Below are 134,598 nucleotides of genomic sequence, written 5' to 3' on the forward strand. Positions count from 1 at the left end.
TGCCCTGAGATTTGTCAGAAAGAAAATGGTAAAATTTTAAACGTATTTTAAGTACCATAAGCTTCAAGTAGGATTAGGCCATTGAGGAATTCACTGTGACACTATTCCACCTAGAATTCAGTGAAGCAAACATAGGACTTAGGGCACAGAGAAGCAATCAGACATATTACTGCCTAAGAAGTTGAGTCAAGTGAGTCCCTGTTGGTGAGAGCAATGACGGTGGCAAGCCCACAGGGCTGTGGGAGGAAAGGGGTTAGGACTGCTTCCTAGAAAAGTGTATGCAAAGCTGAATCTTAAAGGATGAGTAAGCCTTCGATCAGTTGAAAAAGTCAAGTCGTTGTAGGCAGAAAGAACAATTATGGACAAAAGTGTGGAGCTGTTTAAACAGCATATTATGTGCAAGTGAACTCTAAGAAATTACTGAAATTTGCTGGAGCATAAAGTCAGACAAGGCAAGTGAGAAGGTCAACTAGAGGCCAATAGGGCCAAGACATGGAGCTTAAGAAGTTTGTGCTTTGTGCTGGATTCCGGTGCAGGCAGGGCTCAGAGCACTTGGAGAAATACTATTATGTGGTCCATCTGTGGTTATGTGGTCCATCTGTGGTAGAATGTGCCTCCAAAGGCAGCTGCAATAATATCCCCCATTCTGCATGCTCCTCTGCAATGTGACCTTGCCACTTCTATGTCAACAGGTAGAATCTATGTCCCTTCCCTTTGAATGTGGACAGGCCCCATAACCTCTTTTGGCCGACACAATATGGCAGCAGGGTAGGGCGCTATGTAGTAACTTCCAAGGCTTGGACCTAAGGGATCTGCAACTTCTGCCTTGGATGCTGGGAATACTCTTTCTTGGAACTCAGCGGCCACGCTGTGAGGAAACCCGACCAGCCGTACAGAAAGGTCCACATGGAAGAGAACCAAGGCTCCCAGCCAGCAGCCAGCACAAGCTGGCGGCCATGTGACTGAGGCCATTTCAGGCCTTCTAGCCATCCTGATGGTTCGGCCAACACCAGGTGAAGTTGGAGACTCATTCCATTGAACCACAGAGTTCTGAGAAATAACTTGGTATTTTAAGCCACTAGGTGTTGAGATGTGTGTGTGTGTGTGTGTGTGTGTGTGTGTGTGTGTGTGTGTGTACAACAATAGAGCGCCCAAACACCGCTCTTGATGTGGGGCCCAGAAAAGTAGCCACCTCCCACCCCCGGCAGCCTCCTTCCACACTCAGCTGAGGATCCATGCCCAAACCGTTGCTGCCCTCTGAGGAAGGTGCCACACACTCTGAGGTCCACAGTTGTGGAGGGTCTGAGGTTTACTGCTAGTAGCAAACTCAAAATGTAGCCTGCTACTCCACTGACAATCTGACAGAAAACGTGAGGTCTCTGGGTCAAAACTAAAGGCAGTTTATCATTTGCGGCAAAAGCAGCAGCCAGGGCAACATCCTGGATGGATTCGCCCAGCCCTGATCTCCACATCGAGAGGTGGGGTCTACTCCCCTCCTCTTGAGGGTGGCCAGCCCCGTAGTCTCTTTTGACCAACAGGGGGCCAGATGGTACCTGCACATGTAATGGGGTGCACCATTCTCTCTTCTGAAACAGCAATTCCTCATTATCCTGGAATGCAATAAATCTCGGGGGGGGGGGGGGCAGTCTTTTCCCTGTACCACTCTGAACTGGCTCTGGGGACGGCGATGTCTCTATGCTTTACTGTCTTGGAATATCTCCTTATATCACCGTTCTTGAATTTGGGATTCCTTTCCTGTGGAGCACTCACCCAGAGGACCTGGGTCACGCAGAAACCTGACATGGCCATGGAGAATTGCCTCCCAGCATACACGTGACCCTCCCTCCTCTGCCCCACAAGGCCCCCATCGGGGCCTACTCAGTTATTGGGTTGACCACCCTGCCTTCCCAGGGATCACTGTCGGGGAACAGGTGCCCACCTGTGCGGTGGGAGGCAAGGGGAGGAGTGAAATGTCAGGCCCACGCTGGTGCTCACCTGGGGGAAATCAAAGTGCCTTTGTCCTGCCAGTTGCACAGTTTTCAAAAATTGCATGCATAAAAATAACCTGGGACATCTACTAATATACAGACGCATGAGCCCCCCTGCAGAGAATCTGCAAATCCAGGAGCTTGGCAGGGAAGGGGATGCTGAGAGTCCACATTTGATAAAGCACCTCGAGTGAGTCTGATACCGATGCCCTGTCTATCTCACACTTGGAGATACCCTGTTAGAGGCGACAAGAAGCCACAGCAGGATCCTGCAGAAGGGTGAACTGACCATAGTTACACTTTGGAAGCATGGCCAAGGTTGCACGACGGAGGATGCACTGGAGGGGCAGGAGGGGCTGTGGGAAGATCCTTTCAGAAGCTGATGCATGAGGGCCTGACATCAGACAGGACACAGTGACTGATGGGATGCTGGACGTGAAGAAGAGAGAGAGGAAGAGGTTAAGAGAGGGGTCAAGGCTGGCACCAAGTTTTCGAACAGATAGACCACGATAGCGGTCACTGACACAAGGAACGTGGGGTGACAAGGAGTTGGGAGAGATGGGTGAGGAGGACTAGTTCATTTTGGACATGTCAAGTGTGCCATACCCTGACCCCCAGCCCTTAAAGAGCTCTGGTGTGCATCAGAACAAGAGACCACCTCCTCCAACACTGGGCTGCTGTTTGCCATAAAATGGACACAATATGCCGATGTCATCGAAGCTCAACCTCTGAGGGCCATGTGCCAAGAAAGGGCCATAACAGACCTAGAGATCTATGAGACTTCCACTGTGAATGGTCCCCCTTAGAGGTGACCCCCTTGTGCACACGTGCACAATGATGCATGCGGCCTTGCAAGGTACCTACGGGTTATCCAAGTGGAGATGTCCAGTTGGTCACAGGCGTCCAGAGCTCAGGACAGAGAGGTAATAAAGAAGATGGTACCTTTTCATAAACTTTGAAAACAGAGAAACTCTTTGAAATGTAATCTTCAGCTCCATGATTTGGTAACTGTGAATGAGGCCACCACTCTCATTTCTGGAAAAGGAATCAAGCCAACGAAAGTGGACCTGAGGATTCTTTATCAAACGAGTTTCTCAAAAGCATCATCTTGCTAGGAAGAAGCAAATGTCATCTTTTTTGGAGCTACACATGAGTGCCACCGCAGAGAAATGGTCCCATTGTTTGGAGGGAGCCTCATGTCAACGCTAAAGAGTAAGGTTTTGGTCCAGTCTTTGCAGGCAACAGTAGAGGCAAAGTATGGTGCTGTGTGTGGCTTTAGCCCCAGGAGTGTGTTCAGTTCGTGGTGTTCGTCTTGGGGTCTATTATTGTGCTGTTTAGCCCCAAGCAATTCCTCGTGAATGCGGTGACAGACGGACTTAAGTTCTGTGTGTCCTAGCAAAACATTGCTGCATTGGGTCCAGGTTTGTAACAAGTCCAGAATTAACCCCACTCATTCCAGAATCACCATGTAGCTGTGTTTAAAAATGTTGCCTTGTCTATATGTATGTTTCCAGGCTTTCCTCAACACAGTAATTATTCAGGGTTGTTGCACAGTATGAAGCACTGGGTTCATTTTCTATTGCTGCCACAATAAATTACCATAAACTTAGCAGCTTAAACCACACACATCTATTTTCTCAAAGCTTCTGTAGGTCAGAAGTCCCAGTGGGCTCAGATGGGTCCTCTGCTTACAGTATCACAAGGTTGAAATCAACGTATTAGCAGGACTGGGGGCCTTTCTGGAGGCTCTGCAGGTTGCTAGCCAAATTCAGTTGCATATGCTTGTGTGACTGGGGTTCTCATTCCTTGCTGGCTTTCCATGTGCCCGCCAACCAGCAGTGGTGGGTCAAGCTTTGATCTCTCTGACCTCCCCTCCTGAAGCATCTCTTCTGCCGCTAGCCAGAGAAAGTGCTCTGCTTTTAAGGACTCATGTGATTAAATAGGACCCACCTGACTGATCCAGGGCACTCTCCCTATCTTAAAGTCTGTAACCTTAATTATATCTGCAAATTCCCCCCTTTACCATGTAACATAACATATTCAGAGGTTCAAGGATCAAGGCGTGGACATATTAGGGGGACCAGAATACCTACAAGGGATACTAGGTTAGGGTTCTCCAGAGAAACAGAATAGAACGTGTCTGTGTGTACAGATAGAAAGAGAGAAAGACAGAGGGAAATTTAGTTTAAAGAATGGACTCGCGCAGTCGTGAGCAAGTCTGGAGTTTGCAAGGCAAGGCCAGCAGGCTGGAAATTCCTGCAAACATTGATGTAGCAGGACTGAGTCTGAAGTCAGAGTCTGGGGCAGAGTTCCTTCCTTTTTGAGGGGCCTCAGTCTTTGCTCTTAAGACCTTCAACTGATTGGATGAGGCCCACCCACATTATGGAGGGCAATCTGCTTTACTGAGAGCCTGCTGCTTTAAATGTTAATCACATGTACAAAATACTTTCACAGAAATATCTAGGTTAGTGTTTGACTAGATACCTCTGTACTATGGCTTCCCCAAGTTGACACATAAAATGAGCCATCGCAGTGTCCGAAGGTCCTTTTATGATGTTGAAATTTTCAGTGATGCTTCAAATAAGTACAGTTAAATGAGTGCAGGTACTAATTCCTGTGCCTCCACTTGTTGGGATGAGCAGTGAGTGTTGTATTTAAGTGATGAATCATGGAAATCTATCTCCAAAACCAAGAGCACACTGTATATACACTGTATGTTAGCTGAGTTGATAATAAATTATATATATATACATATATATGTGTGTGTATATATGTATATATATATGTGTGTGTGCATATGTGTGTGTCACACACACACACACACACACACACACACACACACACACAATTCCTGTGCCTCCATTAGCTGCATTAGAAAATGCCACAGATTGGGGCGCCTGGGTGGCGCAGTCTGCTAAGCGTCCGACTTCAGCCAGGTCACGATCTCGCGGTCCGGGAGTTCGAGCCCCGTGTCGGGCTCTGGGCTGATGGCTCAGAGCCTGGAGCCTGTTTCCGATTCTGTGTCTCCCTCTCTCTCTGCCCCTCCCATGTTCATGCTCTGTCTCTCTCTATCCCAAAAATAAATAAACGTTGAAAAAAAAATTAAAAAAAAAAAAAAGAAAATGCCACAGATTATTTTGCCTTCAGGTTTATCCAGAAGGTCTCAGCGTTAGGTTTAAAATTATGGGAAGGGCTGAAGGGTGGCTTAGGAGGTTTTGGCCCTGTGCCCCATCATCTCCACCACCCATCATCGGTCTTTGATGTTGACATGAAATGTCTTATGTCAGGTGCTCGTCTCCATATAAACTGTCATCCAGAGACTCCACACTCTGAAAACTCTGGAGACTCCACTGGCTTCAACCAGCTAAGCATGTCTCAGAGACATCCTTTCTGGCTCACTCAGTAAACACTTTCATCAAACCCCGCCTAAGGCAGCCACATTTAAGCAGTCAGGAAAAGGGCAAGGTCAAGCAGATGAGATTATCACGGAACCCAGAGGGAGAGAGAAAGTCATCTTCAGAGACAAGGAAAAGAACCAGGGTAGAGGGGTCCAGGGGGCGAAAAGAGTATAGTTTTAAGTAGGAAGGCATGATCCAGAGTGTCAAGTGGTGCTGAGACACTGGTAAGATGGGGCAGAGGAGTGTCCCCTGGACTCAGCAATGTGGACTTGGTATGGAATTGATGAGCACACTCTCATGGGACAATTGGAGCTGGAGGTGAGGGGTAAGAACTGGCTACAGGGTGTATTAGGTTTCTGCAGAGAAACAGAGTCTGTCTCCGTCTCTGTCTCTGTCTCTGTATAATGAGATTTATTATGAGGAATTGGGTCACACGATTCTGGAGGCTGAGAAGTCCCAGATCTGCCATCTGCAAACTGGAGACCCTGGAAAAGCCGGTGCTGTCCTACAAAGGCCTGAGAACCAGAAGATGTATGTCTCGGCTCAAAGGTCAGGCAAGGAGGAGTTCAGTCTTGCTCAGCCTTTTTGTTCTATTCAGGCCGGCAATGGATTGGCCGTGCCCATCCACAGTGGGGGGAGCCATCTTCCTTACTGAGTCTGGCCATTCAAATGCTAATCTCTTCCAGAAACACCCTCACAGACGCATTCAAAAATAACATTTAAGTAGATATCTGGACACCCTGTGGCCCAAATTGATACATATAATGAACCATCACTGGGGGGAAGAAAGGGAGACACTGAGTTCAAACCAGTTAGTCCCAGACTTTTGAATTGCATGCACCAGTAGAATAAAACAAAAAACAAAAAACCACCTAAACCAAAACCAAAGCACACAAGGGCCCTGCCCCCCCCCCCCTCCCACCACTGCCAGGGAAGCAACATATGGTTGCCAAGTAGGGACTTTGTGCATCACCTTCCAGCTTCTAGAGCAAATGTTAGGCCTTCCGTTGACCTAGTCATTGTGCAGAGTTTGGAGGACTTGTTTCCATTGAACACTACCCCATAAGGCTCAACCAAGTGGGAAGAAAAGCATGCGATCTCTTTGCCACCTATGGCAGCCAGGCGTGGGCACAGTTAGGCTGCGGGCAGCGGGGCTTCCCAGTCCCGCGGCAGAGTGCGGAGCAGGGGGGCCGGGGAGCGAAGCCGGATGGCCTTCGCAAGGCCTTCAGTGGGTTTTAACACTCCGTGTGAGTGTTACGAATCTTTTGAATGGTAAGTTACGATATTCAAATACAAGCTAAAATATCAGATATCGTACAGGGATGAACCATTTCCCTTCCCAACCGTGAAATGGTAATTGGCCTGGTGCAATCAGGGGCTGAAAATTTCTAGACGGTAAACATTGATGAATAGAGATATGTTTGTTTAGGGACGAGAAAGACATTCTACCATGTTCTGCTTTCACAGGACTCTGAATCCTTTGGCGAGGCGGCATAGTGTCCCAGAACACAGACTCCCGGCCGCACTGCTTTGGTTCAAACCTGGCTCCACCACGCGGCCTCTGGCTAACGTTGGGGAAGTGACTTCTAGGTGCTCAGTTTCCTCTGCTGCAAAAGCTGCTGCTACTGCTGCTGCCACTCCTACTACCACTGTTAACACAGCTACCCTAGCCTTATGGTGGCAGTTACATGAATTTTAATATATGTAAAGCACTTAGCACTTCGTTGGTACCTAATTGTGAGCGTGATGCAGACATAAGCTATTACTATTTAATGACAACTATAAAACCTTGTCTCTCACTTGTCAGAGTAGATGAAGTAGTCGTTTGGTGGTTTGTTTTTTCTTAGATGAAGCACTCTTAATGTTCACGTGGACAATGTTGAGCCCTGAGCAGATTTACCTTGTTGGCTTTGCCCACACGTCCCGAGCGGTCGGGGCTCCCGAGCACCCCCTTCTCTGGCGGATTGCCCTCGGGACAGGGAGCCACCCTGCCTACAAGGTGACACACGCCCGCATGTCCCTACCGCCACGTGTCCTCAGTCAGCTCTGTCCCCATCTCCCTCTCCTCAGAGCTCTTCTTCACGTACCCTCAAAGCCTTGCCCGACCTAGGACAGGTGTTCACACGGTAGTGGGGGGAACAAGTGCGTTCAAATCCCAAGGTCCCTCTGAATGTCTTGCCATTGCCGTGGCGTTATCACTTTACAAGAACTTTGTCGTGGCAGCATTTGTGTCTTTAGTAGAAATAGCTAGACATTTGTACATTCATTCTCTTAAACATTATCGAGTGCTTAATATGTGCCTGCCATTGCCCCAGGCTTTGTGGCCGTACGTAAGATTACTGGTTTTCAACTGGGACAAAATGGAACTTGAGGAAATCCAGTGGATTGGATTAAAGAGTCACAAGACCCCTGGTTTCAGTAACACGAACAGTTGTTCTTGGAACAGCTGATTTAATTTTCAATTGAGGGACACTGTGAGTTATAAAACGAATCATGTCATCTGTGCTTTGCTGAAAACATGGATTTATTTATTTATTTATTTATGTGAAAACTTTAGAAACAAATATGTGTCATGCCTCTGGTAAGTGTATAAAATCTTGAAGCTTAAATTCTTCCTTTTGTTTTCTCATTTCCCTGATGAACTCGCTTTTTTTTTTCATCTTTGTCATATACTTATAAATTTCCTGAAATTCTCTTTTTAAACGATTGTGGATATTGGGCAGTAAACAGTAAAACATAAACCTGCAGATTCCTTGTGAAGTTATTTTTTTTCTCGTGGTGGTAATAATCTTCTAAACCGTTCAAACTCAGTTCTAGGACACAGGATGCTGGCTCATTAGGAAGATAGGATGTATAAACAGCCTTCCTTCAGTTAATCGTCTGTGGCAGAGATGCAAATCATCCTTCTGACGACGCACAAGTAGTTTTGGAATGTTTCTAATTCAGGAGATGGGCGCCCAGGAAGTTCCACACTTTTGTTCAGCTCCTTTGGGCTTTGTATGGCATTCTGGAGACAGGTGCTTGGTCTCCATTGCAAAGCAATGGTTAAAAATGATTATGGGAGCTAGTAGACTGTACCAGTCACGGTCCAATCTGGAGACTGAAACCACACTGCCACTTGAACAGGGAAAGTTTAACGGGGAGAGGTGCTAAGGGGACTGGAGTTTGACAGTTTGACTAGGAAGTAAAGACATGATGGCTCCTGAACGACAGTTTTTTATATTCAGAGATCCCAAGCGGAGAGGACATGTCTCACCACTGGAGGCCACACGGTACCAGGGTCAGTCACAAGGCGGGGGGCTCGGGGGGCGCCGGGGGACGGTGGGCAAGAGCCTTTATTGTGGTTTGTAAGGGAACGGATGGGTAAGGCAGGGCAAACAGGCTTAGGATTGACTAGTTTGAGTAATTTCGGCCAGCTCTGGGGCATCGGGGCTCTCCGTAGCTGCCTGGTACCTGGCCCTGGGGTGATTGCGGCAGGGGCACAGTAGCCTGGAATGTGAAAGTCTTTGGACAAAGGAGGTGGTTGGGGATACGGGCTCTGGATTGGTTGCTTTACGTTTGTAAAGCGTGTTTCCAGAACAGTTATTTACTGCCTCTAGGAATTGGCTAACCCTGAACGGGGCGGTCCGTCCAGGGTGGACAAGGCACCAGACAGCAAAGCATCAGAATATAGACAATAAAGGACATGCTTAATACACGCAGGAGCCAGTTCAGAAGATACTACACGCGCAGGAGCCAAGCCGTGGACGAAGCCTTGCTTCGCAGGAGGCTAGCAAGTGAGGCTACCAGAAGGGGAAGGGCAACCCCCTTGTCTCCCAGCAACTCTCCAACACCCTCTACCGACAAGAATTAGCATCGCATCAGTTGGTAAAGGAGAAGTATTTACACAGCCCACCTCCATTAGCACAGAGGTGGATTCGAAGCTGAGAGAAATCGCTTGCAAAGTGGTGCAGAGGCTCACGACCCACACTGCACTTGACTGAATCCCCCCTACAAGACCCTGTATCAGGGACCGCTCCTACAGGTGTCGAGGTCAGTATTTTAAGCATCCTCTTGTCCAAAGTCTCCATCAGTACAACAGCAAGGTGTTGCACAGGAAGGTGACTGCATGATGAGTGATGTGTTATTTCAGTGCTTAGTTGCTGCCTCCTGTCTTCCTTGGTGTTTTGTTCACATCTTTGCCCACTTTTTAATTGGGCGCTTTGTTTTATTGTTGACTTTTAAGAGTTCTTTGCATATTTTGGATAACCGTCCTTCATCAGGTGGGTCTTGCAAATATTTTCTTCCACTGCATGCCTCGTCTTCTCATTCTTTTAACGGTGTGTTTCACAGAGCGGAGGTTTTTTTTAACTCTAACGTGGTCCATCATGTCAAGTTTTTTCTTTCATGGGTTGGGCTTTTGGTGTTGTCTCTAAACCCTCATTGCCAAACCCATGGTCACTTAGATTTTATTTCTTTAAAGATAACATCCCTGGTAATTTTATAACCTGCATCCAGCGGTGTGCTGGTGAAGTTGGTTTTCACTGAGGGCTTTCTATCTCTGCCATTTTTAATGTGAACTGCTCATTTTCTTTGGAAAATGACTTGTGAGAATTCTTAGAGGCGTTCTTCTAGGGAGTGTTGCATTTCCTTTTGTCAAGCACTTGGGGGCGCCACAAGACTGGTGCCTGAGATTTTTGAACTCGGGCGGTGAAATACATTCGGGCTACGTAGCAGAGCCCCCACTTCTCAGCAACGTTTTCATCTTCTTCCCCCTGCTCTGCTCTGGGCCGTTTTGAGTTTGCTTCCAGTCCTCTGATATTAAGAAAATGGAATTAATTAGGCACGGTACCCCCACCCCGTTCAGATTCTCTGTCTTCCTTGTATTAGTTTCCTCCTGGTGCTGTGACAAACGAACACAGATTTATTTATAGGCTTAGCCAGCATGCATTTATTCTCGTACAGTTCCAGGGGTCAGGAGTCTGACACAGGTCTCACTGGACTAAAATCAACGCGTCAGTATGGCTGTGTCCCTTCCGGAGGCTCTGGGGGGAGAATCTGTTCCCTTGCCTTTTCCAGCTTCTGGAGGCCACGACATTCCTTGGCTCATGGCCCCTTCCTCCATGTTCAAAGCCAGCAATGGCCAGGTGTGCCCTCTTCCACTTTTAAGGACGCTTGTGATCACACCGGGCCCACCTCGATAATCCAGGATGATAGCTCCATCTCCAGGCCATCTAAGTGGCACCCTTAATTCTAGGTGCCACCGTAATTCCCCTTTGCTGCGGCACCTCGCAGATGCCCAGGTCTGGAGATTAGGACGTAGACATCTTTGGGGAGCCACTACCCTGCTACCACACGAGCCACAGCACCTCAGCCAGGCGCCAGAGTCAGAGTTTCTCAAACTGGAAACCGGGACAGAGTTTCTCAAACTGGATGCCAGGAGCTGAGCCAGCGACTGTTAACTCACTGTCATAGGGGAACGGGGCTGCCTGCTGTCCAAACTGACCGGACGTGCCTTAATCCGAACTCACCGGCCCTGTCACACTAAGCACCTGCTCTTTGAAATTCTCTTTTCTCCTACCCTCCATTTTGTGCTGGGTCCCCTCTTCCTCAGCCTGCCCCTTCAAAGCTGGAGCTGGGGCTCGTCATTTTCTTCACTCGCTTGCACAGGCGATGGGCATCCATTCCATGATTTTGTCCCCAAATCTGTGTTTCTGTCCGACTCCTTTTGTGAGCCCCGGGCCCTCATACTCCTCCACGTCCTGGGCACCCGCCCCAGACAGGCCTCAGCACTGCCCCCCATTTGCTCCTCCGCTCGGACAGTCCCTGTTTCTGGAAATGCTACCACTTGCCACCCCATTCCCCTAACCAAAACCTCACCTCTTCTTCCCAACCAGCCCACGTCTGGTCAAGCACGAGAGCCTCAAACTGGCATGTCCCCAGTCTCGTCACCGTACAACCCACTCTCCACTGGCTGTGAGAGCGGCTCACATTTTATCACACCTCTCCCCTGCCCCGGTGGACTCCTTCAGTGGCTCCTACAGCCTAGAGAAGGGAGGTTCTTGACCAGCCCCTGTCTACCTCTCTGTCATCTTCTCCTGGTCCCATGCACTTTACAATCCGGGAACACCAATTTTCTTTGGGTTCTGTACATACTGCACCACATTTAAGTACCAGATGCTGCTATTCATACTGTTCCCTTCTACGTTGACAATTTCTTTGCTTCTCTTTGTTTCACCATGCAGACGTGCCCAAACAAGACGTTGGTCTGGCTTTGAACTTACGTGACTGGAAGAGTATCTGGCTTCTTGCAATCAGCATGCTTATGAGAGTCATCTGCTCTGCTGTAGATGGGTATTTGAGGTGTTCCAAGTTTGGGGGCGGGGGGCATTAGAGATAATGCTGCTGTGAATATTCTTGTACGTGTCTTTTAGCGCCTAGAAGTTCTCATTTCTCAGAGGCATCTACATACCTGAGAGTAGAAACACTGCATGAGAATTCCTATCGGCCCACAACCTTTTCAACGCTGGGGACTGTCAGACTTTTAAAAGTTTTGCCAATACATGGGTGCAGGATAGTATCTCACTGTAGTTTGAATGTACATTTCCCTGAAGACATATGTGACCAAGCTCGTACTTACCTTTCAAGATTCAGTTCTGACAGCATTCCCAAGAAGTTCTGCTTGACCCCCCTATCCTGGCCCTAAAGCCCGGGCATCTGCCTTTGTGAGCGCAGGCGGCACCCTGCATGGGAATCAGCACGCAACTGAACTGTTTTCCCTCTAGGCCAGGCACTCCTTGAAGGAGGCCACTGTTTGATGCATTTTTCTTTCCAAGTAAAAACCAGCTGCACAGGTCTGGGTCACAGTACACAGTGTTTGTTGCAGTGACCTTACTTTATAAAAGCACTTCTGGGGGCGCCTGGGTGGCTCAGTCGGTTGAGCGTCCGACTTCGCTCAGGTCACGATCTCACGGTCCGTGAGTTTGAGCCCCGCATCGGGCTCTGTGCCGACAGCTCAGAGCCTGGAGCCTGCTTCGGATTCTGTGTCTCCCTCTCTCTCTGGCCCTCCCCCCATTCATGCTCTGTCTCACTCTGTCTCAAAAATAAATAAATGTTAAAAAAAAAAAAAAAAAGAAATAAAAGCACTTCTGGCTCTGAGCGTTAGTCTTATCCATAAAATGACCAAAAAAAATACATCCTATCAATCTTATGAGGTCATGGGGATGCTGGATAGCTAGCGTTCGGCACATACGCCCCCTGATAAGAGGTGGTCCGGGCGCACCCGGTATAATTGTCAGGGTTCTTTAAACGTCAATGAGGGACGCAGAAGAGTCAGCGTCCAGACATTTGAAGACAGGGGAACAGGTCACGAATCAGGAGAAGCTAGAAAAGGCAAAGGACTCTCCACTAGGAACGTAGCCCTGCCGATACCTTCATCTTAGGCCAGTGAGACCTATTTCAGACTTGTAATCACCACTAAGTTTGTGGTGATTTCTTGTAGCAGAAGCAGGACACCAATACACGAGGCAAATGTTCTTTTGGGCCACAAAGCTTGTATGTGCACAAGTGGTTACAATGCATTTTCTGGGAAGGGCCATTTGAATTGTAAGGAACCTTCGAGAATGTGAAGTCCATACCTTAGCTGAACAGATGGACCACTGAGGCTTCCTTCAGGCCACCAGACTCATAACATCTGGGAGGTGGGAGGACCTCACACCTTCCATCCAACAAGCAGTTCCAGAGCTCAGACGGGAGTCCGGGTCTCCACGCGCCCCGACTACGGCAAGTCTGTGAGATAAAACTCCTGAAACGAGCGAGGTGAACAGCTTTCTCTAATTTCTGTGGCATGCGCATGAAATGCAGTCGATTTCAGCAGCACGTGAGTATTACCCACTGTAAACAAGTAAGTCATGTTCTCCAAAGCTACTAGAAAACAAACTATTAGGACTTAACGGTCATGTCCAAATGTGTAGCCGGTAGCAACCCTACGTGGTTGTGGTTCCGTTACTACCTTTGCAAATAAGGACTAATCTGCATCTGAATCTAAGCCTCATAAGGAAACGAGGAGGCTTGGTTTTGCTGATTGTTAATACAGAGGATTTTGCTAATTCCTTAAACTAGAAGTCCACCCGTAGATGTTGGTGGGCTAGACTCACTTCAAGCATTGGTACTCCAGCATTGTGCTTTCAGTGAGTGATTCTGTGAACCTAAAACAATTCGACCACAATCTGTTTCAGACAGGGCATTTTTCTGTAAATGTGCTAATCCTGTTTGTGGGATGCACGTTGCATACGTCTATTTGCTTTGGGTGTGCCCTGCGCTTTTGCTTTGATGGCCACGTCCTCCAGTCACAGGTGTACATACTCTGTGAAAAATTCTTGCATCGAACTACGTTCCCTCGACACAGGCCTGCTTTTTGCCTGATGCCCCAAATGCCACAAGGGCTGCCCGAATGACTGATGCCACAAACCTGTGTTCTATAGAGGGGGCCGCAGGCGATGAGCCACCAGTCTGCTGGTTTGGAGAGTGTCGTTACTCCTGCCAAAAAAGCGTAAGGATAAGCTTTGCTGCATTGTCGAAAGTAGATCAGAAAGTGCTGGGACTACACTTAGGAAAAACTATTGTAGGATCCCAAATCCACAGGATTCCACATTATTTGAAGGGCTGTCCCAGGAAGAGGGATTATTCTAGTTCCTTCCAGAAGGCAGAGCTAAGGCTCTTCACTGGGAACACCAGAGAGATTGAATTCAGTTTAATACCTGTACACGTTTATTTGGATGCCGTGGGACTCTGGGCAGGTCACTGCATCCGTGGAGCAACGACATTCTCGTCAGGTGGAAAACAGGCCCATGGAGTTGTAGTGAGGACTAAACACAGCCATGTCTGAGGCAGAACCTTTGCGAAGTATCTCAAATACAGTTCTAAAAGAGACATGATCTTTTAAGAGTCCTATTCAGATTTTTAAAAAGTGGCTAATTTTAGTTTACTGCTAGAACTATTAAAAGCATCCTTAGAATGCAAATGTAATTTCCAACTGGCTGTATCTGAGAAAACATTGAATTCTTACCAAAAGGGACACCGCGTATGGCTTGCTCCCACCAATGTCTTAGCCTCCCTCAATGGCAGCCGCTATGTTCTGCATCCAGTCTGAAGTCTTGGGTCTATGCACCCTGGCTCTTTTGCAGAAGCTCTCCTTTAATAAAGACAGTTGTGGCTTAAAATCGGCACTGTTAGGGGCGCCTGGGTGGCTCAGTAGGTTGAGCCTCTGACTTCATCTCAGGTTATGATCTCCCAGTTTGTGGATTTGAGCCCCATGTTGGGCTCTGTGTGGACAGCTCAGAGCCTGGAGCCTGCTTCGGATTCTGTGTCTCCCTCTCTCTCTGCCGCTCCCCTGCTCACGCTCTCTCTCTCTCTCTCTCTCAAAAATAAACACTAAAAAAAAAAAAAAACAAAAAAAAAAACCCAGCACTTTTAATACACTCAAATGTCCCATATTGTCACAATTTTGGGAGAGCCCTGTAAGGTCTCTAGTAAGATAAAGCACATATGTAGCAGAGCCAGGAAAAGAAGACACACACACACACAGTCACACCCCCGAAAACAGAGTGCTATGTTTCGTTAATATATTTATTACAGCAGGACTTTAGTCATTATTGTCATGAAAACTTTTTCATGAAATTTCACAAAACCCTTTAAGCTATTAGTATTAGCTTTCTTCTTTTTATGGAGTGACACTTTGTTAATTTATGAAATATTTACAGCGTTTACAAAAAGCAAGAGAACGTCTAATAAAATTTCTTATACATACAAAATTTATACATTATACTACTATATTTGAGATGTCTTATTTGGTAGACCAATTAAGCTAGGACATAAAATAATTTACAAAGATATACTTAATCTCTCTTAATTCATTGAAAACAAAACCATATTAGCTATAAATAGTCCTTTACAAATCACTGTAAAACATTAATTGTTTTAACTCTAGCCTTAACTTTTACAAATATACTTAACTAAATGAATTAGTTCAGATATCAAATAGAACTGCATTTGCAATTTCATTTACTACTATTACTACAAAAAGCAACAACAACAAAGAAACAAAAAACCCAAAACCTGAAAAAGCAAACTGCCGGGTACACTTCAAGTAAAAATTTGTAGAACCAGTTTAATGCACGCTTGGGGGGAAGGGCATCCAACACCATGTAAATGGAAATACAATACTTTGAAGAATACGCTCAACAAATGTACATCTGCAGCTTTTATTTCAAAGAATGATGCTCTAGCAACAGCTCATATGTCCGAGATGGTCGACCCTACGCTTTGGCAGATAAGCTGGTCTGACTAGAGCGATGTTTGCGAAAACAGTCACCTCAGCAGCATAACGCCCCCGCCATCCTCAAACAGTGCTATATGAGGGGTTTTCCATAACTGGAAAGTGGGTCAGAATTTTAGGCAAGCTCATGGAAGAACTCAGAAAATAGAATGGGCAAAACGTTAAAAAAAAAAAAATCAAATCCTATTTGACTGGGCCCCATCTGTGTAATATAAAAATACGCTCCTCTTGAAAATTAGGGGAAAACACTTCATATTCTAAAATTTCAAACTAATGAAAAACTCATCTACACAGCTATTTCTCTTTAAGTCACCACTTGACGATGGTATAAAATTTGGCAATTATTTAAACACCTTGCTTTTGGATGATGCCTCAGAAGAAGAGCTCAATTTGGTTTTGGCAATAACATCTTTCACATTTGGATTCATTTTAGGTAATCCAAAGCAACTGTCGCGAGCAACCTAACGCAAATTCGTTTCACAAACACAGGTTTTCACTTTAGTTTAAAATCACGTCGTTCCAATTAAGCCCACAAAATAGATATTGTATACATAGTATTTCAAAAGAGGTAAATTAAATTTAATCTCTCAAAACCTGCTCTTGAAAGGTGTTAGCATTTTCCAAAACCTCATCTTGGCTCCTTTCTTCTGATTGCCGTGTAGATGCTAGAGTTTTCTTGTAATATGTATTCTAGAAGGCACATATTCAAGAGTTTAAGATTGTGTTAGTTCCAGTTCTACATGGAGGCAAGTATTTCAATCTACTTTGTACAGAGGCCCCTGATGAAAGGCCACGACGTCCTCTGCCCAGAGCTGCGCCGTGGTGCCCAGGTCCTGTCTCAGAAGTGGGTGTGCACATGGGGCATCATCGGCGAAGGGCCGGCCGGCGAGGTGGAGGGCTCGGCGAGCTTGGCGGAGCCGGCGAGCTGCAACTCCTCGAGCCGCTGGATGTACTCGTCACGCAAGGCCAGGAGCTCCACGTAGCGCTGTTCCACCGGGTTGGGCTGCTGCAAAGAGCACAGACGGGCGTTAGGGCTCTCCCTGCCCATGCACAAGGGGCCCCGATCCACACAAGGGTCCCTGCCACGTGCACAAGGGTCCCCCATGTTTATAGCAGCACTGTCAACAATAGCCAAAGTCTGGAAAGAGCCCAAATGGCTGGCCATCGATGGATGAATGGATAAAGAAGATGTGGTGTATATAGACAATGGAGTCTTACTCAGCAATCAGAAAGAATGAAACCTTGCCATTTGCAACTATGTGGATGGAACTGGAGGGTATTATGCTATGTGAAATTAGTCAGACAAAGACAAAAAGCATATGACTTCACTCATATGAGGACTTTAAGAGACAAAACAGATGAACATAAGAGAAGGGAACCAAAAATAATATAAAAACAGGGAGGGGTACAAAACAGAAGACACTCATAAATATGGAGAACAAACTCATAAACATGGAGGGATTGTGGGAGGGGAGATGGGCTAAATGGGTAAGGGGCACTAAGGAATCTACTCCGAAATCATTGTTGCACTAGATGCTAACTAATTTGGAAGGAAATTTTAAAAAATAAAAAATAAAATTAAACAAACAAAAAAAACCCCAGCACAGACCTCACAGGGTTGCCGCACGAGTGAAGTCAGCTAATACAGTCAGCTTGGACGATTTCTTTCATTGATGGACAGGGGCCTTGCGGCAGTACAAAGGTTAGAAGTCAGGCGGGAACAGAGTGTGCATCTCCCCAGCATGCTAACTTTCAAAACCTTGGTACTGATATATAAATTAACAGGCAGGAATGTGCACGAATCTTAAAATGCTCAGCTCAGTGAGCCTTTACATATACGTACACTCATGTAATCAGCACCCAGACCAAGATACACGGTAGGGTGGCCCACCGAAGACTCCCTCATCACCAGCGTGTTTTGAGGAGATCAAAGGCAAGCTCCTAGAAAGCTTGAGCAGTATATGAAGACATTAAGAAAAAAGCCAAAAGTCTATACAAGTGCGTTCCTACTGTGTTGAGCTGAGCAGCAACAAGGCAGCTGTGAAGACACGCCTGATATGCAGGCCGCAGCCTGCACCGCACGCGGAGGACAGCGGGCTGTGGTAGGGGCACAAGCCCTCTGGGACCTGTACCTCAAGGAGGGAGCAGGAGCCCGGGGCTTTAAGATGGTGTCTGAGCTTCCTCTGGCTGCCATGACACATTAACATAAAATGGGGCGGGGTGCTTAACACAGCAGAAATGTACTTTCTCACAGCCCTGCAGGGCACCAGCCTGAAATCAGGCCAGTGGCAGCGCTGTGCTCCCTCTGGAGGCTCCAGGGAAGGGTGACCTCTTCCAGCTTCGGGTGGCTCCAGGCTTCCTTGGCTTGTGACTGTGTCCCTCCCTCCCTCCCTCCCTCCCTCCTCTCCTGTTTTCGCATGGCCTTCTCCCCGTGAGTGTCTGTGGCTCAAATCTCCTTCTGTTTTCTCTTACAAGGACACCTGTCACACAATATAGAGTGCACTGCAAATCCAGGAAGATGGCATCTTCAGATCCTTAACCTAGTAACATCTCTAAAGACCCTTTTACCAAATAAGATCACACTTACAGGTTCGGAGGGGCCACGTCTTTTGGGGGAGACCACTCAACCCAATTCAGGCTGCCAAGGAGTGGTTGACAGAGGCCAGATGAAATGCCACAGATGTGTGATGGTGCGTGCATTTCTAGTGGCACTGGTGCTTCCATTAGAGCTCTGGTTACAAAGGCCCACAGGCCAGAAGAGGTCTCCTCCTCCCTCCTAATCCTATTCTTCCTGTAAACCGTGGTTTTTTTGTTTTGTTTTGTTTTGTTTTGTTTTGTTTTTACCGTAACTGCAGAACGCGAGGTTTTCCAGAAAGATGCATATGGCATTGGAACAGGAATGCTTGGTAGAGCGCCTGATACCCAGTAAGTGCTGTGCGTGGCCTGGTAATGTCTTTTGTCCATCTTTCTCTGTGTATTCAGCTGAGGGCAGACACTGTTCCAGGCGCTTGGGACCCATCAGTGAACAAAGGAGCCCCAAATCCCAGTTTTTAATGCCATTTCTCTTCCAGCAGAGGGAGACAGACAGAGAATACTACAGGTCTGAGTTACAGAAGGTGTTCAAAGGTGAGGAACACTATGGAAGAGAAGTAGAGCGGTGTAAGAGGGACAGGGCTGGAAGGATGCCACGTCAGGCCTCAGAGGCCATTGCAGGGACCTGGGCTTTGGTGCCGGGTGAGGCGACTGGTTCCCTGGACACTTCCGAGTGGAGGGGTGGTGGGATCTGGGATCCGCTTTGCAAGGCCTGCTCTGGTTACCATGTTGAGAATGTGCCAGAAGGAAGCAAGGGTGGGAACGGGGAGCCCAGCTACAAGGCTAGGCAGCATCACACAGCCCGCATGGGGCCAGCAGCAGGGGGACTGGTGCAGAGTATCCAGAGTCCTATAGGTTCGGAGGGCCCAGTCCAGCAGGCTCTGCCGACAGACTGGATAAGGGGTGCGAGGGAGGAGGGAGTCAAGGAGGACTGCCCGGTCTCTGGCCAGAGTGACTAGGATGGGGTTGCTGAGAACAGAGATGGGAAGATGGCAGGAGGCACAGGTTCTGGGGGACGAAGAGTTCCATTTTAGACACGTCCACTTTGATCTGCTGTGCCAGGCCTGTTCACCATCAACCGTCCATCCTCTCTGCTTGGTGTCACCTACTGGGCCCCACACCTGTACAGTCTGTTTCTGGGCTCTACCCTTTCGAATCTCAGGGCAAGTTCTTTCTCGAGATTCTCTCCTTCAAAACTGTCTTGGCTATTTTTAAAACTGTCTTTTCTTCATATGACTATGAGGATCAGTTTGTTATTGTACCAGCAAGCACAATTAGACAAGAAAAAGAAATCAGAGGTAAAACTCATTTTTGCAGAGGACAAGGCTGTATAATTAGAAAACTCGAGAGAGTAGACCAAAAAAATGACTAGAAATAAAACGAATTCAGTCCAGTGATGGGTACAAAATGTCCAGAAGGCATTAGCCTACAGAAAAATACAAACCATTTAGAGGATACAAGGAAAGAGCCCAACAGACAAAACCATGAGAAATGAGGTTTAAATACAGTCAAGTGGCTATAAATGCCACGCCACGGCCTCTCACTAGGGACTGAGTGTGAAATAGAGTGTCGACACAGCACAGAAGACAGGCCCTCCTACTGGAGACGACTTCAGCACCACACAGGGCAGCCTGTCCATATCTGACTGTCCTCGTTCTCAACCTCTGGCGATCGCTATGCAGAGACGTGAGCTTGCCAGTGCCAGCCTGGTTAACAGCTGTAGGGAGCACAGCGGCCCCCGAAGTAGAATATGAAGCTCCCTAGCAGCCCAAGGCCCCACTCACGTTTATAACAGGACTCATTGAATACTTGTGCTTCCGGCATGAGCAAGTCCCACGTATTAATACAGGTACCGAATTTGCTTATGGAGAGCTCCTCTAATGTAAGTACTGGTCTTTCCATCAACTCTGCCGAATTTTTATGTCATAGCAAAGGTTGGTGGCTTTTGCTTTTCAAAAGCACACACACCTGGGATGCCTGGGTGGCTCAGTTGGTTAAGCGTCCGACTCTTGATTTCAGTTCAGCTCATGATCTCACAGTTCTTGAGTTTAAGCCCCACGTCGGGCTTTGCGCTAATGGTGCTTGGGATTCCGTCTCTCTCTCTCTCTCTCTCTCTCTCTCTGCCCCTCCCCTGCTCGCTCACAATCTCTCTCTCAAAATAAACATTTAAAAGAGAAGAAAAGAAAAAAGAAAAGCAAAGCACACTAACCCTGCCTTATTCTACGCTAGAGCTCATCACAGGGAGGGGCTGGATGTAGTATATGCTTTTGTATCTTTCAGTACTGATGGGATACTTGCAGTGCTCTGAATGCTGTAGGTACCCAGTAAAGGTGTGTGTACCCACTGGGCCAGACAACTGAACAACTTAACTTTTAAGTGGTTAAGTGTATTTCTTTAGGTTTACATTCTGTAATTTAAGAAGCCCTATGTGATCAGATTTAAATCTATTTCTGTATGAAATAATGTTCTACGTGAGATCTTTAAGGAAATCTAAGGCATTTAACTCACACTTCTATTATGACATTTCTCCCTGAGCACTATCATCATGGACTTATGTTCCTGGGAACCCCCATCAACCTGGGAGCTCCTGGGGGCTGACACTACCTCCTCTTAATCTCTGTGTCTCCCTCCCTGAAAAAACAAAGATACATGTAGAAATCTACAGAGAAAGCGTAAGTTACTTTCTTTTTTGAGTACTTTCACAGATCATAATATAGACCAATTACTGTCTCAACATAGAAACCTCTATCAAAAAATCTGTGTTCCTATCTGGACCAGGCCCATTTTGCTAAGCTCTATGAAAATAAGGGGAGAAAGATGCAAGTTATTCTAATGATGTTTCTTCCAACTTGACTTGTCACCCAATTGTCACCTTTATATATTCAGAAATGAATTGCTCTAAATTCCTCCAATCTTAAGAGTTTCTCCAAGTACAAATGGGTGAGAGGAGATTAAAGGATCTGTACAGAAATTGTTGATACTTTCTAATTACTAATGGTTTAAAAAAAAGGCTACAATAAATACATAAAAGGATCAATGTGCAAGACACAGTGCACATCTATAGAATATTTTCTAATTAGAAAGGGAACATGTCCTCTGTAACAGTTAGAACCCTGGCAAAATTCCCATTTCCTCTTTACTTGATATTTCAAATGCAAGAACTACTGTTGAGTAAATTCCCTCAACATGCTTCTCAAATCCCAAACTAAGCAAGCGAGTGCTCTCCAGCCCTGGAATCTGTCACTTTCTGAGAGATTACACATTGCTACCATTACCGAATTGCAGAAGCCTTTCATGTGAGCAGCAGAGACCTTGAAATGAGAGTGCCAGCTAGGAGCGGGCATTCCCCAGTGGGAAGAGAGGGCACAGGCTGGCCTGTGGCCAGCTGCCCGAGTGGGATAAACAATCGAAGAGACAGACCGCAGAGCCAGGGCCCTGCTGTCGCCCTGTGACTTCTAGAGGGATTAAAGCTGGCATTGACGCCACACCGGCCTGTGAGAACAGGTAGTCAGTCGACCATCCACACTGCAGGAAAACGTGCAAACCTTTACAAAGAGCAATTGCAAATACTGAAGATTTACCACGCTTAAAACAAATCATGAACTGGCAGTGCTTCCGTGCCTTTACAGCGCAGGCTGTACTTTTCTTAGATTTTGGAGCGGAGCGGAAGGGGGAGAATGGAGAAGCCCGAGTGTGTCTCCAACAAAATGTGGAATCTTTTGCTTCAAAAACCAGTTTCCCGTTTTGATTGATAAATGGCCAATCTATCCACTGACAGATCACTTATCTGTATTTTAGAAGACATGCCCCTCAGTGAAATGTGGTCTGATATTAGCTGACCTGGTACATACACCTGGGGTAGATACTGGAAAATATTTTCTTTCTTTGAACAATCATCTAAGTCTACTTCCTGGAAAGAATTTTCTTATGATGTGCAAGAATGTCCACTAATTGAAGGAAAACCTTGGCTATCAAAACTCGAAAATTTTCCAGAGCTTCTAATCAGTTTACATTTTAGGAAAAAAATTGTATTATTATTTTTGTAATGTTTATTTACTTGAGAGAGACAGAGACAGAGGCACAAGCACGGGAGGAGCAGAATAAGGGAGACACAGAATCTGAAGTAGGCTCCAGACTCTGAGCTGTCAGCACAGAGCCCGAGGTGGGGCTCGAACTCACAGACTGCAAGATCTTGACCTGAGCTGAAGTTGGACGCTTAACTGACTGAGCCATCCAGGTGCCCCCAAAACTGTATTATTTATTTATCTATCTAAGAAAAAAATTTTTTTTACATTTATTTATTTATTTATGAGAGACAGAGAGAGACAGAGCACAAGCAGAGGATGGGCAGGGAGAGGAGACACAGAATCCGAAGCAGACTCCAGGTTCTGAGCTGTCGGCACAGAGCCTGATGCGGGGCTCGAACTCACGAGCTGTGAGATCATGCCCTGAGTGGAAGTAGAATGCTCAACCGACTGAGCCACCCAGGCGCCCCCAAAATTGTATTATTTATAGGAATATAAGTTAAAGCCAATCAAAATAAGTGGCTTAGCAATTAAAGCTGCATTTGAAAGCAAGTGTATTTTTTTGTCTATTTTCCCCCTCATAATATTTTTGAAAAAAACTACCAAATGACATTATCTAAGTCTAGAAGCAATAATTAATACACATCACTGCCTTTTAACAATGTCATTTCACTTACTTGTTGCTTGATTCTGGGGTTCCATCTAATGTAGTAATTCACCCAAAGTTCCAAGTGACGCATACTGGCAACTGGATATAAAACTCGATTGATTTCTTTAGTATAGAAGGGGTTTTTGAATTTGTCTTTATTACTGTTTATCAGTGACCACAAAGATACTGTTCTTTCTGTAACTTTCTATAGAGAAAGAGAAAGTGGAAAGCCTAAGTAAAAACACACAAGTACGCGAACCATTTTTCAGCCTGTGGCAATACATTTGAGCTTCAACTTGAATCACACGTTTACATTATCCCCATAATGGCTCAAAAAGCCTCACGGGCCAGTGAGTGCCCAGCAACCACTTCCTGATATTTGCATAGATAATGGCCTAGCTTGAGAGCCACTATTTCTGCCAGAAGACAGAGGTGCAGAACGCTGTACCATTAAATGCAATTCACTGACCTAAAATGACTGTTCCTGGCGAGGTAAAACATTTATGAACACATATCTGGGCAGTATGTTCTTTTTAATTCAGCAGAAAGAAAAATTATCGCAAGATCCCGCTGGCTCTTTTCATTTTTAGATTTGTTAGGACTGTAAGGTCTTCACCTGTGCCTACTTGACAGTTGGTATCTAGACATAAAGTGATTTTAAGCAACCATCCAGATGTGTAATCTTTATCATATGCTGCCATCCAGGTATTTGAAAACACGCAGATAACGGACTTCAATCTTTACTTTTTCATTCAGTGTCCATCATCCCACACAGAGATTCACATTTGCAGTTTATTATAGATTGCTACCAATTTTGAGCATAAACTAGGAAGAATCCAATGCTTGGGAAATAAAAGGTACAACTACTAAAATTACCAACGGCACAATGTGAAATTCTTCCTAGTAATGACTTCAATAAGAAAGGACCAATAAGCTAAAACTGGATGCTAAAAAAGAACAGCCTGAAGCCAGGAACTGAAGACATGTCTTGAGCATGCATATTTCATTAATGTGTGAACAATAACAATGGCAGCAAAAGTCTGCCTTCCTTGGAATCCACCTAAAACTTCATTTGTACCTTTCGGATGCCACAATCTATATTGCGTTGGGTTTATTTGCATGCTTGTTTTTATTTTTATACATGCACATAGTTTAAAAGATCAAGTAGCCTGACGAGGTTTGTTATAAAAAGATTAACTCTCTCACCTCTCTCCACACAAGCAACTGTGCTTGATTTTTTTAAGTTGATTTGATTACCTGGTACTTAAGCTCCACATCTCTAGATAACATGCCCTCCTTGCTACCTGGGGGCTAAACGGCTCCGGGCACTCAGTCTCTTTCCTGCCTCACCCCCCACCCCCCCACAGCTTTCAAGAGACTGACGTTTAGTGTTTTGATCACTATCGCGAAGCAAATGCTTTTCCCAGGCAGGCTACATAGTCACTTTTTCTCCCCAATTTTTGTCGTCTTCCCTTGGTTTAACAACTGCCTATTCCGTTTGCTAACTTTCCTTGGCATTTACCAGTAATCCAATCCCCAACTCTTCCTCCAACGTCTCGAACTTCTGTCAAGACACTGTACGTTCAGAGCTCACAGTCTGATCCTCGGAGGAAAGCAAGCTGCGCCGGGTGCTTCTGTGTCTTGTGTCCAGCTCGCGTCTATGATCTCTTTCCTGTTTCGCCCTGAGCACCCCCTCTTGCCTCTCTCTGAGCTGGATTCCAGTCTCCTTCCTTGTTTACGTGGAGCAGACGCTCTAGCAGCTTCGAGAGAAGCTGGTGTCGGAGGGAAGTCTTGATGCCATGCGTGTCTGAGAATATCTTTGGCCTACCTAGTCATTTGTTTGACGGTTTGGTGGCTGGAGAATACTAGGTTGAAACCATTTTCCTTTAAAATTCTGAAGGTAGGGGTGCCTGGGTGGCTTGGTTGAGCGTCCGACTCTTGATTTTGGCTCAGGTCATGATTCCAGGGTTGTGGGATAGAGCCCCTCATCAGGCTCCGCACTGAACGTGGAGCCTGCTTAAGATTCTCTCTCTCTCTCTCTCTCTCTCTCTCTCTCTCTCTCTCTCTCTCCCCCTCTCCCCTGCTCCTGCGTGCACTCTCACTCTCTCTCTAAAAAAATAAACAAAATTCTGAAGGCAATGATCTACTGAGTTCTAGTTTCCAATACTGATACTGAACAATTTTGTGTTCTCAATCTGCTTATTTGCAAATAACCTGTTCCTTTTCTCTTTGGAAGCTTGGAAGATCTTTTCTTTGTCCCCGGTTGTTTTGAAACTTCATGGAGATGTGTGTTAGTAGGCGTCTATTTTTTTCCACTGCACTGGGGCCCTTGGCAGGCTTTTCAATGTGGAAACTCATGTACTTCAATTCTGGGAAATATTCTCAAATTATTTCTGTGATTTCCTGCTCTATGGCCTCCCCATTTTCTCTTTCTAGAACCTCTACTATGTGGATTTTGGATCTCCAGGAGTGATCTGGTCTCCATATTCCACCTCTATCTCTAATGGTCTTTCTGGGAGATTTCACCTCCTCTTCCAGCTCTTCTTCTGAGATTTTCATTTCTGTGGACATCATGTGTTTCATTTCAAGTTGGTTTCTGATCTCGAAACGGTCTTTCCAAACAACATCCTGTTATTACCTCTCACCACCAACATTTTCTGATCTTTCTTGGGATATTAAATGATGACTGCTTGTGTGCGTTTCTGCCCTCCCTACCTGGTAACTCTTTTCTCCACGCTGCTTTTTCTCACTCCTGGCTGTCTGCTACAATTTAAGAGCGGAGGGCTGAAGAGCCGACTGGAAGCTCTTGGATCATGAGGCTTGTCAAGCTGAGCTTCACTGTGGGGAACCGTAGGTGTTGGTATCTTTAGGTCCTTCTTCTCGGGCCAGTTTCCCCAGAGATGATTGTTTTTAACTGAAGTGGAATTCACATACCATAAAACTCACCATTTTAAAGTCTACAATCCAGTACACTCACAAAAGCTGTGCCACCATCACCTCTCTCACATTCCGAGATATTTTCATCACTCCACATGGAACACGTTCTGAGATATTTTCATCACTCCAAATGGAAACCTCATACCCATTAAGCAGGCACCCCCCCATTCTCCCCTCCCGCCCCTGGAAAACACTCATCTGCTTTCTTGCCTTGATGTACTTGTTATTCTGGACATTTCAAATAAATGGAATCATGCGATCCGTGGCCTCTGTGTCTGGCTCCCCTCATTTAGCATGTTTTCAAGGTTTGTCCATGCTGTTGCCTGGACCCTGACTTCATTCCTTTTTATGACTGAATAGTATTCCAGAGTATACATAGACCACATTCTGTTTCTCCCGTCCTCGCTGATGGACCTGGGGTCGTTGCCACCTTTTAGCTATTGTGAGTAGTGCTGCTGTGAACATCTGTGTGCGAATTTTTGTTTCAACTTCTGCCTTCATTTCCCTTGGGTATGTACGTAGGATGGAATTGCTGGGTCCTAGGAAAACTCCATGTTTAGCCTTCTGAGGGAGCCACCACACGGTCTTCCACTGTGGCCGCACCATTTTGCATCCCCACCAACAATGGCCGAGGGCTCCATTTTGTCCTCCGACCCTCACCGACAGAGGTTCTTCCATGCTCCTTCCCGGAACGTGAGGACTTGCTTCCAGAATGCTGGGAGTCAGTAGGGGAAAGAAGCTGTGGCCCTCAGAGTCAGTTCCTCTCCATTCGCCTCACCCCCAGGTGACACTCGGGTCCCCTGCCCAGAGACTCACTCTGCCAGAGTCCTCAGCTCCAGAAGAGTGGAGGGGATCTGAGGAGGCTAACTGCTGATTCCCAACAGACCCTCGGGTGGTCTTATCCTTCCGCTCTGCCCGAAAACCCGAGTCATCTGGGACTCTAGGCAGTGCAAAGAGGGCTGCTTCCTGGCTCCCCCGCTGCTGATCTGAGACTCAGTTTCTCAAGCTACGTCGTCTACAAACTTATCAGCTTCTAAAATTTGGTTGCCACATCTCCTTTTTCATCTTCCCTGTTCTTGTAGGTTTATGCCTTTAAAACAATTTCCTCTACTGACATTTTTATGGTGTTTTGGGAGGGAGCCCTTGCATACCTTTAAAGTCATTCCTACTCTCTGAGGGCAAAGTTAGTGTCTTACCCCTGCACTGAATAGCAGACACTCAACAAGCCCTGGCTGAAGTGAAAGCACCCAGGCTCCGTGGTGAAAAATGAGAAACATTTGCATTTCACACAAACCAAGCTATCGTTTTGTTTTGCTTCTTCCTTCAGGAAAGACCAGACGCATTTAACTAAAATGATTAGCATTTCCACTCACCTGTCTTTCTCGAGCAGATTCACAGTTGTATAAGAAAGTACCAAACCGGCAACTATACAGATGATCCAAAATTGTAATCAAAAACCGTTCATTGAATTCAAAAGCTGTAGGGAACTAGACAAAAGCAAACAAGCCAACAAAGCATGAAAACTTGAGGCTGATCTCTTACAAAACTGAAAAGAGGTGCATAATCCGCACACATCCTACAGCTCTTTTCTTGGTGCTGTGCACAGGACTGAGGGGTTTAAAGGAGAGTCGAGTAGGGGTGCCCGGGTGGCTCAGTCGGTTAAGCTTCCGACTCTTGGTTTTGGCTCAGGTCATGATCTCACAGTTCGTGGGATCGAGCCCAGCACTGGGCCCTGTGCTGACAGTGCAGAGCGTGCTTGGGATTCTCTCTCTCCCTCTCTCTCTGCCCCTCCCCTGCTTACTCTGTCTTTGTCTCTCAAAATAAAATAACTGAATAACTAAATAGGAAAGCAAGCCAATTATCTCAGTTCTCCTCGGTGCACAGGGCATATAGGGTAGTTTTATTATTTATGGTGTCATATGTTAGCAGGCATAGCTATATACACATGCCTCTATACATGTACTGTCAATTCTGTTAATAGAGATGCTGCAGTTAGATATTGAATTTTTAAGACATTATGGAAAATCCCAGACATAAATAGTAGTGAGAATAAAACCGCAAACCCCATACACCCATCATCCGGCTGCAACGATTATTAACATACAAATGTAAATAGAGATGAGGCAAATCCCAGATATTAGAACAAAATATTTAAACACTGAGTCAAACGTATCTTTATCCTATATATCCCTTACCTGTTTTGACATTTGCCATACACAATCAATAAACTGGAGAAAAATAGGAGATCGGTCAGCATCGGCATGGTTTTTGTCACCATGACCTATTCTCTAAAAGGAATTGATGAAGACGATTTGTTATAATTTAAGGGCACGAGACTGAGAAAGCATACAACCCACAAAATGTGACAATACAAGTCCATGATCTGCTTTCCAATGCCAAATTTTGAACTAATGGAAATCAAGTACATAAACATCTATAAAATAGCAATACCAACACATGTGCTCCAACTATTTCATCTGACTGGAATTCTGTACCAGTCCAGGGCAGCTGCAGGAAGACAGGGCCAGATGACTCTGCGGTTATGTCAGTGGCACGAAGGGACCAACCCTCAAGTTTGAAGCCTTGAAGCTGGGTCCAAAAGGGTGTTATCATTATCATTAAAAGTAAGTTCTTTCTCTCTTAAAAACAAGACAAAAGCCTCACCATTTATTCTTTTATTAACCATGATTCTTTCTACTTGAAAATGTTATTCACACTACTTAGGAAATGTGGATGACCATCACCTGAGTGATCTTGTTCAGAAGGGTTATGAAAGGATATCTGGAACCGAGAACTGGAAATGTGTGTATCAGAATAATAAGAATCTAGTATCTACACAATTCTGTAAAATGTATTTGGCTCTAATAGCTCTAATAGTAGTTGAGAAAGAATTGTCACCCTATCCTCCTCCTTTCACACAAAGTCAATGTGAACATTTTCATGCAGGCTTCTGGTATTACTTTCAAATCAAACTGTAAATAGTGCAGATGGATAAAGAAGTCTCCTAAAACAACTTCTACCTGACCCCAGGCATCACACGTTTTCACACCTGTAGAGTCCTTATCATTCAATCCCTCGGATTTTTATCATTCAATTCCTCGGATTTTCCTTTTCAAAAGCAAACATGTGGTTTAATGACTAGTTTTTACATCTCAAATGGCAGTGATCTGACATTTAAAAAATGAGCTTTATGGTTTACTTACAGATGCAAATTTATGTCCAAAACTTATCCATTCTTTCTGTACCAGTATTTCAAACCCTTCGATGCTCCGGTAGAAGCTGTCCAACATCAGCATGGCCAGGGACGTCAGCTGGGCAGTTCTGTCCCATCCATCACTGCAGTGCACAAGCACTGAGCTCTTCCCTGAAGAAACTTTGTCTGCTACTTGAATGGCTCCCGTCAAAACAAGCTGGCAAAGAACACGCGAGTCAGTAGGTGGCTGTAAGAGACTGCTGAAATGTGAAATTACAGTTTTTTACTAGCTTACTGGATTAAGGGCCCACCTTACTCCAGTAGGACCTCATCTTAACTAACTGCACCTGCACTGACCCTATTTCTAAAAAGGTCATACTCTGAAGTACGGAGGGTGGGGGGACGGGGAGGGTGTACCTCAGGACTTCAAGATATGAATTTGGGGGGGGGGAGGAGACACAATTCAGCTCGTAACAGTGATCATTTTATTTTATTTATTTATTTTTTTTTAAATTTTTTTTTCAACGTTTATTTATTTTTGGGACAGAGAGAGACAGAGCATGAACGGGGGAGGGACAGACAGAGAGGGAGACACAGAATCGGAAACAGGCTCCAGGCTCCGAGCCATCAGCCCAGAGCCTGACGCGGGGCTCGAACTCCCGGACCGCGAGATCGTGACCTGGCTGAAGTCGGACGCTTAACCGACTGCGCCACCCAGGCGCCCCAACAGTGATCATTTTAGAAAAATCACTGGTCCAATAGGTCTAGACCCTAAAGGCCTGATACAGTGGAAATCACCTCTGAGCCTTTGACAAAATATGAACTACTCTGTGGCTCACTAGTAGAATACTTATGTAAGGATACAGGGATGGCCTTCTAGTAAAAGTTTGAGACTTAGAAGTACTACTAAATTTATGTACACAAACACTTATTGCCACAATGTCATTTTTGGATGATTTAGGTGTTTATGGAGTAATCCTTTACGAACCATACAATTTACCCATGAGTGTGCGGTTTGGTAAGGTTTTGTAAATTTATACAGTTGTGCAACCATCATCACAACCCATCACCCATAAAAAGTCTCGTGTGCCATCTGAGGTCAAACCCTGCTCCCTTCCTCGGCTCCTGGCAACCAATGATCTGCTTTCTTTCTCTACAGTTCTGTGTTTACTAAAAATTTTATATAAATGGAATAATAAAATAGGTGGTCTTTTTTTTATGTTTATTTATTTTTGAGAGAAAGAGAGAATATGAGCAGGGAGGGGCAGAAAGAGAGACACACACACACAGAATCTGAAGCAGACTCCAGGTCCGAGCTGTCAGCACAGAGCTCGACACGGGGCTTGAACCCATGAACTGGGAGATCATGACCTGAGCCAAAGTCAGACACTTAACTGACTGAGCTGCCCAGGCACCCTGACTGGCTTAATGCACTCAGCAGCGTGTTTTTAAGGTACATCCATGTTGTCGCCTGTATCAGTCCTTCCTTCCGTTTTAAGGCCAAAAAAAATTCCATTCTATTGACAGATCACATTTTATCTATCCATTCATCAGCTGATAGACATGTAGTTGTTTCTCGTATTTGATTACTATGAATGATGCACATACACACATTTCTAGGGACTTAAGTGTTCATTTATCCTGTGTAAATGCCTAAGAGTGAAATGGTTGGTTCACACGCTAATGTGTACTTATTTAACTTTTTAAGAAACTGCTAAACTGTTTTCAAAAGCCGTTGTACCACTTCACGTTGCCACTGTCAGTGTACGAGGGCCCTGTCTTTTCATGCGTTCATCAGCCATTCACCTACATGACGCCATTTGGGGGCTCCCCAAATTGTAACAGCTGTGCAACAGTCAAGTATTATGGTCGCTTTCACTAATTCAAGGAAAAGAATAAGTGAAAGATCTGGTTTTTCATTTTACTTATTTATTTTTTCAGTAAGCTCTATGCCTAATGTGGGGCTTGAACACTCGACCCCAAAATCAAGAGTAGCTTGCTCTGCAGACTAAGCCAGCCAGGCACCCCTAAAAATAGGTATTTTTATCATGTTGACATAAACAGTAACCAAAGATAAGTGGACAAAGTAGTCCCAAGAAGGACAGGTTAGGGGACCTGATGGCACATCAATTATTTGTGCAAAAATCACTGTTTTTAAAATGACTAGCGCAGCTTTATTTCTTCTAGCGTTCTAAGTATCTCCTCAAACTCCCGTTTACAGTTTTTATTTAAGGTGCTTGTGAAGAAAGGGCTGTTGAGAAGCAGTGGTAATGCAGCAGGTCACTTGAGTTCAACTGAAGGAACATTTTTACAGAGGGCAACTTCACTCCAGACACGTCCCTTATCACGAAAAAGAACGCAATCTCAGCCAATTATCTTTAGAAATTATTAGATGTTTGCCAATAGGGTATGAATTCCCGCCATTGCTTCTTGACAGGAACGCCTGGTAGTTATGTAATGACGTGACACATTGAGCCAATCACAGAATTGTGGTTCCTTTCTAAAGTAATGGTACCCGCCCCCACCACCAGCTTCTGTTGGACTAAAAGAGACAATGCCCACAACATGATGACATGGATTATGTCGCCTTCTAGGAAACACAAAATAATATGTCACTTTCCAACGGGAAGGTCTATAGGGGAAGAGTGTTGAAAAGGACAGAGGGGGGTGCGGGGTGCCTGGGCGGCTCAGTCAGTTAAGTGTCCGACTTTGGCTCAGGTCATGATCTCACAGTTCGTGACTTCCGTGTTGGGCTCTGTGCTGACAGCTCAGAGTCTGGAGCCTGCTTCAGATTCTATGTGTGTGTGTCTCTCTCTGCTCCTCCCTTGCTCTGTCTCTGTCTCTCTCAAAAATAAACATAAAAAAAGAGAAAAGGGCAGAGAAAAAATGTAAGCTCCAGGAAACAGAGAGACACTCTACCCTGTCAGGGCTCCATCGGTGAACTAGAATGACAATATAGGACACGTGCCAAGGTGGTGGTCTCTTCGCTCGCAAAGCCTGCCCTGTGATGCACAGAGTGGTCGGACCGTTTTGCCTGAACGCAGGCTAGTGGTGGCCATGCCACGTGTCTATCAGTAGTCCTGGGGCCGCAAAATAGCATGGGAGGCTGAATAATGCTCACCAAAGATGGCTGGGTCCTAGCCCCTGCAAATCTGTGAATACCGCCTTATATGGTTAACAGAGACTTTACAGATGTGATCAAGATAATGACTTTGAGATGGAGAGGTTATCCTGGATTATGCAGGTGGGCCCTAAATTCCATCCCATATATCCTGATAAGAGGGAGCAGAGGGAGATTTCACAGAGAGAAGGCAACATGATCGTGAAAGCAGAGACTGAAATGATCTGGCCACAGCAAGGAACGCCAGCAGCCACCTGAAGCTAGAAGAGGCGAGGAACAGATTCTCCTATAGAGCTTCCAGAAGCAGCACAGCCCAAATGTGCTCCCCCATTCCCACCTGATCTTCAAGGTCGAGCTCAACGCTACCCATAACTCTACTCCTCTGTCTTCTAGCACAATTTGACCTATGCCTAAGTAGCCGTGAGTCAGATGTCATTACAGGTGTTTCTCTGGGCTCCCCAGTTACAGATGGTCTCCAGACAGAACAATGACAGTTTCTTTCATTTCTTTTGTATCTCCCTCTCTTTGGGCAAAACGATAAAAATTTACAGGGGTCTTTTATGGCATTTTCCATATTCCTTAAGTCTTAACTTCCATACTTCATCTTATGCGATGGCCTTGACTCCTAATTTCTTCAGACATGTGAGCCATTGAAGAAGACCTACTTCTGACCAGTCTCTCTTCTATCTAGTTCAGAGTAGGAGCTGACTCACCTTGTCTAATAATTCCTGTGCCTGTGCCTGTGCCCTGTCTTTCAGAAAAAAAGCTCTCTCCCTTATTTACAAAAGTAATATATAGTCACTGGATAAAAATGGAGAAGGTGAACAAAAGCGCAAAAAAGAAACTAAAAATGACCATAATCCCATGAACTCAGCAAGAATCATTGCTAATGTGTCCCTCTCAGGGTCATTAAAGGGCTCAGCTTGAGTTGGTTGCCCAACAGCTGATTCTCACGTTTCCATCTCAGTCCCAAGCCCCTGTTCTGAGTTCCGCTTTGCAGGAAGAAAATTGCCTGTTACCTATCACCAGGTGGATGGCCCGCCGCTGCCTCAAACAGATGATGTTTTTCTTAACCAAGACCCTGCTCAGGACAACCTTGCATCTGCAAATGGTGGTGTCATCGTCCCAGTTACCCAGCTTCACCCTCTTGGTATCAGCCTACATTTCTTGAGACCCTGCGTCTAGGTAATCATCAAGCCCACAGGCCCTTTCTCGGAAAGCTCTCCTGTCTGTCCCTTTCATAGTGCCCCCCTCCCCACCTGGACATGTTCTAATTCTGATCATTACCACCCTGACTCAGGATACCTGAAGTGGTTGTTTTCCGACTTTACCTTCTTCCCTTTCCTATAAGAACTGCCAGAACATTTTCCTACTACTTCACTATTCCAAAACCTCTGGGGCTTCCAACAACCTAGCTTCATGGCCAAGGCCTCTGACCACCTGGCTTCTCCCAGGTCTCTGAGATGAACCTGCAACTCCAGCATTCCTCACTCTTCCCAACGGGGCCTCCCCCAGGCCTGTTCCTGGACTTTGGTTCAGAGTGCCTCCTTCTCTAGAATGGGTTCCCTCGTCCCTTCCACTTAACACACTGCAGCAAGGAGCAGAAGCTTTCCTGTCACACGTACATACCACGTCTTCAACCGCACAAACCTCCTTAAAGGCAGAAGTATGTCTCATACCTTCTTCCATTCATGAGGTCTAGTGTGATGCTTTGCATATAAGAGTACACTACTTTTTTGTTTACCTTTTACTAATTTTATTTAACTCTGGTTTTAACAAACTGATACATATATATTCTGAAAATGGTAGTAATTTTGTTTCTAATACTACTTTTTAAAAAAATAAATGTTTATTTTAGAATAGTTTCAGATTTACAGAAAAGTTATAAAGGTACTACAGAAAGTTCGCATATACTCGACCCAGTTTGCCCTATTCCTGACCTCCTATAATGGTGTGGTACATTTGTCACAACCAGTGAAGCGATATTGACATACTATGAAATTATCAATGAGCATATTAACTTATTTTTAATAAAGCGCATACTTTATTCAGGTCTCCTTAGTTTCTACTTAATGTCCTTTTTCTAAAGCAAGCTGCCATCCAGGACCCCACGTTACCTTCATCTGTCACAATTAATTTGTTTTGCTAACTCCTTTTTGAGAATAATGAATTAAGAAAAAAATGAAAGTTATAGACAGGCAAAAGAGAAATATGATTCCTATCAAATTTGAAAGTACAATTTGACTAGAAAATAATCTATATCAAAAATGCACCTATTTAAAGTGGGCTTTTTGTTTGTTTACAGAACTAAATGGTGGTTTCTAAAAGTGTTAGTTTCCTCAGATAGCTTCAAGTACTTTTATTCTTAAAGACTGCAGGCTTTTGATGCCTTTATCAAGATGAAGGATTGAATATTGAATATAATCAAGGCATAAAGTTCATTCTTTAAAATAAGTCAATTTGAGATTATTTTCAATAAAAACAATCTATCTCTAGGTCCTTGAGGGTCATACCCAGTAACGGTTAGATAATCAATTGGCTGTTCCTAAATAAATCTGCATGAAACCCCAACTACTTGCTATCACAAGTGACATTTCTACCAACACTCAAACTGTTCTGGAGTGATGCTGTGAAATCTGTAATTTAGGTAAGCAAATTATAAAGAGACACAAAACCGAAAACCGTCAAATGTAGAACCCTACACTACAAATAACTGCTCAATTTTAAAACTGAAGGAATTAAAAGAGATTCCTGTTCCACTAAACAATGACTTCCTTTTTTATACATGTAAATCTTTTTTTAAAAAAAAATATACTTGCCTTGGGGCACCTGGGTGGCTGAGTCAACTAAGCATCAACTCTGGCTCAGGTCATGATCTCATGGTTGATGAGTTCGAGCCCCACATTGGGCTCTATGCTGACAGCTCAGAGCCTGGAGCCTGCTTCGGATTCTGTGTCTCCCTCTCTGTCTCTGCCCCTCCCCTGCTCTCTCTCAAAAATAAATAAACATAAAAAAAAAAATATATATATATATATATATATATGTTTACTTGCCTTGATGTGTTCTAACCAGTGAGTAGACTCCAAACTGGACAACCAGTGAGATTCTTCCACATTAGGATAAACAATGTCTTTGACTTTTTTTAAAGATTCCCTCATAACATGAATGTTATGAATGTCTAAGAAGAAAAGTTCAGCGTTGTGATATGCATCATCACTTTCATATCCTCCTCCTGTTGCCTGAGAAACAGCAAGATATACAAACAATCAGTTGGATTTTCTACTTCGTCAGTAATTTAGCCAAATATTTCAAGTTACCGGTCCTCCAAATCTCAACTTAAAACCTTCCGACTTAGATGCGATGACTGATGTGACCTGACTTCCTACCCAACACAGCCTCAACAACATTAGTCACACTCTGAGCTAGAAGAAAATAGCGGGCTGGCAATTTCCTGGGGATCTGTATTCACAAGAAAAAAATCATTTCAAAATGTTCCATAATTACTAGCTCTTCTTCTGGATCTGGAAAGGCATGAGCAGGTTCTCAAGGGTCCTTGTCCTCTATCAGCTCTGTAGAAGTACTCTTCTTCAGCAGCGGTGGAGGGGGGTAGAAGGGGGTGGAGGCGCTTTGGCCCCTCTTTGCTATGTGATTTGAGGCAAGGCTCTCAACCTCCCTGAGACTCAACGTTCTCTCCCACAGAATAGGCAATAACACTTCAGTAGGTTAAACAGGATTAAAAGGAGGCACACTCTATCACAGCTAACACCAGCCACCATTTAATGAGCCCCAGTGAGGTTCCAGATACTGATTCTTGCTTTCCATAATCTTATCTAATTCTTACAGCAATGCTGCAAGCAAGGGAGGTATTACTATCCCCATTTTGCAAAAGAGAAGAGATACTATTTAACGATCCCCAAAGCCCCATGGTAATCAACAGAATTCACGCTGAGTTCAAAGCCCAAACCTTTTCTAGTGCACCATGACTGTCTGCTGTGCAAACACCAAGGACAGAGAGCCGCACGTAGTAGGCCCTCAAAGAGCAAAAGGTTTCGAGCGGAGACAAGATGGCCACCACCTACACCACAGCACCTGAAAGTATTATCTTGCCAGGGCAGGCATCCGTCCACCTTCACAATGGGGTGAAGATACCCATTTTCCATGTAGAGAAAAAGAAATGTAATGGTTTTGTTGAAGAACCTGGCTGCATTTTGTTTAATGTTTTAACATGCCATGGAACATGTGGCCTCTGGCCCCTTAAGAAAAAGTTAAATAATTCATAGACTTGCCAAGAAAGCAATGTTCTATAAGCTGAAATGGAAGGGGAAGGCATTGGACAAATGTGCTATTGCTATATTTTGCCTCTTTTTATTTATAATAGGAAGAATATATAACATATATTTTAGAGCTTGTTACAGCATCATCAGTAGTAAGTAGACAATACACATTCACATTACCGTTTTTAAAAAGTTATTAGCTAACGAATAGACAGATGAGCCGTATTTCCCTGTTGTTGGTTATCCATGCCTCAGGGCATAGCACTTTGCAGCTCAGATCAGAGGCCAAGACAGAGGTGCTCCTATCCACCTGGCAGTCACTTCCTAAGCTGCAGGCTCCCGGCCTGGGAGGAGATAGCAGGCCTAAGTTTTGCTGGAGCTGCAAGCCTGTAAAGCAATGACACACGTCACCCTCCCAGAGCTGACCTGCTTCTCTACACATGTGGTTTTTAAAAAGCTACAGTGATTTGCAAAGAGATTCTCAATGCTGGAGTTTCTTTCATACATAACTGAAGATACTATGCAAAAATAAAAAAAAATAAAAGGAAAACTATACTTGCTGCTCATTGCCAGAGCAAAGACAGGCATTAATGCAGTTCCACTCTAATCACAGCAGACCGCCACCAAATTGAAGCAGCCTGGTGCTGAGACTTATCTACGCCTGGGGTTGGTTTGTTTACTTTAAAATGGTGTAATGTCGCTTATTACATCGGAGGTTGTAAATTTCTAAATCTCCACAAGGGAGGAACAATTAGGTCCAAAGAGAACAGAAGTCACAAGGGTAAAAATCAATTAGTCAAGCATAGATTGAGTTCCCAAAAGTTCCAATTCTCCATCTCTGGTTACTTTGGAAGTCTTTTCAGTTTCCTTCTCTTCAACAGAAAGGAACAACCCAGATTATCTAATATGACAACGCGAAGGTTCAAGGGCCTGTTGCTATGGATATAGATGACGAGGGGAGAGACACAGCCAAGGGAGGAGGGAACCAGAGCTTGGTTTTTAAAGAATGCTGCAGAGATCTTTAAAGCCTAGGTTTTTTCCTTAATTTTTTTCTTCCCTTCATCCCTAACAGGACTAGCAACACAGGCATATTTCCTGAGTGTTAAAAAGGCATTCAAGAATTCTACTGCTATAGCAGTAAGCTTGAGAGTTAATATGATGAAGGTATTTGTTTTATACATTTACATATTTTAAAATATTCTTTCTAAATACTTCATTTTGATGTAACACCATATCTATTTCAGGCTAAATGTGTACATGCAGATATTGCATTTTATGCATGTTTTGAACTCTCAACTATATATGAGGGAAGGAACAGAAATATCTAAAGTTATGAAGAATGCAAGAAGATATTCATAGTTAGACTTAATTTCCTACATGTTTTACTTATAATTCCTAATTTACTCATGAATACCACTCCTGATTGCTTTACATAGAATTTCCAAATGATTTCCATTAGTGAGACAAAAACTGTTACTGCAGTAATAGAGAGCTTGTCCAAGAGCACACAGGGAGCAGAGGGGACCCCCACCCCCGATGCAAATGTGGAAGACACACGATCCGTGTGCAAACAACCACAGTCTGCATCTCTCTCTGAGCCACTGGAGGATGTGTTTTGCTTTTGGGTTCTTGTGCTATGAATAATTGAAGATGCCAGAAAAGTGACCTCGGGATAAGCAAAGTATTCAAGATGATGAAATTTAAGCCTACAGCTGACGAGAAACAATAAATCTGAAAGGCGGAATGGTGGCGAACAACGCGGGGCAGGCCCACTGTGAGCACTTGCGAGTGACAGCTGGCAATAACAGGAGACGGAAAACACAAAACGAAAAGAAGAAATCGAATGTTAAAAGCATATCAATCTGGGGCTGTTTAGAGTCCGGGCAAACAGCCTTATATCTTGCGGCAACTTCTGGGGAGCTTCTGAAAGCAACACTACATAGTCACTGATGTTCACAGCGACGTCCCCGACCAATTTTAGGGGCACTTGGCACACTCTGCTTAAGAAGGCCAAGAAGACAATGGAGACAGATTGCCACTGAAAACAGTAACATTGTGTGTGCCTGATTGTAAAATCCATATACAGAAATCTCCTTTTACTGAATTATCTTATATAAATGAGCAGGCACATTAACAAGTGCAGTGAAGAGACCGTTTGGATGAAGCTACAGATTTAGGGTTTAACCATTGCAGCTTCCCACAACTCCTCGTAGATGCCTAAGGCACTCCAAAGAGGGCTGAACTTGCGCCAGGATTGAAGTTCATTATAGTTCGATACTCATCTAATTTACCTAAAGGTTATTCTCATTTAACGGATTCACATTTTAAAATACGTTTTGCGATTAAAACTACTTCCTATGTCAGCAAAGTAGTCTTCCTATTTCAACTAAGTTTAACTATTAACGTAAGCCCACAAAGTGACATGCCGCGGCAAACACAATCATGTAAAACATGGCACACTGTATCTAAGAGAAGCATCTGTCATGTCACTAAATGCACTCACCTTGTTCGCCACTGCATTTACATTGGGTCTTGCATCATAGATTGTGAGTTTAGAAATTTGTCTATTAGTCTCCCTGATAACATCGAGATACTTCTCATCATCCTTATTCCGTTTACCACTCATACCGACAAGAGGCTGACTGCAACGCACGATGACGGTCTTGTTTTCTGGATGAATCCATGACAGCACCTAAGGTTAGTTCAGAAATTTTAAGCTATCAGGAAAAAAACAAATCTCAAAACAGAAATACCCAAAACAGAAAGCACTAACAATCATGAGGAAGTGAATCTGATTTTGCCAAAACAGAATACCGGTTCACCTGCGATTTTACGCAATGTGCTCAGCAACACACATTTAACAGTGACAATTATCCAGAGGCAGCTAGAATACCAATTGCTTTACTAGTGTTTTCTTGTAGAAGTTAAATGCTTACCGAAAAAAAAAAAAAGTTCTCTCGCTTAAAGGAAATAAAAGGCTTCTGATATTACTTCTGCTCTGTAGCTTGTACTGGATTTCTCAGTGATACGTAAAGGAAATCACGTCTGGTACAACGTGTCTCCATAATACCAACTCACATCTACAGCTCATGTAGATGTGAAGCACATGTCTGCTGTGGCTGTAGCCTGGGTACTGAGCTCACAGTCTGTGTCACTTCTGTCTCCTCCGCCATCGAATGAGGAGGAGCATGACTCCATGGCCCTGCTGGGAGGATGAATGAAAAACACAGGTGAAGTACCTTCCAGGGGCGAGCTGAGCAGCCCACGGAGTCAGATATGAAAAACTATGAAAAGCAGACAGAAGAACTAAAGAAGCAGAAGTGTCTGAGCTCACTTAATAGAAGGCCAAATGCGCCGTCATCCCTGAAGTCGCCCCCTCCATGACGGCAAATGATAAGCACTGATGTCCATGAAAATCGATGTACATGATGCCGACATTGGGTTAGCAGAAAAGAGGATGTGACGGCATTAATGAATACTCATTCATGGACTCTTCACGCCATGAAGAGACCTGTACAAAACACCACTGTGACTCCTAAGAGTCCAAAGGCTGAGAAGTGGGAAGCCCCGGAACAAGAACTGGCCCTCCCTGACCTCCACTTTGTAACCAACAAGGTGGAGATGGGACCTGCCCAGCCTGCCTCCTGTGGCCCTCGCTTTAAGACCAGTAAGAGACACGAGATCACTTTGACATGTGCACGGAGTTGTCATTTTTCAGGTTTACTGCGATGTAAGTGACATGCGGCACTGTGGAAGTTTAAGCTGTACATGTTGATCTGATACAAGATCACTTTCAAAAGAGAAAACTGCTACACATAAGAGACCTATTATTTGACAGAGACCCTCCCAAGTTTTAAACTGAAATCAGGTCCTGGGCAAGACACCGCCCTGTGCCACCACCCATGCCTTCCCTTCCTCCACCCCTCTTCTCTCTGCTCGGGAAGTTTAAGGCTGGAGTCACCAGATCACATTAAGAAACGCTTCTCTTATAAGTTGTTTCACTTCCTCTTTTCTTTTTCTTGAGGGATCTTGACTACCTTTTTATTTTTTTTAATATTTATTTATTTACTTAATGTTTATTAATTTTTGAGAGAGAGTGTAAGTGGGGGCAGGGCAGAGAGAGAGGGACACTCAGAATCCGAAGCAGGCTCCAGGCTCCAACCTGTCAGCACAGAGCCCGATGCAGAGCTCGAACCCACGAACTGTGAGATCATGACCTGAGCCAAAGTCAGACGCTTAACCCACTGAGCCACAAGGAGCCCCTATTTTTGAGAGAGAAAGCAGAGAAGGGGCAGAGAGAGAGGGAGAGAAAAAATCCCAAGCAGTCTCTGCGCTGTCAGCATAGACCCCCAACACGGGGCTCAAACTCATAAACCATGAGATCATGGCTCAAGCCGAAAATAAGAGTCAGATGCTTAACTGACTGAGCCGCCCAGGCACCCCTTGACTACCTTTTTAAAAGGATGCTTGCTGTTTGGCTCACAGGTATAAATAATAGTAGCTTCACAACATCAACTACCATGACTGCTTTCAAAGTATATGGTACTATATTAGGTTATTCCTACTAAAGTTAATATCTAGAAGCCATAGATAATTAAGGATGTACACAAATATTTAGCCACCAAAAAAGATGTTGATCACAGCGTTGTTTATAATAGCAAAAAAATAAAAAAATAACCAAGATGCCTCATAATAGAAAACTGATTAAATACATATGGTACATGTACACACTGGCACACAGATGTTTAACAGCAGGAAACGCTCTTTCCAAGATAATGTTACACAGAGAAAGCAGAGACACAAATGACAGCATAATTTCTTTTTCTTTCCAAATAAAAATATGTATGCATAGAAGGAAGTCTGGAAGGACATAGACCAAAATGTTAACTGTGGTTCTCACTAGGTGGCAGAATCCTTTTTCTTTATCGGCATTTTGTAAAATATGTGAAGTAACTATGTGTTACTTATATGTTAAGCACTTCTGTAACATTAAGACAAACCTATGGGAGAAAAAGGAATGCATAAGAGAACATATGTATGCATTGATGGGAACATCAATGCATGTGGATCATTTTGTTTTTAAATGGTATCTTATAATAGTTCATATGCTATTTATGTACAAATAACAAAACTGCTTTCTCATCAATTCTTCTTGTATTTTTACATGGGCTTTCTTAAAAAAAAGAACTGAATATCAAATAGTAAGGATTTCACATTAAAAGCAAATGCATTTTCTGGGTTATAGTCAAGAGTCAGATGGTTATGAGGTATATCAGAAAAAGTACATTATCTACTATTAAATATGATTAAGCATGGTAATCTATAAAGATATAGATGTGAAGGAGAGCTTAGCTTTAGTTTTATTAGGAAAAATAAATGCAAATTTGTGGCCACTATGAAGTAAGAAGGATCAATAAAATGGGTAAATAAGTAAAAAGTTATGCATCTTATGTGTTCTACAGTGGGCTCTCATTCACTCAGAAGAGTGGAAACTAGGGGGTCAAGATGGCAGCCTGAGCACACTTGTTTCCTCTCCTCTCCTGACCCAAATCCCATGAAATACATACACACACACACACACACACACACACACACACACACACACACACCCTTCCTCTCTTGCCCCAAATCCTGTGAAATACACACACACACACACACACACACACACACCTCTCCTCTCCTGCCCCAAATCCTGTGAAATACACACACACACACACACCACCTCTCCTGACCCAAATCCCATGAAATACACACACACACATACACACACACACACAAACACGTTTCTCATGGTAGACGTTCAACTGAATGAAGGCATGAACAAAGTCCATCCACACTACCCTAACCTCTTCCTCCTGTGGGCAAGACAAGTATTAGCAAAGACAGCTGGCCAAGGCAGGGGTGGAGTCTATGGCTACAACACAGAAAAGTATGTCGCAGAAGAGCACGAGAGGAATAAACTTGTAATTCTAGCTTCGTTGGCACTGTATTCTAGCAAAATGAGCTGAAAAACATGTTCAAATACAATATACATCATTACGATCTGAACAGACACTGAGAATTAGAGAAGGGAGCGAATTTTAAAGTTATGATTCCTGTTATGTTGACACTAGACCAAAGTTTCACACGAATGTCCTTTTAAGGACAAAAAATGTCTAGACTTGGAGTTAAAGGCAAGGTGACATTAAATCTTAATTTCCTCTATCCTTGTTTTTCCAAAATCTGTTATTTAGAAAAACAAAAACAAAGCGATGTACTCATTATGACATGCTCTGATAATTAAGAGAGGAAAAATTCTCTAAATTTTTAGTCAAGAAAATTTATGTACACAAAGTAGATGGCGTGACTCACATAAATATTCAAGAGCCAAAGAGAACTTGGTGAATTAGGTCCAAGGATACTGTAAGCATACCATCTGGAATCATGTGCATTTGGCACTCGGGCAGCCGGCAAACATGATGAGGATGAGCTAACCCTAATAAAGGTGGCCGCACACAAAAGCCTGTACCCATGTGCTCTGTGCTCTGTGACATTAGACAGATAGCGCGTTGTTTCCAGTATGATTTGGCCGACACTTGTCAAGGGCCCGTCGCACGTAAGGTATGGGGCTGCAAAGGTGAAAACCGGAAAGTCCCTATACTTCTTTCTTTCCTTCCAGCAAGCACCTGGTTTAGGTATGGTAGCGTCACTTTTACCCTCTCCTGTATGAGAATTACTTGCGCTCATTCTCTGTCCTTGATTGTGAACTCCCGGAAGGCAGGTGCAGTCTCACTTCTTTTCCCGTGCAGCGCGGTCCTTTGTGTGCTCAGCGGGCACTCAAAAACGACACGGTGGACTGAGATTCCAAGAGTGTGTCACTCTGACTGGATTCCTGTTCTTATGGGACAAAAGGCAGTCTTTGAAGAAAACATTAACTGTAGTACTCACTGGAATTCGGTTTCTGGATCTAAAAGTTGCGACTCTCCTGAGATCATCATCTGAGGCACGATATGGAACCACCAAGAGAGCAGGGTAGGTGTCACACAGTTCATAGCACTTATTGATAAAAGTGATTCTCCAGTGGTGGTTAGGCAAGCCCTGCAGGAGAGAAGGATGTCCAAGTCAGTATTGCACAGCTCCGTCTCTGGAGTGGCCTTGGGTCTCCTTTCCTTTTGCTAGCAGAATCTGCACGTGCCTCTTTGAACACAGGGTAGGGACGGTCTACTGATTTATAATAAAGGGAGCCAAATCAGTCATCTGGACAACATAAGAACACAAGACAAAACACTGGTGGCTTCCATAATTCTAAAATGTCATTGGTAAATACAAATTCTCTTGAATTTGAGCTCCTCGTTAATTTCACGTCAAACTATTCCTTACTATGTGTGTAACAGTAAGCCCAAGTGCATCTCCCACCTACGTACCCTCCCCACCCCAGAGAAAAGTGCATCACATAATTTTAACCTGTGTCCACTTGAGGGTAGAAGAGACATTGGGCAACTGCCTCTCCCTACTCAAAAGAGAGTGAATGCTTCAGTCTGCTCCAAAGTAGAAAGAGGCTAAGATTATGCAGAAAGTCACAGAGGGGAAGTAAAGGAAAACCCCTCTGGGGAGGCTCATTTCGCCACCTCCTAAAAGTGTTTTCAACCAAGTTGTTTGGGATTGGCGGTCACTCCGTAGGCTGTGTGAGAAATACAGCCACCTGCATTCTAAGCAGATGGCTAACGTGACAGGGAGACACGGAATACACTTGCCATCCTGCCAGCTACCCACAAAACCGCGTATGGACAAGATCCAGAGGTGGTGGAATATTCTCTCCCCATACTCACAAATACACAAATACACACACAAAGGTGAGCTATGTGGGTGTTTGCTGTGGGGACAGACATTGTACCTTTTCCTTAGGTCTGGTCCTATAGACCACGGACCAAACAGGTGAGTCTGATGCTGAGTCCAATTAGAGAGTTATAAGTCCCATGAGAAAGTTATAAGAAGAAAAGATGAAATATAATGGCAGTCTAGAACAAGATACCTTCAACAGTTCATATATGCATGCAATCTGAAAAACAGGAACTGTTTTGTTTCAAGCTAGAAACATTGGCCTACAAAATAAGTCTTAATATTGTCCATAACACTCCAAAACTAAGGTACAAATATTTAAATACATAATGCTACAGAGGCCTCCAAAACATGCAAAATGTTTCAATGGTCTTTCTTCTGCCTCAAGATCTGACCCAGAACAGAGATCATTAAAATGAAACACATATACAGCCTTTGAAAACCCACCAGTCTAAAGCGGACTTCTGGAAGCACAGGACGCCCTACTTCCTATGTGCGATCTAAACTCCCACACCCACATTCCTGAGCGTTGAATCTGCTTATGAATATGTATGCTGCCTATCAAGACTAGAAAGAATAATCAACCCAGGTGCTTGGTAGTGGAGGTGGTGGCTAGAAGGTTCTCCTCGAGTCTAGGGTCCTAGAATTTTACTTTACATTCACTGCCTTTTCATATAAAGCAACTGGGCTCCATCGGAGTCTTACAGCTCACTCAGCAAATGCTCCCAATTATTTTAAGAGCTTTGTAGGATGAGGACTATGAAAACCTCCATCACAAAACTCCTACCTGGCCTAAAAACTTGATTAAACCACAGGTCAAATTGTGGCTCCTGTTACATAATACACATTGGCTCTTCTTCACAAAACATGCCACAAGAGACCTTTGTCCCTGAACAGCAACATTGTACCAAGCCTCTTGCCTTTATTACAGCAAATGAACATGCATGCAGGTGAAGTTTACAGAAGAGAGCAGTAAAAGCTATTCTAATATATGTTCATCAAAGCTTTGTTGGAAAAGTCAGCATTATAGGAAAACAGTCCTAATTCATTTCAATCTGCAAAGTGGAATAAATATAAATTTAGCTGTCAGTGATAGTTATGCTCCCAAATGTGTAAATACATAGTGACACGAATGCCTCAATAGTAAGGTATAGAAGTCTGACTTTTCTAGACCCCACGTATTTGATTCATTTCATGAACAACATACAACCGACATTGTTCATGTACCAGAAGGAAACAGAACTTGGCTACCCAGCCTTCAATGCAACTTGAATATTGCTAGGGAATGAGCTCATAAATCACACAGTAATCGAAAAAATGAGCTATAACTGCCACGAAAAATATACTAGGCAAGGATTTCACTGATTCTCAGAGTATGACTGACAACATAGTGTCACCATGCGCGTTTGAGATTTACCACCTGCTGTAGCACCTGTTGACTTACCTGCCTTCTGTATTCTTCTACTGGGTTATAAACTGTCCATCCATCCACGTTAAACTTTTCTTCATTTAGAAATGCAAATATTGGCTAGAAAAGGCAAAAGGAAAAAGAGAATTTAAAGTGCAGCGTGACAGAACTGATAGCCTACTAATACTACACCGTCCAAGTTTTCACCAGATTTGCCTACCATGAAATCACAACCCAAAGTGAGACTTTCAAAAAGAAATGATGGTGAAAGGTGCACACTAGACTTCTGCTGCCTTTTTTAAAAAAATTTTTTAACGTTATTTATTTTTGAGACAGAGAGACAGAGCATGAGCAGGGGAGGGGCAGAGAGAGAGGGAGACACAGAATCTGAAGCGGGGTCCAGGCTCTGAGCTGTCAGCACAGAGCCCGGTGTGGGGCTTGAACCCACCAACTGCGAGATTATGACCTGAGCCGAAGTTGGCCCCTTAACCAACTGAGCCACCCAGGTGCTCCCCTACTGCCTTCTATCTTGAGTAATAATTACTTCTGAGACCTCAAGTTTCCATGGCTGCAAACATCTTTTTTTTTCATGTTTATTTATCATGAGAGAGAGAGAGAGCATGTGCACACGTGTACAAACTTGAGTGGGGGAGGGGCAGAGAGAGAGACAGAGACAGAGAGAACCCTGAGCATGCTCTGCACTGTCAGCACAGAGCCCAATGTGGGGCTCAAACCCACGAACTGTGAGATCATGACCTGAGCCAAAGTCAGACACTCAACTGATTGAGCCACACAGGTGCCCCTACAAACATTTCTTTCTTTTTTTAATGTTTTCTTATTTTTGAGAGAGAAAGAGACAGAGACAAGGAGTGTGTGTACTAGTGGGGGAGGGGCAGAGAAAGAGGGAGACACAGAATCCGAAGCAGGCTCCAGGGTCTGAGGTGTCAGCACAGAGCCCAATGTGGGGCTCGAACCCACAAACCATGGGATCATGACCTGAGCAGAAGTCGGAGGCTTAACTGACTGAGCCACCCAGGTGCACTGCAAACATCTCTTTTAATGTTGCCCTTGTTTGAAATTATCTTCCAGATAAGTCAGATTTCTAGACCAAAACTACACCTATCAATTTTAAACATCAGCAATTGATCAAGTAAAACACACTTAAAAAAAAAAGGAAATTTAGGAATAATTATTATATAGTACCGCTGTCTCAAAACATGAGGGACAGGACATTAGGAAAATTTTTAACTGTTTGTTCTCTATGAATTCGGAATCAATGCCATGATCTTTGTGAGATGAAGGACCCAGACCTCTCCTCGCTTTTCCTTCTGTGGTTACTCTGGAGGCGATTCTGATGAATTTCACAGCTTCAAATACCATCCAGACCCTAGTGACTCCTACCTAGTAGCTATTGCTCTCCAGCCCCAACTTGGATCTGCAGGCCAGGCAGTCCAAAGGACCACCCCAAAACTCCAGCCTAAGAGGCATCTGGAAGATTCTAAAGTTAACACATCCAAAGAGAAACCCCTGACCACCCCCGTATCCTGCTCCTCCCACAGCCTCCTCATTGAAGTAGATGGCAGCCCCATCCTTCTAGATGAGCCCAAAACCTTGGTGTCATCCTCATCAGCTCACTGCTACCACATGGTTAAAGTCTTGACCGTCCCCCATTTGCATCATTATAATAACTTCCTAACTGGTCCCCTACTTTCTATTTATTTACCTCTATAGTCAGAGTAACAGTGTCACAACCTAGGTCAGCTCAAGTTATTCTTCTGGCCCAAATCCTCCTGTGGCTTTCCATCTCACTTGGAGCCAAAGTGGAAGTCTATCCAATGGTCTATGCGGCTGTCCACCATCTGGCCACATCCCCTACCACGTCTCTGCTCTCCCACTGCTCACTCCTCTCCAGCCAAATTCACCTCCAGTGCTGTTCCCTCAAAGCGCCAAGTGTATACCAACATCAGGGCCTTTCCACCCACTGCTCCAGCTGTCTGGAATCCTTCCCCCCGCCCATGGCTTTCCCCCTTACTCTTTCACATCTCTGCTCAAATGTAACCTTAAACAGCGAGACTTACTCTGATGCCCTATAGAAAAACTACATGCTACCCCCCAGAACAGCACCCCCTATTGTCCTTTCCATTTTATTTCCCCATATTACTTATGACCATTTGACAGATTGTAGATTTACTTGTTTGTTTACTGTTGGGCTCCCACTGTCCCCTCCATAGAACATGGACTCCATAAAGACAGATGACTGCTTTGGCCACATCCTCTTTTCCTAGTAACCGGAACAGTGTCCCGTCCATAGTAGGCAGAATATGTATTTTTTGTTGCCAATGAAACTGTGAAGCCTATCCAGCCTCTGTACAATGACTTTCTCTGGAGACCCCATGTTTGGGCACTTTTTCCTCTGGGGGTCTTCCTTCCCACCCATTTTCCTCTGTTATCATACTACAACTTTGAATGGCAGCATTCTCTCTCCTATGTTACAGAGAGTTTCAGGAAAAGGCTTACTTGGCAGCAACAGTTTAGTGTGTCTAAAAGGCAGGAGTTTTGGGGGTACCTGGGTGGCTCAGTTGGTTAAGCGTCCAACTTGGTTCAGGTCATGATGTCACGGTTTGTGGGTCTGAGCCCTGCATCGGGCTCTGTGCTGACACTAGGAGCCTGGATGGAACCTTCTTCAGATTCTGTGTCTCCCTCTGTCTCTGCCCCTCCCCTGCTCATGCTCTTTCTCAAAAATAAACAAACATTAAAATAAATTTAAAAGGCAGGAGGTTTAAGGTGAAAACTGATCAAGAACATGCTGTCCAGACTCTCCTCTTCAACTTTCTAAAGCATAGGACACCCTCAGCAGGTCTCAGTTCTGGCGGTGGTAGGTCCAAGTGCTATGTATTCTGCATGGGTAGCATGCCGACCACACGATACTGATCTAGCTAAGCAATTCACTGATTGCTTAAATAGTTAATTCTTCAGTACCACTGGGGAAAACAAATGATTTCTATTAACTGAAGTTTAAACGACAGAGGGACTTTTGATGAAAACAACACTAAAATGTATGGTGTACTTCTTCATCCCGAAACAGAATCAGTAGAACACAGCAAAGCAGTCTCTGGGTGACATCTGAGCCCTGGATATTATACTGGTCAGTAGCCAGCACAGGTACTGCTCAACACTCCTGGCTGCTGTGCTGTTGACATACTTGTACATGGCAGGAGGCTTAAGGCACAGGAGTGTCATTCACTTTAGAAGAAGACCTATAATCTGCTTTCTTGAAATAAGTTCCTGATCTCAACATGGTTTTTGTTCAGTTTGCTTCTAGTTATTTGCATCTTTCCCATGAAGCTCAAGTGAATATGGCAGCCTTTTAAAAACAAAGAATAACACTGCTAACCCAAAGGCCAGATAAAACTTTCTCTCCAGAAAACTCATGATGTATGTTAATGCTATCAGTGTCCTTTGACTTGCCAGCAGCATTTTCAACGTACCTTACTATTTCTCAGTCACCAATAATAAAGCAATTCCTCTCTTGCTTCAAATACTCTCTTATATCTTATATTAAAATTACTGATAAGCATAATATAAGTTTACAAGTTTCTTATCAGAAGATGAAAGTTATACAGCCCAAACCAAAATGATATCCACAATTTCTTTATTTCTTTTTTATTTTTTTAATGTTTATTCATTTTTGACAGACAGGGAGAGAGAGATAGAGCATGAGCAGGGGAAGGGCAGAGAGAGACACACACACACACAGAATCTGAAGCATGCTCCAGGCTCTGAGTTGTCAGCACAGAGCCCCACGCGGGGCTTGAACTCGCAAACCGTGAGATCATGACCTGAGCCGAAGTTGGACATTTAACCGACTGAGCCACCCAGGCACCTCTCCATGATTTCTTTAACATGCTTGATTTAAGGGAACTCTGAACACAAGTAATATAAAAAACTGTCATTAACAAGAGAAAGATACAATGTGCTTGCAGTAGCAACATCTAAGGTGGCCTTTCTCATGAAATCATTCTGGAATGACACTTCACATTATGATGATGCCCAGATATACAGGATGATGCCATGAACTGGCATCCCTTATCCCTGAAACATGGCTATAAGAACTCTATGATGGAAACTGTCCCAGGTTAAGAGCTGAGAGCCAGACTTGGACCTCAGATATTTCAGGAAGGTTTACGAATCACCTAACAGCCAGATATTTCTGGTCATGAAATAGACAGCAACACATCTAATACCAAACTGGAGCTTAAGGTAAAAAAGACCAGGTGCTTAAACTAATATTTTAACCATCTAAATAAATTAGCTTACAATTACAAGGAATTAAATCTGTTTTATAAAGGACAACTTGTTACTTTTTAAAGAAGAACACGATGCAAACAGTAAGTTGTCCATACTTGGCTCTCATACTGAGGCAAGCATTCTAAAAGAATCCATGAGGATATTTTCGAAAGTTGAATGTACCCGGACTTAAGTCCCAAATATTTTAATTTTTTTACCCTTTTTTTTTTCTCCTTCAAGATCCAGCCAGATAAGAGAACAAAGCGAGAATGTTAAAATACAAGCTCTCAACAGAGGAACATAAAAGCGGATTATACAAAAAAACTTACTAAGCATTAAAGGACAGAAACAAAACCCTTCATCTGCATTATTACAAAGCACAGAATTCCCTACAAGTGGGGACTTGTGACAAGCCTAATTAAGGCTTCTGTCTGAAAACTGTTAAAACCTAAAGTTAATGGGCTACACACCTTGAGGTTTTTAGCTGACATTTATTTTCTCTTACAGACAACACATTTTTCAAGACTTCGAGTCTTTTAATGCTTTATTAGTGGGGTTGCCATTTCCCAGTCATTCCTAATGATAACCTTGGCCGGATCAGGACCCTCTCTTGGGGAGACCCAAGCACCATGGAGAGAGCCCTCCTTCACGAGGATCGCTCAGGGGGAGGGGTGTGTGAGGCGGGAAATAGTCGAGTCGGCCGCTTGAACTGGTCCCGGCACCTATCTCCTTGATCTCCTTTCACTCCTTTCACGGCCCGCCCGAGGACAAGGCAACCAGGAGTCAGTGCGGGCTCAGCAAAGCCTCAGAGCCAAGGGGTTCGCCAAATCGCCAAATCCAATCGGTGCTTTGGTGCTTCGGGAAGCGCCCCCACCCTAACCCCCGTGGCTTTCTTCTGGGGCCTGGTCCCTCAGCCTGGCTCTGCCTCAGGGTAGGGGCGGGGGTGCCTGGGCCCCGCCTTGGCCCCACAGAACCGAACCGGCAACTCGGCTGCTGCCAGAGGGTGGGGGGGGCGGTGCCCGTGCAATATACACAGATGACACTTAGGAACACAGCCTCGGGCCTCTGTGCAGATGACCCATCTGGCCGGCTGCTCTCCTTTTTTAAAAAAGTTATTTTGAAATAATTACAGATTTACAAGAAGTGACAAAGATGTACAGTCAAGTCCCGTGCAGCCTTCACTCAGCTTCCCCGATGTGAACATGCTGCATAGACAGCTAGAGTACAGTATCAGAATCAGGAAACTGACACCAGAAAACAGCCACCGTCAAGTGCCTATCCTGGTTTCAAATGAGCAGGTCTTCCTTTATTTGGCTCTTTATTGGTATTTTGGCATTTCACCAATTCAGATTCCTACTAGTCAAGAGATCCCATGCATGGAGACTTAAAAAAAAAAAAAAAGCAATCATGTGTATTTTTTTCCAGGTTTAAAAATAGCACAATGTAACATTTGAAAAATGTTAAAAGGACAAAGTTGAGATGAAAATCTCCGATTTCACACTAGGGATAAAAACAGCTCTGACAAAGAGAATGTAACTTGTCATTTAAATTTTCCTACATTTACCACTGTTGTGTCTCGTGGGAGAAAAAATCTGAAACGACAACAGGTTTTGGCTTTCACTTAATTAGCCATTGGTTTTAAATGGCAACTACATGAAGACGCATCAACTCACTTAAAACACCTAGACTGGACTTATTTATTTGTTTAGTAGACTCTATCAATGTTGAGTGATTTAGAAGTTTCCTTCTTTGAGGTGGGAGAGCTGTCTGCGAATTAGGGTTCTAGATCTCATGGAGCCCCTCACGGAGAGCCTCTTCCCTCAAGGACTCTTCACAGTATGTCTCGGAACTGGATGTCACAGAATCAGATTTGTAAAAACTAAATATCATTCAAAAGGGAGACAGTTACAGAAGAAAACTATTTTCATAGTACACAGGGGAATGAATTGATAAACTATGGAGATTTAACAGTGCTTTCAAATGATGCTACCACCATGCAATGGCATGGTCATTGATGGACACAAGTTTTAGAACGAGCAGACCCTTTTCAGGAAGTAAACAAAATATAACTCTGAATATCTAGCATTAAAAGTTCAGGGGCTCCTGGGTGGCTCAGTCGGTTAAGCGTCTGACCTCAGCTCAGGTCATGATCTCACGGTTTGCGGGTCTGAGCCCCACGTTGGGCTCTGTGCTGATAGGTCAGAGCTTGGAGCCTGCTTCAGATTCTGTCTCTCTCTCTCTCTCTGCCCATCCCCTGCTCATGCTCTGTCTCTCTCAAAAACAAATAAATGTTAAAAAAAATTAAAAGTCAGGGGACTGTTAACTCTTTCCAGATAGAATTTTGCAGTGTTGGAACAGGAATTTAAGGGAGCATTTTTTTTTTTTTGTTCTAACTTGATTTCTGAAATTGAAGATACCCGCCTTTCTAAAAGCTTCCATCTACCACATAAGGGTAAGCAATGTAAATGCATGTCATTTTCATCTTTTAGATTACACTTAAAAAACAGACCTCTGCATATAAGAAAAAATGCTTCCATTAAAGGGGGGGGGGAGCTAAAATTTTTAAGGAAGAACCACAGGAGGTACTGACACTTGGCAACGTTTGTAATTCTAAGTAACATCTTCAGGTAAGTGCATCAAAGGTAATTGAGTCGAAAAATCTGACACAAGTCTCATAGGTCAAAAGCAGCTAGCACATCAACTGCCATTTATACTTCCTGCATAAATAATTCTCCTCGTCCTCTTTCTACCACCTTCCCTGGGGAAAGTGGCTTAATATTTCTGGGTTGCCATCACCTTCATATATAAATATACACAGTCATTTATTCAGGAGAAGACGACTCAGTAAGTACATTTGAAATGTCATTTGAAACCATTTGGAAAAAGAGCATTCTTTCCTACTTGTCTACAATCATAATCACTTATGGTGACATTTCTCAGGGTTCATCTGTCGCACCTCTTCTCACTGTAACTGTCTCTCCTGGCAATTTTGGCCACATCTATGAAAATGCCAATGATCACATCTGGGCCTGCCAAATAAACCTTGCCCCGGGCCACAGCTCCAGGTACACGGCCACCTGCCTCCCAGATATGTCTGTCTGGCTGTCCTACAGACACCTGCAATTCCACATATCTGAAATGGGGCTCACCGCCTCTTCCCTCCCCACTCCAATACTGCCCATCTCAACCAATGTCAACCTGTTTATCCAGGCTGGATTCTTCCCTATCATGTCATCCCCCATCATAATTATAGTCACACAATCAACAAATTCTACTGTTCTTCTAGATCGTCCTCAAATCCTCACTCTCCTGCCCCTCTCCTTTGCCCCATTTGAAGGGCTCACAATCATGTACCCAGGTGACTAATGAACATCCCCAGAATTAAACTCCTGCCCCTCTCCATGCAGTCTGTATGCTGCAGCCCAAGCAATCTTCTGAAATCGAAATTTAATGTCACTTTACTGCTTCAACCCCTTGAATGGCTCCCCTCCCCTTCAGATAGAAAGTGGAACCTCTTGGTGGGGCAGGTTAGGCTCTGCGAGCCTTGGGGCCCAGCCTTCCCCTCCCAACACCATCTGTCACCACTATTCCCACATAGACACCAGCCCACGTGTGGGTCCAGTCTGTATCCAGTCTCTTCACATTTGCACAGACTGTTCCTGCCCTTGGCTGTTTCTGCCTGGCTAATACTCCTACTCGTCTTCCAGGATTCACCTCCTCTAGGAAGCCTTCCTCAACAACAAGCCCCTTACTTGCCGCTCCCCTGATGTCCTGTGCACATGCATCTATATCGTATGTGTCTGTTTGCTCTCCCAGGGGCCAGGGGTTCGGCATGAGCCCCAGCTCCCCGCACCTAGCCACAACACAGGCGTTCCGGAAATGCCTGGACAGCACAACCAGGGAGGAAAGGGATGAAAAAAAGAGGAGAAACAAGGAGAAGCCTGCTCTACCAGACCTTTCATCTTATGAAGCCTCAAGAGTTAAAAAGAATGTTACTGGTACATGAAGAGTGATTGATGCAAGAAAGGAAACATTCAGAAATCAAACACCAAGCGGAACGAAGTGTGTGGTAAAGGTGGTGTTTCAAAGGAGCAGATCAGATAACCAATGGTGTGGTGACAACAGTGGAAGAAAGATTGGGATCCAGATCTTACGCAGACACGGTCACCCCGAAAAAATTCCAAATTGATGGAATATTTAAGTTTTAAAAAGAAACGAAAGTATTAAAATAATATTCTAGGGAGAATTCTTCTAGAACTCTGAGTAGAGAAAACCTCCCTAACAGGGATACAAAACCCAGAATTATAAAAGAAAACCATGCAGACAAGAATTATCCTAGCGACCTGGCTGCTCTCATTACCCAGGTCCACTCGCAAGACTGGCCCTCAGCCGGACTCTGGGAACCTGGCTCTTGGGAGGGTTCCCATTGCTCCCTAACCGCTAAGAGTGGTTGGCGGTGCCCAAACTGTATACACGTGATTTATACTGAGCGCCTGCTTTCCTTCTGAGAGGCTGGGGTTTTGGTACATGTTAGGCAGAGGGGCTACATGACCGGCCTCTGATCAAAACTCTAGGTGCCGAGCTTCCGCAGTTGATAGCATTTCCCATGCGTGGTCTCAACTTGGTGCTGTAGGAGTTAAGTGCTTCCTGTGTGACTCCATGGGGAGAAAACTCTGGAAGCTCGTGCCGAGTTTCTACCATGACTTCTACCCCATACACCTTTCCCTTTTGCTGCTTTTCCTCTGTACCCTTTTGCTGGAATAAATCACACTTGTGAGTACGACTATGTGTTAATAAAGTCTTGTGAACTCTCCTGATGAATCATCAAACTTAGGGCTGTCTTAGGGATCCCCATCCCCAAAAAGAAAAAAAAATGATGAACACTCACAAATAAAGATTAAAAAAAAATCCCCATAGCAAAAGCCACCCTAAGTCAAAAGACATACATATGGCGAAGATAACTGCAACTTGTATTACGAGCAGAGCTAGTACATAAAGAACTCCTTCAACAAGAAAAAGACCAAAATTCCAAAAGAAATATAGGCAGAAGTCACAGAGAACAAATAGAAAGGCAAATAGCTCAAACCAAAAGATATTCAATTTTAGTCAAATAGGATAGGATAAATACAAAATAAAACTATGAATCCACATTTTCACCTATTAGATTAGCAGAGACTGAAAAAGACAGAAAGCATACTGGGATTGGTACAGTTGGCAGAATGACCCCACGAAGATGTCCATGTCCTAATCCCTGTGACCCGTGTCATGTTACCATACATGGCAAAGAGGAATTAGGTTGCTGATGGAATTCAGATTTCTAATCGCCTTTTAAGATAGGAAGGGTACCCTGGATTTCCCCGGAGTGCCAATGTCATCATAAGGGTCCTGCGATGTGGAAGGAGTTAGAAGAGTTGGAAGCAGAGAAGGAGAGTGATGATGGAATAAAGTCCGAATAATTCAAAGGACTTGACCACTGCTATTAGCTCTGTAAAGGGAGCAAGGGGCCATGAGCCAAGGGATGCAGGCACCTCTAGAAGCCAGAAAATGCAAGGAATGGACTCTCCCCGAGAGCCTCCAGGAGGAACACAAGCCCCACACACCACAATTTTAACCCAGGGAGACTCATTTTCGACCTGTGACCTCTAGGACTGTAAGACTTGTGTTTTCATAGGCCACAAGTTTGCGGCCGTGTGTTGCAGGAGCTTTAGGAAACTAACAGAGTTGGAGGGGATGTCTGGAAACAGGCAGACACAGTGCACACGGGAGGGAATGCCAGTACATCTTCCTCGAAGGGAATTTGGTAATAGCAGTAATTCTACTCTAAGAATGTATCCTAAAACATACATGAACACATACAAAATGATGTATGTGCAAGGTTACCGACCACAGTTTGTGTAACAGCAAATGATTGGCAATGATCTCAACGCCCGTCAATAGAGGACTGAATAAAGTATGGTACGGTCAACAGAGTACTATATGGCCATAAATAGGATGAAGAAGTCCATTATTAGGTGATATGTACTGGTAAATTTAAAATCAAGGTATGGAAGGGCACATATAGCATACTATTGCTAGGGTCAAAGGGGGAAAGAATACAACTAACAAGTTGCATGAACAGGCCTAAACCATCACTGGGTGGACATTAACAGAGTGACAACCCTGGGTGTCTGTGAGGAGGGGAAAGAGATTGGCGAACAGTGCTGGGAGGGACAGATTTTTACTACATGCCTGTCTTAGTTAGCTCTGGCTAGCATAACAAGTTACCACAGACTGGGGGCCTAAAACAGTGAACATTTATTTCTCACAGTTCTGGAGGCTGTGAAGCGTAAAGTCAAGGAGCCAGCATGGTCGGGTTCTGGTGAGACCCACTTCCTGGTCTACAGAGGGCAGCCAACCAGCTCTGGTCCATCGCTTTTCCTCCAAGGTCACTAATCCCATCATGGGGCTCCACCTCCAGGACCTCATCTAAATCTACACCTCTCAAAAGCCCAACCTCCAAATATCATCCATCACACTGGGGGGTTAGGGCTTCAAAGTATGATTTGGGAAGGACACACATATTTGGTCCACAACAATACCTTTTATACTTCCTGAATTTTCAACTACGGTCATATATGGCCTATTTTCAAAATTTTAAAGTAGTACTTGTTGAATAAATGCCCTTTCTCAACAGAATATTCTTATTGATGACTTGGTTGCTGCTGGTTCTTAATTTATTCACTCTACTGACCTTAGTATATTAATTCAACAAACATTTACCAAGGGCCTACTATGAACAAGGTATTAAGTATACAAAAAGACGAGTAAGACCCAGGTACTGTCTGTAAGGGGTTAGGAATCCTCCAAAGGAGAGTGACAAGGAGGCACAACTATCAATCATGTGACGAGGAGAGCAGTTAAGTGCCATGAGAGGTACAGATAAAACACCTGGGGCTCCAGAGAATGCCTAGGTTACTTCTGGAGAGAGGGGCCTGGAAGGGTAAGATGACTTTGGACATGGTAATAACAATGATGTGACAAAAAGGCCCAAATGGGACCCAAACTCCGAGAATATGAGGCCATCAGCAAACACCAGAGCATAGGAGGGGGTAGAAAAAAGTGGGGACAGTTGAGAGGTGAGGCCACACACAAAATGAGGGAGATAGAAGTTTGCACTGACACTGACTGAGAGGGAGGGACTGGCGAAGTTTTAGGGGCAGGGGAATGTGAGTCGTGTCCAGGGGAGAGGGAAGCGACAGACAGCACGTGCAGGGCTGGACCAGATCGGAGACAAAAAGGAAGCACGGCAACTAGTTTAAGTACCATCTCAGCAATTGAGAAAAGAGGAGATGAAAACCTGAACCAAGTCAGGCTGGCTTCAGTAAATGTTCAGGAAAAGGGAAATCTTCGAGTGGCCTGGATTTTGGAGGAGGGGAAGACAGCACAAGAAACTGGGAGCACAAATGAGTAGGTTTAAGGGAAAGAGGAGAGATTAATTTTAGACAAATGTTTAGGTGTCAGTTGAAGTTATGGAGCCACGAAAGGGAAACATGAAGCTTTGGATGTGCAAGTCATGCCCAGACAGGCAGTGCTGGAAGACATGAGGGGAAGAGAGACTGATGAGGGGATGGCATAGAGCAAGGAGGAGGGGAAGGATGGATTTTTCTAGAAAACCCACACTTAGCGCAAGGAAGCCAAGGAAGCTGAAAAGAAGCTGAAGAGGCAGAGGACCAGGCCCTTCAGATCTCAGAAGCCACACGGAGAGGTATCTGGAAGTGTGATGGTACAGATGCCCTAAGTGAGCCTTCTGCTGAGAACATCTAACGATGCTGGATAAAACAGAAACCTTTCTAAAAATGCTCCGATGAGCTAGCTGGGGAGGAATAAATACGCAGAGGCTAAAAACTAGCCACAAACAGGAACTCAGAGACCAAGAGGAAAGCACGGGCTTTTACCTCAGGGTACTCACAGAATTGGTTTCCATGGCCTCTTGGGGTCCAAGAGATAGGACATAAGGACATAAAGCCCCAGGCCCACCCAGATGCTAGGATGGGCATCAAACTGGAAATGAGCTCCTGTATAGGCTGGCCTCCCAAGTGCTACAACCTCAGGGTTAAGCACAAATAGGAACTGGCCCCCTGAGACTCCAAGGAACTTACCTGTCTAGATTATTGGTGTTAATTAAGGGAGAAAAAAATCTCTACTGCTGTCCCCCACCAGGAATTTGTAGCCACACGGCAGCAAATTTAACCAATTCGTAGCCCAAACTCATAAAAGTCGGATGGCCCAGAAGACATCAGGCAGAGAATCTAATCTGTAACCATCCCCCATTTGTGGTGCCCTAAGATGCCTGGCGGAAGGAAATGCCAAACTGCCTTCAATCCTGGCCTCAGAGGATTCCCATAAAGGTCCAAGGAATAGGAGCTCACCGGCAAAAATCACAGAACAGCCTGGGAAACTAGGCACCTCGAGCCAGCAAACCAGAAGCCAGCAGACCAGGCCGGGCTGCAGAGAGCCGTGGTGAATGAAGTCAAAGACATGATATCCTGGGAGACAGATGGATGTTCCAAATCGCATACTTCTTTATACTTTACATATGTTTTACAAACATTTTCTTATAGCTACTCAGTAGTTAAAAAACAAACAAACAAACAAACAAACAAACCCCTGAAAGGAGCAGTGGCTTCAGAACTTACAGGGTCTTGAGTCACGTTCAAAAGCACAGGTTCCCTGCAGTAGGAGGGCGAGAAGTCAGGTGAGCTGTGAAGTGAGCGGCTGCCAAGGACGTGCAGGCAGGCAGTGAACACTAGACTTCTGAATGGGGGTGGCACTGCGGGGACAGCCCAGCTGGGAGCACGGTTCCAGGAGATGGAGAGCAGGGAGAAGAGAGAGACTGACAGAGACCAAGGCCAAGTCTTGGAGGCGGCAGGAGGCACGAGGAGACCCTCAATTGGCACACATTTACTGCTTATTCAAGAAAGAAAAAAAGAGTCCTGGGCACAAAGAAACTTGAGAACTAAGACATTCTTCAGTCCTAAAGCCTCATCTAGGCTGAAAGACAGGTAGAGGTAGGTGTGTAGGGGTGTGCGTGCGTGCGTGTGTGTGTGTCTACACACAGTACTGCTTCTCATTTCAATTGCCTTCTGAAAATGAGCTGTGTGCTTTTATCCTGTGGTCAGCCTGGGAAGTAAGAGTCCACTAAATTTCAGTCTGAAATTTTTAAAATCTCAAAGCAATTTATAAAAATTTCCCCAATTCTGGACTGGAAAACAAAGGCCCAGGGAAAAGCACCCTTGTTTTTAATAGCCTATCCACAGGACCATTTACACCTCTCATTCAAGTCATCAGAACAGATGTGCACCCCCACAATGTGTACATCGTCATTTTTATAAGTACAACTGGACTTGAGCCAGAGAGGACACAAGGTAGAACCGGCACAGTGCTTCAGCCAGACACCAGATTCGATGTGGCTCACCAAAGCTGGCCAAAAGGAAGAGAGTGCCAAAGACTCAGAAGCAAAGGCAGGAGTCCCAGACACCTGCAAATGCAGACAGGCCCTGTCCTAAAGGTGCAGCCATTTTTAACACTCTGTCCTCCTATGCTGCTCACCGTAGCAGGTGCCACGCCATCGGTCCCCGGAAGGCTGCTAGTATCCATGGAAAAGGCTTTGAGACCCAGCTGTTTCTCTCAAAAGCACAGCCAGAGTCTCCTCTCCTGTGCCTATTCCTACTGCCCACAGGAAGGTCAAGTGTACGAAAACAAACGAGACACTGCCAACCTTTGAAACTACCTGGGTGCTGATGAGCTCACAGAGCAACAAGAGGCAAGAAACCGTGCAGTGTTTGAGAGCTTCATCTAGAACGGCACAGAAAAGTACAAAGCACAGGGACACACACCCGGGTGAGCTGTGCCACCCGGAAAGCAGGAGGCCTACGTGGGGTCAAAAGATGGAAAGAAAGCAACACCGGAAAACCATTTCTGAAGAGTATCACTGCCGCCCCTCATTCACATTTCAAGATGCTTTTTGGATTTGACACACCGAAATTTAACACTTTCAATTAATCCTTTATCAAAGTATAACCGGTGGTTTGTTAAGAACAGTAACCTTATCTATATGGCATCTTTGTTTTAAGGGACTTACAGTGTCTCACATATTATCACAATTACTTTATTAATGTTCTGGGGAACAAAAGTGTGTTGGGGTAATCATCCTTCTTTGCACCTGCTGGGAAAATGGCGCACGACTGCACAGCTGACACCAAAAGGGCACTTATTGCGTGCCAGGCACTGTTGTAAACAGTTTACATTTAATCCTCATAAAAACCCTATGGGGTAGAGACTGCTATTATCCTCATTACAGATGAGAACACTGAAGCACATAAATATTACGTGGCTTCCAACCAAAGTTGCCAAGCAGGTATGTGACTGAGCCAGATTCAGACACGGGCCGCTGGACGGGCATGGCATGTACTCGTGACCCCACACCACAAGGGCTCTGTAAACAAGTCCTCTGTCTGCCTCTCCCTCATCAGCGGCTGCCATGAACCTGGCGACCGGGTCCCAGGCTCTACTCCTTCCAGCTCTCCACTTTCCTATGTGAGTCTACACCCCAGGATTTTTGTCAAAACTCAAGCCGTTCACTGCAACAAAATTCAAGACAGTACAGCCTACAGTGGTAAAAACAGATGGAAGTGACTTTATTAATGCCTAAATTAAGTTAAAGAGCATTTTATTCTACATATTCTGCCATTACCTCAAAGACTGTTTTTTCAAGCTTTCTAGATGATGATAAACAGAAAACCATACACGTTACACTCCCCCGACCCTGTACACACACACACACCTCTGAAACAAACATTTGACCAAACCATACGTACCTGTATTAGGTACTGTGCTGTTAACATTTTCTCTTCTACTCAATTTAAAAATGCTAGTTGGAAACTAATAAATTGAGTTCATGACTCAATGGTACATTGGGATTAACAGTTAAACACTCATCTAAAATTTATATCCTGTCTGGTTATCCCAACGGAGTAACAAATGAGCAAACAATAAAGGAAATCAATGAAAGAAGAATTTCGGCATGGAGTAAATCACCCCAATGATTACGTACTCTATTCTGTAGTGCTATCAGGCTCTGTTCATATGTATAATTTTTGTTCCTGCCTTCAAAAAGTTAAGTCAGAAGTGTGGTCACGTTTCTTATAAAAATATATCATTTACCTAGAAGTAGCATTTACAATGCAGCTTGTAAAAATACAATTTCTAGCGTTTGTCAGGCAAAACAAAAATAAAGCAAGAAAATAAACACTTTGGCTGAAGTGGAAAATGCTACAAGAACAATGTTCAAGTCTTAATGGATTGACATAATATAGAAACAATCGAATTAATGGGTTGGGGTCGACTGTGGGTGGCTAAAGTGCTCAAGTTCACTTCATAGTTTAGGTCGCAACAACAGGTATTGGTGAGGATGTGGAGAAAGGGGAACCCAGTTACACTGTTGGTGGGAATGCAAACTGGTGTAGCCACCCTGGAAAACAGTATGGCGGTTCCCTTAAAAACTTAAAAACAGAACTACCCTACAACCCAGAAACTGCACTGCTAGGAAGGATAGAAAGGATATAAAAATACAGATTCGAAGGGACACATGCACCCGATGTCTATAACAGCGCTATCAACAATAGCCAAAGTATGGAAAGAGCCCAAATGTCCATCGACTGATGAATGGATAAAGAAGATGTGGTGTATGTATGTATGTGTACAGACACAGACACACACACACAATGGAATACTACTCAGCCACCAAAAAGAATAAAATCTTGCCATTTGCAATGATGTGGATGGAGCTAGAGTGTATTCTGCTAAGTGAAATAAGTCAGAGAAAGACAAACACCATATGATTTCACTCATGTGTGGAATTTAAGAAACAAAACAGACGAACATAGGGGAAGGAGCAAAAAAGAGAGAGGGAAACAAACCACAAGAGACTCTTGACGATAGAGTTGATAGAGGGAGGGGGGCAGGGGATGGGCATTAAGGAGGGCACTTGTTATCAGCAGCACTGGGTGTTGTATGTAAGTGATGAATGACTAAATTCTACACCTGAAACCAATATTACACTATATGTTAACTAACTAGAATTTAAATAAAAATTTGAAACAAATAAAAAAACAAAGTTTAAGTCCTAACGTGAACACACTACATGGTGAAAATACTACTGAGGAAGGAGGCAAGACAGAGCCAAAGGGGTGGTCGGAAAGCAAAAAGCCCCCTGGTACACTGTTCACCCCATGGCTGGATTTCGAACCTAGGTCTCCTGGCCTCCATACACCATTTCATGGATACAACAGCAAGATTACTTGTGGCCTCAAATGCTTACAATAAAAAAAAATTCACTGAGATAATCTGCAGCTGATTTACCAGTTTCAACAATGTTAACAAAGTGATATTTTTCAAGCAGGGCCCTTTGTATTGTTTAATGCAATCAGGCTTAGATTAGGGCTTCCAGGAAATCCCTTTCTGGCACACTCTCACATTCCCCACTGGGGCAGTGTGCAAACTTTTCTTTCCCTCCTGTCTCAGAGGAATTTGTCCCTTCTCCTTTCCCAAACTGCCCCACCAACTGGGCTTCACCCCGTCCCCCTCAGCCTTCCCCAGGGATCCTGCTCCAGAAAGATCCCTTCTCTCTCTTGCCTTGAAAAGAGGCAAGGCTCCTCTCCCCTGCACCCAAATATATTCATTCACCTTTCTCAGGTTCTAAGTGAAACACTTCCTCCCTCAACCCAGCTGATACCCCTTTGTTTTTTAAACACCACCAACTCTTTCTTTAGATCCCTACCAACTGGCTTCTGTCTCCTTGCTAGGGCCACTTTTCCAGATTCAAAAAAGTTGGGATATGGAACAGTTCCGTATCGGGGCCACACATGTGTGTCCTATCTTTTGTGTCACATCTGTGAATAGTACGAGGTAGCAACCACTCCTCATTTGCGCCCTCTGCTCCCTGACGCCACCCAACACAGTGCCCTGAAATGAAGTCATGAGGCGGCTGTACATGTCAACTTGCAGAGCAGGAACGGATATTCCAAAAGCCATGCTAATAACTGATCAGTTTTTAGCTGTATCTTGTCTTGTATTGATTTGATGACTAGTTTAACTTTTTTTTTTTAAAGCTGACTTTTAGTGGTTAAAACTTAGAGAATGTAATTTCCTAAAACTCTGTATAAGCAATCAGGCTCACATTTTTTCTCAAGTTTGTCACTTTACTGACTTCCCAAGGAAGACGTAGTGATTTCTAGCACAGGTACAAGAGCTACGGTGAAGTACCACAGACCTGAGGAATCAACCCCTCTGGGGATTGCTCCAGTGGCAGCAACTTGCAATCCTAGGCGCCTGAGCTCCATCGACAACGTCCAGAAATGCATCCCGTTCATTTCCATAAAATGGATTTTTCCTTCACTTTCTACTAGCCCTGAATTCAATAAAAAAGCCATCATTATACAACTCCCATGCAGAAGTCATTATGCTGAGGTGAGAAAAATAAAGGCTGGTCCCCGCCTTGATAAGCCCATAGTAGAGCAGGAGGTAGGCAATTACTACATAATTATTACGTAAGGCAGACTGAGGTAAGTGCTTTAATGGAGGGACCTGCAAAGTCTAACAAGTGAGAGGCCAGACCAACCCTACAGGGGGCAGTGAGGGATGCACACAGTATGTAAAAGGACTTAGGGCTGAGCGAGGTGGTGGAGGATGGGCTTTAAAGAGACAGGAAGCCTGCTGGCAAAGGGGATAGAAAAACCAAAGACTCCACGCTGTGAAAGCTCCATGTATACCAGAGGAGCACACGGTGGAGCGCAGGGTATAAGCCACGGGAAGTCACTGAGCATTTTGTGTGTGCGTGTGTGTGGAGAGTGGGACGCACTGACATGATTGTAGTTCCACTAAAAACAACTGGCAGCACCATGAAGAGTAAATTGGAAGGAGAGAAAGTGAAAGAACAGAAGCCAGTTAGGAAGCATGGCTTAAAAGAGGAAGCACAAGCAGAAATGGGAAGAAATATGTGAGAGTTACTAGTAAGTAGAACCTCTAAGATTTGGAATGGATGTAGCTATGGGTGGCAAGGCAGCAAGGGAATAAGACAGCTGACTACAAACTCTCGAACCTGAGCAAGCGAGGATCCTCCCGATTGAGGGACATGTAGGCTGAAGAACAGGTCTGGTGAGCTGCAAAAAGGTCGGGAGAGACAACAAGCTTGTGATTCTCATGGACTTCCACAGGAAGATGTTTGAGAATTAGGCTTGTTAGATTCACTGGAGGCCAGCGTCAGGGCTAGATTTTGAAATCACCAATACAGCAGTGGCGGCCTACACTATGGGACGAAACAAAACCATCAAGGCAAAGTGTGTAACAGGAGAAGGTGTCTGAGAGCAGACCAGCACCGCGATGGTCCACCAAGGAAAAGACAGAGGCAGTGGAGACTGGGAAGGGCAGTCAAGTTGGCAGAATAACACAGAAACCAGGACTTGCTAGAACGGGTGCTCAAAACTGGTGAATTCTGAGGGAAGATCAAACAGAATAAAGACTGAAGTGAGCCACTAGATTTGGCCAGTAAGAGCTTGAGTTCCAAAAAGGTACCTTCAATAAAGGTAGATACTGGGGGCGCCTGGGTGGCTCAGTCGGCTGAGCGTCCCACTTCGGCTCAGGTCATGATCTCACGGTCTGTGAGTTCGAGCCCCGCGTCGGGCTCTGTGCTGACAGCTCAGAGCCTGGAGCCTGCTTCGGATTCTATGTCTCCCTCTCTCTCTCTGCCCCTCCCCCACTCATGCGCGCGCGCGCGCGCGCTCTCTCTCTCTGTCTCTCTGTGTCAAAAATAAATAAACATTAAAAAAAAATTTTTTTAAAGGTAGATACTGAAATGGGCTGGAGGAATGAATAAACTGGAGAGGAGAACAGACTATTCTTTCCAGAACTTTGGATGGAGGAGAGAGATGGGACAGTAGTTTAGGAGAAAGTTGGTGTAAGAACTGACTTTTTAGGGGAGTAAACCCTAAAAGAGACAAAAGATGCCAGAGAGATGGACTTATAGGAGCAAATTTCTGATTATTTTGGGCCAGATATGCAAAGCCTAAGACAGAACACACCCCCTAACTGCATTTTCGTGGATTAGACTTACATTCACAGTTCATATTCCAAAGATGTGTTCCCATAAAACTCTATTAGCCCTAATAGTTAAGGAAATTGTTTAGTTCTTAAATAGGTTTTCAAACCCACATTTAATCAAAAACTGAGAAAAGGCTGAAAACGTGTTCAACTCTGTATCATTACATTTGTTTAAAGCATTACATGTGAATCTGTAATCAACACATGACTCATGAGTTCTTCATATCTTTCTAGACCTCCAGTCTTTGTATAATTGTCCCTTCCATCAACCATGAATTTCCTTCGGCCAAAACAACTGTCAATGAAATCTGGGAAGAGAGGAACCTTGTCTCACTAGAAAAACAAACAAACAAACCTCAGGCCTCTATTGCCAAAAAGCCCTAAAAGACGGCCTCAGGGAGAAGGGCTACATTACAAATGATCTCCTTCAGGGGCACCTGGGTGGCTCAGTCAGTTGAGCGTCCAACTCCAGCTCAGGTCATGATCTCACGATTCGTGGGTTCGGGCCCCACGTTGGGCTCTGTGCTGATGGCTCGGAGCTTGGATGGAGCCTGCTTCAGATTCTGTCTCTCTCTCTCTCTCTCTCTCTCTCTCTCTCTGCCCCTTCCCTGCTCATGCTGTTTCTCTCTCTGTGTCTCTCAAAAATAAACAATTATTAAAAAGAAAACAAAAATCAAATGATCTCCTTGATCCCCTTGTCTACACAGTGGCATACTCATCCTAGACTCAAAGCAAAGGCGCTTATTTATATTTATATTTATATTTATATTTATATTTATATTTATAAGAATTACTTCCTTCCGTCCCCGTAGCAGGTGTTTGCCCCCAAGTTTGCTTAGACTAGAGCAGGGCAGGAGAGGGGAGAAGAGGTGCAAGCCAGGCACAATGGAGAAAGGAAGGTGCCGACGGTCTGCCTCACTACCTCATGCCTTTTAAAGAGGGTGAGCCAAGGCAGGGGGCGCCCTGGGTGGGGGGAGAGCACAGGCTGCCCAGGGTGATGCTCCAGTCACCTGGGGTGAGCCATCCCACATGGACTAGCGGAGGAGAGGCCTGCCCCCTCCCCACCCCCGGAACAATTCAATCATCTTTAATAAACGTCCTGGCATATGTATCATGCCGGGAAGTACAGCACAGAGCGTAAGATGAAAGAGTAGACTTCCAACAGCCCCCCAGTGCTGGGGAGAACCCTGGAATTTACCAGACTGTGTGCCAGGGGAAAGGCGTATCTCGTGAGAATGTCAAACATATCCCTTCTGCTGTGGCCTTCCTGTTTCAGCGCAAACCTCAGGTTCCTCATGTCCTAGGGGGCAGACAGATTCGACAGTTCAGTCTTCAAATAAAGTGACATTCCTTAGCAAAAAATCTATTCAACTAAAGGAGTGGAAGATTCACTTACCTGAAAGGACAATTAATCGAGATTACTAAGAAAATCACTTTGCTTTGTGTGGTATTTTGAAATATCCAGTTTAAGAACACCTCAAAACACTCCCCATCGTAGTCACGAATGTAAAAACAAAGCAACTAGTGCTAAAAAGAAGACAGAGCTACAATCATTTTGTAACGAGAAAAATCACACCCTGCCTTGCACACCCTCTACGGTGTCTATCCGCTCCAACTGGCTGCTGCGGTATTTTCATCACAAAAGAGTGTTTTATTCATAGAACTTTTCAAATGTGTACCTGCTACCACATGTAATCTCAAAATTGTCAAACATGTCAGGAAAACACGGAAGCTCTCTCCCTCTGCTTCCTGCTACTTTCAAGTCTAACAGTTCAGGAAATGCTTGGCACAGTAAGTGCTCATGCAAAGCAATGGGACGTATTCTTCCTATCGAGTTGACTTGCACAGAGTTCCAGATAAACCACAGTGAAGGACCCCTATGCTTCCAGGAACTAAAAATCAATGCTCAAACCTGGATTGTAAAAACAGCTTCTAATATGTAGCTCTTTGATAAGAAAACCTTCTTTTAAACCAAACCCAAACCAAAAGTGCTCCCTTATATATTAAGTTGTTTTTATAGAACATTCTGTCTTCTCTTTGAAGTGAGGGGTTTTAGGCTGTCTCTTAAGTTGATCATGGTGCTGTGACCAAGTGATGGCTGAACACTAAAACCGGCACATTCTGCACTGTGCTTTCAGCTACAAAAAAACGAGCCCTGTGCTGGACCCTGGGGTACTTCGTCTTGGACATCACCATCTTTATATTTGTTTCAAAGTGCTTTTTCATTTATTATCTCAGGAGCACATTTAAAGCTTCGTAAGTCTTTGGCATGAAGGACTAGCAAGCTCCTTGCCATATAAAAGACATCCCAGAATGCCACTGGCAGCAGAGGCGGTATAAAGAACTGGACCCTAAGACCTCTGATGAGTGACCCAAGATTGCTCACTCTGTACACAGATGGCATCTGCCGGGCCTTGCCAGCTACAGGATTCTGTGCTTTTGTTTTTAAAAGCACATAACTGAATAAAATCCAAAAACCAATTCACAACATATTCCAAGAAAACTGGGTTATTAGTTGCTGGCTCGTGATGCGAAGAAGTAGTCAAATAAAAGGGAATAATCATCTCACTGGGATGACATGGTTTGAAAGGGTCTGCAACCGAGCCATGAGCACAGCCCTGGATCGCCAAGGATCCACGAGGCTGAAAGACCCGCACAGAACTTCCCTCCTAACAGCCTGGGGTCAGATGATAACGCCAGAATCTCACTGCTCTTCACCACTTGGCCAGAAATTAGACCATTTCTGGATAACCATTTATTTTGATCTATCAGTGATTCAAACAACTACTTGCACTGTGCCAAAGCACAAGTGATTCAAGCAACTTCTTGTTGCCATCTGATTCAGATGTAATTAAAGGACAGAAAGAATTACTACCTCATCTTGCCAACAAGAAAATTGAAACGGAAAAAGCAAATGACTCACAGGCAGCAGCTCACCAAATCTGCAAGAGAAATATGAGCCGATCCTAAGTGGTAAGTTCCACCTGGTCTCCTGAGAGCCTGACTTGTCAGGGAAGAGGCACCTGACAAAGAGCCTTGTGGCAGAAGAACTGGACGGTCAGACCCTCGGCCTGTTTGACAAGTGGGTCCTGTGATGATCCACCAAGCCTCGCTGTAGTAAGTGAGTCCAAGTGAACATCCCCCCATTGCACCAACACCGAGGGGCTGATTTACGGACACATCATTTCTATAACGCATTTCTATAGAAACAACACCCATCACCGCTGACCTCGAAATACCAGGCTGTCTTTAAAGCGAGTAAACGGGGGTGCAGCATGAAAGAAGAGAGGAGGTTCTGTGATGGTAAGATTTGGCTTGCTCTTTTTTTTTTTTTTCCTTAAGGCTCCAAGGTGTCAACAGGGGCTCCTGTGGCACCTGGCTAAAAATTCGCATATTCAGAGCTACTTTCTCCTCTGCTGCTAGATGACACCCACTGGGACTTGCATCCCCAGGGTGAAAGACGCTACTGGCAAGCCAAAATCCCCACGTGCAGAGCCGATAGGACCAAATTTGGGGGGCTCAGAACTACCTGTGTCAGTAGAGTAACAGCTGCACGATGCTTCTTGATGCCAGCTGGAGCTGACCTCCGAGAGACAGAAGCATCCGCCTTGGACCCAGCAGGGTCCCTTTCTATCACCTTCAGGTCTGTTCTATGAACATGGGATTGGACTCTTGAGATATCACCATTCCCAGGGAGAGAACGGAATTAAGAGGCTGAGCCACAAGTGTTCTAGGCCATCATCTTTGGGCTGAATGCTAATACTGAGAAACACGTGTGTAACATTTGCAAGTGATGCCTGGTGGAGTTGTTCCTAAGCTCTTTGTTTTTATAATAAGCAGTCAGAGGGGGAAATGTGCTCTGTCTTATTAATTTTGGGGGGACTAATGTTTAAATACAAAATTCTTCCTACTGATAAGGCAACAAATAGGACTTTTAAAAAAATTCTATCAGAATGAAAGTCACTTTCAAAACTGTCGATAGAGCAACCCCATTTTCTCTTGAGTACTGTAATAGGAAACTCTATACTCCCATGGATCCTTTTATGCAAAATGCAAAAACCTTCCTTAAAAGTAAATCCTTGTATTTCTAGGCCCCAAAGTGAAGACAGTAGCTGGGATCATAAATAAGGAATTTAAGGTAGCTTGGATTAAAACAAAAACCAAAAACCACTTGCAACTACTTGGATGGAACTGGAGGGTATTATGCTAAGCAAAATTAGTCAGAGAAAGACAAATATCATATGACATCACTCATATGAGGACTTTAAGAGACAAAACAGATGAACATAAGGGAAGGGAAGCAAAAATAATATAAAAACAGGGAGGGGGACAACACAGAAGAGACTCTTAAATATGGAGAACAGAGGGTTACTGGAGGGGTTGTGGGAGGGGGGATGGGCTAAATGGGTAAGGGGAATTAAGGAATCTACTCCTGAAATCATTGTTGCACTATATGCTAATTTGGATGTAAATTTAAAAACATTAAATTAAATTTAAAGAAAAACACCAAAAAAACCCCCCAAAAAACAAAAACAAAAAAAAAGCCAAGGTGGGGAGTGACGGAGAATTTCAGTTCAGGTCTAATGGTGACACAATCCTTTGCTTCGTGATGGAGTGTACTAGTCTTCATCTTTTATAAACTGGAGGTAATAAAACAAATGTACCACATTCATAATCAAAACAAAATCATAGGAGATTAGTTTTAAGAAATCAAAGTGCCTGAGCAAAGGCCACACCTTCCAGATCTAGCTGTGAGAACCACTGGGACAGATGACCTCCAAACCCCTTCTAGCTCTTTCTGGGATTGGCCATTATTCTCTTCTATTCTGTTATTATCGTATTTTATTACTCGATTCAGATTGTAGTCTTCTGATCCTTAATCCCTGGAAAGGAAGTTTTCTTTCCAGAAGGTTTATCCTGTTGTTTGCAAAATGACCATCTCGTTGTATTTGGATCCCAACCTTGCCATTTGTTGGGTGATCTTAGCTCAGTTACTTAACTCTTCTTATGCTCAGGCTTCCCAACTATAAAGTGGAGACACCATTGTCCATCTCCGAGCATTGCCCTGAGGACTGAACGGAAAGCACCTAGCACATGTGTGCTAACACAGAGGCTCACTGAAGCGTTACTATTACTGCTGAGTGAATTTTGTTACCATTAAATCCCTGCCACCCACCACGCCAAAGCAACATGGTAGACCACTGTTAGAGAGGTTGTTAGAGGCGCAGCCTGTTCACAGTGGGTAGAATCTCTTGCATTTCTCTTTCCTTTCAGGGTGTGAAGATGTCCAGCTGGCAACACATCACATAAAGGGACACCAGGAGCAGACTCGGGCAAAGACTAGAGAGAGTGAAAATTCTATCTATGAAGTTTTCTTCCTATTCAGTCAAGCTGACAGAAGGACAGGTGTTAGTCCTCACACATGCTGACAACAGCAGGACTCTTTCATAGGAACTATTTCCCCAGGCGGTTTTGGAAGCTTGATCCCGAGGAAGAACCATTCTTTCTAGGGCCTTAGAGGAACAAGGGTCTTTGATTATTTTTTTCTAAGCCCCCATTGACCTTTACTTATCATTCAACAGTAATGTGTCTTTTTTTCACACAAGAAAGTACTGAATCTCTTACTTTACAAGTAATATCTAGACCATAGGAATTTTCTCCTCTACTTGTCGCGCCTCCCATTTTTTCAATTCTGGAGATCACACCCAGAGGAACATCAAGTATTAGAGCAGAATCCTGTAATGGACAAAAACGCAAAAGTCAGTATCTCTGTCAGTATCATTAAAACATCAAAAACGTCTGTTAAAAAAACACCATATGCTTTAGGGCATTTTACCTTGGCCCTTTTACCACTTTTTATAAACAAAAATAGGATACAGATCACACATGAAAGAGCGAGCATTACAATAGCCAGTTATGCAATCGAAATGCATCCCCAAACATGTGCCATTCTGCATCGCCTATAGAATAAAGACTAAACTCCCAGGCACACAATTTCAAGGGCCCCATGGTGTCACATCCACCTGGTCTCTGCAGGCCTTTCTCCCACACCGTTCTGCACTGTGGCGAAGTGAATACCTTCAGCAGTCCTCAAACACGGCACGGTGTTCTCTTTGCCCCGGATCTTCTATCCTTCCCAACTACCAGATGTCTTCTCCCTGTGGCTCAAGCCCTGGCTCAGCAAACATCACCTCTAACAAAGCATTGCTTCCTAATTAGAGTTGACCACTCCTTCCTCTGAAGTTCTAGAACACTTGATTCAGATTGCTGCTATGTCACTTGCTTTACTCTGTCTGCCGAAATTCATAGGTCTATATTCCCCACGCTAGAAACCAGACATCTGGAAGGAGCGCCTAGCTTAGGCAGGGGCGCACTTCACGAAGTAGAAGGGCCTGAGTGCATAGCCGTGCCTCTCCATCATTCCTTCCCCACCGCTGGGTGCGAGGGGTCCATACAACTGCTGGCAAGACAGAACCACATTAGTGAAGTCACACCACAAGCATCACAAGACGACGGCAGCCGCCATGCACGGAGAAACCCGCCTGTGCCAGGTGTACAGGGGCATCGTGCACGCCATCTTTCTGATTTTGTCCTCACAACCATTCCAGATGCTGGCGTACTACTCCCGGTTCCTGACATGGCAATCAAAGCTTTCAAAAGCTTCTGTGGCTTGCTTAGGAAATACGGGGAAGGGCTGACATTTGAGCCAAGCTCTGGGAACACGCATCAAAAGAGCCAAATGCTCCTGCCTTCTGACTCTTAAGCATTCTTAAGAGCTTGGCTCCAGCTATCGCATGACAGGAAGAACACTGTATACGTGAAGATGCTCAATGGAGCCGGAGGTGGACATCGGGGTGGAGAAAATTACCACTCGTCAATGTGATGGACTAAGCATGCAGCTACTAAAATAATTACAGTACGTGGAAAAATAAGCTTACGTGGGAAGCAGCAGCATACAAACTACATGGGCTACAGTAACGTAAAAGCCACATGGACAAAGGGAGACCTACACAGGTTTTTTAAATCCAATACTTCCTTTATTGCGGTGATTACTTTGATAATAAAGAAAATGTTTTAAAGGTGCTCACTGAATTTTCGTTCTTTAGAAGATATCCTTTTGGGGGATACAAGGAAAGCTGAAGTTTTACTTCCAATCCTTCTCCTTTATATAATAGAAAAACTAAGCATTTCTTTATAAAATATGAATACAGCTTATAGGTGTTCTAAAAATTCAAAAAGTCTAAGAATGTGGTACATCCATGCCATGGAATACAACCCAGCTACAAAAAAGGATGAACTATGGACACACACACCAACCTGGAAGGCTCTTCGGAGCATCATGCTTGAGTGGATGAGGCCAATGTCCAAAGGTCACACACTATAGGAGTCGACTTAGGACATTCTTGAAGTGACAAAATTGTAGAGATGGAGAACGGAGGAGTGGTTGTCAGGGGTCGAGGGGAAGTAGGGTGTGGCTATACAGGGGCAGCATGAGGAAGTTCTTTCACACTGGCAAAATGGCTGCTTTTCTTGATTGCTAGTGCGTGGTTACATGATACATGGGATCAAATGTCATAGGATTGTATGCAGAAACATGAAAACATGAGTGCATGAAACACGGGTGAAATTCAAGTAGTCAGGGTCTCAGTCGACTGTATTGTGCCATAAATTTCCTGGTTGTGATCAAGCAGCATAGTTATTGGAGGGGCTATAGGTATTGTACTAGTTTTCCAAGTTCTTGAGCATTCATAATTATTTCAAAATAAAAAGGTAAAGGAAACGTAAGAGCACAGTTATCACAGTGTAGAGAAAAGAGCACAAGCTCTTATGTTGCACAAAATTGGTTCAAAGTAGAGCTTTGGCATTTATTAGCTGAATGGCTTTGGCAAGTGATGGTACCTCTTGGCCACATTTTCCTGTCAAGTAGGGATGATTAAAGATCACGGACTTAAGCACCTGGCATGGTGCCTGTCATTTGGTAGCTACAAAACAAAGGAAGTTATTATTACGATCATGAAGACTATTTTAGCATTTGGAAGATATAACTGTATTCTACAAATGTGGATCAGTACGCCCTTGCAAACAGCTAGAGGTCTCTTTGTACCCATAAGGACGCAGGTTATAGTTGTTGCCGTGGGGAAAGACACCTCTCTACATGACTCAAACCCAAGTGCCTAGAGAAAAGGAGACAGTACTCAGTAACTGTACATTTGTAGCTGCATATTATAACGTATTTACCTCTCAATACAATCTAGTTATTGAAAACTATCAGGGGTGCCGAAGTGCCTCTGTTGGTTAAGCGTCCGACTTCGGCTCAGGTCATGATCTCGTGGTTTGTGAGTTCGAGGCCCATCGGGCTCTGTGCTGACAGCTCAGAGCCTGCAGCCTGCTTCGGATTCTCTGTCTTCCCTTTCTCTCTCTGCCCCTCCCCGGCTCACACTCTGTCTCCCTCTGTCTGTCTGTCTCTCTCTCTCAAAAATAAATAAGAAATATTTAAAAAATTAAGAATAACATAAAATAGAAGCACACGATCAGGCAGTCTGTTTAGACTGAGATTTAGGAGTGTCCAACTATATGCTTAAATACCAAACTTACAGTTAGATCTAAAAATACACAGATAAGATACTAAATAAAAGTCTCATACTCTAACATCAACAAGGAAGCAAGAATGCAACCAAAAAAGTAAAAAAAAATTTAAAGTGAGAGGAGACCTCACTGTCCTTTGTCCTTGTATGGAGGAAACTCTATAGCTCTGACTATTCTGACCCAACAGAAAAAAGGACCCTGAGGAGAACCAGCCAATTCCTGACCAAAGACACCCATAGTTTAATGAGGCTACTTGCCATGTTCTCCCCGAGAGACAGGTTCAAGATCAGATAACCCAGCAGGCCAAACTGGAAGATCCAGGAATAGGAAAATTAGCTTAACTCTGTAGAAACCTGAGTTGTTACTATCTAAATATCATTAAATATTTAAGAATTCTCAAAGGCCCGTTCTAACTCAAAATTCTATACATTTAAGGATCTAAAATAGTGGGGAAGTAAACAGAACACAAACTCTGCAGAGACGCAAGCATTTACTCTCTCTCTCGAGTGTGTACAGAGTAACAGAAGCCACACTGGATGCCGGGAGCCACGGAGGCAATATGCAAGCACCACCCTCACGGAGGCCAGGGCACAGACTGGGAGAGAACACACAGGTACCCAAATAGCCATGCCGCCAGGCCGCAAGTACAAGAGCCACAAAAACCAAAGCAAACCACCCACATCCAGACAAATGGGCTGAGAGATCAGAGGAGAGCAAAACAATTTCCTATCGGTTGGGTCTCCTGAAGGTTCTGGGGCAATGGCAATGTGAAAAATGATCCTTACAGGATGGAATGATAGCAGCTGGGAGATCTGCCTTCCAAACACAGGTAACAGTGACATCAGCTACACATGTGGGAAAGTATGGGGATTTTGCAGGGGGAAAAAAAAAAGCAAGTGGGTCAGGTTTACAAAAGGATGGCAGGAGAATTCCCTGGGAAGCACCCCAGGGTTTGGATTGGGGTGAATGGGATCCATGGAATGTGTTTTGAGAAGAGGAGACAATGAGCCACTGGGGAAGCATCAACAATGACTCAGATTTAGGCCCAGACGAGAGATGTGGTCCCACAAAGAGACATAAAGAACACAAAAAGGGGTTCTAGAGAAAGATTAACATGGTCACTTTGAGATACACTGGGCTGGAGGTTATGGTAAATTAATCAAGTATAGATAACCAGGAGGCAGCTGGAAATACAGAACTGGGAGAGATTCCAAAGTCCCCTTGAACTCAGAACGTCCAGAACTAATCATGTGATGTTTCTCTCTCCCAATTACGTCTTCCCATCTCAGTGGCTGGTGCTCCATCCACGCAGTTACAAAAGCTGGAAACCTAGGAGTCATCCTTGACATCCCCTTCTCTGTTATCCCTCATCCGGTCTCCCACGTTTATCTCTTAAATCAATCTTGAGTCCGTCAACCCCTCTCCACTTCTAGCAGCAACTTCTCTGGGCCACTGGAATAGGCACAGCAGCCTCTTTGCATGGACCGTTGCTCCCCTTAGAGTCTGCCCTCCATACAGCTGATCGCTTACAAAAGTCAGTCTGAGGCTGTATCATTCCTTTGCTTAAAGCGCTTCCAAAACTTCTCACTGCTCAACTCCAAACACCTCCATCCTTAACGGGATCTACCAGGTCTCGGCCATCTGGCCCCCAACCCCTCTCCCTCCCGCTCACTCTTTGCCGTTCTTCCCACCACCAACCCAGCCACCCGCTCGCTCATCGGTCCGTGTTCCCTTTGCTCTCAGGGCCTCTCACGGGCTGTTCTCTCTGCCCATTGTCTCCCACCCAGTCTCTGCCGAACATCTAGGGAATTCCTATTCATTGTTTTCTTTCTTTTCTTTTCACATTCATTCTTCAGATCAGGGGTGAAACATCACTTTCTCAGGACAATTTCCCAGGCTTCTCAAACAACTGCACGCCTGTGCTACTCACAAGCAACACAACAACTTGTTGTCATATACCTGGTATGAGTATCTGATTAATGCCTGGCAGTTCCATCAAAACTAAAGCTTCATGAGGGAGAGACTGTGTCTGCTGTGCACACCACTGGATCCTAGCATCTGGCACAGTGCTCGACACACAGCGGCCTCTCGAATGGTCAACAAATAAGGAATGAAAGATTAGGACCGGAGCTATAGAACTGGAGAGCAACTGACAGCTGAGAAAGAAGCAAACTCTGGGGACAATATATATCTAGGAAGTAAGAAGGAAAAAATGGGTGGCAATAAAGGCAAAATGGCAGAAGTGGGGGAAGACCCAAGAAATATGGAGAAAATTACAGAGGAAAGAAAGAGTAGTCAACAATATCTGTCACTGCACAGAAGTTAAAGAGTTGAGAGCTTAGGGTGCCTGGGTGGGTGGCTCAGTCCGTTAAATGTCTGACTCTTGATTTTGGCTCGGGTCATGATCTCACAGTTTGTGAGATTGAGCCCCACATAGGGCTCTGTGCTGACAGTGCAGAGCCTGCTTGGGATTCTCTGTCTCCCTCTCTCTCTCTGCCTCTCCCCTATGCTCTCTCTTGCTGTCTGCCTCTCTCTCTCTCTCTCTCTCTCTCTCTCTCTCCCCCCCCCCAAAATAAATACACTTTTAAAAGGAGCTGAGAACTCCACCAAGCCCACTTGGAATTGAGCACTGAAAGAGGACTTTCAATAGGGAACAGAAGTCAGACCACAAAACACGAATGAGTTAACAGTCTGGAGGTAGAAGCAGTGAGTGTGGACTAATTTTTAAAGAAGTCCCCTAAAGAAGGGGAAGAAAGAGGATGGTAGTGTTGGGGCAGGGGGGTAGCAGGGATCCAAGACATAGAGACGTGAACAGGTCTGTGGGGCCGGGTGGGGCAAAGGAGCCAACAGACACCACAACTGGAAGACAGAGAATGACTGAGGGGGCACTAAACTCCAGAGGAAGTAAAAGAGCAAAGGAAAAAAGGCTCAAGTAGAGGAATTTTGTTTTCAAAAACGCAACTAGTCCCTTCCTCTCAGATGAGAGGAGGAAAGGATGGGTGAAAACAGATATCAGTGGGTAGTGGCGGCGGGGGGGGGGGGGGCAGGTAAGCAGCTCAAGGAGGAGGGCTTTTACCTGTTCAGCAGAACAAGAGAGGCAGTCCGCTAAAGAACATGGAGGGTTTGTCAGTGACACAGTGGGGGACAGAAAAAGTCAACCTGAAATCCAAAGAACTGCCCAGGCGGAAGGAGACCCTGAGGTCTGAAAGCCTGTACTTGTAAAGGGACTAATGAATTAAATCTACTATTGGACTTGCACAGCAGGGTTCAGTAGCCCACAGACTCTCAAGTTTGGGAACTGGAAAAGTGGGAATGATATGGCAACAAGGGGCAAGGGAACCGAAGGTGGCAGCAGGCATTGTTTTAACCAAAGACAGCATTCATTTTACAGCAGCAGTGTAAGAGGATTCAAGACTGAAGTTTAGCAGAATACCTACAGCGCAGGTCCCACATTCCCGCTGAATTTCCTACTTATAGACACAAGAGAATATTTTATTATTACAGTCTTTTTTGCATTATTTCAGCTCCCTTAAAACAAAAACAGGTGCTAAATCTATTAGCCTGAGGAACCCAAGAAAGAACAATCTTGAAAAGCCTCCAATGGACTTTCTTAAAAAGAAAAGTATTATAGGAATCCTTGTCAGTCATCCTTGTAATGAATGAGATGGGCCTTCCCTCTGGGAAAGAATACATATGTGGCTCTGACTGTCCATACCACAAGGCAAGGGTGGTGTCCGAGGCTTACACCTCCAGTTGCAGCCAGTGACGAAGACCACAGAACCGAAGTGCTCCCACTCTTGTTAAACACCCGGCTTCCAGCTAGCACGATACCCAGCACCTGCCCAAAGCTCATGTCAGAACTGCGTATTTGAGAGACAGATTCTGACGGACGCACCGCCATCCATTCAACTCACTTCTCCAAGTCCTGTCTGTACACTGACTGGTAAACCATCGAAAAGCTAAGGAAATGGACCTCATTTTTCTAGTCCCTCAAAGAAATACATTTACCAAGTAAAGATGAACGTGTGTCCCATATCCTTATAGAGGGTCTTAAATGGGGCTGAAGAATCTTTGGGTAATACTCTGCCTGGAGAATGGAATCACTGTGTTCCTTTCAGAGAGATTTGTCCTTGCATTTAATCCAGGAAGAACACACTATTTCTGACTTAACCATCAGAAAATGGAAGGTGTGTGCACAACATGTTTCTCATCTCATCAGCACTGCTCAGTTGGAAGGCCCAAAACCCTGTATTCGTCTAGCTGCCACGCATCTGCTGTAGTCCATTCTAGTTTAGAAAGGGGTGTGTGGGTGACCAGGAGCAAGAAATACCAACTTTCAAGTGGGATTACCTCCGCAGCAAAGGGAAGATGGGGTCTCTTCAGCTGGGTGGAGGATCCGTAGATGTTTAGGGTATTCTTTATAAACTTTCTATCTTCAATATTCCAAAATAATTTTCTAGTAGAGATGAATGCGTGCTCTAGGTGAAAAAAACTGGCCTGAACGCATGTCCAGAACAGAAAGCACAGGGCTTAGTCAGGGGACAGTGAGTAGGGCACTTGAGCCAGAGCACAAAGTGGGCACACCGGACAGAGGTGGAAAGGTGCCCCTAATTCCCTGGCTAAGGCACTGGAAATGAGGGAGGAAAGGAGCCAAGCCTCTGAGGAAGGGGAGGGCATGACTATCAGGATGTCTTTGGGAGCCAGAAAGAAGGGAGTGGGGAGAGGCTGCGGGTAGGGAAGCTGATGTATAGCCCCACCAGCAGACTGGGACAAGACCTTGGACTAAGGTGGGGCACAGCACACGTGAAGAGGACTATGGAGAAGGGAGTGGAGGAGCAGGGATCCCAGGATGACTGGAAGACAAGCAGTGCCACCCAGAGAAGCTAGAGCACCAGGAAGGAAGGAACTGGGGAGGGAGGCAGAGCTGAAGGCCCCCACCTCGGTCCAGGCATCTGGGATGGTGGGTGAAAAGGCAAGGGGTCTCGAGCGGGCAGCAAGGAATGAGAAAGGGGCCAGAAAGACAGGTGGCACTTGAAACCAAAGGAAGCCCACGGATGACCAGGGAATCGCTCTGCCTGTCAGCTGCGGCCAGATGGGGACAGCATGTGGGAAGGAGCATCGCCAGCAGGCAGCGGAGTTCTTTGCAGCCAGGGAGCAGGGGAAGCCCTGGGGAGGGAGACTGGAGACAAGCCCGCTGTGCCGAGGCCTGGAAGGTGGAAGGAGCGAGATGCCGATCAGACTGGCATCTCCACAGAATCGGTTCCCACCAGGGCTCCCAGTGACCTAATGACCACCCTCTGTGGCCTTTGCTCATTCCTTCTCCCACTGAGCCTTGCAGCATTCCGTCCGTGGTCTGCTCCCTTCCTGAGTCTTTTCTCTTCTATACCGACTTCCACCAAAGCCTTCACTCACATTTTCTACTGCTGAGACTGCCGCTTCTCTTCTATGCTGGCACTCCCCCTGTTTCCCGCCCCCTCCCCCCCACCAAGAATGCTCGTGCTCCCCAGGGTTCTCGCCACAGCCCGCATGTCCTTGTCACATCTTCTTCTCAGGTAATCGCATGGATGTATGCGGTGTTCACCAACACTGATGTTGCTAACAACTTCGTAAGTTTCAGAGTCACGCTTCCAACTGCTTCAGAGACATCTCCACCCAGTGGTTGTACGGTGATCAAGCCCACGTGTTCTGAGAGCCCCAGGGGCTTCTCTCACGCATGTTCCTTCTCCTGTGAGGTTCATTTCAAAGGCAAAGGATCACAGGCATCATTTGCCACCTGAGGTCCTTCCTCCAACTCCCGCCTCCAAAGGGCCACCCTATTCTCCTGAACCTTCCACGTTGTTGCCTCCTCCTGGCGCAACGGTGACCTTGTGAGGCCCGGGATGCTCCCCTGGACAGCTGACTTTTCCATTGCTCTCCCTCCCTCCAGTCTCCTTCCGTAATCCATCAGACACACTGCAACCTGACATCCCTTCCAGAAACCCACATCCACCAGGTGGTTGTCCACAGAAGGTGGGCGCTGACACGTGACTTGTGAGACTGTTGGGGTGCACCCTTTTTCCAGTATCATCTCCTGCCACCTGCTCCCCTCCATCTCCAACAGACAACTCAGCTGTTTTACAGTATGTGGTCTTCTCCATATTGTCATACAAGTGATAGGGAAACTCTCTACCTGATGTGCTCCTCCCTCTCTTCCCTCCTGTCCAGGAAATTGTTACCATTCGTCAAGACTCGGTTCAAATATCACCTCCTCTACAAAGCATGCTATGAGTCATCACACAGTTAATCACCCTCTCCCTCGTAACCTCGTGGCATTATGCAACCAGTGTGGGCTTTGTCATATTACACCCCGATTACTCGTTTTTGAGTTGTTCACCAAGTTCAGTGTTAGCTCACCACGCTGCTTGCTGAAGGTTCCGGAATAAAGGTATGAGCACGTGAACAAAGGGTTACTTTGCTTTTCTAACCCACTATAGCACTTGAACCCAGTGTTCCTGGAAGGGAAGCTGAAGCAGTCTTCCCCATGGTAGTGTACTGATTATAGACTATTATGTGCCTAAAGTGTCCCTGCTGTGGTCACAAGATCGACCCCAAGCCAAATTCCTGAACACCCTCAAGGTGAAAAGGGGACTATGAAATTTCCAAACTCCAGAAGCAATGTTGGTATTCAAGATGCCACGATTTAGTGGGGCCTACATTGAGGTCAAACCACAGTGACAGGGGCGCCTGAGTGGCCCAGTTGGTTGAGTGTCTGACTCTTGGTTTTTAAATTTTTTTTTATTAGTTTTCTTTATTTTTGAGAGGCAGAGAGAGACAGAGCACATGTGGGGGAGGGGCAGAGAGAGAAGGAGACACAGAATCCGAAGTAGGCTCCAGGCTCTGAGCTATCAGCACAGAGCCTGACACGGGGCCCAAACTCACAAACCGTGAGATCATGACCTGAGCCGAAGTCGGACGCTCAACCAACTGAGCCACCCAGGCGCCCCTGACTCTTGGTTTTGAGAGGTCAAAACCTCTCACGGTTCATGAGTTCCAACCCCTTGTCGGGGTCCATGCTGAGAGTGTGGAGCCTGCTTGGGATTCTCCCCCCGACCCAGGTCTCTGCCCCTCCCCTGCTCATGCTCTCTCTCTTAAAATAAACAAACTTAAAAAAAAAGACACCACAGCAATGAAGCCTGTTCCCTCCCGAGTTCACTCACGGAATACATTTTTACTGAGTGCCTACTATCTAGTGGGCACCGTGCTAGCTAGGCACACAGGACCAAGCAGACGCACCATTAGTAAAGGCCACAGACATAGCAGCAAGTAAAGAACACCAGAGTTCCTTCATTCAGCACAGCCCGACTGGGCACCTTCAATGTGCCAGGCCCTAAGCGCAGAGGGGACACGGGGCGATAGACAAGCATTCCTGTCCTCACACAGCCAAGGAACAAGACAAAGCAGTGACATATATAAAATAGGAGGTGGCGGCAAGTGCTCAGGAGAAACAAACACGAAAAGGAAAAAGGAAGTGTTGGCCAGTGAAGGGCTCACAGCAATAAATGCTAACAGAGAGGCATGGGGAAAGGCTACCGAGACACAAAGAGGGAGGGGGTCCCTCACCGTGAGCTGGAGGAGGCTCCAAAGATGGTGTGATTTTTGAGGTGGGTTCTGAAGGACAAACAGCAGCTTCTGAAAAGAGCATCTGGGGACAGTGAGAACAGCACGTGCAATGCATCCACACAGATGCATGGAAGGGCCTTGCGTGTTGGGAGAAGGGAAGGTGGTTTAAGAACAGTATGGGCAGGAGTGGTGTGGATCGAAGCAAGAGAAGCTGCAAGGATTTTTATGCCATATAAAGGACAGCAGATTTTATTCTATGGGCAATGGGGAGCCAACGAGAGTTATAGAATGGAGAAGTAAGCTGGCTGGCCTCGTTCCATGGAGGATCACTGTGCAGGCAGCATGCAGGGGACAGTGGGGGAGGGGGAGGTCATGAAGGAGGGCCACGATGACAATCTAAGGATACAGCCACTGTGCTTATACCGTCCTTGGGAAGGGGACGGTGCAGGGGTGGGTGGGGCAGACAGGAAACTTGCCGTTGACACCTCAACCAAATGGGACAGCCGAGTCCCACTGCAGTATTTACATACCTGAAACACACAGGTATCCACTTCCAAATGCCCGTGAGAGGACAGCTCTTTGCCAAACACACAGTCTGCAGCAGAATCCATAACTGATGCTCTTATTTAGACTTTGAGAAACACTATGAGGACTATGCTTTGAGGCTTCTGCAGAACCACTTACATGGCTTTCTTTATATGGTGTTTTATGCCATTAGCTTCCCACTTTTATACTTGGACTAAATGTTATAGCCAATTGGTCAAAAGGTTTATGTGAAACAGTGGAAGGAGGAAAAAGTTAGTAGCTGGTGTCAAATGGGCATTTTGTACACCCATTCGGTGCTAATCCCCACCTCTTAAGATGCTGTATAAGAACAAAATAAAGCTTGCTAAGTGTTCTCCCAATTATAAAAGTGATACATGCTCACTCCAAGTGGAAGGGACAAAACAAAGCATGTATAATTCCACTCCCCAGATACCCCAAGTACTAAGACGTTTGCTATATTTCCTTCTGGCCTCTTGTCTACGGATAGTTATGCAGTTGAGATCATACAATCCTGTCACGGCACCCCAGTTTAAAAAATCTCCCCACTTGGAGCGCCTGGATGGCTTAGTTGATTGAGCATCCAACTCTTGGTTTCTGCTTGGGTCATGATCTCACGGTTTGTGAGTTCAAGCCCCTCATCGGGCTCTGCTACATGACAGTACCAAGCCTGCTTGGGATTCTCTCTCTCCCCACTCCCGTTTTGGCCCTCCCATGCTCTCTCTCAAAATTAAAGACAAAATTTAAAAAAAAATTTTCCCCAGTTCATCATCAGTGATAGCATGAAATGGAACTGGGCACGCGTGGCAGCCCAACGAGCCAAGACTCTTAGAGGGGAAAGGCACCGTAACACTTGCTTTAATTCTCATTTTTGACAACTCTTGCATGTATCAGCATAAAATCTCTCAATCTGTCCCAATTTGCCCCTTGGGAGCTGTACAGAATGAGTCTGATCCCTGCTCCACAGAAGGCACTCCAAACACTCTGTCATGTAGCTCTGTCATGTCTCCCTTCGGTCTTCAGAGGAAACATCGACGCTTATTTTAATCATCGCTCATACTACAGCCTCTTCACAAGCCTTGTTCCCTTTGTCTGAACCCTTGCTGGTTTGCCAATGTCCCTCTCAAAACATAGCACCTGGATCTGAACACGACACTTCAGATGGGACTACAGTCTCATTTTGCTATTATATTATAGTTTTGTTAGTTTAGCCTACAGGTATATTAACTTTTTAATCAATCATGCCCAATTACTAGATCAAATAAGCTTGAGCCACTATTAAGACAGACCTCCTCCACCCTTTATTGGTACAACCGGTTTGTATGAAGTAAATGTTACCTATGTTAAACTTTATATTATTAGTTTCACTCCCAAATCCTGGTTGATTAAGACCATTTCAAATTGCACCTGTGTAGTCTAGCACATTGGCTGGTTTGCTGTTTTTCACATGTTGGACACACGTGCTTTCTGGGTGTTCAACTGTACTGCATTAGAAACGCTGCAGAGGAAGGGCCCTGCACAGCAAGACATTAGAGACCACCCTTCTTGGATGGCTATGAGCCTTTAACACCAGTGTATAACCTCACCTAAGTGTACCACCACCATTCAGCCCATGTTTCTTAGTCAGCATCAGTCATATGCCTTGATTCAATCAAGATATTGCATCAATAACAGTCCTGAAGAAATTATAGGGTAAAAACAATGAAACACAAGCTAGATTCCTCCAAACAGTCTCACCATCTCCTGTGTATAAACCACTGTTAGGCTATTCTTCCATGTACCCTGGACCAACCGATCTATCTATCTATCTATCTATCTATCTATCTATTCCCCCCTTGGTCCACCCCCAAAATACAGCTGCCACTTCAGGCTGGCCTAGACAACAACCTATCTACTGTAAGTCCTTCCGTGTCAGCCACAACAGCTATACTCTTCCCTTCCCTTCTAGAGCACCTCGTCTCTATTTCATTGTTCCATCAGTGGAACATTCCTTGAAACGCTATGGCAAACGTTTCATCTTAGAATGAAAAGGTAGAACAGCACTAAGCCATACCATAGGCATCCTAGTTCTAAACTGCTACCTGGTACTTTGTAATTGAACACTAGGAAAGTTCTAGAGTAGAGACTCACATCAGCATCCTCCTCTGTAAAGTTTTAAAAATAACAGCCACACCTGAACTACAGATATGGACATTCTGATGCAGGACATCCAGGACATCTGTGGTGTCTGTTAAGCAGCACAAGTGGTTCTCATCTGTGCTTCTGGTGAAGAACCACGGTTCTATATTAACCAACTTCTCCAGGCTAGCAAATGGGTCCAGTTACCAACCCCTCCCCAGTATTTCCCAGGATAAAAACTTCTTTTTAAATTCACTCTATTCCTACATATACAGGTGTTAGTGTTAAATGAGCTTTGCGTAAGCCAAAAATTAAGAGCTGAGAAGCAAATGCATTCCCATGTTAATCTGGTCCACAGTCAGTCTTGCAAGGTAGAAGAGAGACAGTTTAGCATTATCTTTAACAGTTAGGGTCATCTTTATGGTCTTAGATTCTACTTACCGTTTCCAAACTTCTTAAATAAAGACGATAATTTGTGATGTAAACTCTTCCCTTAATGGGGCCATTGAAAGGACATATGTAAATAACTTCTTTGTCTATTAAGATAAAAAAAGTACCCTAAAATAATGGAAATATATACCAAAATACACAACAAATGGCACTAATTTAATATAAACTATTTGGCTAAGAATAACTACAATAAAAAAAAAAAAAAGATCACCAGAAAAGTCAAAAGCAAGCACCAGCAATGTTTCCACATTACCGTGCTAGGTCAAGAGGGGCCACACGTCACGTCCAGGCACCAGCTTTGCTCCCCTGAGCTTGACCAAAATGCTGTCACCAGCTTGGGCAAGGTGGTAAAAGCTGGAGAGCAGAAGTGAAGGAGGGTACAGCCACTGCTCCCCCCAGGTGGCTATAAAGGTAACTACGGAGCTACTTCAACCAGAAGATGGCAACTCATGGAGGAGGACAGTCTCATGGCCTAACCACCAGACAGGATTTGCGGTTTGCCAGCCTCTAATCACACCGACATCATGACGTTTTTAATAAATGAATGTCAGTGGTTGAAATATTTCTATAGTCTATTCTTTCTAAAAGTCCAGAGAAGAGTGTTAAGCTTGATTCACTTCAATTATTTAAGTGTTAAAAAAACAGATGGCCAAAAGAATAGTACATCTTTAGTGGACTCAAACATAAGGGGAGACTAAATCAGGAGAGTAAATTTATTATAATAAAAATATCCTTCTGTTATCTTTCAAGGGTGTCCTTGAATGTGGTACTGGGTTTTATTTATTTTTTTTTTTTTAACTACTTTGAAATCCCTTTCTCCACGGGTACTAAATGAAAAATACCCAGTAAGGCTACTTCATGCTAATTCAATAAATTACTACCTCGGTTAAGCGTCTGACTGATACAGAGCACAAAAAGCTCATAGAGGAAGACCGCCCAAAGTAAGCTATCCTCTCTGCTCTTATCCAGAAATTGGGATGGACACATGCCACTGGTTGTCTTTTCAAGACTAGGATCATGTGTGCAAGTCTGTGGACATGGAATAGTTTCTCATGGTGCACGGCTAACTAATTCACAAAGGGACCATATCTTATGACATTAATCTAATCAATACCATATTTTAGCCATTTAACCTAAACAACCCAGATCTTAGTTAACAAACCAAAGGGTTCCCTGAAACAATGGTAACTGTGTCACCACCAAATATGTGGTGATCTGAGGTGAGGGAGGGTATTGACCCCAATACAAAATGTGAATGCCCACAACATCAGCATTTGGCTTAGAAGCTGTCACATGCTTCTGTATTCTTAAGCCAGAATGATCTGGTCCTTCCAAAGTAAATCCCTTCCCCTTAATATGAATTTATCATGAAAAAAATAAGTAAACAATCAAAATATTGTATCAACATTACTACAAATGTACTACTACATTACTACAAATGTTTTCAGACAAATGAAAGATATTTTAAACCAATATGGTCTCCTATATTTCAAAGGAAGACTACTTAGATGTTAAGTCTTTAGGTTGATCATTTTAAAAAGCACACATCATAGGCTGGAAAAATTTAGTATTACTTTGTTCTTACAACCTCAAACCATGAGAGCTTAGGGCTCCAACAAGGACGTTCAAGAGATAATCCACTTTTCTAAAATAATTCTCAGTCTTGGGTACAGAGGGGAAAATATCACTATCCTGGACCACACGAAACTCTTGAAGGAACTCTTTGATCAAGAAACTAATGCAGAGGGTTGTCTTTATGTTAACACTTTCAAACAAAGCTAGCCTATTTATCTCAATGTGACTTCTAAAAGAGAAGGAGGGACTGAAGCCACCTGACCCTGCTGGGACGCTCATCATACTATGTGAATCCTAAATTCATAGGACCCTTACCAGTGATGCGAGTTTCTCCTGGAAGTCGAGGAACAGTCTCACTGAGGTCTCGATTAACTCCATCCCTAGAAGTCTGGAAATGAAACAGGGGCATCAGAAGAAATGACATTACATTTGCACAGGTTTTTAAGCAACCTGGAACACAACCAACCAAAAACATACTTTTTAAAAAGAAAAAAATTACAGTGATATTTACCATTATTTAGATGATTAAATATTTAAAATTTTTTAAAAAGCTGCCAAAGTGTGTCTATAGAGTATGCTTGATATTGGGGCACCTGGGTGGCTCAGTCAGTCGAGTGTCTGACTTTGGCTCAGGTCATGACCTCATCGTCCATGGGTTCGAGCTCCGCGTCGGGCTCTGCACAGACAGCTCAGAGCCTGGAGCCTGTTTCAGATTCTGTGTCTCCCTCTCTCTCCATCCCTCCCCATTTGTGCTTTGTCTCTCTCGCTCTCTCTCTCTCAAAAATAAATAAACATTAAAAAATTAAAAAAAAAGAATATGCTTGATATTGACTTTTTATCACTTTCCTGAATGCTGTTAACTGTAAAGCACTTGGACCCAGTATTTAAAAATTAATACTGAAAAGTGTGCTAATGTTATTTACAGACTAAAAGTTAACACAGCTAATGAATATTGATGGCAAGTTGCGTGTGTGTATATAACTGGGTTCCCCTTTCTCCGCATCCTCGCCAACATCTGTTGTTGAGACTTAAACTATGAATTGAACTTGAGCAGTTTAGCCACCCACAGTCGACCCCAACCTTACTGAGATGTCCATGCCAATCAATGCCAAGGATGCGCTGCCTATGTCCACATCCTTAACATCTATTCAGGCACAAGACTTTTTCAGCATGACTTTCCATGTGTAAAGTTAGTAATACTTCTCTCAAAGGGTTTTTGAGATGAGGTGACACAAAATGCACAAGGCACCATTTGGTGACTTATCGAGGGCTGTGCAGATGTGAAGTATTATGAAATAAGGGGAGTGTCAGTTGTGTATTTAGGTCAGATACAAGCTGTCAAAGTTAGGTGCTTTGCTGGATTTTTGATGGTTTTATCATTTTTATTCAGGCACAATGTGAAAATTCCTAGCCAATTTTCCACGTGTTAGTGCTTGTGAGCTAAGCATTTTAACTAGGAGGGCAAGACAGATTGCTCCCAGCCAGGAATGCCTTCCCCAATGGGGAGCAAACCTGCACAACTTACACTAATGATAAGACCAGAAAGAGATCATCAACACCCTTTAGTGCTGCCTCTCACTACTAAACACAGGCGTAACAAGCATTGATATTCATTATACCCTTTAAAGACCAGAGTTCTGGGCTAGGTGAAGAAAGTAGAAGTCAACCACAAAATTAGGGAAACACATGTTTGATTAACACAGGATAACATGGGATTAACATGGGATACGCTATTAGAGTCACATTCCACATGGACTTACAATTAGCTTCATGAAGTAACTCTTGTGCTTAGAACGGCTTCTTGTACCATAACGATACCAAAACACAATAAAAACTTATATAATCTTGAGGATGAAAAAGGTCCTTGTAAACATGACACCCAAAGCAGAAAATATGAAATACAAAAGACTGAGGGATGTGATTACACACAAAAAAAATGTAAACCTCTGTATTTCAAAATCAAAATGCCACAAATATAATCACAAGCCAACAATAAGCTAGGAAAAAGACTTGTAATGTATATTATAAAGAACTGATTATCACAATATGTAAAGAACACTTATGAATCAATAGAAAAGTATCCCTCAAACACCCCAAAAAGCAAACAGGCAAAGGACACGAGCAGCCACTTCAAAAAAGAAAAGCAAATGGACAATAAACACTATTTTTTTTTTAAAAAAAAGGTCACCCTCATTAGTATTCAGGGAGCTACAAATTCAAAGACACTAGTTGGCTTCCTTCTGATCGCTTCAGCACTCAGTACACTGCCGGCGGGGGTGTAAATCAACCTTTCAGCTGGAGAATTGGTAAATGTATCAAAAGCTTCAAAGAGCCATGAGTAAAGCTTATTTTAAATTCAACCCTTCCTTTCAATATAGGTTTCAAAATCTCTCTCTAATGACATAATTTTCTCCTTGATACTTTGAACATTTTTTTCTTAATGCTGTATTTGTTTCGGTCATACAACCATTTTATCATAATTAGAAAATAAGGCCAATATTTAGGAAGGTGTAACAGCCTGCTCAAGTTCCACGAAAGGATTTACAAATGCAAAACTTAACACGTAAACGGCATTCTGTCTTTTCTGGAACAAGGTAGGATAGCAGATAAAACCACATATATTGAAGAATTCACACTATGTGAATGAATAATGAAATTAATAATTCAATAAGCCTGAAATGACCACCTAGCATGCAAATATAAGAAGACAAATGCAGAAAAAGAGGCACAAATAAAGCTGAAAACACAACTTACCCTCTTAATAGACTCATTCTCCAAGGAGTGTGAATTATATTTAGAAGTTGGTGCAGAAGCCATTCTGGAAACTCTAACAACAACAAAAGAGACAACATTCAATATCAACTGAATTTGTATGCAATGTCCAACAATAAGGCACCTGAGATTGGAGTATTGCAACTGAAAACCAAAGGACTCTGCTCTCCAGGCCCCATTTCCATAGCAGTCTCCCCAATGGGAACGAGACACACGAGGGACTAAGCACAGCACAGGTCACGTGGAAGAGCTCCAACAAAGGTACAGGGATCTGGGGAAGAAAAGGGCAGCTAAGTGTACTTGGGGGAGCACAGTGGGAGACATTACACATACTCCCAGAATTGTTATCCATAGCATTCAAATTGTCATCTCAAAAAAACACCATCTTTAGTAATCGTGCAACACGCCTCAAATCTCTACACTTCTTAATTTTTACAGACAATTTAGAAGCAGCCAAGCAGAGTAGTAAAAAAGGTAGACAACTGAACCCTCACACTTATTTCGCCTTTAAAAATTCTGTCTTCTCCAAATTGAGGCAATTTAAAGTGGCATGGATTTGATGGAAATCAAATTAGCGACATTTGATTTGATCAGTGTTTTCTAGGGAAAGTTTATACTTCATTTAAATAATGCATATTCATCACAATTCAGACTTAAATGAAAGCATCGTATTCAGAACACACAATATCGTTTTAATGCGAGGATTTAGATTTGTGAAGACTACAGCCACAGTAGGAAACTAAGCAATGCTTTAGTTATTTTCCTTCTCAAAGTGAATGACACAGAGAGATACACATGAAGTCACTGGGAGGTGAACCACATCAACTAGGGGGCTGCAGATATTTATGGGATCTTTTTGTGAGGCTCATTAAAAAAGCAACCACTCACTAACAAAACCTGGCACGGCGAGTATTAACACACCTTGGCACAAAACCTAGTGATTTGGCAGCTGCACAGTGCTGGTTACGGTCAAGAAGCAAGGACCAAGAGAGGTGACAAAGATGCAGAGGTGACAAAGGTGACAAAGAGGTAAACACCAGGATAAAGATGCAGGAATGGCTACGTGAGGACAATCATCCAAGATTACGACTGCCAGGCTTCCCCCACTGGAGTTCAGGCCACCAAAGGCAAGGATGGGGTCCATCTGGGTCATGGCTGCATCCTGGCACACACTTGGCACTCCTATTTGGTCAATGAGTGATTATGTACAAAATACACAATATTGTGAAACATCATAATGGGGTGAGCTTGTTTACTGGTTTACCAAATCCTACAACAGTGGAACTCCAGAACTACCCTGAGGCTTGAAAGTAATTACGGCAAAATAAAATGCTTCTTTATAAACTTAAATCTGAAAGTATTAAGAGGTGGCACAATCTAAAATTAGAAATAGCTTTTTAGAAAGATCAATGTGTAATTCTGAAATGAGTGAAATGCAGATAAAACAGTTAAGAAAAAAATAGCTTTGAAAGACCTAACCTCAAGTTCAAATACAAGCAAAATAACTCATTATCTCAGAGAAGCAGAATGGATGAGATAGACTAGCGAGAGCAAGTCAGACATTTTTCTGCCCTGAAATTATTCTATGCACTAAACAAGATTATGTACTTGGGGGATTTTCTCCAGTTAGATATAAAATTACTTTTTAATAATCAGATACTGTAATATTTAAAATACTTTACTAATATAGGTCAATGTTTTCAAATAAAGTTAAATTATTACTGTCAATATAAGAAATTTAAAATGCTGGGTTACACAGTCAATTCAGTCTTCACTTTCCTGTTCATGTTTGTAAGTCATAAAAGAAAAGAGGAGTATTCCTATTTTATTCAGTCCATGAAGTAGGGGTGCCTGGGTGGCTCAGTCGGTTGGACGTCCGACTTCAGCTCAGGTCATGATCTCGCGGTCCAGGAGTTCGAGCCCCACGTCGGGCTCTGTGCTGAGAGCTCAGAGCCTGGAGCCTGCTTCCGATTCTGTGTCTCCCTCTCTCTCTGCCCCTCCCCCACTCACACTCTGTCTCACTCTCTCTCTCAAAAATAAATAAACATTAAAAAAAATTTTTTGAATGAAGTAAATACAGGGGTGCCTGGGTGGTTCAATCGGTTGAGCATCCATCTGACTTTGGCTCGGGTCATGATCTAGAGGTTCATGAATTCAAGCCCTACATCTGGCTCACCGATTCAGATCCTCTGTCCTTCCCTCCCCTCCGTTCTCTGCCCCTCCCTAACTCACGTGCATGTGTGCGTACTCTCTCTTTCAAAAATAAACATTTAAAAAATAAATAAAAATAAAATGGATTAAATACAACAGAGGAAAATTTCCTCCTTGTTTCTAACTATCTTATTGAGATACAACAACTCACTACATGACTCACCCCTTTCAAGCGTACAACCAAGTGGCTGCTTGGTTTTTAGTATATCTGGAATTGCGCAGCCATCACCACCACCAACTCTAGAACATTCTCATCACAGAGAAACTCTGTATCCATTAGTCATGTATCACTCCCCATTCCCCCTGCCCCTAAGCTACCACAAACCTGCTTTCTAGCTCTATAGATATGCCCATTTAGGACATTTTTTGTAAGGAATCAAATACAGTTCGTCCTTAAACAACACAGGTTTGAAGAGTGCGGGTCCACTCACACATGGATTTTTCAGTTGAGTGAGTACTGTAAATGTATTTTCTCTTATGACTCCCTTAATATTTTCTCTAGCTTACTTTATTGTAAGAATACAGTATATATAATATACAACATACAAAATATGTTAATCAACTTTATGTTATCAATAAGGCTTCCAAATTAACAGTAGGGTAGCAGTAGTTAAGCTTTTGCATAGTCAAAACCCATATGTGGCTTTTTAAATGCATGAGGGGTTGATACCCATAACCCCCAAGTTGTTCAAGAGTCAACTGTAATATGTCTAAAGTCATTTTTAGAGTTACACAGAAACTACTACTATTAAAAGCTGGATCAAGCACAAATCTGAGAAATCCAATGGTCCAAGTAACATGGGTCAGTTCCATGAGGTTCGCTTTAAAATCTCATCAGTGAACCTCTCTGTTGAATGGTTCCAATTGATCCCTGAAATGCAGAGAAGCTGGAACAGCACGATGTTGGAGAGCACAGTTATTGGAGCCAACTCCATTCAAATCCTGATTCTGTAACTCACTGACGTGGGGCGGGTTACTTAACTTCTCAGGACTTTGGCTGCTATGATCTCTATTTTATTTATTTTTTTTTTTTGCAGCATAGATGGGCAAAATGAATGAACGAATATATACAACAGGCTCAGAAGAATGTTCTAGTATATACATTAACAAATTATTACCATTTTTTCAATTATGAAAGGATACTTCTTGAATGCTGACATCACAAAAAAGTATGCTACAAATTAGTCCTGACCCTGTAAATACTAGCTAGAAAGTTAACTAACACAGGGATAATGCATGGCCGGTGGTGACCTAGTTATAAAGCTTTTCTTTAAAAAGTACATGAAAATACCCTTTTGGTTATATTTTGTCCCAGACACCTAAAGATTGAGTTTCACTCCTTTTTATTAAAAACAAAACAAAACAAAACAAAACAAAAAACCAACAACATTGAATTTGGGCTACCCTGGCTTTAAAGTAAAAAATGAAGCTTAATCCCTGTATCTATTTACATCTATATCTACACACACACACACACACACACACACACACACACACACACACACACACACTCTACAGGAATCTAACCAGAGGTGGGCATCTCTCACTTTTGATCCTGAAAACAACTTTTGTCATACATTCAGCCCAATCCTCTCTGAGGACAGAGAAGATGTCCAGAAGAGCCTCGAGGGCGTGTGTCAGTGGCAGGGCCTAGGCCTCTGGACTAACACTGCAGTGTCCTTTCCACTCAGAGAAAAGCGCTTCTAAGTGGTCCCCATTTTGAAAGAAACCAGGTTGGGTGTCACTGGTGCCAATCTCAGCAGAAAAGGAGTTTGAGACTAAGAAGTAGTTAAGACTCAACTCATCTAGGCAAGCAATCTGGGGCCCCCTAACCCCTTCACATAAAGCTACATAAAGGAGGCATTATTTAATATATCAAATGTAAAAGTCACAACACGGCCTTAACTGAGTCCCTCTTCATCAAATTCAAGACAACTAAACTCATGGTGTCACTCTCTCTGTCCCCCTACCCTGTCTCTCTCACCTCTCTTCCCCCTCTCTGCCTGTCTCCCCCTCTTCTCTGCCTCTATCAGTCTATTCTCCCTACCACTTACCACCTTTCACATAATCTGTTGTTAGTGTCTGCCTTCCCCCACCAGAATACAAGCCACCCCCCAGATGGGGATTCTGGTCTGTTTTACTTACTTGTTAAATAAATGACCTGGGCAATAAAGACTTAGCCAAAGAACCGAACCGTCATTCACCCAATATTCCATTTAAGCCAAAAGTCGACACAAACTTAAGAAAACAGTAGAACCAACAGTTGGCTCATCAGGATATTCAAGGCGGATGACTCTGGGCAGTGGAAGGGCAACATTAACTTATGCTGCTCTGAAGCAGCTTGCACCACAAAGAACTGGAGCCCTACCAGCCCACGCTAGACACCTTTCCTGTGAGACATACTTCCAATTCAGGTACAGAAACCTCTTCCACCAGACCCTACTTCCAGACTAAGGATCTGCTGCCCTCTCTGTTGCATATGAAAAACAGGATTCCACAAATAAATAGATTCCACAAATAAATAAATAGATTTTTTTAAAAATCTAAAAACAGGGGTGCCTGGGAGGCTCAGTTGGTTAAGTGTCCGACTTCAGCTCAGGCTGAACTCATGATCTCAGAGCTCATGAGTTTGAGCCCTGCATCGGGCTCTGTGCTGACAGCTCAGAGCCTGGAACCTGCTTTGGATTCTGTCTCTCCCTCTCTCTCTGCCCCTCCCCCACTCACACTCTGGCTCTGTCTCTCTCCTCCAAAAATAAACAAACATTAAAAAAATCTAACAGAATTAGAAAATAGTTTTGACCTCCACCTCACAGGGCCTTTGCAAGCAAAATCTAAACTCCAAGAGGAGTTCTAACTCCCATGGGCACGTGATTGGAGATCAATGGCCCTCAATTAGTGATCTATGCAAACTTTCCATGTACAGTGACAAAGTGCATACGGGCCTTCTCTTTGGATTTTACTCAATGTGCTTTCGTACTCTGTGCTGACGTGTAAATGAAGTGTAAAGATAGTCTTTCTCTGGAGGCTCCTTTGAAAGCTGTGGAAAGCTACCCAGTCTGAAAACCCACTTCTAAAGCCTGCCAGTGAGCAAGAAGCTGTGCGTAAGCAGTCTCTGGGTCCAGAATTACAAGTCTTTCTGAAGGCACTCTCTTTACTTGGAAGTCTGCTTTGGAAAAAAAGGCCAAATACTTAGGGCAGTGGTGCTCAATACCACTAGATCCAATCCTCTCTTTGTTATTAAAGCAAATTCCTGCAAAGGCCCTTTGCTAGCCTGAAATGAAAATCATAGATACTACCAATCTAAACACAATTTCAAAAAATAATCAATATAGTGCCTCAACTTCAGTGTAAAGGAGAAACAAAAGGACAGTGATTTATAATAATGTATTTTTCTTTTAAAAAATTTGTTAAATAATGTATTTTTCAACACATTACACTGAAAATAAAAACACCCCCCCATTTCCAATTTGACCTCTAGGGGGAGTGTCACCCCCAATGAGAACCACTCAAGCATTCCATTAGGTACCCGGAGTGCCTGTAAACACAGGATTTACAAAATTAACTTCTTTTGATTTTTGCATTGAAGTTCCTCTCACTGTAGACCACCTAGGAGGCAAGAAAATAAAAATGATGCCTTGAGAAACCACTCTGTACAAATGAGAAATGTTTGTATCCTAGCCCATTTGAGACCAGGTACACCATCAATTCAAGTTCCATATGTGCTCAACCCACAGGGAAACAAATGATGGTCCGTAAAACTAGGAGTTTCATTTTTATACATCTTCCTTTGCACAGGGGTTGGCAAACTTTTTCTACAAAGGGACAGATAGTAAATATTTTAGGCTTTGTGGGCAATACGGACTCTGTTGCAGCTACTAAACTGTGTGTTGTAGCACTAAAACAGCAAAAGGCAGGTTCGCCTCACTGGCAAAGTCAGTAGAGCATGCGACTCTTGATCTGGAGGCATGAGTTCAAGCCCGACGTTGGGTGTTGAGCTTACTTTAAAAAAAACAAACAAACAAACAGTAAAAGTCTATACAGAAATGAACGGGTGTGCCTGTATTCCAGTAAGATTTTATTTACAAAAACAAGCTGTCACCCTTCTGCCTTAAACTATTAAAATAAATGATTTCCAAATGAACTTTCTTCACCCCAATGACAATCATGTCCTTTTAAGCTAAAATAGAAGCTGTTACCCACTCCCAATTTGTAGCTTATACCTTATAAAAATGCACTATGACCAGCTGCAAAACCGGGTGCTACAGTTGAAAAAAAGGGATTCTGTACTCAGACCAGCTTGTGTTTCAAACCCCAATGTTGTCACTTGATTAGTAATAACAGCTCTGCACTGTTGGACAAACTACAGTTCCCAGTCTGTGAAATGGGCATGATACTACCACAGCAGATGGCAAAACAGAGGCGCTCAAATACCAAGTTCCCCCTCCTACAGAGATGCTTTGATGAACTCTAAGTCATTCTGCAAGCTGGTGCTAATACACTTGGCTGGATTTTCCATAAAATATATGATGTCTAACACTGCCTATGCACTCTGCATACACACCTTCTAAGATGACCCATCTCATCTTGGCAAGGCTCTGAATAGCCTTAAAGCATGCATACTTACATTAAAAGAGAGAGAGAGACAAAACCAAAACACTGGACTCCTGGCCCAGGTTAACTTTCCACAGGATCCCTAACATGGGGACTTTGCCTCATCACCTTCTATTCTGGATCAAGGATGTAGAAATATGCTAGATGTTTCTAGTAAATCTAATTGTGTTTATTCTGCAACAGTGCCCACCCATCAAAGCAAGTGGCTTATTGTCCAAATAGACACACACAACACATATGCACCACAGCTCAATTTGTCTCAGCCACATCAAATCTCAGGGCTCCAGGGGCTTTGTTTTGATGATTCTTCTTTGGAAATTATAAAATGTTAAACAGGGGTGCCTGGCTGGCTCAGTAGGTAGAGCACATAACTCTCTGGTTTGTAAGTTCGAGCCCCACATTGGGTGTAGAGATTACTTAAAAATAAAATCTTAAAAACTAATAATAAAAATAAAATGTTATCTATTTCATTTAGAAACTCATTCTTTGTAGCCCTTTGATATTTACTATTCATTTTAGAGATCACAATACACTTACTTCTATTTCTTTAAATGCTGCAAGGACCTCTGGCTACAAGCAATGTAATTCAGATCCGGTGTCGAATGCTTTTTGAATCATTTTTTCCAGCAGTTAGTGATGGATTTGAGCTGATCCACCCACCCTATTACACGGTCCCCTCGTGACAAATGGCACATCTTCAAGGCAGCTGATTGGCTTCAATGGCATGAGCTGTGGCCATGGAACAAGGTAACCCTAGCAATGCTCCCTGAATTGAAATTGGTATGCTACATAAACCCTTCAAAAAGTCAGCTACCATCAGGTTAACTTTTCTGATGCTAAAAGGCTACCTAGTAATATTACATACATTTAAACAAATGATTAAATCCACCAATGGATTTTGTAACCATCAAATACCTGCCAGTAAACAGAGTTTTAAAATAGGAACAAGATCAAGTTCCCCATCCACCTGCCAGTTCCCAAACTCATGAACCCCGCTGATGTGCTCTATGATAAAACTGCATTTTGTCAAACTATCTTACCCTGTGAGAAACTACTGCAAAAAGTCCATTTGAAATTTATAAGTGAAAAGTACCTTCTTAGGCAAACATTAAGATAGTAGTTGTTGAAAGGAAGAGTAAACTCATGGAAACAGTCACCACTAGGGTAGCAACGAAGGCGCCAGTCCAGAACATCTCCTTACTTTCCAAGGACCTTCTCAGAATGGCATTCCTGACAAAGATCCCTCCAACTGGAATTAGTGGGGAAGAGGGAGGAACAGAAAGGAACTGAAAAGCAGATGTGCAGTTTCTAGAAAAACAGAGAGAGGATTACAGGCCAGAGATGGGTAATTGGTGAAAACAGAGGCAAATCAGCCCTTTGAGATGAAATCTCCGGGTACTCAACACTCTTCGAGCAGCAAGGAGGGAAAAGGCAAAATAACGGATAGCTGTCTGAGTTTCCTGGGGTTACTCTAGCGAAGTACCACAAACTGGATAGCCTACAAGAGAAATTTCTTCCCTTCCAGTTCTGGAGGCTAGGAGCCTGAAAACACAGTTTGTGCAGGGCCATGCTTCTCTGAAGGCACCAGGGGAGGGGCCTTCCTTGCCTCTTCCCAGCTTCTGGGAAGCTTCTGGCGGTGGCTGGCAGTCTTTGGCAGTCCTCGGCTTGTACCTGTACCACTCCAAGCTCGGTCACATAGAGCTGCCCCTATGTGTCTGTGTCTTAGTGCAGTGTTCTCCTCTCTTCTAAGGATATTGGTTGTCTTGGATTAAGGGCCCACCCTACTCCAGTACAATCTCAACTAGTTACATCTAGGATGACCCTATTTCAAAGTAAGGTCTCATTATGAGGCACTGGGGGCTAGGCCTACCAGCATATCTTTTTGGGGGCAAAATCCAACAGGTAACAGGCAAGAGGTTAGCTGAAGAAATTAACAACCTACAAAATGATCATGTCAACATATGGTTGCATTCAGAACAATTTAGTTTGTCAATCCATCCATAAGCATTCACTGAACACTGATTAAATTAACCAGCACTGGGGGCGCCTGGGTGGCGCAGTCGGTTAAGCGTCCGACTTCAGCCAGGTCACGATCTCGTGGTCCGTGAGTTCGAGCCCCGCGTCAGGCTCTGGGCTGATGGCTCAGAGCCTGGAGCCTGTTTCCGATTCTGTGTCTCCCTCTCTCTCCCCCGTTCATGCTCTGTCTCTCTCTGTCCCAAAAATAAATAAACATTGAAAAAAAAATTAAAAAAAAAATAAATTAACCAGCACTAAAATATTAATATAGCTTCTGAGAAGAAATAATGAAATGACACCAAGCCAATCATTTCTGAGATACTCCTTGCTCAGCATATGTAATTATTTAAGCCTCTTTTTTTTAAATATGAACTTTATTGTCAAATTGGTTTCCATACAATACCCAGTGCTCATCCCAACAGGTGCTCTCCTCAATGCCCATCACCCACCCTCTCATCCCTCCCACCCCCCCATCAACACTCAGTTTGTTCTCAGTTTTTAAGAGTCTCTTATGTTTTGGCTCCCTCCCTCTCTAACCTTTTTTTTTTTCCCTTCCCCACCTCCATGATCTTCTGTTAAGTTTCTCAGGATCCACGTAAGAGTGAAAACATATGGTATCTGTCTTTCTCTGTATGACTTATTTCACTTAGCATAACACTCTCCAGTTCCATCCACGTTGCTACAAAAGGCCGTATTTCATTCTTTCTCATTGCCACGTAGTATTCCATTGTGTATATAAACCACAATTTCTTTATCCATTCAACAGTTGATGGACATTTAGGCTCTTTCCATAATTTTATTTAAGCCTATTTCCAAAGAGATCCAAAATCAGTCAATAAATCTACACTGGACAACTAATCTGGACCACGGCGTGAAATTCTAAAAAGAAACTGAGATGGGTCTTCAAGGAACTAGCAACTGAGTTGGGGAGATGAACAAATATAAGTTAACTGGCAATAAAGACAACAAATAGGTAGAAGTTAAACAGTAATAAAGATAATCATACAAGTGATACTGTATAGTTAAAAAAAAAAAACAAAAGAGAACATGTACTCATGGGTAATGAGCGTGGCTTCATTTTACTGACCCTCCACTATGTACCAAGCATTCTCCTAAGCAAGATGAACTCATTCAATCCCCACCCCACCTCCCCAACAACCTTATAAGGCAACTGCTAGGACTATATTCATACGAAAACACACAACCCCAAGGAGCAGAAAGGTTAAACAATGTGTCCACGAAGAACCGTCAAAATCGGAATTCAAACCCAGTCAGTAGGACCCTCTTGTGCACTAACAGATATTTGTCGCTCTAGTAGATGATCAAATGAAAAATGAGGAATGCCTCATGCTTACACAGTTGAACAAAAAGGGTTTTTTTGGAATTCCATCTCTATGTGATAAAATCAGATGGTCACAAACAGGAACTCTAGCTTTCATTTCACAGACAAGTAAACAAATAGTGCCTCTTCTCCCCAAATCCACGTCTGGGAGGCAAGGAACCAGTACATTCCTTCTTGTCTGCCCACTGTAAGATTACTTTGTATCATGGAAGAGTCTTTGCAAACTATATCAGAAAGATGGGAAAACTTCATTATTGGTGGATAGAAATAGAATAAATATCCCATGAGGTACAAGTGTGATGTAAGGAGGCCTCTGTTAAGATGCCTATCAGAACATACTTGGCTAGAGGAGTTCTTCAAAGCAGTCCATTTTGGTGGTGTGCACTTTGTCCAGTAACACCACCGCCAACCAAAGTATTCTTCCTATTTTTTTGAAACTGCCTTTAGAGTTTTTAGAGTTACATAAGACATCATCTCATAAATTTTACCATATCTCAGTTTTTCAGTGAATACCAATGCTTCCCACAATACGGGTGCCCACTTGCTCTAATAGATGAGCCTCAAAATTATTTTGGTCTAAAGCTAAATTTTAAGTCCTCAGTCAAGGATTTGACACCACTGAGGATATTTTTTTTTAAGGTGCCTGAATGCAATTCGAAACAAGAGTTCCAAACATGAGCTGGACAGTTTTGGAGTTTCCTGTCCCTTCTCTACATGGGCCAGAAGGAGAAAGCAGTGAGGTTTGCAAATGTTGCCAACCGCTGCCAATGCCGGGCCTGATGAATCTTTATTAGTCCTAATTTACAAGAGCAAATTGACCTTGGAGGTTAGCAGAGACCAGCAGCAGGACTAGTTAGCCTGCCCCACAAGCAGTCTGCCAGCAGCTGAAAGGAGTGTCCAAAGGGTCGTCCAAAGATTGGCATCGTCATATGCTTTGGAGACTCAGAAAGAGAAAGGCTTGCAGTGACCCACTGTAATTAGGACTGACTGCCGGAGTACGGCAAAGAGTCCTAAACACGCTGGCCAACCAGCCTAGCTCTACGAGAAGGCAAAGGGCTGAACACGTGAACACACACACTTCTAAAACTTGGCACTATCAGCAGGGAGAATGCTTTCATACATGTGAGAAAATAAACTCAGGAAAAAGGCAGAAATAAAAAGGGCAAAGAGATGAAGAAGAACCCAAACCAGTGTCAAAAGGATGGCAAAGAAAGAGAAGATGAATGTGGCAGAGAATTTCCATGGTTTGTGAAGGAGCAATATATGATGCTCCACAGAAGAATTAAAAACTCTCCACACTCCAGATAGAAATTCTGTTATCAACACTAGGAGGAAAAGCTCGATAGTGGTGGTTGGTGATGGATAGGAATGCAGTGATATGTAGCGTCAACAAGGCTATTCATGAGGTATACTAGCTTCCTAAAGATTGTATCTGAGACATGGCTTCTACCCACACCGTTCAACATCTAATCATCGTTAAAAAAAGCACAAAAAACAAAAAACAAAAAACAAAAAACCTCAGCAAAGTAGGAATAGTCAAGGGCACCTGCGGGGGGTGGGGAACTATAGCTGATATCATACTTAATGATGAAAGATGGACCGCTTTCCCACTAAGTATGGGAACAAGGCAAGGACAGTTGCTCTTGCTGCCTGCATATTCCATAGCTCTTAGAGATCCTAGCAAGTTTAATAAGGCAAGAAATGAAACGCAGAACACACTGGAAGAAGTAAAACTGTATTTGCAGACATGATCATATATGCAAAAAATCCTAAGAATGCCATAGAAAAACTATTAGAACTGGTAAGTAAATTTAGTAAGGTTGCAGGATATACAGGTCAAAATAAAAATTAATTGTATTTGTATTGCTAGCAATGGACAAATGGACATTAAAGTGTAAAAATATTATGTGCATAATATAAAAAATGAACTCTTTAGGGTCACATTTAATAAAATGTGTACAAGATTCATGCAAGGGAAACTATAAAACACTGCTGAGATAAATTAAAGAAACCTAAATACATGGAGATACATATCATGCTCAAGGACCAGAAGGCTCAATATTCTTATGATATTAATGTTGATCTAGAGATTCGATGCCATCCCTGTCAAATCTCAATGGGCTTTGTTGTAGAAACTGACAAGACGAGTCTGAAATTTATATGGAAAGGCAAAGGACCGAGAATAGCCAAAACCACCTTGAAGAGGGAAAAAATAAGTTGGAGTATCTCCACTGTCCAATTTACAGACTTACTAAAAATGCCTCAGTAATCAAGACAGTGTGATACTAGCAAGACTAAGTTTGCCTGCCCAACAGGCAGTTTGCAGTAATAGAGAAGTGTGCAAAGAGATTGCCACTAATTCTGAAGATTGACTTCAGAATTAGACTCATCTTTTGGAGGTCCCAGCAATGGTCAATTGATTTCCAACAAAGGTACCAAGGTAGTTCAATGGGAAAGGATAGTCTTTTCCACCAATGATGCTGGAATAATTTGATATCCATATGGAAAAATAAGTGAGTCTGGACCCTTCACACAATATACAAAACAACTTGAAATGAAGAAGTATTAGTTTTATATTGCTACATAACAAACTCAGTAGCTGTAAACAACACACAATTATCTTGCAGTTTCCGTGGGTCATGGGTCAGGAGTCTGGGTACAACTTACCTGGATTCTCTCCTCAAGGTCTCACAAGGCTGTAAACTCAAGGGAAAGGGGTTACACAGGATATGAACCCTCGGGAGGAGAGGGGACGGACACAAAAGATCTAAACGTAAGAGCTAAAACTACAAGTCCTAGTGGGAGACACAGGAGAAAGCCTTTGTGAACTTAGGTTAGGCAAAGATTTCTTAGAACACAAAAACATAAACTGTAAGGAAAAAAAAAGATAAACCTGACTTCATCAAAATTAAAACCACTGCTCTTTCAAAGGCACAATTAAGAAAATGAAAGGGTAAGCTACAGATTGGGAGAAAGTACTTGCAAATCACATATCTCATAAAGGTCTTGTATCCAAAATATATAAAGAAGTCTTATAATTTAACAAGACAGACAATCCAATAAGAAGCGGGCAAAAGATTTGAGCAGACACTCCACCAAAGAAGATGTACAAATGGCCAATAAGCCCATGAAGAAACACTCACCATCATTAGACATCAGGAATATGCAAATTAAAACCACAGTGAGCTACCATTACACAGCCACTAGAATGGCTACAATTTAACCAGATGGACAATAACAGGATGATGAGGATATGGCCCAAGCAGAACTGTCATGCTTCGCTTTGCCAGCGGGAATGCAAATTGGCACAAGCACTTTGGTAAATAGTTGGTCGGTTTCTTGTAAAGTTAAACATACACTAAGCATACTGCCCAGCAATGCCACACCTAAGTATTTACACAAATGAAAACATCGAGTCCACACAAAGACTCATAAGCAAATGTTCATAGCAGCTTTATTCATAATGGCCAAAAACTTAAGTCAACTCAAATGTTCATCAACTAGTGAATAAACAAATCACTATGGAACACTGCTCAACAACAGAAAGTCACCAACTATGGATACCTGAGACAACATGAATTAATTTGAAAAGCATTATGCTAAGACAAAGAAGCCAACCACAAAATACTGTACAAACCTACCCTCAACACATCTCAAAGAACTACTAGTATTCAGGTCACAATCTCTGACCATAATACAGTTAAGTTAGAAATCAGTTTTAAAAATACCTAAAAAAATGTACTTGTAGGGGTGCCTAGGTGGCTGGGTCAATTAAGCATCCAACTTTGGCTCAGGTCATGATCTTGCATTTCGTGAGTTCAAGCCCTACATTGGGCTCTCTGCTCTCAGCTTAGAGCTCACATCAGATATTCTGTCCCACTCACTCTCTGCCCCTCCCCTGCTCAGTCTCTCTCTCTCTCTCTCTCAAAAATAAATAAACATTTTTTAAATGTATTTGTAAATTTAAAAAGACACTTCTAAACCCACAGGTGAATGAAATAATCACAATGGAAATTAGAATATACTAGAACTAAATAAAAATTCTATGTTTTGAAATATCCAAACCACAGAATAAGTCCAGAGGACAAAACGAAGAAAAGAGTGATGTCCAGGATATATTTTAAGTGACAAAAACAAGAGGCTGAATAGTGTACACAGTATGCTTTTTGGGTGTGAGAGGGGAAATGCAAATATGTGTGTGCACGCACTTGCTCAAATTTGCGAAAGGAACAGAAGAATGCTCCCTTTGGCAGCACATAAACTAAAACTGGAATGATACAGAGAAGATTAGCATGTCCCCTGCACAGGATGATACACAAATTCGTGAAGCATTTCATAAAAGAAAAAAAAGAAAGAAACAGAAAAAGAAACTAAAAACTATAATATCAATTACCTGAGATGGGGGATAGAAACAATATGTCTAGCAAGAGACAGGGATGTAAGTAAGGCTTTTTGGAATAAACTCTGATGTAAATTTGACTTTAAAATGATATAAAGTTTTTACTCATTAAAAATTAATCAGAAAGAAACTGGGGAATGTCATTATGTTCATTCATTTCTACATCCTAACAAACATCATACTACATAACCACAACTGACAAACCTGTGGTAAGACTAAGAAAAAAAGAGAGAAGGCACAAACAATATTAAAACTTAAGAATGTGGGCACCTGGGTAGCTCAGTCAGTTAAGCGTCCGACTTCAGCTCAGGTCATGATCTCACAGTTTGTGGGTTTGAGCCTCACATCAGGTTCTGCGCTCACAGCACAGAGCTTGTGTGGGATTTTTTCTCTCTCTCTCCAACCCCTCACCCCACCGTGTCCCTCCCTGACTCACACTTTTCTCTCTCAAAATATAAATAAACCAAAGGAAAAAAAAAAAGATTTAAGAATGAAAAGACAGACATAACCACAGAAATGGCATATATTAACTGGTAGTTTAATATCTTCCCACTCCAGGGGCTTAGTCAGTTGAGCATCTGACTTTGGCTCAAGTCATGATTTCATAGTTCGTGGGGTTGAACCCCACATCTCGCTTTGAGCTGAAAGTGCGGAGCCTGCTTGGGAGGAATCTCTGTCTCCCTCTCTCTTTCTGACCCTTGCTTCACACACTTGCTCTCTCTCTCTCAAAAATATGGGGCGCCTGGGTGGCTCAGTTGGTTGGGCGGCCGACTTCGGCTCAGGTCACGATCTCACACTCCGTGAGTTCGAGCCCCGCGTCGGGCTCTGTGCTGACCGCTCAGAGCCTGGAGCCTGTTTCAGATTCTGTGTCTCCCTCTCTCTCTGACCCTCCCCCGTTCATGCTCTGTCTCTCTCTGTCTCAAAAATAAATAAACGTTAAAAAAAATTAAAAAAAAAATAAACATTAAAAAAAAATTTTTTTTTAAATCTTCCCACTCCAAATATACCAGGCCCAGGTGGTTCTAGGGGTAAATTCTACCAAACACTGGAGAAACGGTGGCACCTGGGTGACTCAGTCAGTTGAGCATCCGGCTCTTGATTTTGACTCAGGTCATGATCGTGGGATCAAGCCTTGAGTCAGGCTCCACACGTGGAGCATGTTAAGATTTCTCTCTCTCTCTTAAAAAAAAAATAGAAAAAGAAAAAGAAACACATAACTCCAATCTCACACAAAGTTCCAGAGAACAGAAAAAGGTAATACTCTCACTCACTTTACAAGGCTAGCAAAGCGATACTAGATCAAGTCCAGGAAAGCAAAATCTCCCTCTCAAATACAGATGTCAAAATCCTGAAGAAAATATTAACCAATCCAATCCAGCAGAAAGAACCACGCTGGTTTCATGCCAACAGGCAAACTGGTTAATGCTACATTATATTAGGCAATCCTTTAAAATACCCCCATCACCTTAACAGGTTTCAAGAGGAAAATCACATAGCTCTGTAAAGGCAGAAAAGGGGTTTGATAACAGTCAACATCCACATAGCCCAAAACAAAGGTGGGCTAGAAGTGCGCCTACATAAAACGTAAACTAAACACTTTATGGTGGAGTGTGGAAAACATGCCTTCTCAAATACAGCTCCTGGGCCCCACCCCAAACCCACCGAATCAGAAACTCCAGGCTTGTTGCCAGTGAACTTCTAGTTTGGGAAACGCCCTCAGGTGTTTGTCAGGTGGCCAGCTACCTAATGTCAAAGGGCCGGGGACAGAGCCACAGAGGTGCAGCATCAACTGAAGCCGGCTCTCCCGACCCGCCAGACCCACTGAGTCAGATCTGCGTCCCAGCCCGAAGTGCAGGTGATTCTAAGCACACTCAGTGTGCCGAGACACACTCCCATAGCAGCTGCTCTCAAGCCGACCTGCACGCCGAGCAATGCATGTCTCGGGGCGGGGGGCTGGGTGGCTCAGTCGATTAAGCAAACGACTCTTGATCTCAGCTCAGGTCATGATCTCGTGGTTCATAAAATCAAGCCCCAGGTCAGGCTGCGTGCTGGCAGTGGAGCCTGCTTGGGATTCTCTCCCTCTCTCTCTGCTTTCTCCCATTCATTCTCTCTCTCTCTCAAAATAAACTTTTTTTTTTAAAGCCTATGTTTGATTAAGTACATCTGAACATCTGTGGGTGGGGCCTGGGCAGCAGGTCGTTAAAGTTCCCAGGTGATTCTAATGAGCAGCCAGCGTAGCAAGGAAACTTCTATTTAGCGAGTCCACACCCTTTAGGATGAGCCAGAGAAGAAGGGCGGAATCCATGAGTTCTTTGAAGATACCCTCAAGAAAAAAGCCTGCATTTCACTCATGTACCAAGGGCGAGTTCTTCATACCACTTACCAAGCCGAAACGGAGAAGAGAACTGTCTTGAACAAAGTTGTGACAAAGTTGTGGGATGTTGTGAGGATTCATACGGGATGTACGTAATCACAAGGGGCAAAGGGCTTGGCACAGGTTACAACACGGATCATGAACGCAAGTTTATTACTGAGGCGACCATGGCTCTAACTGCTCTTCAGGCATTGACAGCAAATCAAGGCCAAAATGTATCTCTCGAAGCTGTGCTGTCCAACGCGGGGGCCGCTAAGTACACGTGCAGCTCCTGAACACTTGAAATGTGCCTAGTACAAATGGAGGGGTGGTGGAAATATAAATACATGCCAGGCCTCGACACCTTCGTACAAACAAAGGGGAGGGGAACATCTCACTAATACTTATACTGATTACATGTGGAAATGATAATATTTTGGATATACTAGGTTAAATACGTTATAAAAATCAACTTCATCTGTTCCTTTTTTAATGCGGCTACTAGGAAAATGGATTACACATGTGGCTCAAATTATCTTTCTAATGGACCACAAGGTCTCAAAGGATCATGGGGAAGCCGGGATGTGAGCTACTAGTTAAACTGGCCTTCTCAAACTTTAATTTACAAACAGATCACCGAGGGCTGTCATCAAAATGCAGACTCTAGGTGCAGCTGGGGGGGGGGGGGCACTGAAATTCTACATTGCTCTTGGGCTCCTAGGAGCTGAGGAACAGCAGGAGCATCAGGACAATTTTTTATCAACAAGGAAAAACTGTTCTGTGGCATAGAAGGGACGGGAACCTCTGGAGAAATGATCATGCCCTGTCAGAGTGGAAAACGGTGAAGAAAGGAAATGGCCGGCAGGGTTGCACTCAGCCTCAACCTTAAAAACTCAGTTGTTAGGCCTCACGGCAAGAGCTGCAAAGAGGTGAGGGCCAAATCCAATTGCCCTCCGTCTAGGGACTCATTTTCTCTCTCAGATTTGGAACCATCAGTGTCTGCAAGGAACACTTCAGGACCAGAAAGCTCAAAATGGAATCTCGACTGAGGTTTCTCATATCCTGCCTGACACATGACTAGCGTCAATGGCACTGTCCTCCTATGGTGTGGCTCGTCCCTGTCACCTTGACCCACCTACTACTGACAAGCCATGGCTGGGGGTCACTGCCGTGGGATACGTTTCTTCTTTTAGCAAAACAGCTCAGGCCAATTCCAGGACTGCTGGAACAAACCCTGACAGCACAGCCCTTGTTCTAAGTCCCCACCTAAGTCATCTCGGGGCCATAAAGAAACTAAAGGCTCAGCCAAGGGCAATTTAAGCACCACCATCTGATGCCACGAATCCCCTCTGTGACCCACCTGTGCCTCGAAGCTCCCACGAAGGGGAAAACATGGCGCCGGGACATAGCAGCGCGTTCCATTTCAAGAGGCTCCGGGAAACAGCGCTTCCTTTTCCCAGAAAGCCCAAGGGCACAATATAGATATGTAACAATTATCACAAGCTAAAGAAAGGATATCACGGTGTTGTCAAGGTTTTCAGGCAAGGGAATAAGAAAGGAATGAGTTACAAACAAATTACTTTTATTTTTACTTTTAATTATTACCCTTCAACTTCCCATACCCCTCCCCACCCCCCAAAATCTACCAACAAGCAAAGCAAAAATGAACCTAAACTCAAACTGCTCACGACAGTAGTCCAAAAATCCAGAGGCTGGGAATGTAATGTGTGAGACCTCTCCCATCACTGGACTCAAAGAACTTTCTTATTCATTTGCTAATCAACCATGGTGGGGTGGGGTGGGGTGGGGTGGGGTGGGGGTGGGGGTGGGGGGAAGGCTCAGCATGAGCTCCCTTCCATCGTGCAGTGGCGGGGGGGGGAGATATGGATATGGTCTCTATACATACAACCCAATTTGTTGAAATGAACACATCCAAACAACTCTGAACTATCCCTCCACTTGTCCAGTTCAAGTCAAAGAGTGTTTTCTAAATGTCTACTGTGTGTAGAGGGCCATGTTAGGTTTCACCTGCCCAGGAAAAAAAAGTTTCCAACCTCAGCCCCAACTTTCAGCACAAGCTTGGAAGATGGAACAAGTGATATTGAAATATTCAGGTACTACGTATCAAAACAAAGAGCTGCAGCTCAGCAACACTGGACGAACCTAAGTACATGACATTTCAAAGAGCTACTTATAATAGAGTCCTTCCAGGATCCTGAGAAACAACTTCAAATAACAAGAACAGAGCACTAAGCCCCAGTTCTGTTGGAACATGAAGGCAGCAGGGACCCGGAGCACAATCAATGCCCTGGATGTCTTCTCACCCTAACCCCTGGAGTGAGAGCATCCAGGCTACTGTGGATGGAGGAGCTCCGCAGGGCCTCAAGCTGCACTGAGGAGCTAATGGAAGGTGTCGATTTGAAAAAGGAAAGATTTTCACTCCGAAATACTTCAGAAAAAGGCAGGCAATATTTCCTGATGCAGAGATCGCTTGCTGTTGCCCTGTGATTGTTGGGTATACAGTACTACCGTCTTGGGAATAAATAAAATGGAAGCTCACAAGGTGTGCCAATGGCTTCAGGTCCATTTGAGAGAGGCAATGAAACACCCACATTTTTCAATGCTGACAGAAGACAGAAAGCAAGGCAGAGGCCACACATATAGCCATGGGGCAGGTGGGCCAACAACAGGAGGGACGCTGCTCTCTTACACCAGTTCTCCAAACAGTGACAGCTTATATAACACATGAAAGCAGTAATAATAATGCTGCACAGCCTATGAAGGGTACTGTTGTACATGTGATTCTCTGCAAAGTTGTGGAAGCTTGGTAGGGCTCACAGCTCTACCGTACGAATGGAAGAGGCAGCAGCGGTGAGGTAAAATGACGTATCTGGTGTCACAGAGTTAAGACGTGGCAGAAATGGGACTTGAACCCAGCTTCTGGAATCCAGACTCAGGAAGCTTTCGGCCACCTCACACAAAGGGTTCCTTTATCACCCCTCACTCCTCAGGTAGAAACAGAAAGTGCTAGTGCATGATGCCAATGTTCTAAAGAGGTGCCTGCTAAGGAGGTGTTCTAAAGGAACCTTTTAAGGTTCCTTTCCTTAAAAGGAAAAGGATGAGACTGTCCAGGTGCTCAGGTGGAAAAAATACGTTGTAAACATTTAACATGAAAAACCATCCTCCAACTACAGGATGGCAACTGGATCTCACCCGACTAACTCCAACTGGGTCTCCTGGTACCCTCTTGCTTTCCAAGCAGAGCAAATGGAAGAAGGCCACTCTTGTTCTAATCATGTTTGTAGAAACAGACAAAATGTGGCCTCGAGTAATTTCTGGTCCAAACACTGACGGGAACTTCACACTGCAAGAACTGTGGACACCACTGCCAATGTCACCTGAAACTAAAAGCTCGAGTCACCCACAAAATGCTAAGAAATGTCTAGAAAAATAAAATCACGTTTATTTGATGTCCAAAAGTTTATTAGGACATATCTAGAATCATTTCTTTATCTTTCAAAGAAAATAAGACACTATTCTAAGCACTTAACATAGATTATCACAGTCTAGACAACAACCCTTTGAGGAAGGTGCTATCAGTATTATTTTCATTTTACCGATAAGGACACTAAGGCACAGGCATAAGTAACTCACCCAAAATCACACAGGTAATATTAGAGCCAGGATTCAAATCCAGAGTCAATACCTCGTAGGCAAATGACAGCCCCTGCCCCTCCCCCATCTGCCAAAAAAGAATAATGAACTGAGAAACTAGAAAATAAAGAAAGCAGAACTTCAAAGAGGTCAGAAGCAGGGAAGGGAAATTACTAAAGAATAATGAAAACAAACTCTTATTCTTCTATAAAACTGAAAAAAACTTTAGAAATAACAAGAAACTCTGGCCTTTGAAATCCTTTGGCCACCAATTCAAAATGTCACCTACTAAGCCTTGAAGAGGCTCTGCTTTTCTCCTTATTTTGGAGCCCTCAATAAGAGCAAGAACCACATGTTCCTTCAGTGGTTTTTAAAGTAACTACATTTTGTTAATCCTCCTTTCATTTTGGAACAAAGAATATTTGAGTATTTTTTTTGTAACTTCAGCCATTTTTCAGAACCTGTAAGAATGAAAACATTTGCTTTCAAGCCATTGAACATACAGAATAGGAGAGAACTGAAAAGGTACAGATGAACTTGTAGAGTAAGCTATCACGAATGCCATTTTACTAGCACTTTAGGGTTTTTTTAAATATTTTTTTAATGTTTATTTATTTTTGAGAGAGAGACAGAATGTGACTGCGGGAAGGACAGAGACAGAGGGAGACACAGAATTTGAAGCAGGCTCCAGGCTCTGAGCTGCCCACACAGAGCCCAATGTGGGGCTCAAACTCACAAACCATGAGATCATGACCTGAGCTGAAGTCGGATGATTGATTAACTGACTCAGCCACCCAGGCACCCCACTAGCACTTTAGGTTTTAAGACGTTGAATGCTTCTTTACTCTAGAGCTAACATCAAAATGAACTCTTTTCTTTAAAAACCATACAACCCAAAGATTGCGGATCATTTCAGATAGTAGGTTCTCTGTACAAACCAAAGTGCAAGAAGAGAAATTCTTGTGTAAGGTAGCCTGAGGCAGGCTGACACTGGCATGAAATCAACAAGGAATACTGACCTCAGCAGAGCCTTCTGTAGCTAGAGTAAGGTAACTACTGAGATAGCAAGGGATTCCAAGACCACCCCGCTAGGTGTTTGAAAGCACGGTTTGCATGTAAGAGAAAAAATGCAAGTAAAAATGATGCCATGATGAATTTAGGATCCAAGAGGCAATCGCTAGAAAAATGATGACTCCACGGAATCTCTTTTAGACAGATTTACTTTTGGATTTGATTATTTACTTTAATGAAGCAGCAGCTGACACTCAAAAACTAACAATTCAATGTAATTCCCAAGTCACTCTCAAACATGCCAGCCTGTTTTATTGACATAGAGTTTGGGAGTTCTATTTTTCTGCATAGTGTTCATCTCCACTAGAAAATATATCGTTTACTTTTTTTTTATTGTCCTCTTCCCCACACATAAGCTCTGTAAAGCTTCATCAGTAGTACTGTCTGCTGTCTTCTCAGTGCTTGGGACACTGCAGGCACACTATGGGCTTTCTGGGTTTGATGGGTAAATGAAGCCACTGAGAACTTGATAACTATATGTTATAACTTTAAGGTAAGGAGACCAATCATTTAACAGCTAGAATCTAAAAGCCCCAATGAATGTTCTGTACTTTCAAGCACCTGGGGAGGCTGCTATGCACTGGCAGCACCACTGGTTGGAATCTACTCCATGGAGTGGAATCTCTCAAGGGTAGATCTGGTTTAGTGAAACAGCCAAAAGTCACTGGATCAAATCTGGTAATAAGAGATCATGCCCAAAACATATGTTGGATGAGAGCAAAGTGTGTCTATAAAGTAACAAGCCTGATTGTCTTATTTGGCTGGTAAACTCGTTTTGAAGGGAATTCAAAATGGTTTGAACTATAGCAAAATCATTGGCTCAGTCTCAAGATTCTAAGGTGGACACTCTACAAAAAACAAAACTAAGCTGTGATAAAAAGTACCCGGGTTAGACACCAAGATACTCCCTAGAGACCTGACTTGTGATACTAGCTTTGCCGTTAGGTTGCCCCAAATCCTGGGTCACATTAAACAGCGTTACCCTCTCTGGGCCTCAGTTTCCCCATCCTAGAAACTAACTACTATGAACTTCAAGGTCCCAGTCAATTCTAACATTCCATGGTTCCATTCTTGTGAAGGTCTAGTATGTCTATTTAAAAGCTAGTCACAATTCACTCCACCCCATACTTCGTATGTGTCTATAAAGCCCATAATATAATCTTTGCAGCAGATTCATTTCATATTTGCCTAGGCAAAGACTAAAATTAGTTTTCACTTCCTGAGCGCAGCAAAAGACAGTTAAGGGAGGCAACCCGGCAAAGGGCGCTTGCTCGTGCCTGTGCATACTTCCGACTGCGTATCAGGGAACTAACCGTTCCTTCTCAGATCTTCTCTCAACTGTTGCAAAAGCAAATAAACCTCCCGTGCGTGACACAGAAACTCTGTTCGAGAGCGCCCACCGAGGCTTCCCGGACAGCACCGGGCTGCGGCCGCTCCGCAGGACCCGCGGGGGATGCGGCGGGCACTCACCCGAGGCGGACGGCCAAGGCGAGGACCAGCCGAGGCGCGTCGCCGGGGAGGCAGGACGGCCGCCCAGCGCGCTCGCCGCCACAGGACGGGGAAGCAAAGTCCGGGGAGCGGCCGCGACGCCCCCAGGGCTTCCCCCGGCCCCGATTCCCGTCCCGACCTTCGCCCGTCGCCAGCCCAGGACCTTGGGCGGGGAGAACGCGAGGAAGCCGGAGGCACCTGCCTGCGGCTCACCGGCCTTACTCAGCCCTGGCTGGCGGGGACAGCGAGACGCTCGGGCGACACCCCCCCCCCCCCCCCGCCACCTACGCCCGCGGGTGCTGCGAGGATACGCGGGACCCGTCGGCCCGGGGAGTCCCAACTTCCTCCTCCCGCCCCCCTCCCCCCCAGGTCCCGCAGCACCCGGCTCGGAGCCAAGCCAGAAGCGAGCGCTCACCCACCTCGGGCTCCGGGCGCCACCGCCGTTGCCAGGCTGCTTCGCTCCCGGGCCCCGCTCCGCCCCCTCCAGGGCCCGCCCCCTGCGGCCTCTCCGCCCCTGGCCACCGCCCGCCGCCCTCCTCCGTGCGTCGGTTGGCGGGTGTGCGTCACGTGACATGGCTGAGGCGGGTGGAAGGCGCCTGTAGAGCCTTGGGAGCCACTCTGAGAGGCGGGGCTCTTCACCCGGGAGGCTGCTGGGAAGCCCTCTTTGAAAGGTCCGGTGCTTGGAGGCATCTGGGAGTTGTAGTTCTAAATACGATGCCAGTGGGCAAGGCCCAGATGCTAGGGGCCGCCCCAGCAAGGGAAGTTGGAGTAGCAGCCCGGCGGAGGCCGCTGGGAAGCGTAGTCCCAGGACTCCTCTGAGTCCCATTGTTTTTCTCCAATAAAGGGGAAATCCAGAGGGAAAACTCTAGATAAAACTTTAGCGGATGTCACTAAATTGAACTGATATTGGGTACATAGAGTTGGCTGCGTGAAGTTGAGATACTACAAGGGAAAAAAAAAAAAGAAATTTCACTGACTCTGGCCCAGAATCTGCAATTCACAAACCAAATGAACAGCTGAGGTGTGTACTTCATGCCGTGCCAGTATCTTTCCAAGAACTCTCTTGAGACTTAGTGAAAGGAAACATTTAAGGACAAAGTTCCTTCTGCTTTTTTAAGGTTAGGGACAGGCGATCATTAACACAGTAAAAAGAAAGGAAAAGAAAAAAAAACCAGAAGCAAGACAACTTCAGGAAAAGAATTCCGTGTGTCATCAAATAAACCAAACTTAATAGGACACATTGAAGAACAGGAGTAAAATTCCTCATGCTACATAATAATTACTAATATATAATATATATACATCAACACTTCATGTAAATGATGGTAAACAGGATCTCTTCAACATCTTTTTCCTCTTATATTTGTTAGTACTCCAGCATCTAAACACAACTGTTTTACCTGATACTAGTGTGTGTATTTTCATATGTATCTATATACAGTCATAAGTCACTATGTACATTAAACGCACCACACACACACACACACACACACACACACACACACACATACACATTAACCCTACTGAAGAGTCCAGGCTTCTTACATGAGTAACAAGTCCCTTCAGACTCAACCCACCTACTCTCCCAATGTGCCTCTTCTCTCTCCTCGCCCCAAATTCTGGTCTAGTCACAGAGAACTTCTTTCTATTCTCTGGATGCACCATGTTCTTTCCTCCTTCCAGCCCTTTACACTTGCTGTTTCTTTCTCCTGCATTGGCCAAACTCTTGGAAAGGCAGCAGAATAGCACTTGTTCCCGGGCCAGGAAGAATTAGCTCTCCCAGCGTCCTTTTCATCACGCTGATGTCATCATTTGCTTCCATGTCAGCCTGCCAACTCCCCTCCCCAGACTGTGAACTTCTTTGAATCACATTCACTTTTGTACTGGGTTTCAAAAAGTGCTCAGTAAATGCTTCTTTATTGCATGCATTGCACGCCAGAGAGGCTGCCTGGTGGGTTACTGAATAATCTGAGTCTTGAAGCAGAGGGATCGGGGAAAACGCCATGGAGAGAGGGCAGCAGTTCGGTGCAAGACCTTGCATACAGTTGGCTGAAACCCTTTGTTCAACCAGGGGATGGGGTTTACAGAGCAAGAACACTCCTCCTCCTAAAGAGGTTAACCCAGCTCCAGCTCTGAAGGATACAGCCCAGGCAGAAAGGGCCAGTAAAGATCAGTCTCAGGCCTGTGGGATGTAGACAGTGACCCTTGCCTCACAGTGTAGGTGTGAGGATCAAGTGAAGGGGGGAGGGCACTTGGAAAACTGTAAACATGGAGCACTACTGGGGAACAACCACCTCGTCTTGGGTGAGGTCACTGTATTCTTGAATCAGTCCTGCTGTCTCTCAGGCTGGAGCTGCATCTCGTAGTTCAAAGTGTGTGTGTATCTGTGTGTGTGTTGGGGGTTCTTCAGGCTTCCCTGCATTTTACACACACACACACACACACACACACACCAAATGCAGAGGAGCCTGTCAGTAGACAGCTGGCTCTGAGACACTAGGGAGGGAGCAGCAATGCATGTGACATTAAGGCTGATAACCTTCCTGGGTAGTACACGGTGCACCCATCTCCCCACCTAGGCCCTCCGGTGTTGGCTAGGGCACAGGCTGGAGGTGCCTCTTGTCCTCTGGGGCTTTATCTTGTTCTTTGAAGTTAGGGCAAATGGAGCATGCAGGCCCCAGGATGGGTCTATGTTGATCCCACTTCTACAGTCCTCAGTGGGAAGCAGGTCTGAGAAGGGAAAATTCCTGTTCCCTTAGTGTCCTCACACACGGGCCCAGTGCTGGTGCTCTGACCTCCCAGTCCCCACCCCTGCTGTAGGCTGGGAACTGCAACCACCTGGTTCTACCAGGTTCAAGCCCAGGGTGGAGGAGGGTGGAGGAAGGGAAGGGGCATTCTTATAGAAGGAGAAGGCTGTTGGCCTTGGGAAAGTTACTTCTGATCATTGGCAGCTTCCTCTGAAAAAAGGAATCAAATGCCAATTCTCACGGTTACTGTGTCCTAGCACAGTAAGAACAGAGGAGAATGTGCTGTCTAGAATGTCAAGGCAGCAGTGTCCCTAAGCTGCTGGGTTGTGGCTGATAGGAAGGGAGGTGGGAGAAGGCAGGAGCAAGCCCCTGGGCATTCCAGCTCCTTCCTTTGTTTGTTAGGTGTGTGACTTTGGGGCAGTACATGTCTTTCAACCTCAATTTCCTCATCTGGGAAATGGGGACATTAGTATCTACATTATAAGCTTATTGTAAGTGATTCTACCCACGGCCCCCTCACCTCTGCTCTTTATTTAAAAAGTAGCCATGGGCGCCTGGGTGGCTGAGTCGGTTAAGTGTCTGACTCTTGACTTCAGCTCAGATCATGATCTCACAGTTTCTGAGTTCCAGCCCCACATCAGGCTCTGCGCTGACAGTATGGAGCCTGCTTGGGATTCTGTCTCCTCTCCATCTGCCCCTCCCCGACTCATGTTTCTCTCTCTCTCTCTCTCTCTCTCTCTCTCTCTCTCTCGTTCAAAAATGAATAAACTTAAAAAAAAGTAGCCTGAGCAAGGGCACCTGTGTGGCTCAGGCGGTTGAGTGTCCAACTCTTGATTTCAGCTCAGGTCATGATCTCAAGGTTGTGAGATCAAGCCCTGAGTCAGGCTCTGCACTGGACATGGAACCTGCTTAAGATTCTCTCTCCCTCTCCCTCTGCCCTTCCCCAGCTCAGGCTTTCTCTCTGAAAAAAAAAAAAGCTATTATTAAAAAAGTAACCTGAGCAGAATGATGTAGCCACTTTGGAAAACAGTTTGGCAGTGATTTATAAAGGTAAATGTACATAAGACCCAGCAATACCATTCCTAGCTATTTGTTCAAGAGATATGGCAACTTATGTTCACAAAAAAACCTGTATTCAAATCTTCATAGCAGCCTTTCACAATAATAGTCAAAAAGATAAACAACTCAAATTTCCATCAACTGATGAATGGCTAAACAGTGATGTGTGCATACAATGGAATACTACTCAGCAATTAAAAGGAAGAACCATTGATACATGCTACAATTTGAATGAATCTCAAAAATATTATGTTGAGTGAAATAAACAATACACAATACACTATATTTACACTACATTAGGAAAAGGCAAAACTATAGTGATAGCAGGTTTGTGGTTGACTGGAACCAGAGGTGTCGGAAGGGGGCTGACTGTAAAGAGGCAAGAGGGAAGTTCTGGGGGTGATGAGAATGTTCTATACTTTGTGATGGTGATCACGTGACTGTATACAATTGCCCAAACTCATTAGACTCTAAACTTGAAATGAATGAATTTCACCGTGGAAAAGTTATACTTCCGTAATGCTGGGGTTTAGAGGGGCAGGGGCAGGAGGGTGAGTAGCCTCAGTTAAGTTTCCTGAGACTGCCCACAATTGTCTGTTTTTGTTTGGCTGGTTGGTTGTTTTCAAGAGCCCCAGGGTTTTGAATGGGAGAGGGTGGTGCAGCTTGCCCTCCACACACCAAGGGTGTGCTACAAGGCAAGAGATTGGCTCAGGTTAGGAAAAAGCCCCACCAGGAGAAGATGGTGGCCAAGCCCCATGGGGGCAGGACAGGGAGTGCTTACCTGGGAGCTGAGTCTGGACAGATGGAACCTGACATCCGTAGACTCTAGAAACCAGAAGTTTTCCCCCCATCTTCTCTCTGGGAACTGCCAATGACCTATAAGCACACACACAGAGCGGCTCCAGAACACCAAGGGGTCAAGCTGGACTCTGTTCACGTGCAGATGAGAGCTCTGTTGCTTCTTGCTGGTCTTTCCCTTCTACTTTCTCATAGAACTCAGTGTTGAGTTTGGGGCCTCCTTGGAGAGGCCCCACTGGTCAGCAGAGTCTATTTTCCCAGGTGCTGGGTGGAAGTTTGAGCCAAGTAATGGGACATGAAAACACTCACACACAAAGAGAAACACAAGTTTTTTTTTGGTCTCAGGGCCTCTTGGACATAGGGGCCAGACATGCAGAGATTATTGTTATGACATTACAATGTTTCCAAGGGCCAGTTTTGTTTGTCTCCCTCATCACTACACAAATGTAGGGTGTTTGGGGATGGCTTTGAGGTCTAGTCTACAAGCAGCATGGTGAGAAAATTGCTCCAGACCCCAGTCATATCACAAATCAAACCAAAGCCACACAAAAGAAAGATCAGCTCACAAGATGCCCACCCTTTGCCCCTAATAATGAGGGTTTTTAAAATCTCTATTTCTTACACTAAGAAATTTTTTTTGAGGAAGGAAGTCCTATGAGGAACTGTTTCATGATACATTCAAGTGTGTTTTACTCAAAATAGATGTTTAAAAAGAACTTTATCTTTGTCTTTGAGGGGGTTGTCTGATTCATGCTGAGGTGAATAGTATGCTACTTCTCAAACACTGAAATATTCGGAGACCCAACATTAAACCTAGAAGAGAATATATGAGAAAACAAGAAATGAAAGAGAAAAAGACCTGAATGTCAGCAAACATTTGCTGAGCATGAACATTTTGTTATTCAGATTAATCAATCAAAAAGAATAAAATACTTAGGAATAAACTTAACCAAGGAGGTGAAAGATTTGTACACTGAAAACTACAAAAACGTTGCTGAAAACAAAGACACAAATAAATTGAAAGACATCCATGTTCATTGATTCAAAGATTTAATATTGTTAACACATCAATACCACCCAAAAGGGATCTAAATATTTAATACAATCTCTGTAAAAATCCCAATTCTGTTTCTTTTGCAGAAATAGAAAAATCCATCCTAAAATGTATATGGCATCTCAAGGGATCCCAAATAGCTGAAACAATCTTGAAGAGAAAGAAAAGCATTGGAGGCGTCACACTGCCTGATTTCAAAACAAATCACATAGCTATATAATAAGCAAAATAGTGAGGTACTGGAGTAAAAAGAATATATGGGGCGCCTGGGTGGCTCAGTTGGTTGAGCATCTGACTCTTGGTTTCAACTCAGGTCATGATCCCAGGGTCCGCACTGAATGTGGAGCCTGCTTGAGATTCTCTCTCTCTCTCTCTCTCTCTCTCTCTCTCTCTCTCTCTCTCAAATTAAAAAACAAAAAGAACATATATACCAATGGTATAAAATAGAGAACCCAGGAATACACCCTCACATACATGATCAAATGATTTCTGATAAGGGTACCAACACCATTCAATGGAGAAAGGACAATGTTTTCAATAAATGGCATTGGGAAAACTGTATATCTACAGACAAAAGAATGAAGTTAGATGCTTACCTGACACCATACACAAAAAATTAACTCAAAATGTATGACATCAAAAGCTCAGGTAACAAATGTAAAAATAGATAATTAGACTACATCAAAATTAAAAACTTCTGTGCATCAAAGGACACAGCAAACACAGTGAAAGGGCAACCTAGGGAGAAAATATTTGCAAATCACATATCTGATGAAGGATTAATATCCAGAATGTATAAAGAACTCCTACAATTAAATAATATAAACTCAAATAGACCAATTAAAAAAAACAGCAAAGAACTTAAATTGACATTTCCCCAAAGAAGACATACAAATGGCCAATAGTCACATGAAAAGGTGCTCAACACCACCAAGCATTAGGGAAGTGCAAATCCAAACTACAATGTGATATCCCCTCACACCCTTTAGGAAAAACAACCCCTCCCAAAACCAGAAAATAACAAGTGTTGGTGAGGAGGTGGAGGAATTGCAACACTTGTGCACTGTTGGTAGGAATGTAAAGTGTGCAGCCACTGTCAAAAACAGTATGGTGACTCCTCAAAAAATTAAAGATAGAATTACTATATGACCTAGCAAGTCCACTTCTGGGTGTTCACCCGAAAGAATCGAAAGCAGGGTTGCAAAAAAGTTACCTGTACACCTATGTTCATAGCAGCATTGTTCACAATATCCAAAAGGTGGAAACAACCCAAGTGTCTATCAATGGATGAATGGTCAAACAAAGTGTGGTCTATCCATACAATGGAATGCTATTCAGCCTTAGAAAGGAAGGAAGTTTTGACACATGCTACCACATGGATGAATCTTGAGGACACTATGCTCGGTAAAAGAGACCAGACACAAAAGGACAAGCATTGAATGATTCTACTTATATGAGGCACCTAGACTAGTCAAATACATGCAGACATAAGATAGTGGGTGCCAGGGGCTAGAGGGAAAGGGATGGGAACTTGTTTAATGGGGACAGATTTTTCAGTTTCTCAAGATGAAAAGAGTTCTGGAGATTGGTCACACAACAATGTGAGGGCACTTAACACTAGTGAACTATACACTTAAAACTGGTTAAGATGGTAAATTTTGTTATGCATATTTTATTACAATTGTTTCGAAAAGATTAAGCCTCCACAGTAGTCTGAACTAAGGGGGCCAAAAAACCTAGACTCCGTAGTTCATCTTAGACGTGATTGTACCCCTCAAGGTCGGCCTCCACCTAGGACAGAAGGTCTTGTGTCCCACTTCTGGGGCCCCTGGGTGGCTCAGTCAGTTAAGTGTCAGACTCTGGCTCAGGTGATGACCTCGCAGTTGGTGAGTTCAAGCCCGGCATCGGGCTCTGTACTGATGGCTCAGAGCCTGGAACCTGCTTCAAATTCTGTGTCTCCCTCTCTCTCTGCCCCTCCCCTGCTCATGCTCTGTCTCTCAAAAATAAATAAATGTTAAAACAAAACAAAACAAAACAAAACAAAACAAAACAAAACAAAACTTCCCGCAGGGAGCCAGAAGCAAGCAAGAGCCCAAGTCCCAGGCAGCTAGAAAAATGAGGGAAGCAAGAACAAGAGTCTTTTCCAAGATAAACACCACCACCTCTTCTTTGTGTCACCGCCAAATACTCACAGGAGTTGTTGGGGAGGGTCCTTTCCCGGATTGCATCCCTAAACCCTTCTTATCCACTCTGAAGAAAGCATCAAGGAAAAGGCTGGGGTGTGCAGGGGAGCAGATGCCTTGGAATTTCCCTAGAACCTGCATCCTAAGGATCGCACCCATCAGAGGTGGGGAGCTGGGGGGAGTTCTTTCCCATGTGCCCCAGGGAGAGTCTGAGGAAGGTCCTCCCTTTCCACTTAGAGCACCCGGGGATCACTTCGACCAGTGGAAGGCATGTTCACCCACCCAAAGAAGCCTGTTAATCTTATGAGTTTTCCAGGGGTAGCTATTTGTGAGCAGGATGGAGCCTCAGCCCCTTCTCCACCTCTTAATCCTTGCCTCTGTCAGGCCCCAAGAGAGTAAACTGTGTGATGTTTCTTCTAGCGTTTCTTCTAGCGGCAGTGCTTCTAGTGAGAGCGGCAGACAACTCACCTGTCCTTCCTCAGCGATGGAGCTCATGGGAGCAAAGCCCAAGTGCCTGGGAATGAGAGGGCTGGCAATTCTCAGACAGTTAATAGAGCTCCAGGAAAGCCTGGTCTCAGTGCTGCATGTGGCAACCTGCTTAGGCTAAGCTCCCCCTCTCGTTCCCCTCTCCCCTGCCCCCAACACAGAACATTACATGAGCTCTCTCTCTCTTTTAACAGCTTTATTGAGATAAAATAAAATTCACCCACGTAAAGTGTACAACTCAGTGGTTTTTAGCATATTCACAGAGATGTTTAACCACCATCACGATCTAAATCTGGGACCGGGGCACCTGGGTGGCTCTGTCAGTTAAGCATCCGACTTCAGCTCAGGTGGTGGTTTCATGGTTCCTGAGTTAGAGGTCTGTACTGGGGCTCTGTGCTGATGGTGCAAAGCCTGCTTGGGATTCTCTCTCTCAAAATAAATAAATAACTTTTAGAAAGTAAATCCGGGACATTTCATCACTCCCCAAAGAAATCCCACACCCATGAGCAGTCATTCCCTATTTCTATGTCCTGACTATCCTGGGGCAACTACCAACTTTCTCCCTATAGATTTGCCTATTCTGGGCATTTCATCTAAGTGAAATCCTACAATATGTGGCATTTTGTGTCTGGCTTCTTCCACCTAGCATAATGTTTTCTTTTTTTTTTTTAATATTTCTTTTTTTTTTTTTTAAGAGAAAGAGTGCCAGCAGAGGAGAGGCAGAGAGAGAGGGAGTGGCGGACAGAGGATCCCCAGCAGGCTCTGTGCTGACAGCAGAGAGCTCGATGTGGGGCTTGAACCCACAAACTATGAGATCATGACCTAAGCCAAAGTTGGACACTCAACTGACTGAGCCACCCAGGCGCCCCTAGCATAATGTCTTCAAGGTTCATCCATGTTGTAACATGAATCAGTACTTCATTGTGTGTATATATACCTACCACATTTTGTTTATCCATGCATCCATTGATGGACTTTCGGGTTGTTTCCACGCTCTTATGAATGAATAACGCTTCTCTGAATCCTCATATACATGCATTTTCATTTTTCTTGGCTATACACCAGTAGAATTACTGGATCATATGGTAATGCTATGTTTGGCATTTGTTAGAACTGCCAGACCATTTCCCAAAGTGGCTGTACCATTTTACGTTCCCACCAGCAAGGTGTATCAAGCTGCCAATGACTCCACGTCCTCACCAACAGTTGTTACTTTTTCATTCTAGCCATCCTAGTGGGTGTGAAGTGGTGCCTCATTTTGATGGTTTTGATTTGCATTTCCTGATGACTAGTGATGGTGACCATGTTTTCATTAGGTCACTGGCCATTTGCATATTATCTTTGGTGAAATGTCCATTCAGATCTTTTGCCCGTTAAAAAAAATATTCTATTGTTGAGTTGTAAGGATTCTTAATATATTTCAGATTCAAGTCCACTGTAGATATATGATTTGTAAACATTTTCTCCCATTCTGTGGCTTGTATTTTTATTTTCTGGATGGTTTCTCTTGAAACACTAATGTTTTAAATTTTGATGAAGTCAAATTTACCTATTTTTTTTTCTTTTCTTACTTGTACTTTTCGTGCCATATTGAAGAAATAGTTGTCAAACCCAAGGCCATGAAGATTTACCACTATTTTCTTCTAAGAGTTTTATACTTTTAGCTCTTACATGGAGATCTGTGGTCCACTCTGAGATAAGTAAAAAAAAAAATTTAGCTGCTTTATTTTTTGAGAGAGTGAGCAAGTGAGCAGGAAAGGGGCAGAGAGAGAGGGAGAGAGAGAATCCCAAGCAGGCTCTGCCCTGTCAGCGCAGAGCCCAATGCTGGGCTCGAACTCATGAACCGTGAGATCATGACCTGAGCTGAAATCAAGACTTGGACGCTTAATAGAGTGAGCCACCCAGTCACCCCAGTTTGAGTAATTTTTGTGTATGGTGTGATGTATGGGTCCAACTTTATACTTTCACTTGTGGATATCCAGTACTATTTGTTGAAAGGGCTGTTCTTTTACACAAAATAGTCTTGGCACCCTTGTTGAAAACCAATGACCAGGGGCACCTAGGTGGCTCAGTTGATTAAGTGTCTGACTTCAGCTCAGGTCATGATCTCACGGTTTGTGAATTCAAGCCCCACATTGGGCTCTGCGTTCTCAGTGCAGAGCCCACTTTGGATCCTCTCTCTCTGTGCCTTTCTCTCCCTCTCTCTCTGTCCCTCTGTCACTTGCTCTCTCTTAAAATAAAATAAAAATTAAAAAAAAATCAACGACCATATGTGTAAGCATTTATTTTGCGGCTCTCAATTCTATTCCACCAATTCATATGTCTATCTTAATGTCAGTAAGGTACTTCTTTCTTTTTCTTTTCTCTCTGGGTTTATTGGGAAGACCATCTTGGAAGGCCCCTAGTATATCTGGTGACTTCAAGTTCCCCAACCACTCTCATCCCATCTTGTTATCTGGTCCACACAGCAACCTTTGAAGACAAGTGAATAAAGTGATAATCCCACTCTTACAGATGAGGAAACCAAGGCTCAGAGAGGCTGCAGGTAGTTCAAGGTAACTGTGCTGGTAGCCGGCAGAGCTGGGAACAGAACCTCAATTTTCAACTATGAAGCTCCCTCCTGGACAGTCACCAGTGTGACTTTGGAGACACACTATTTGACCCTTTTAAATAAAGGCAGCTTCCAGCGCTTCTTTCTCTGCCCTGGCTAGTTCACGAAGGTGTTGTGAGACCTGGTGTAGCTCATATAAATCAGAATTTTTTACAAATTCTCAGTGACTCAATACACATGTAGAGTTATTAGTCGTGCATTTCTATAGCAGCTCTCACCTGAAATCACCTGGATCAGAGGTTGAAATGGGCCATTTCCCACATCTTCCCTCACCTTGCAGCCATTGTTGGACAGGAGATTACTGTAACTATATCATTTCTCTTTCCCAGTGGAACAGTCACTCTGAGAGAGGTCATTGTCTCAATTGTGTTTGTTGTCCAGAAAGCCCCCAATACCCTTCAAGGAGGGAAGCAAATGCAGTATTCTTTTTTGACTCATAGTATTGTACAGCAACTGAGTTAGGCTCTTAAATTAAGCATGCTCTTAATAAATAGGCATTGAACACCTCTGATGTCCTAAACACAGTACTAGGTGCTAATGGTGACACAGAGAGGATTAGAGTACCTAATCCCGACAACTTTAGAAGGGAGGATAAGCACTCAAAGAAACACCTAGATGCTCTTTTATTCAAGTTGTGTGCCAGGACACAGACACGGTCCCCACTGCCACAGGTTAGGAGCAAGTAATAGATTACTGCAGTGGATATGAACTCCCCCGAGTAGCTCATTACAACCCAGACTACAAACCATGAAGGGAGGAGAGCTCAGGACACTGAGAGCAGTGACAAGGGCACTGAGTCAGTCAGGATGTCAAGGAGGCTTCCCCAAGAAGGGCATGTTTGGGCTGACATGATATAGTAACAAGTATCGTGGTCTGGAAATGTATAAACTTCTCTGGGGACCCAGAGGACCAACTGATGAAATCTTGGCTGAGGTGGTGTGTGTTTCACAGAAGCAGTGATTTTTGGGACAGGTTTTGAGCACCGAGGTACCAAACGAGAGGGAGATCGCTCGAAGCTGGAGTTGGCACAGAAGAATGCTACAGTGACCACAGAATACACAGTCCAAACTAGGATGCCTTTGAAAGGGGGAACTGTTCATTATTATGCTGGCACAACAAACACACGCTGGGACTGTCCCAGTAAACCCGGACGTGTGATTCCTCTTGGCCAAGGCACAGAGTAGTGGGAGTGTAGCATTGGAGGCGGCCGGACAGATCAGGATGGAAAGTGAGTGCATTCCTTTGGTAGGGCTGCCCTTACAATGTACAACACGCTGAACTGCTTAAGCAAGCAAAATGTATCATCTTCCAGTTCTGGAGGCCAGGAGTCTGAGATTAGGCTGTGGGCAGGGCCGTGCTCCCACTCAAAGTCCTAGGGAACGATCTGTTCTGGGCGTCTCTGCCAGCTTCTGGTAGCTCCTTGTGGCAGCATCACTCTGGTCTTCTTGGTGTCCTCCCCATGTGCCTCTGTCTCTGTGTTCAAATGTCCCCTCTTTCATGAGGACACCAGTCCTACTGGGTTAGGGCCCACCCTAATGACCTCATCTTAATGTGATCATCTGAGAAGACCCTATTTCCAAAGAAGGTCACATTCACAGGTACTGGGGGTTAGGACCTCAGCCTCTTTTGGGATGACACAATTCAACGCTTAACAGTGAGGCAGAAGATGGTGACAGCTGCAGAAGAATGCCACGTTAAAAGGTCTAGACTATCCCGAAGGTCATGGGGCATTACTACCAGTTGGGAAGCTGGCACACAGCATGATCTCTTTCAAAACAGTAATCCTGGCAGCCAAGCCCTTCAATTTAGTCCAATTAGACACGGACAATGCTTTTTTGGCTTTTTTTTTTTTCCCTCCTCACAGTTACAAAAATACCTTGTTTAGTATTGCACTTCTGTTTTGGAAATCAAAGGAAACAAAATATGCACCCTGAAAACAATGGGGCCCCTTTAATAGAAAGGGTATTTCCTCACTCTCCAATCATTTTCACCACCCAGCTTGCAAGACAACAATTGCACTCTCTACTAGAGTACACAGTGTAGGCTGACTCTTGGTAAATGCTTGTGGGGTGGAATAAAACGCTGTTGAATTTTCCCAAGCGAATTTCAGGGGTAGTCCTTGGTGATCTGTGTGATGTATCACTGGCACTCAAACATTACATTTGCCTTTGACTCCTGACCTACAACAGGGATTTCCACGTGGCTCTTGGTGCCCCCAGGAAGTACCCTGGGGACTGTCCAGAGGGTGGGCAGGGCAGACCAGAGGGGCTTAGCTCAGACTTTCATACTTGTGAGATTTGTGTCAAAAATGTCTCACACTCTTTTTGTAAGAAGTTGGGAAAACTTGGTACTTCGTGCCCCACAACCAGTTTCTCTTAGCCGAAGGGCTAGTCCATTTGGCCATTAAATGAATTTCATTACATTCATTCAGCCAACGAATATTTATTGAGCATGTACTATATACCTGGTACTCTTCTGGGGACTGGCATTTCAGCAGTGAGCAGGGTGTGTTTCTGTGGTTATCCCTTCAGAGGGGAATTTGATGACAACAGAAGCTACTTTGAAGCACATATTTCTTTTTTTAAATGTTTATTTATTTTTGAGGTGGGGGAAGGGGCAGAGGGGCAGGGGGACAGAGGACCCGAAGCAGGCTCTGTGCTGACAGCAGAGAGCCCGATGTGTGGCTCGAACCCATGAACTGTGAGATCATGACCTGAGCCAAAGTCAGATGCTCAACGGACTGAGCTGTCCAGACACCCGTGAATCACATTTTTCTCAATCAATGATATCCTCCTAAATAATATCTAGTAAAGATCATTTCTGAAATGTCTACACTGCTGCAGAATTCAGTTAGGAGCATGTAGTGGGTTGAATAACATCTCCCCCAAGTTCATGTCCACCCAGAACCTCAGAATGTGACCTTATTTGGAAATAGTTTTTGCAGGTGTAGTTAGTTAAGGATCTTGAGATGAAATCATCCTGGATTTAGGGTGGGCCCTACATCCAATGACCGATGTTCTCGTAAGAAGGGGAAAAGACACAAAGACACACAGAAGATGAGGCCATGTGAAGACAGAGGTGGAGATTGGAGTGAGGAGGCCACAAGCCAAGGAATACCTGAGGCCACCAGAAGCTGGAAGAGCCAGGGGAGTTTCCACCTCTGGAAATTTCAGAGCCAGCACGACTCTGCCATCACCTTGAGTTTGGACTTCTAGCCTCTAGAACTGAGACATGAAGTTTCATGAAGTTCAAAAGAACATGAAGTTCTTTTGAGCCATTGTTCTGTCAGTTCTAGAAAGGCTTTCTTTCAAGGCTTCCCAGATGCTTTACTTAACCTTCTCTCAGCAGAGGAGGGACAGGCCACAACAGTCTCCGCACGCATCATGATGAACTAGCACCAGCTGCTTTCTTGCTTCCTCTTCCTTCTCAGCTTCTCAGCAAAGGTTGGCCATGAGTGCTGGGGGTCCCTCTGCTCTTGAATGACACTGGGAGAAGTGTCCACAAGAGTAGGGGAGCAAGTCTAGGTGGTTTCTGCTCCCCTCCCCTCCTTTCTCGAGGCAAAAACGTCTCACACACAACGTTTTCAGCAGCAGCTCCAGCCCTTCCGAGTACCCCAGCCCAACCACCTTGGGCTGGCCAACACGACCTTGGTAGAGGAACACAGACCTCTCCACTCTCCGCACCCCCCACGCCATCAGTTCTGCACCCTCAACCTCACGGTGGCCAACAGGCCAGCGGGAAGTGGGGCGCAATCAAGCCCATGCCAGGTAGGGCAGCTCTAAGTGGGGAGCCACTGTTGGGAAACCCCTTTTGAGAAATCTGCCTGGGTGACGCGTGCGGAGTGAAGAGCTGTAACCCTGTGAACAAAACGCCTCTAGCCCGACTCCCACTGCTTCCTATCTGAGGGCCATTCATTTGCATGCTTCTGACAAGAGTGTCCATTTCCTGAGCCCTGAACATATCTTATTTATGTTTATTATCTTACTTATTATCTTATTAAAATTTCACCACTGCCCTGAGAGGTTAGGAGGATTACTATGGCCGTTCTAGAGATGAGGAAATGGAAGTTCAGAAAGGTGTGGGGGACCCTCCTCACGTCAGGTGGCTCTTGAACCCAAGGATGATCAACCCCAGAGCCAATGTGTCTGCCTTTGCCCCACTGCAACTCGCGCTTTCAGATGCGCTGTGTAGAGGGCAAGCTTCAGCAGCTGCCGTATCTCCCCCCTGCCTGTGTTCACTAGCTGCTTCATTTGTTTTTAACGTTCACCTCTAAGACCGATGGGCTGCTTCCCAAGGCCTCCAATTTCTATAGTGGATTTATGGGACCTAAAGAGAAGGCACTGATTGCCTGAACCATCCTTGGGGGTGTGCCTGTTTCAGGAGAGATCTGGACCTTTACAAGAATCTCCCCCAAATGCCCTGAGCTTGCGAAAAAGCAAACAAAATCGCTGCTAGTTTGTAAATTTCTTCCTGTGTACCATGGTTAGCATTTTAATTTTAGGCCCAATTATGGGGGCTGTGTACACTTTGTGTGTTGGGCCTTGTGTGATCCATGGCCAGAGAACAGCAGTGCCCACTGACCCTGTGCTCCCTTTCTCCATTTTCGGCGATTCTCCGGGTTTAGATGGCTGTCGGGCTGGGTATATGGTGGTCGTAGTTATGCTTTATCAGATGTCAGTTGGTACACCCTCAGTCGAGGAGCCCCAATATGGCAAAGGCACTGGCAACTGTCTTTTAGACGTGGAGTCTCGGTTTGCACCACAAGTGGCAAGGAGAGAGCTTACAGGAAAAGCCTGCCAGGTTTTTGGAAAGCAGCCTTGGAGAGAGAGGACTGGAAGGGACACGGGAACCAAGAGTAGGGCCCAAGGGCAGGGGCTTAGAGTGTTGAGAGGGACAGCCTCCTCAGATGCCACTGCAGTTCCTGGGGCCACACCTGCACTGCCCGGAGCCCTGAGTTTTGGCTGGCATGGAACCAGCTCACACTCCCCTCCCCTACTGCACCCAGAGCCTGCCCATCCCTTTTTCATTGTTCACCCCCAGGGGGAAGCAGCCAGCCAGCCAGTGTCTTCCCATGCAGGGAAAATAACAAATTCCACACTTGCAGTCCTCAGGACATTGTGCCTGATGTGGGGGTCTGGAGCCCTTTTCAGAAATCATCCTGGAAGCATCTAGGCCTCTTGCCCTTATTCCTTGGGTGGGACTCATCCTACTTCTTCTATTCCTTCCTTCCCCAGTTGGTGGCTGTCCCTCCTTTATTGCGCAGGGTTGAGCAAACAACTGGCTGGACACCAATCAACACTTGCTCCAGGGCTCCAGGACCCTGGGGAGACATTTTCATCTGAGGGAAGCACCAGACCAGACAGGGGACTCTAATCAATGCCTCCATTCTCAGACAAGGTCCTTTTGGGCCATTGCCACACCTCTTTTCCCAAAGTTCCCAGATTTGCAAAATAAAAACACAGCTCATGTAGTTACATTTGAACTTCATGTACACCACGATTATTTTTGGTGTAAGTATATCCCATGCAATACTTAGAATATACTTATACCAAAATTGATAATTTTGCTTATTTATTATTTATTTATTTATTTTAGAAATAGAGCCCAAACAGGGAAGAGGAGCAGAGGGAGAGGGAGAGAGACAGAGAGAGAGAGAGGAGAATCTTAAGCCCCAACGTGGGGCTTCATCCCAGGATTCTGGGATCATGACCTGAGCCTAAATCAAGAGTCAAATGCTCAACTGCCTGAGTCACCCAGGCGCCCCTGCTTATGCATAATTCAGCTGTGACTGGAAGTCCTAGTGAATGTACCATCCCCCACCCCGTCCCGCATCCCACTGATCCACACCGCCCACGGTAGCAGCACCGGGCTGCAAGCCATGCTCTGGGAATAACCAGGGTATTCGTGAGCAAGCATGAACTTCCCCCCTTCTCAGTAAATGGCTCTGCTCTCATTCTCTGCAGGAAGCAGGCCCATTCACACTGTCTTCTGTGTTCACAGTCACCTCAGGCACAGCACTTACTGGCTTCCAGTATAATTACGGGTTTGCACATCTTATTCTCCACTGGGGTTGGAGCTTCTTGAGGGCTGGTTAATCTTGCTCCTGTCCCTCTGCTCTCTCCCGTTCCTTGCGGTGCCCAGCAGAATTCAGGACTCAGGGCAGGGTGAGCTCAGTAATGGCTAAATGGTGAAACACCCGCCTGCATAAATGCCTCTGATCACAGCGGGGTGACTTGTGACAGGAAAGGCCTGGTGTGTCTTGCTTTATGTACTAGAATGGCTGGTCCTTAAGGGCAAGAGCTTACCTGATCACTCCCTACTCTGTCTTCAGGGCCTGGCATGGTGCCCAACACCCAGAAGATGCTCAGTAAACACGTGTTGCATGAATCAGCAGTTGTGCTCCTGGTGACGGAGGGCAGCCTCCACGAACATCTCCCAGATGTCTGGCCCCATATCCCATGGAAGGAGTGAGCTGGGGTGGCGGTGACCGCCTCCCAGGGCTGAGAGGCAGAGGAGTCTGCAGGGCAGGGAGCAGGGCAGGACTGTGGGAGCAGGCTGCACGCCTGGCTGGGGGAAAGGACTGGGCCCACTCGGGAGGGAAGCACGGCGTGGCCGAGCCCCAGGGATAGAGCCGGGCCGTGTGCCGCGGGAAAGGCCGGGCCCTGGGGAAGCTTCCTGTCCTGGTCCCCGTCTGCCGCCCCATGAGTGGGCAAGGGCACAAGGGATGGCTTCTCGGCCGAGCCTGCGGCCCAACCCTGGTGAGGGGGGGGGGGGGTTGGCTCTGGCCTGTTGTCGCCCGCTGGGCTGGGCACGTGACCCGCCAGGCCAACAACGGGGCGGCGGGGGACTGAGGTCAAGGGCCTGGGGTGGCGTCGAGGCTCGCTGCCGCTGCCGAGGAGCCCGGGCCTTGGGGGGGCAGCTGCCAGCCCTCAAGGGCGGGAGAAGGGGCGCCCAGGCCTGGCCGCCTGGCAGGAGGCCCAGCCCGGGAGGGCCGCCGCGTGGGTGGGTCCGGCAGGGTAGCGACTGCCAGGAACCCTGGTGTGGGCTCCCCCTTGAACCAAAGCCGGAGGGAACGGGACACTCCCCCCGGTGGCGGCCGGCCAAAGCAGAAGGCGGCCCCTCAGACGTAGGCCTGCCTGGGGGACTCTGCGGTGGACACCTGCTACCCTCAAGCTGCCACCGGCCAAGGCCCCGCCTGCCTCCCTGCAGGGGGACTGCTGAAGTCCACCTCGCCAGGCGGCAGCTTCGAAGGACCCGTCTCACCCGCCTCACCTAGCCAGGCTCTGAAAGAGTGGGGAGAGAGGCACGCACACCCTAGAGGACAGTGAGGGAGCCCCACCGTGATGCCCTTGTCAGCGCAGCGAGGCCTGGATCTGTGACCCCACACCTAACACCTCACTCCTACTAGGTGCTCGGGAAGTGTTTGTTACTGAGGAAACAGATGAAGGAATGAATGAAGGAAAGGAGCCTGGCAATGACTGCTGAGGCTGAGGACCGGCCCCTTGGGGGATGCCTCCCCTCTGTGGGTGTCTCCGTCTGTGGGGCTGTGGCCATTCTCCTGTGTAGTGTGTCTTTTAAAACAGGGCTGTGGAAGAGGAAGCTGTTGTTGTCTCCTGCCCAGGAGGGGTGAGCTAGAGCCAGGTAACTGCAGTGCCCACTTGGGGAAGACATCGTAAGTCTGAGCCATGTGGGGAAACAAACCTCAGTGTCCACTCCTCCCCGTGTCACTGTCCTCCTGCAGGGCCACAGCGCTCTCCACTCCGGGAGGGTGCCTTGGGTGCCTCTTCTGTGGACCACCACACCCTCAAGGTCCTCCAGTGCTGCAAGGCCAGCATCAGGGGCCTCCTCAGTTAACAAGCATCCTGCCTCCTACCACGAGGGGCCCTGGACCCCTCCCTTCCCAGGATGTCGCCCGAACATTGTACTGTGGTTCCACACTCTGAGCACAGTCCTGTATCTTGGAGTCTGAGAAAGCTGGGTGGAAATCCTGGCACCCCCACTTCCCAGCTTGTCTTCGGCCACTTCCCAGCTTGTCTTCGGGCCTCCTTTATCTGTGTCTGTAAAATGGGATGACCGGAACAGCACTAGGATTACTCTGAGGGCTGAATGCAGTGTCTCCTCCGAAGGGTCTAGCGCAGAAGTGGTCCTCGGCAAATGGCAGTCTTCAGTCTCCTGGAAGGTCGGGGCTGTATTCTCTTGGCCCCCCAGCCTAACTCTGAAGCCTCCCAGATGGGCTGGCGTGAGCAGGCACTCCAGGAAAATCTGTTGTCACGCTGTCTTGCCCGACCAGGACTGGTTCCCAAACTGGGCAGGGCTGAGCTTGCAGGCTGCCGCTGGGGCCGGGACAGGGAGGCTGACCAGTCTGCCAGAGTGGCTCGAAAAGCACCCACCACTGAGACCAACTGTGTTTTGAACTGGGTGCAGAGAACTCCTTCTTGGGAGCTGAACTCCCTTCAGCTGCCCCCGTGGCCCAGCACAGAAAGGAAACGGAGCATGTTTGGCTGTGTCCCTCTTTCAGTGCCATCCACAAGATGGCTGCCTCCGGAGGTCTGGGCAGCCGGGGCGGGAGCTCAGTCAGGCTTGATCCCCTGCTGCAATTTGCCTAGTGACCTAGATTTGTGGCCAGGCGCCGGTCTAAACTCCTGCCTGGTTTGGCTGGCGCTAGGGTTTCCAGTTTTAGCAAATAAAAATACAGGATGCCCAGTTAAATTGAAATGTCAGATAAACAATGAATAGTTTTGTAGTAGTATAAGTATGTTCCATGCAAACTTTAGGACATACTTACACTACGGAATTATTTGTTGTTCATCTGAAAATCCTATGCAACTGGACTCCCTGCGTTCTCCCTGGCAAACCTAGCTGGAGCTTTTCCAGCCACTGGGGATTGGAAGGGACTCAGCCTTGGGGGGCGGAGTGGGAGGGGATGGCTCCCACCGAAGGCACTTTGAATTGATGTCAGAACAATGGCAAGGGTTGTTCTGTTTTTCTTTGCATAGAAAAAGAGCATTCCATGTCACTCAAAGGAAAACAGAACGGTGAATTTCAGCTCTCTGCCTTGCTCTATTGATGTTGACCCGGAACATGCCTAGATTCTGAAAGGGATATTGACTGTTAGACAAGTGGCCCTTTCATTTGTCTCCGCAACGCTCCTTCCAGTGGTTGGTGCCCACTACCCTGTGGCCCGTTTGGCATACACTCGGGATGGGATGTGCAGTGGCCATTTGCCTCTCCAGAGGTCCCTGTTCTGCAGGGCTTTTCTGATGCTCCAAGTACAAAGGCCACTTAATCGAGTGGCCTGAGCCGCACACTAAGGAACAGATATAAAAAAGGAAGTGTTGTTCAATTTCCCAAGCACCTCTGAAGCCTGGGGTGTTTTGCATTATACGATCTCTAATCCTCATAACTCTGAGAGGCCATGTTATTCCCATTTTACCTATGCGTAAACTGAGACCCAGACAGAGAAGAGCATTTGTGTGGGATCATACAGCAGATGAGCGGTGACGCTGTGGTTCAGACTCCTTTCTCTCTGAATCCAGTGCTTAAACTCATCCCTATTGTCCTGCTCTGTGACCTTTGTGCCCACCAGCTTGCTCAATCCCTGCTCCAGGCCTCAGTTTCAATATTCATTAAATAAGGGGGGATAGAGGAGGTGATACCTGAGCTCTGTCCTAGTGATTCTCTTTTTCAAAAAAAATATATTATATTATTATATTATATTATATTATATTATATTATATTATCTCAAACTCCCAACATGGGGCTCCAACTCATGAACCCAAGATCAAGAGTCGCATGCTGTACCCACTGAGCCATCCAGATAATTTAGTCACCACTTTCATGCACGTGCTTGTTGCAAGCAAAGCGACCTCTGCGGATCGGCATTTCTATTGCAAAGCTTGGCTAGCAACTTGCAGGCTGCCTATTCTCCGCAGCACGGGCATGGTGGCGGTATAGACGCACTGAAGGTCAAGGGCTCACAGCACTTTCCTGTGCAGGCCAAGGGCTCCTGCGTGGAGCCCTTGGTCTCCAGGCCTGAGCAGAAATGCGGCATTGGGATTAACTACGTGCCAGAAATACCTGTGACATACTTGTAAGTTATGAAATACAGGCCTGGGTTCCGCATCTGAACCCAACTCTCCCACAGACATCATGAGAACAGAGGAAGAGTAAGTCTTTTCAGACCTGCTTCCCTATTTCATGGGAAATGGATTTGGGATTTGAAGACCAGGCTCTGGGTGAATGGCCTAGGGACTGAACGTCTTCAGGTGCAGCTCCTGGTAACTGTCCTTCGGTTTCAACCACAGGGGTGGGACGCTCCTCACACCATCTGGTGGGGGAAGGACATGGCTTAGAAGGAGCTGGTAGTGCCTGACCTGACCCTCCCATGCTCTAGGATGCCTACAGGCTGCCGATTCCAGGGCGCTCGGCCCCACACAGCCCACAGATGCAGAGGCTCTGCTCCCTGGACACAACAACAGGCACAGGTGTTCGGTGGGCTTTTCCAGAGGCAGTCCTTGCAAAACACTCTGGTGGTTTCTCCAAAAGTTAAGCACACAGAGTTACCACGTGACCCAGCAGTTCCACTCCTAGGTATATGTCCAAAAGAATTAAAAACAGATGTTTGAACAAAAACTTGTACATGAATGTTCATAGCACCATCATTCACAATAGCCAAAAGGTGGAAACAACCCAAATGTCCATCAATGGATGAATGCATGAAATGTGGTATTGTCATCCAATGGGGTGTTATTGGACTATAAAATGAAACGAAGTATAAAATCATTATACTGTACACAGAAACTAATATTATATGTCAGTTGTACCTAAATAAAAAAAGAATGAAGTGCTGGTGGATATCACATGGCCGATGAACTTGAAAACATTATGCTAAGTGGAAGAAGTGAGACACAAAAGTCCATGCTTTGTACGACTCCATGTGTATGAAATATTAAGAATAGGCAAGTCCACAGAGACAGAAAGTAGACAGAAAGGCTGCCAGGGGCTGGGGGCAGGGTGGGGTGGTGAGATGGGAAGTAATGGCTTGATGGGCATAGGGTCCCCTTTGGGAGGGAAGGAAATGTTTTGGAGATAGGTAGGAGTGTTAGTATAGCTCGGTGAATGTGCTCAATGCCTCTGACTCCAGCTCTTGAAGTGGTGAGTTTTATGTTATGCAAATTTTGCCTCTCTTTTAAAAACAAAAAGCAGCCTTCTCTGCCTGCGGGTCCTCACCAGGGTTGAGTTTCAGGAAAAAGCAAGAAAATGGTAGGCGGCTTCTTGCCAGGAATCCCTGGGCGCTGGCACTGGTGCTCCTTGGTTCACCCAAGAGCCTGCTGTTCTGCACCCGTAATTTCCCTTGGTATTTTCACTCCTGAGAGAGGAAACCAAATAAATAACTATTGTTTCCACCCTTTGTGGGCCAGTGTCCAGAATATATGAGATGGGGGAGTCTGTGGCTTTTCACATCCAGGTAACCCCCCAGGAATTTCTGGGGCTAGCACACCAAGTGTACAGTTGCTCAATTTGGCAATGGACAATAGCAAAAGGCAGCTTCTGCTGGGAGGTGAATATCGTCACTCAGAGAACAATCTCTGCTCCAGGCCCACAGCATGTAGAATTGTCCAGAAGCATGGCGCTGACTCGCAGGCAAGTATTCAGATGGGTGGTGCTGCTGTGCCAGGTCCTGCTTCCCTCTAATGCTTCCTGAAGTGCAGGAACAGCCTGTGGAAAATCTC

General features: G+C 44.7%; 1 protein-coding gene and 1 non-coding gene across 4 annotated transcripts; one reads left to right on the top strand and one right to left on the bottom strand.

The window, feature by feature from the left end:
• Positions 1-14,974: 14,974 nt before the first annotated feature.
• On the bottom strand, positions 14,975-112,422 carry MTM1 (myotubularin 1). 3 transcript variants are annotated; one of them, XM_040467366.1, is made up of 15 exons: positions 112,348-112,422; positions 88,766-88,838; positions 86,327-86,399; positions 84,428-84,522; positions 70,766-70,876; positions 66,339-66,440; positions 45,755-45,838; positions 43,420-43,569; positions 38,996-39,184; positions 35,272-35,457; positions 29,108-29,314; positions 28,100-28,192; positions 27,278-27,391; positions 22,996-23,172; positions 14,975-16,707 (listed from the first exon to the last, which is right to left on the bottom strand). In XM_040467366.1, exons 2-15 carry the CDS (start codon positions 88,826-88,828, stop codon positions 16,540-16,542), a joined length of 1,812 nt encoding a protein of 603 aa, XP_040323300.1. In that variant the 5' UTR covers positions 88,829-88,838; positions 112,348-112,422; the 3' UTR covers positions 14,975-16,539. The 3 variants fall into 3 exon arrangements, with proteins under 3 accessions (XP_040323300.1, XP_040323301.1, XP_040323302.1); XM_040467367.1 differs by lacking the exon at positions 112,348-112,422 and adding an exon at positions 94,521-94,542; XM_040467368.1 differs by lacking the exon at positions 84,428-84,522.
• LOC121025021 (U6 spliceosomal RNA) lies at positions 103,201-103,306 on the top strand. The gene has a single exon (XR_005787909.1). It is a non-coding gene; the product is annotated as a U6 spliceosomal RNA (small nuclear RNA).
• Positions 112,423-134,598: the final 22,176 nt, after the last annotated feature.

This window comes from Herpailurus yagouaroundi, unplaced genomic scaffold, assembly GCF_014898765.1.
Source record: "Herpailurus yagouaroundi ecotype Mexico unplaced genomic scaffold, PumYag 67440, whole genome shotgun sequence".
Lineage (NCBI taxonomy): Eukaryota > Metazoa > Chordata > Mammalia > Carnivora > Felidae > Herpailurus > Herpailurus yagouaroundi.

Coding starts and splice junctions, on each gene's coding strand:
- MTM1 (XM_040467366.1), bottom strand. CDS start 88,828: ATGGCTTCTGCACCAACTTCTAAATATAATTCACACTCCTTGGAGAAT. Junction 39,185..43,419: donor GATCCAGAAACCGAATTCCA/GTGAGTACTACA, acceptor AACTAACCTTAG/GTGCTGTCATGGATTCATCC. Junction 29,315..35,271: donor ACTGGTTAGAACACATCAAG/GCAAGTAAACAT, acceptor GTTCTTTGCCAG/CTTGTTTTGACGGGAGCCAT.